The 139,735-nt window shown below is 47.9% G+C and overlaps 2 protein-coding genes across 2 annotated transcripts; both read left to right on the forward strand.

Annotated features, from left to right (window-relative positions):
• The first annotated feature begins 2,803 nt into the window (after positions 1-2,803).
• LOC137333824 (fatty acyl-CoA hydrolase precursor, medium chain-like) lies at positions 2,804-71,798 on the forward strand. Its single transcript, XM_067998184.1, has 13 exons — positions 2,804-2,943; positions 20,701-20,905; positions 22,551-22,692; positions 27,006-27,139; positions 31,702-31,855; positions 32,657-32,761; positions 36,322-36,426; positions 37,159-37,293; positions 40,044-40,118; positions 50,004-50,151; positions 51,955-52,104; positions 59,328-59,400; positions 64,252-71,798. The coding sequence occupies exons 1-13, from the start codon at positions 2,874-2,876 to the stop codon at positions 64,451-64,453; spliced, it is 1,698 nt and encodes a 565-aa protein (XP_067854285.1). The 5' UTR covers positions 2,804-2,873; the 3' UTR covers positions 64,454-71,798.
• Positions 71,799-73,954: 2,156 nt separating this feature from the next.
• Positions 73,955-120,500, forward strand: LOC137333825 (pyrethroid hydrolase Ces2e-like). Its single transcript, XM_067998185.1, has 13 exons — positions 73,955-74,134; positions 86,298-86,502; positions 87,520-87,634; positions 90,410-90,543; positions 93,036-93,189; positions 94,194-94,298; positions 96,394-96,498; positions 101,487-101,639; positions 102,872-102,952; positions 103,826-103,970; positions 109,812-109,961; positions 117,343-117,415; positions 119,708-120,500. The coding sequence occupies exons 1-13, from the start codon at positions 74,062-74,064 to the stop codon at positions 119,871-119,873; spliced, it is 1,659 nt and encodes a 552-aa protein (XP_067854286.1). The 5' UTR covers positions 73,955-74,061; the 3' UTR covers positions 119,874-120,500.
• The last annotated feature ends 19,235 nt before the right edge of the window (positions 120,501-139,735 follow it).

Here is a 139,735-nt window from a genome sequence, read left to right on the forward strand (position 1 = left end):
CAGCTCTGAAGTGCTAGATTGTATAAATGCAGAGATTAGACAAGCGTGTAAGAAAGGCATAGTGGTCTTAATGGGGGACTTTAACCTTCACATAGATTGGGGAAAGCAGACTAGCAACTGTCAGAAAGGTAGTGAATTTCTTGAGTGTGTCCGGGATAATTTTCTACAGCAGTATGTCCTAGAGGCAACAAGGGGGCAAGCCATACTAGATTTAGTAATGAGTAATGAACCACATTTAGTTAACGGCTTAACTGTGCGTGAACATCTATCCAATAGTGATCATAACATGATTGAGTTCAATATAGTGTTTGAAAGGGAAAAAAGTGAATCAGCTGCTAAGATCTAGACTTGGGCAAGGCCGACTTCAATGGGATGAGACAGAGACTGTCCACAGTAAACTGGGCAAATCTGTTAATGGGTAAAACGACTGATGATCAGTGGGAAATGTTTAAAGAAACATTTAACGTGATACAGAATCGGTTTGTACCCCTGAGGGGCAAGAACTCTACTTGCCAAAAAACAGCCATGGACAACGAAAGAGGTAAGGGACAGTATAAGACATAAGGAAAGGGCATACAAAAAGGCAAAAAATGGCACAGATCCTGACGAATGGGAAAGATGCAAAGATCAACAAAACAGATAGTAAGGGCTACAAAAAGAGAGTATGAAAAGAAACTTGCAAGGGATATCAAAACCAATACGAAGAACTTTTATAGTTATATTAGGAAAAAGAGGGTGGTCAGGAGCAGTGTTGGCCCCTTAAAAACTGAAAGTGGGGATATTGTCATTGACAATGGGGAAATGGCGGACATGTTGAACAATTACTTTGCGTCAGTATTTACAGTAGAAAAAGAGGATAGCATGCCGGAAATCCCAACAAAACTAATATTGAATCGGGGACAGGGACTCGATAAAATTAACGTAAGTAAAGCAACAGTAATGAAGAAAATAATAGCACTAAAGAGTGACAAATCCCCAGGACCAGATGGTTTCCATCCCAGGGTTTTAAAGGAAGTAGGTGAGCACATTGCGAATGCCCTCACTATAATTTTTCAAAGTTCTCTAGATTCAGGAACAGTCCCTCTAGATTGGAAAATTGCACATGTCACTCTGCTTTTTAAGAAAGGAGAGAGAGGGAAACCGGGGAATTATAGACCAGTCAGCCTAACATCTGTTGTGGGGAAATTGCTGGAGTCTATAATTAAGGATAGGGTGACTGAACACCTCAAGAATTTTCAGTTAATCAGAGAGAGCCAGTATGGATTTGTGAAAGGTAGGTCGTGCCTGACAAACCTGATTGAATTTTTTGAAGAGGTGACTAAAGTAGTGGACAGGGGAATGTCAATGGATGTTATTTATATGGACTTCCAGAAGGCATTTGATAAAGTCCCACATAAGAGACTGTTAGCTAAGATAGAAGCCCATGGAATCGAGGGAAAATTACGGACTTGGTTAGGAAGTTGGCTGAGCGAAAGGCGACAGAGAGTAGGGATAATGGGAAGGTACTCACATTGGCAGGATGTGACTTTTGGAGTCCCGCAGGGATCTGTCTTGGGGCCTCAATTATTCACAATATTTATTAACGACTTAGATGAAGGCATAGAAAGTCTCATATCTAAGTTTGCCGATGACACAAAGATTGATGGCATTGTAAGCCGTGTAGATGAAAACATAAAATTACAAAGTGATATTGATAGATTAGGTGAATGGGCAAAACTGTGGCAAATGGAATTCAATGTAGTCAAATGTGAGGTCATCCACTTTGGATCAAAAAAGGATAGAACAGGGTACTTTCTAAATGGCAAAAAGTTAAAAACAGTGGATGTCCAAAGGGACTTAGGGGTTCAGGTACATAGATCATTGAAGTGTCATGAACAGGTGCAGAAAATAATCAATAAGGCTAATGGAATGCTGGCCTTTATATCTAGAGGACTTGAGTACAAGGGGGCAGAAGTTATGCTGCAGCTATACAAAACCCTGGTTAGACCGCACCTGGAGTACTGTGAGCAGTTCTGGGCACCGCACCTTCGGAAGGACATATTGGCTTTGGAGGGAGTGCAACATAGGTTTACTAGAATGATACCCGGACTTCAAGGGTTAAGTTACGAGGAGAGATTACACAAATTGGGGTTGTATTCTCTAGAGTTTCGAAGGTTAAGGGGTGATCTGATCGAAGTTTATAAGATATTAAGGGGAACAGATAGGGTGGATAGAGAGAAACTATTTCCGCTGGTTGGGGATTCTAGGAGTAGGGAGCACAGTCTAAAAATTAGAGCCAGACCATTCAGGAGCGAGATTAGAAAACATTTCTGCACACAAAGGGTTGTAGAAGTTTGGAACTCTCTTCCGCAAACGGCAATTGATACTAGCTCAATTGCTAAATTTAAATCTGAGATAGATAGCTTTTTGGCAACCAAAGATATTTAGGGATATGGGCCAAAGGCGGGTATATGGAGTTAGATCACAGATCAGCCATGATCTTATCAAATGGCGCAGCAGGCACGAGGGGCTGAATGGCCTCCTCCTGTTCCTATGAAAGAATTTTTAAAAAGCTGCAAAAAAACAGCTTCAGGGAATGAAGGAGGATCTTTTTACGGGTTGGTTAGAGTTACTGATTGGTTAGATAAGGAGTGTCCCAGTCCCTCCCCCCGACAAGACTTCTGATTTGGTCCATTTGTCAATCACCAGCCTTTGTGCAATGTCACGCTAGGGCCGGCTTTAGGGACCGTCTCCAAATTGCGCACCAAACGTAGAGTCTCTGAAAGGCACCGGGTAAAGAGCTGTCATTTTGCACCACGCTCCTTAAAGCCGAGCTGTTGATTAATCGCGGAGTCGGAGCGGTCCTGCCAGTCTCACTGAGCTATTGGACCGGGATGGTGCTGTGCAAATCCGGGCGTGTGTTGCGGGCGCTGATCGCAGTTCTGGCGCTGTGTTGGGCTGCAGGTAAGAGGAGAGGGTCGGGACTGTCTGTTCCAAACCTGCACCCAGGGGCTGAGGGCAGGGGGCATGTCAGGAGAGACCCGTGCACCTATCTCCAGAGTTAAAGGGCCCTCGAAAGATGGCCAGGTACTTTATTCAAAGTGCAGGAACTGCACTGATCTCTGAATTCAGTCTAACCAGCCCTGAGCTGGGATCCCAGCCCAGAAATCACCCCCCCCCCTGTTGATCTGCTCTGTTTTTAATCGAGGTTTAACTCTGTGTGGAGTTGGTTGATCTGTAAGGGGGACACGGACAGAATGAGCAGATAGATGTCAGATGACATTTAATGCAGAGAAATGCCAGCTGATAGGGTGAATAACGAGGGGAAATATCCACTAAATGGTCAAACGTATCAAAGGAGCGGATAGACTTGGAATTCAGATATATAAATCTTATAAAAGTGCCAGCACAAGTCGATCAAGTTGTGAAATTAAGGTGCGGAATTGCAGGTTTTATAAATAGGGGCGTAGAATACAAGAAACAGAGCTGATGCTAAACCTTTACAAACTATAGTTTAAACTGCATTAGAATATCCTTTCTAGTTTTGAAAACAAAGATAACTTGGATTTCTGTAGCACCTTTCATGACCTCAGGACATCCCAAAGTACTTTTGAAGTGTAGTCACTGTTGTAATGTGGGAAACGCAGCAGCAAATTTGTGCACAGCAAGATCCCATAAACAGCAATGAGATAAATGACCAGATAAACTATTTTTAATGATGGTGGTTTAAGGATAAATATTGGTCAAGACCCCAGGGAGAATGCCCTTGCTCTTCTTCGAAATAACGCTGTGGGATCTTTTACGTCCATCTGAGAGACGTTTAATGTCTTATCCGAATGTCGGCCCTGTCAATGCAGTCCGTCAGTACTGCTCTGGATTTTGTGCTCAAGTCTCTGGAGTGAGGCTTGAACCCATGACCTTCAGATGCAGAGTCAAGAGAGATATCCACTGAGCCACGGCTGACGGAAGGTTTAGGTGACTTACTTTAGCAAAGATGTCAAGGACATGGAGAGGCCACAGACGAGATTCATTAAGATGATCTCAGGGATTAGAGACTATAGTTATGAGATGAGATGAGAGAGACTGGGGCTCTGTTCATTAGAACAGAGAAGGCTAAGAGGAGACCTGATGGAGGTATTTGAAAATTAGGAGTTGTGTTGATGAGGGAAATCGGGAAAAACTATTTCCTCTGGTCAGTGAATCAGTGTAAAATCATAGAAAATTTATGGCACAGAAGGAGGCCATTCGGCCCATCGTGTCCACGCTGGCTGAGAAACGAGCCACCTGGCCTAATCCCACTTTCCTGCATTTGGTCCGTAGCCCTGCAGATCACCGCTCTTCAAGTGCACGTCCAGGTATTTATTAAATGAGTTGAGGGTTTCTGCCTCTCCCACCCTCTGTGGGGGTGGTGGTGTGTGTCAGCTTCACCTCTGACTTCTGAGCGGTCCGAATCGCTCCCACTCCCTGGGTTCGAGACCTTGGACTTATTTGGGGGTTGTGACAAAAAGTGCAGTAGACAACTGGTTTTGGTACAAGAAAATAAACTGGCTTTATTGAAGTCACAAATGAACTTATAACATTAGGATAACACTGAGATTATACAGACATACAAAGTACACTTAGTTAAGAATGGGGAACACACGGCATAACGAGGGAAAATCACGCTACTAATCCCCTTACCCTTGTCCCACCCCCAAAACCTAACTAAATTGAACTAGGAGAGGTCAGGGATCATGCTCACCAAACCAGGGTTCCTTGACAGTTCGAAATCCAGCCAGGTAAGCCGGTTGCAGTTTTGGGGTACGCTCTTTGTGTCCTCTGGGCCCTGCCGTCCCCACGTGGTCCTGGGTCTGTGGAATCTGCGAAGGTTCTTCAGTTGGATCGAGTCTGTTGGTGCGGTAAGGCGCAGTTGTGGGTGGGCGATCTTCGTGTAGGGCTGCGGTTGCCTTGTTGCTGCTCCAAAACTGCTGTTTAAAAACTGAACTGCCTGGAACCTGCTCCAAAACCAACTCTCTTTTTGCTTCATAACTGGACGCCCAGTTATACTGTTTTACGAATTTCTTATCTGATTCCAAAACAAGGTTAGTTCTTTGTCTGATTATGGTGGGCTTCTTCAGGTGATTGTTGGTTTCCTGTCCCCATAACTAGGCTTGAACTGAAAGCCATTGTATTGATGGGTTTGCATAATTGCATTGATTTATGCAAGGTTTTGATGGGCTTTAGTTTCATGTAAGATGAAGTCTTTCTCTGGGTTGATTGTTTTAAAGGGAAGAATGCGTATTCTGTCTACTCTCATTGTCTGGTTTTCAGGAACAATCCACACTGTCCCAACAAGCCCGGGCATGTCTGCAGGGATCCATATTTAACCCAGCAGTTGGGTCCTCTGCGATAAAAGTCCAAAAGTCATATCCTCGTTGATGATATGAAAAATGTGGGAATTTTGAGAACCCTTCACCTCTCAGGTGGTGAGTTCCAGATCCCCACCATCCTCTGGGTGAAAAAAATTTTCCTCATTTCCGTTCTAATCCGTCTACCAATCACTTTAAATCTATGCCCCCTGGTTATTGACCCCTCCGCTAAGGGAAATAGGTCCTTCCTATCCAATCTATCTAGACCCCTCATAATTTTGTACACCTCAATCAAATCACCCCTCAGCCTCCTCTGTTCCAAGGAAAACAGCCTCAGCCTGTCCAATCTGTCATCATAGCAAAAATTCTCCAGTCCTGGCAACATCCTCGTAAATCTCCTCTTCACCCTCTCTAGTGCAATTACATCCTTCCTGTAATGTGGTGACCAGAACTGTGTGCAGTGCTCACGCTGTAGCCCAACCAATGTTTTATACAGTTCTAGCATAACATCCCTGCTTTTATATTCTATGCCTCGGCTAATAAAGGAAAGCATTCCATATGCCTTCTTAACCACCTTATCTACCTGTCCTGCTACCTTCAGGGATCTGTGGACATACACTCCAAGGTCTCTCACTTCCTCTACACCTCTCAGTATCCTCCCATTTATTGTGTATTCCCTTGCCTTGTAAAGTAAGTAGAGGACAAAAATTTAAGATCAACAACAACAACAACTTGCATTTATATAGCGCCTTTAATGTAGTAAAACGTCCCAAGACTCTTCACAGGAGCGTGAATCAGACAAAATTTGATACTGAGCCACATAAGGAGATTGCTGTTGAGAGCAGCAAGAGAGGGGAAGACCCAGGGGAAATTTACAATACAAATAGTACAAACAGTTGTTCAAGAACAAGTGAAAGGGAAAAGCATAGAGCAGCGGAAAGAAAGTGTACTTTAGGCACTTTAGGTACTTTAGGGACGACAGATAAAATGAAAACTAGAAGGCGTAAGGCGATTAACCCAGCATCAAAGCTGTGGCAGGGGGTTGGGAACCTGAGCAGGGAGACAGAGGAAAGCATATCAGGAAGGGACAGAAGGTATGGAGTAAAAGGTAAAGTGTTAAAAAAGGAAAAAGCAGGAACTAAGTGTCACAAAACATATTTGAAAGTTCTTTATCTGAATGCACGTAGCATTCGTAACAAAATGGACGAGTTAACGGCACAAATAACGACGTATGGGTATGATCTTGTGGCCATTACAGAAACATGGCTGCAGGGTGACAACGACTGGGAATTAAATATGCCAGGGTATTTAACAATCAGGAAGGACAGGCAGGAAGGAAGGGGAGGTGGGGTGGCTATGTTAGTAAAGGAAGGAATCACTGTAATACAGAGAAAAGATATTGGGACAAAGGATCAGGATAATGAAACAGTTTGGGTAGAGATAAGGAATAATAAGGGGCAAAAAACACTCGTGGGTGTAGTATATAGGCCTCCTAATAGTTGCAACTCTGCTGGAAGAAGTATTAAACAGGAAATAGTCGGGGCATGTAATAAGGGAACAGCTATAATTATGGGGGATTTTAACTATCATATTAACTGGACAAATCAAATTGGGCAGGGTAGCCTTGAGGAAGAGTTTATTGAGTGTATTAGGGATGGATTTCTTGAGCAGTATGTAACTGATCCTACAAGGGGGCAAGCAACCTTGGACCTGGTCCTGTGTAATGAGCCAGCATTAATTAATAATGTCCTAGTTAAGGATCCCCTTGGAATGAGTGACCATAACATGGTTACATTCCATATCCAATTAGAGGGTGAGAAGGTTGGTTCTCAAACAAGCGTACTGAGCTTGAATAAAGGAGACTATGATGGTATGAGAGCGGAATTGATTAAAGTGGACTGGGAAAATAGATTAAAGGGTAAGATGGTACATGAGCAGTGGTGTTCATTCAAGGAGTTATTTTACAACTTTCAAAAAATATATATTCCACTGAGGAAAAAAGGGTGTAAAAGAAATGACAGCCATCCGTGGCTAAGTAAAGAAATTAAGGATAGTATCCGAGTAAAAACAAGGACATATAAGGTAGCCAAACTTAGTGGGAGGATAGAAGATTGGGAAGTCTTCAAAAGACAGCAAAAAGTAACGAAAGGATTGATTAAGAAAGGGAAGATAGATTATGAAAATAAATTAGCAAAAAATATAAAAACAGATAACAAGAGTTTCTACAGTTATATAAAAAGAAAAAGGGTGGCTAAGGCAAACGTAGGTCCTTTAGAGGATGAGAGCGGGAAATTAATGGTGGGAAACATGGAGATGGCAAAAATGCTGAACAAATATTTTGTTTCAGTCTTTACGGTAGAGGACACTAAGAATATCCCAACACTGGACAAACAGGGGGCTCTAGGGGGGGAGGAGCTAAATACGATTAAAATCACTAAGGAATTGGTACTCAGTAAATTAATGGGACTCAAGGCGGATAAATCCCCTGGACCTGATGGCTTACATCCTAGGGTCTTGAGGGAAGTGGCAGTAGGGATTGTGGATGCTTTGGTAATAATTTTCCAAAATTCTCTGGACTCGGCAAAGGTCCTGGCAGATTGGAAAACTGCCAATGTAACACCCTTATTTAAAAAGGGTAGTAGGCAGAAGGCTGGAAATTATAGACCAGTTAGCCTAACATCTGTGGTGGGTAAAATTTTGGAGTCTATTATTAAGGAGACAGTAGCGGAACATTTGGATAAACATAATTTAATAGGACAAAGTCAGCATGGCTTTACAAAGGGAAAGTCATGTCTGACAAATTTGCTTGAGTTCTATGAGGATATAACGTATAGGGTGGATAAAGGGGAACCAGTGGACGTAGTGTATTTGGACTTCCAGAAGGCATTCGACAAGGTGCCACATAAATGATTATTGCTTAAGATAAAGAATCACTGGATTGGGGGTAATATTCTGGCATGGGTGGAGGATTGGTTATCTAACAGGAAGCAGAGAGTTGGGATAAATGGTACATTCTCGGACTGGCAACCTGTAGCCAGTGGTGTTCCGCAGGGGTCGGTGCTGGGTCCCCAACTCTTTACAATCTATATTAACGATTTGGAGGAGGGGACCGAGTGTAACATATCAAAGTTTGCAGATGATACAAAGATGGGAGGGAAAGTAGAGAGTGAGGAGGACATAAAAAACCTACAAGGGGATATAGACAGGCTGGGTGAGTGGGCGTAGATTTGGCAGATGCAATACAATATTGGAAAATGTGAGGTTATGCACTTTGGCAGGAAAAATCAGAGAGCAAGTTATTATCTTAATGGCGAGCAACTGGAAAGTACTGCAGTGCAAAGGGATCTGGGGGTCCTAGTGCAAGAAAATCAAAAAGTTAGTTTGCAGGTGCAGCAGTTGATCAAGAAGGCCAACGGAATGTTGGCTTTTATTGCTAGGGGGATAGAATATAAAAACAGGGAGGTATTGCTGCAGTTATATAAGGTATTGATGAGACCGCACCTGGAATACTGCATACAGTTTTGGTGTCCATACTTAAGAAAAGACATACTTGCTCTCGAGGCAGTACAAAGAAGGTTCACTCGGTTAATCCCGGGGATGAGGGGGTGGACAGATGAGGGGGTGGACATATGAGGAGAGGTTGAGTAGATTGGGACTCTACTCATTGGAGTTCAGAAGAATGAGAGGCGATCTTATTGAAACATATAAGATTGTGAAGGGGCTTGATCGGGTGGATGCGGTAAGGATGTTCCCAAGGATGGGTGAAACTAGAACTAGGGGGCATAATCTTAGAATAAGGGGCTGCTCTTTCAAAACTGAGATGAGGAGAAACTTCTTCACTCAGAGGGTAGTAGGTCTGTGGAATTTGCTGCCCCAGGAAGCTGTGGAAGCTACATCATTAAATAAATTTAAAACAGAAATAGACAGTTTCCTGGAAGTAAAGGGAATTAGGGGTTACGGGGAGCGGGCAGGAAATTGGACATGAATTTAGATTTGAGGTTAGGATCAGATCAGCCATGATCTTATTGAATGGCGGAGCAGGCTCGAGGGGCCGATTGGCCTACTCCTGCTCCTATTTCTTATGTTCTTATGTTCTTATTTTAGGACAGGTGAGCAAAAGCTTGGTCAAAGAGGTAGGTTTTAAGGAGTGACAAATGAGTAGAGGTTTAGGGAGGGAATTCCAGAGCTTAGGGCCGGGGCAGCTGAAGGCACGGCCGCCAATGGTGGAGCGATTAAAATCAGAGATGCACAAGAGGCCAGAATTGGAGGAGCGAAGAGATCTTGGAGGGTTGTAGGGGCTGAAGGAGGTTACAGAGATAGGGAGGGGTGAGGCCATGGAGGGATTTCAAAACAAGGATGAGAATTTTAAAATCAAGGCGTTCCCGGACCGGACAACTCAAATGTTGAGCAGCAACTTGTATCAGAAGCAGACAATTAATCCCACACTCAACTCAGACGTTTGCTGATCAATTGATCCTTTAGCAGTGTGCAGATGTTCACACCCAGCTCCTGGCATCTGACCACATTCACAGGCCTGTCTTGTTAATAGGAGGCCCGGAGGGCTCGTTTCTCAATGGGTGCAGTTGATGGAGAGATTCCCAGTCTGTCCTCAGCTGCAAAAACCAGCTTCAGGGAATGGAGGAGGATCTTTGCACGGGTTGGTTAGAGTTTCTGATTTGATAGTGATTCACCTGACTCCCCAAAGCATTTCCACCATCTACAAGGCACAAGTCAGGAGTGTGATGGAATACTCTCCACTTGCCTGGATGAGTGCAGCTCCAACAACACTCAAGAAGCTCGACACCATCCAGGACAGAGCAGCCCGCTTGATTGGCACCCCATCCACCACCCTGAACATTCACTCCCTTCACCACCAGCGCACTGTGGCTGCAGTGTGTACCATCCACAGGATGCACTGCAGCAACTCGCCAAGGCTTCTTCGACAGCACCTCCCAAACCCGCGACCTCTACCACCTAGAAGGACAAGAGCAGCAGGTACATGGGAACAACACCACCTGCACGTTCCCCTCCAAGTCACACACCATCCCGACTTGGAAATATATCGCCGTTCCTTCATCGTCACTGGGTCAAAATCCTGGAACTTCCCAACAGCACAGTGGGAGAACCGTCACCACACGGACTGCAGCGGTTCAAGAAGGCGGCTCACCACCACCTTCTCAAGGGCATGATGTGGAGATGCCGGTGATGGACTGGGGTGGACTGTAATGTAAGGAGTCGTACAACACCAGGTTATAGTTCAACAGCTTTATTTGAAATCACAAGCTTTCGGAGCCTTGCTCCTTCGTCAGATGACCTGGTGTTGTACGACTCCGTACATTTCTCAAGGGCAATTAGGGATGGGCAATAAATTCTGGCCTCGCCAGCGACGCCCACATCCCATGAACAAAAAAAACCCCAGACGCAACTCAAATGTTTGCTGATCAATTGATCCTTTAGCAGTGTGCAAATATTCACACACAGCTTTTGGCATTTGACACATTTTCACGGGCATTGTTACTAGGAGGCACGGAGGGCTCGTTTCTCAATGGGTGCGTCTAGCTGCTCATTCTGACCGTGTCCCCCTTACAGATCAACCAACTCAACGCAGACTTAAACCTCGATTAAAAACAGAGCAGATCAACAGGGGGGTGATTTCTGGGCTGGGATCCCAGCTCAGGGCTGGTTAGACTGAATTCAGAGATCAGTGCAGTTCCTGCACTTTGAATAAAGTACCTGGCGATCTTTCGAGGGCCCTTTAACTCTGGAGATAGGTGCACGGGTCTCGCCTGACATGCCCCCTGCCCTCAGCCCCTGGGTGCAGGTTTGGAACAGACAGTCCCGACCCTCCCCTCTTACCTGCAGCCCAACACAGCGCCAGAACTGCGATCAGCGCCCGCAATACACGCCCGGATTTGCACAGCACCATCCCGGTCCAATAGCTCAGTGAGACTGGCAGGACCGCTCCGACTCCGCGATTAATCAATAGCTCGGCTTTAAAGAGCGTGGTGAAAAATGACAGCTCTTTACCCAGTGCCTTTCAGAGACTCTACGTTTGGTGCGGAATTTGGAGACGGTCCCTAAAGCCGGCCCTTGCGTGACATTGCAAAAAGGCTGGTGATTGACAAATGGACAAAATCAGAAGCCTTGCCGGAGGCGGGGGGGTGGGGGGGACACTCGTTAACTTTTATTTTTATTCATTCATGGGATGTGGGCATCGCTGGCCAGGCCAACATTTATTGCCCATCCCTAATTTCCCTTGAGAAGGTGGTGGTGAGCCGCCTTCTTGAACCGCTGCAGTCCGTGTGGTGAAGATTCTCCCACAGTGCTGTTAGGAAGGGAGTTCCAGGATTTTGACCCAGCGACAATGAAGGAACGGCGATATATTTCCAAGTCGGGATGGTGTGTGACTTGGAGGGGAACGTGCAGGTGGTGTTGTTCCCATGTACCTGCTGCCCTTGTCCTTCTAGGTGGTAGAGGTCGCGGGTTTGGGAGGTGCAGTCGAAGAAGCCTTGGCGAGTTGCTGCAGTGCATCCTGTGGATGATACACACTGCAGCCACTGTGCACCAGTGGTGAAGGGAGTGAATGTTTAGGGTGGTGGATGGGGTGCCAATCAAGCGGGCTGCTTTATCTTGGATGGTGTTGAGCTTCTTGAGTGTTGTTGGAGCTGCACTCATCCAGGCAAGTGGAGTGTATTCCATCACACTCCTGACTTGTGCCTTGTAGGTGGTGGAAAGGCTTTGGGGAGTCAGGAGGTGAGTCACTCACCACAGAATACCCAGCCTCTGACCTGCTCTTGTAGCCACAGTATTTATGTGGCTGGTCCAGTTAAGTTTCAGGTCAATGGTGACCCCCAGGATGTTGATGGTGGGGGATTCGGCGATGGTATTGCCGTTTAATGTCAAGGGGAGGTGGTTAGACTCTCTCTTGTTGGAGATGGTCATTGCCTGGCACTTGTCTGGCACAAATGTTACTTGCCACTTATCAGCCCAAGCCTGGATGTTGTCCAGGTCTTGCTGCATGCGGGCTCGGACTGCTTCATTATTTGAGGGGTTGTGAATGGAACTGAACACTGTCCAATCATCAGTGAACATCTCCATTTCTGACCTTATGATGGAGGGAAGGTCATTGATGAAGCAGCTGAAGATGGTTGGGCCTAGGACACTGCCCTGAGGAACTCCTGCAGCAATGTCCTGGGGCTGAGATGATTGGCCTCCAACAACCACTACCATCTTCCTTTGTGCTAGGTATGACTCCAGCCACTGGAGAGTTTTCCCCCTGATTCCCATTGACTTCAATTTTACTAGGGCTCCTTGGTGCCACACTCGGTCAAATGCTGCCTTGATATCAAGGGCAGTCACTCTCACCTCACCTCTGGAATTCAGCTCTTTTGTCCATATTTGCACCAAGGCTGTAATGAGGTCTGGAGCCGAGTGGTCCTGGCGGAACCCAAACTGAGCATCAGTGAGCAGGTTATTGGTGAGTTAGTGCCACTTGATAGCACTGTTGACGACACCTTCCATCACTTTGCTGATGATTGAGAGTAGACTGATTGGGCGGTAATTGGCTGGATTGGATTTGTCCTGCTTTTTGTGGACAGGACATACCTGGGCAATTTTCCACATTGTCGGGTAGATGCCAGTGTTGTAGCTGTACTGGAACAGCTTGGCTAGAGGCGCAGCTAGTTCTGGAGCACAAGTCTTCAGCACTACAGCTGGGATGTTGTCAGGGCCCATAGCCTTTGCTGTATCCAGTGCACTCAGCCGTTTCTTGATATCACATGGAGTGAATCGAATTGGCTGAAGACTGACTTCTGTGATGGTGGGGATATCGGGAGGAGGCTGAGATGGATCATTCACTCGGCACTTCTGTCTGAAGATGGTTGCAAACGCTTCTGCCTTGTCTTTTGCACTCACGTGCTGGACTGTGCCATCATTGAGGATGGGGATGTTTACAGAGCCTCCTCCTCCCGTTAGTTGTTTAATTGTCCACCACCATTCACGACTGGATGTGGCAGGACTGCAGAGCTTTGATCTGATCCGTTGGTTGTGGAATTGCTTAGCTCTGTCTATAGCATGTTGCTTCCGCTGTTTAGCATGAATGTAGTCCTGAGTTGTAGCTTCACGAGGTTGGCACCTCATTTTTAGGTACGCCTGGTGCTGCTCCTGGCATGCTCTTCTATACTCCTCATTGAACCAGGGTTGATCCCCTGGCTTGTTGGTAATGGTAGAGTGAGGAATATGCCGGGCCATGAGGTTACAGATTGTGCTGGAATACAATTCTGCTGCTGCTGATGGCCCACAGCGCCTCATGGATGCCCAGTTTTGAGCTGCTAGATCTGTTCTGAATCTATCCCATTTAGCACGGTGGTAGTGCCACACAACACGTTGGATGGTGTCCTCGGTGTGAAGACGGGTCACTCCTACCACTACTTTCATGGACAGATGCATCTGGCGACAGGTAGATTAGTGAGGACGAGGTCAAGTAGATTTTTCCCTCACCACCTTCCGCAGGTCCAGTCTGGCAGCTATGTCCTTCAGGTCTCAGCCAGCTCGGTCAGTAATGGTGCTACCGAGCCACTCTTGCTGATGGATATTGAAGTCCCCCACCCAGAGTACATTCTGTGCCCTTGCTACCGTCAGTGCTTCCTCCAAGTGGCGCTCAACATGGAGGAGGACTGATTCATCAGCTGAGGGAGGACGGTAGATGGTAATCAGCAGGAGGTTTCCTTGCCCATGTTTGACCTGATACCATGAGATTTCATGGGGTTCGGAGTCAATGTTGAGGACTCCCAGGGCCACTCCCTCCTGACTGTATATCACTGTACCGCCACCTCTGGTGGGTCTGTCCTGCCGGTGGGACAGGGCATCGCCAGGGATGGTGATGGCAGAGTCTGGGACGTTGGCTGAAAGGTATGATTCTGTGAGTATGGCTATGTCAGAGCTGTTTCTTGACTAGTCTGTGGGATAGCTCTCCCAAATGTTAGTGAGGAGGACTTTGCAGGGTCGACTGGGCATGGTTTGCTTTTGTCGTGTCCCGTGGTCCAGCCGGTTTCATTCTTATTGTGACTTTCTGTAGGGAGATTGTACAACTGAGTGACTTGCTAGGCCATTTCAGAGGGCGATTAAGAATTAACCACATTGCTATTGGACTGGAGTCACATATTGGCCAGACCGGGTAAGGACGGCAGGTTTCCTTCCCTAAAGGACATTAGTGAACCAGATGGGTTTTTATGACAATCTGGTAGTTTCATGGCCACCATTACTGATACTAGTTTTTTTTTAAATTCCAGATTTTTAATTAATGAATTGAATTTAAATTCCCCAGCTGCTATAGTGGGATTTGAACTCATAACTTTTTAGTCTCGGCCTACTGGATTACTAAGTGCAGTAACATAACCACTATCCTACCGTACCCATCGATTGTCCGCTTCTGATACAAGTTGCAGCTAAACATTTGAGTTGGCCGGTCTGGGAACGCCTCGAAATTTAATGCAGGGAAATGCCAGCAGATACAGTTCAAGAGGGTGAATAACAAGGGGAAATATCCACTAAATGGTCAAACGTGTCAAAGGAGCGGGTCGACTTGGAATTCAGATATATAAATCTTATAAAAGTGCCAGCACAAGTCGATCAAGTTGTGAAATTCAGGTGCGGAATTGCAGGTTTTATAAATAGGGGCGTAGAATACAAGAAACAGAGCTGATGCTAAACCTTTACAAACTATAGTTTAAACTGCATTAGAATATCCTTTCTAGTTTTGAAAACAAAGATAACTTGCATTTATATAGCGCCTTTCACGACCTCAGGACATCCCAAAGCACTTTGCAGACAATGCAGTACTCAAGGTCCCACAAACAACAATGAGATAAATGACCAAATAAACTTTTTTTTAATGATGGTGGTTTAAGAATAAATATTGATCAAGACACCAGGGAGAACACCCCTGCTCTTCTTTGAAATAGTGCTGTGGGATCTTTTACATCCATCCAAGAGGGCAGACAGGGCCTCAGCTCAACATCTCATCCTGTATAACTGTATTGCTGCAGTTATATAAGGTATTGGTGAGACCGCACCTGGAATACTGCATACAGTTTTGGTCTCCATACTTAAGAAAAGACATACTTGCTCTCGAGGCAGTACAAAGAAGGTTCACTCGGTTAATCCCGGGGATGAGGGGGCGGACATATGAGGAGAGGTTGAGTAGATTGGGACTCTACTCATTGGAGTTCAGAAGAATGAGAGGCGATCTTATTGAAACATATAAGATTGTGAAGGGTCTTGATCGGGTGGATGCAGTAAGGATGTTCCCAAAGATGGGTGAAACTAGTACTAGGGGGCATAATCTTAGAATAAGGGGCTGCTCTTTCAAAACTGAGATGAGGAGAAACTTCTTCACTCAGAGGGTGGTAGGTCTGTGGAATTTGCTGCCCCAGGAAGCTGTGGAAGCTACATCATTAGATAAATTTAAAACAGAAATAGACAGTTTCCTAGAAGTAAAGGGAATTAGGGGTTATGGGGAGCGGGCAGGAAATTGGACATGAAGCTGAGTTCGGATCGGTCAATGCCCTGTGGGAGGCGGAGAGGGCCCAGGGGCTATGTGGCCGGGTCCTGCTCCGACTTCTTGTGTTCTTTAGATTTGTGGTTGGGATCAGATCAGCCATGATCTTATTGAATGGCGGAGCAGGCTCGAGGGGCCGATTGGCCTACTCCTGCTCCAATTTCTTATGTTCTTATGTTCATCCGAAAGTTGGCACACCCTGACAATGTAGTACTCCCTCAGTACTGTACTGGAAATGTCGGCCTGGATTTTATGTTCAAGTCTCTGGAGTGAGGCTTGAACCCATGACCTTTAGATGCAGAGGCAGGAGGGAGATCCACTGAGCCACGGCTGATGGAAGTTTTAGGTGATTTACTTTAGCAAAGATGTCAAGGACATGGAGAAGGCATAGACGAGATTCACTAGGATGATCCCAGGGGATTAGAGACTATAGTTATGAGGTGAGATGAGAGAGACTGGGGCTCTGTTCATTAGAACAGAGAAGTCTAAGAGGAGACCTGATGGAGGTATTGAAAATTCAGAGTTGTGTTGATAAGGGAAATCGGGAAAAACTATTTCCTCTGGTCAGTGAATCAGTAAGTAGAGGACATAAATTTAAGATCAACAACAACAATGACTTGCATTTTTACAGCGCCTTTAACGGAGTAAAACGTCCCAAGGTGCTTCACAGGAGCGATTATCAAACTAAATTTGATACTGAGCTACAAAAGGTGATATTAGGACAGGTGACTTGGTCAAAGAAATTGGTTTTAAGGAGTGTCTTAAAGGAGGAGAGAGAGGTGGAGACCTTTAGGGATCAGCACCAAAAGAATGAAGGGAGCGTTAGGAGAATTTATTTTTCACAAAGATGAACAGTGATGAACAATCACCACCTGTGGAACCGAACCCCAGCAAGTGCAATCAAGTGAGGGGGGGAAATAATAGTTACTTTTGCGTCTTATGGGCGATGCTGAGACTCAGCACATTCCGTGTGTGATCTGTAAAAGCATATTCAACATGTCAGCTTGGCTCAGTGAGACGCGCCAGTTCTGAGGGAGTGCTGCATTGGTGGAGAGTGACGTCCTTCAGACCCGCAGAGACCCTGTCCGCCTGTTGCATTGGTTCAGGTAGATGGTAACAGTGCAATGACATATTGAGGAGCAGGGACGTGGTCAATACTCCCCCCTAAGCCAACATGTCTAAAAGCCCAGTAACTGGTCTGTCGTCTTATTGCTGTTTGTGGGATCTTGCTATGTGCAAAATGTCTGCAGCAATTTCCTGCTTCACAACAGTGACTGGACTTCAAAGCAATTCATTGTGTGCAATGCTGTTCAATGTGATCAGGTTGCTTTGTAAACTGTGTCTTTCTTTACTCTACGTCTTGCCTCTGTGCTAAAATGTGTCAATGATTTTTATCATAGAATCCTAGAATCTTACAGCACAGAAGGAGGCCATTCGGCCCATCTTGCCTGTGCCGGCTCTATGAAAGAGCTATCCAAATAGCCCCACTCCCCTGCTCTTTCCCCAGAGCCTTGTAAATTCTTCCTTTTTAAGTATATATCCAATTCCTTTTTGAAAGTTACTGTGTTAATGAATTTTAATAGGAACATAGGAATTTCTAGACGAGAAAACACCAAGGTCCATCCAGTTCTTTTTTTTTATTCGTTCACGGGATGTGGGCGTCGCTGGCGAGGCCGGCATTTATTGCCCATCCCTAATTGCCCGTGAGAAGGTGGTGGTGAGCCGCCTTCTTGAACCGCTGCAGTCCGTGTGGTGAAGGTTCTCCCACAGTGCTGTTAGGAAGGGAGTTCCAGGATTTTGACCCAGCGACGATGAAGGAACGGCGATATATTTCCAAGTCGGGATGGTGTGTGACTTGGAGGGGAACGTGCAGGTGGTGTTGTTCCCATGTGCCTGCTGCTCTTGTCCTTCTAGGTGGTAGAGGTCGCGGGTTTGGGAGGTGCATCCTGGTAGTCTCATGATACAACGATAATGGGGTTGTTGATTAATCGTAGCAATCAATCTCTATCAATGAGTCTAAAACAGACCCAGGCATGAGGCGAGGAAAACTCCCAGTGGTGGAGAGCTTTTGGAACCATAAGTCCAAAGTCCCCTGTTTCTCCCGAGCCTGTTACACTCACCACATGTCCTGTCTCAAATTACTCAGATACTGTATCCCAAAATATTATTTTCTGAAACAAATCTATCTCATTTGCATTTGAATGAATCAAAGCTACCAGCTCCCACCTTTCTCCACAGATTTCTCATAACTTAAAACAGTTCAAACAACAAAGTGTATAAAATACTTTTAACTGATCAGTATTTTCAACTATAATTTTACTCTGTTGTAAAATATAAAAATAGCTTCATGAGGCTTCTGCATGAATTAACAAAAATGCGCTGTGCAATAATGGTACAAGGAAGTGATTTTGGTGTAAACTGAATAAACTCAACCCCATTTCCATTTTCTTGACTGAAGCTTTTTCAATTGCATAAAACCATACACCAGCTCACATTGTTCACTAGTTCATCAGGGAACCTGTTCCATAGATTGACCACTTTCTTATTGGATTAAAAAAATTGCTTGTTAAGATTTTGTTCAAGATATAAAATGAGAACCTAGCAGAATTGTGCAGAGGAGTTAAGGGGAAGTTGAATTATTAACTCCAGTTCAGACCTGTCGGTTTGTGATGTGACGAATAATAAGTTCCTATTCTGCCAGAATGTGTAAAAAAGTTGAAATAAATAATTTGGAAAACTAATTTAAATATTTGAATTAAAAAATATTTTTTCTCGTAAGAGAATTGAAGATATTGAGGAATAATACTGGGAATATTTTAATAACTTTTCATTTCATATTGAATTTCATCCGCCATTACGCTGCCCACTTACATATTCTGTCCAGCTCAACTCTAATTCCACCCCCCCTCCTAGTTTTGTATCATCAGCAAATCTCCTGGAGGAGGTAGGTTTTAAGGAGGAGGAGAGAGAGGTAGAGAGACAGAGAGGTTTAGGGAGGGAATTCCAGAGCTGAGGGCCTAGGCAGCTGAAGGCACGGCCGCCAATGGTGGAGCGATTAAAATCAGGGATGTGCAAGAGGCCAGAATTGGAGGAACGCAGAGATCTCGGAGGGTTGTAGGGCTGGAGGAAGTTACAGAGATAGGGAGGGGCGAGGGCCATGGAGGGATTTGAAAACAAGGATGAGAATTTTAAAATAGAGCTGTTCCCAGACCGGACAACTCAAATGTTTAGCAGCAACTTGTATCAGAAGCGGACAATTAATCCCACACTCAACTCAGACGTTCACTGATCAATTGATCCTCCAGCAGTGTGCAGATGTACGCACCCAGCTCCTGGCATTTGGCCATTTTCACGGGCCTGCCTTGTTAATAGGAGGCCCGGAGGGCTCATTTCTCAATGGGTGCAGTTGATGGAGAGATTCCCAGTCTGTCCTCAGCTGCAAACAACAGCTTCAGGGAATGGAGGAGGATCTTTGCACGGGTTGGTTAGAGTTTCTGACTGGGTAGATAACGAGTGTCCCAGTCCCTCCTCTAACTCTCCCCGCCCCGCAAGGCTTTTGATTTTGGACATTTGGTCATTCACCAACCCTTGTGCAATGTGGCTCAATGGCCGGCTTTAGGGACCGTCTCCAAATTCCGCACCAAACGTAGAGTCTCTGAAAGGCACCGGGTAAAGAGCTGTCATTGGCCATGGAGGGATTTGAACAAAAGGATGAGAATGTTAAAATCAATGACCTCCATCTCATTTATTTGCATCAAAGTCATTGATTTTACTCAGGTTATTTCTGTTTGGGGAGGCAATTTGCTCAAACCGTCCCTTGAGGCCACTTGGAGGAAGCAATCATTCAGAATATTTACTATTCTGCCCGTCTATGGTTCCCTGTCAGCTCTCTTGCTGCTGCAGGACCGAAGGAGGTTGTCATTTCGGGGCTGAGTCCAATCTGCACCACCCTGGACTATCCCCGAGTGATTTGATCTTTGTACCGAGGGTAACGTTTATTGCCACACAATTTGCGGTGGCAGCAGCTGAGTCACAATCCCTTAAAGTAAAAGGGGAAACTGAAATAAGAACAGAAAATGGTGGCAATAATCAGCAAGCCAGTCAGTATCCGTGAAGAGAAAAGGCAGGTTACGATGCTTTGGGTGTGTGCCTTTCACCAGACTGGAGGCGAGGAGATAAACAGAGAGAAAGAAAGGACTCGTATTTATATCGTGCCTTTCATCACCTCAGGACATCCCAAAGTGCTTTACAGCCAATGAAGTACTTTTTGAAATGTAGGAAATGCAGCAGCCAATCTGTGCACAGCAAGATCCCACATACAGTAAAGTGATAATGACCAGATAATCTGTTTTTTAGTGATGTTGATTGAGGGATCAATATTGGCCAAGATACCAGGGAGAACTCCACTGCTCTTCTTTGAAATAGTGACCTTGGGATCTTCTCCGTCCACCCGAGAGGGCAGACAGGGCCCTCGGTTTAACATCGCAACCGAAAGACAACACATCTGACCATGTAGCATTCCCTCAGTACTGGCACCAGGAGTGTCAACCTGGATTATGGGCTCAAGTCTCTGGAGTGGGACTTGAACCCACCACCTTCTGACTCAGAGGCCGGAGTGCTACTCACTGAGCCACGGTTAACAGCTGATGATCGAAAACTGAAAAAGGAGGAGGTCAGAAACTGAAATCTGTGACTTTACAACAGTGACCACACTTCAAAAGTACTTCATTGGCTGTAAAGTGTTTTGGGATGTTGTGACAGGCGCTATATAAATGCAAGTTCTTTTTCATTATTGACGTATTGTTTTTATTTCAGGAGACAAAGAGGGTCCTCCAATCATTGTCACAAAGTATGGGCAACTGGAGGGGAAGCAGGTCTCCGTGAAGGGGTCTCCCAAACCCGTCTATAACTATCTCGCCGTCCCTTTTGCAAAACCGCCAATTGGTTCCTTGAGATTCACCGCTCCCCAGGCAGCAGAAGCATGGACCGGTACCAGAAAGGCCACCAATTACGCTCCAGGGTAAGAATGGCGCAGCCTTGGGAATGGGCGAACAAGGATGGCCAACTCTGGTTGGACATAATTCCTGGAGGTGTCATCACATGGACCTCCTACCACCAGTCCCCTCGTCCCCCCACACGCACGCCCGCCATTGGTCGCCCAACACGCCCGCCATTGGTCGCCCAACACGCCCGCCATTGGTCGCCCAACACGCCCGCCATTGGTCGCCCAACACGTCCATCCTTGCGACGCCTCACCTTCCCACAGCCAATCGGAAAGCGAACAGACTCTCCGTTACCCGATTGGTTGATTCTTGACTGTCAGTCAAACAGCCTTTCCCCCCCAATCTCCAATATTTTTATAACTAATAAACAAACAAAAGTGTTCAAAGAAATTTTTTTTAAAACGTACTTTTTTTTAACACCCCTATGATTGTTCTCCCGGGTTTTTGCTTCCAGCAGTGTCCTGGAGATTTAGTCTATAATTCCTGGAGACTCCAGGACAATCCTGGAGGGTTGGCATCCCTAGAATGGGCGTAAGAGGGCTGCTGTTAGATCTTAGTTGGAATCAACCAATCGGCCCCTTTGCTTCACAGTTTTGACTCCTCCAGAGGCGCCATCTTACCTCGCCCTTCCACAGATTCCTCCGTCACAACAGCGAACGCACTCCAGAGTTTTTACCTCCACTCCACTCCCCTGCCCAGAGATGCTTGGGGTCAGCAATCCCCCCATCGCTCAATGCCCCCCCGCTCCCCCCACCAACCCAGTCTGACTAGGCCCACGACAGTGTAAATAGTGCATGCTTCCCACCCCCACCACTCCTGCTAGAAACTGCACCTGTGATCCCCTGAGGACAGGTTCGGGCTTAGTTGTGATGCCCACAGTGTCAAATAGCCAATCGACACTCACACGAAGAATGGTCCCTTGGGATGTGACACTGTAGGGTGGCTGTTACCCACGAACCCCAACCCCAGTAAAAGGAGGAGGGGAGAAAAATAAAATGCTGGTGTCTCTGCCTTGTAATCTGAGAGGCCAGAGTTGGTTTTGTTCTCATTCCAGTTTTCCTCTGCTGTTTCCGGGTTTGACTGATGACGAACTGTCAGTCTTGGTCCAGCCCCTCTCCTCCTAATCCTTTCCTCTGTCACCCAGCTCCATGAGGCTGCCCTCACAGTGTCGGCCGAGGCTCAGTGGGGAGCAGCCTCGGAGTCAGAAGGTCACGGGTTCAAGCCCTCACTCCAGAGACTCCAGCATCCGATCCAGGGCTGACCCTCCCAGTGCCAGTGCTGAGGGAAAGCTTCACTGTCGGCAGTGCTGTCTTTCGGGTAAGATGTTAAACCGAGATCTCACCTGCTTGTTCAGGTGTCTTAGGCCAATGTTCTTCCCTAAATTAACGTGACATTAATCCCATTTCTGTTCACAGAAAGTGGTAACTTTGGGAGGTTTTATTTGCTGGAAAAGCTGCATTTATTGCCCATCCCTAGTTGCCTTCAAAAAGTCAAGCACTTTGCTAACTCACAAATTACCTGACTTACTGAATTCAGTCTCACCAATGGTGGGACTTGAACTCAGAGTTGCTTGGCCAGTATCATCGCCCTCACACTGCCAGACCCACTGATGTAAATAGCACTCTGAAACATGTGAGGCTGTTTCTCTCTCTCACATCCCAGGTGTCTACAAGATGCAAAGCTGTTTGAGCTGATCAAAGATTTGATCCAAATAGATCTGCAGTTCAGCACGTTCAGCGAGGACTGCCTGTATCTGAATGTACACACCCCTGTCGGGCCAAAGGACAGGAGCAGTCGACTGCCCGTGAGTACACCGCTGACTTTAACCCTTCCCAGACCAATGATGAACCATCAGGGGCCGGCAAGGCGTGGTCCTGCACCAGAGACAGTCCGGCACGTTGTGCTATGGGCTGATGGAACGGGAGGTTATAGCCACGACACACCGAGCTCCCGATCTCAGTCCATGGGTTTGGTGCCGAGCCCCACAGGTCCCAGGTTCAACCCCCAGCCAGTGCTGAGTTAGCTGATCTCAGCTGGAGCAGGACTTGGGGGGACACCACAGTTAGCTTCATTATCCCTGAGTTAGGAAGGAGAGGAATCAGCCAAGATTCCCATTCCTTACAGCTCGGGTGTCAGCCTCGGCTCAGTGGGTAGCACTCTGGCCTCAGAGTTAGAAGGTCACGGGTTCAAGCCCCACTACAGAAACTTCAGCACAAAACCTCGGCTGACACTCCCAGTGCCAGTACTGAGGGAGTGCTGCACTGTTGGAGGTGCTGTCTTTTGGATGAGATGTTAAATGTCTGTCCTCTTGGGTTGATGTAAAAGATGCCATGGTACTATTCAAAGAAGAGCAGGGGAGTTCTCCCGCTGTCCTGGCCAACATCACTAAAACAAAGTATCTGTTTGTGGGACCTTACTGTGTGCGAATTGGTTGTCATGTTTCCAACATTACAACAGTGACCTCTACCACCTAGAAGGACAAGGGCAGCAGGCACATGGGAACAACACCACCTGCACGTTCCCGACTTGGAAATATATCGCCGTTCCTTCATCGTCGCTGGGTCAAAATCCTGGAACTCCCTAACAGCACTGTGGGAGAACCTTCACCACACGGACTGCAGCGGTTCAAGAAGGCGGCTCACCACCACCTTCTCAAGGGGCAATTAGAGATGGGCAATAAATGCCGGCCTCGCCAGCGACACCCACATCCCATGAACGAATAAAAAAAAGCATAAAAAGTACTTCATTGGATGTAACGCCCTTTGGGAGGTCCTGAGGTTGTGAAAGGGGCTCTATAAATGCAAGTTCTTCTTCTCATTGGGGGGATATCACATGAGGATAAGACGGGGCTCCGCGATGATGTCCCTGTGATGAGTAACCGACCATCACACAACATCGAGGCTCAGACATCGAGAGAGAGGCCACTTGTGTAAGAAGCTGGAAGCCACGTTTGTCGATCGAGGAAGATTCGGGTGGATTGCGGAGGGTCGAAGGGGTGGGTGTAACTCTCTGGGAGGAGTTACTCACTGCCATCACAGATTGGCTCAGGTACCCCGGCCTTCCAGCGGTTAGGAATGGGATATCACAGCCCAGTGCTAGTTGGCATGCCAAGGACCAGCACCAATCAGGAGTCAAGATTTTCTGAGCTGTGAAGAAGAACATTAATTTCTATCGAGCCTTTCACCACCTCAGGACGTCCCAAAGCACTTTACAGCCAATGAAGTACTTTTGAAATGTAGCCACTGTTGTAATATAGAGAAACACAACATTTTACACACAGCAAGATCCCACAAACAACAGAGATATAAATGACCAGATAATCTGTTTTTTAGTGGTGTTGGTTGAGGGATAAACATTGGCCAGGATACTGGGGAGAACTCCCCTGATCCATGGGATCTTTTACGTCCACCTGAGGGGGGCAGACGGTGCCTCAGTTTAATGTCTCATCATGAAAGTCGGCACCTCAGACAGTGCAGCACTCCCTCAGTACAGCACGGAGGTGTCAGCCTGGATTTTATGTTCCAGTCTCTGGAGTGGGACTTGAACCCACCATCTTCTGATTCAGTCGGTGAGAGGAGGACCCATTGAGCCAAGGCTGACCTGTGGATGTGGAGGAAATGCCTTAAGACTGTGGGGAGAGTGCCTTACACTGAATGCACCCCTCGGTCGAGCAGCAAACTCACTTAGTTACTTTTGGGGTAATTTTAACTTATGGAGGTATCAGCTCGGCCTCCCATTGTACTCCCCGCCCTGATCTTCCTTGCCGCTGAAGTCGGTGCGAAGGACAATCTGGCGGGTTGTGTAACCGTCAGCCCGTCTGATATCGCCCGTTTACCACCCAGAGTTAAAATGACCCATTTTGTCTCCGCACCGAGGACTATAATAAACTGAAACATTCCATAACTGAGGGAGAAGAACGGGTTTCACCAGAACAGCAATCGATATTCGACAGTGGCGAACCCTCAGACACCGCAGGCGGAGACGGTGGGCGTTTGTACAACTCTCGAACACATCTGGAACAGCCTTGTGTCTGTTGAATTACTTTGAGCCACAGTCACCGGTGTTATATCGGCAAACGCAGCAATCATTTTGTGCACAGCAAGTTCCCGCAAACAATAATACAACAACAATAACTTGCATTTATATAGCGCCTTTAACGTAGTAAAATGTCCCAAGGTGCTTCACAGGAGCGATTATCAAACAAAATTTGACAGCGAACCATTTAAGGAGATATTAGGACAGGTGACCAAAAGCTTCGTTAAAGAGGTAAGTTTTAAGGAGCGCCTTAAAGGAGGAGAGAGGTAGGGAGGCGGAGAGGTTTAGGGAGGGAATTCCAGAGCTTAGGACCTAGGCAGCTGAAGGCACGGCCGCCAATGGTGGAGTGATGGAAATTGGGAATGTGTAAGAGGCCAGAATTGGAGGAGCGCAGAGATCTTGGAGGGTTTATAGGACTGGAGGAGGTTACTGAGATAGGGAGGGGCGAGGCAAATTGGAGGGATGAAAAATTTAAATTCTAGGCGTTCCTGGACCGGGAACCAGTGTAGGCCAGTGAGATCAGGGGTGCTGGGTGAACAGGACTTGGTGCGAGTTAGGATACGGGCAGCAGAGTTTAGGGTGAGCTCAAGTTTATGAAATGACTGAGTAGTTAATCAGCTTTTGGTGTTAGTTGAAGGCGGGGAGGGAGGGGGGACTCTCAACTTGTTCTTTGAACAGCGCCCTGCCACCTTAAGCACCCAGCTAAACCAAGAAGAACAAGAAGGGCATCTCCCAACAATGTAGCACTCCCTCCGTACTGCACTGGAGTGTCAACCAAGGAGCGTAGGAATTGCTGGACGAAATAAAGGTCCATCTCGTTCACCTTCTGCCATCCTGGTAGTCGCATGGTGCAAGGATAATGTGGCGAGAGTAGGAGTGCGGTTGACAGTTAGCAACCTGCAACATAATTAGGTTCAATGTCAGACCAGGAAAATGGATAATGAGTCAAAGAAAAGGGTGTTGGACTGAAGAAAGGCAAAGTTCAACGCGATAAAAAGGAACCTTCCCCAAATTAACTGGGCAGAAAAACTGCTCAATGCAGTGGGAGGGAAATCTGCAAATATGAGGTGGATAGAGAATAAAATAAATATATTCCTAATGGGGTGAAACGGGGGCGGGGGGGTGATTCAAAGAACAGAGTCCCATGGATAAATAGAGAGAGTGTAACTAAACTGAAATTCTAAAGGGAGACATCTGATAAAATCAGGCCAAACAATGATGAAGGTAATCATGAGGGATATAGAAAGTGTAGTAGGGAGGGAAACAGGAGATTAGAAGGGCCACAAGGGCGTATAAGCAGATTAACAGATGATATGTAGAGGAGTAAGGGCTTTTATAAGTGTACAAAAAGTAAAAGAATACTTAAAGAGAAATTTTGAATTCTCCTCTGAGGATGGGACTAATGTCCACTGCGGGGGTGGGGGGCGAAGGCAGGGCAGAGATATTAAATATTTTGCATTTCTGGTAAATGTTTTACAAATGAGAGTGGGAGGGAGAATGTAGAGGAGGAAATGGAACAATTGTTGGAGATAACTGGAGACGAGGGATTAGATCGGAAACAAACAGCAGAACTCAAGGTCTGTGGCCGTTGGGAGTAGTCGGAGAGGAGACAGCAAAGGCTCTGGCCACGATTTTTCAAATATGCAAATCGTGCAGTGGGTCTTGGAAGGAGCCAGTTTAACACCTTGTTGAAGGGAGAGAAGGAATATGCCATGATGATGCCAGCGGTGGGAAACTCTGGTGATGAGGAGAGACTTCAGATACTGGGATTGTTTCCACTGCAGCAAAGCAGGCAAAGAGGAGATTTAATAGAGGGAATAGGGAAAGACTATTGGCTGTGGTTGGGGAAGAGGTCACCAATTTAAAATTGTTATGTCATGGAGAGAGTTTAGGAGAAATGTCTTTACTCAGAGGTTTGTTGGAGCATGGGACGCTTTGCCGCGAGGATTGGGTGAAGCAGAGACCACGGCATCTTTTAAGGGAAAATTGGCTAAATATTTGAAGCAGAGGAAGGTACGGGGAAATGAGGGGAGAGAGTGGGGCAGTGCGATTATTCTGACACCTTCTCACTTTCTCGGTTAGGTTATGGTCTGGATCCACGGCGGTGCGTTCGCAGCAGGAAGTGCATTTATCTACGACGGATCCCCACTTGCAGCTTACGAGGATGTGGTGATCGTTGTAATTCAATATCGGCTGGGAATCTTTGGATTCCTCAGGTAAATGGAGACCTCTCACTCTCTACAATCTTTCTCATGTTTGTTCCAGCTTTTACAGCACTGACTCCCCAAGAGTTAGGTTTCCACGGACGCTGACTGCCAGCACATGAACACTTCCATCAAACAGTCCCAGGGCAGGTACGGCATGGGTTAGATACAGAGTAAAGCTCCCTCTACACTGTCCCATCAAACACTCCCAGGACAGGTACAGCACGGGTTAGATACAGAGTAAAGCTCCCTCTACACTGTCCCATCAAACACTCCCAGGGCAGGTACAGCGTGGGTTAGATACAGAGTAAAGCTCCCTCTACACTGTCCCATCAAACACTCCCAGGACAGGTACAGCACGGGTTAGATACAGAGTAAAGCTCCCTCTACACTGTCCCATCAAACACTCCCAGGGCAGGTACAGCACGGATTAGACACAGAATAAAGCTCCCTCTACACTGTCCCATCAAACACTCCCAGGGCAGGTACAGCACGGATTAGACACAGAATAAAGCTCCCTCTACACTGTCCCACTGTGGACATTAGTCCCATCCTCAGAGGAGAATTCAATGTGACATTTTTCTACTTTCTACACCAGCCATATTATGTCCTCGCTGAATGAGATTTCAGTCACAAATTCAGGGCCGTTTTGGGCTGTTCGACCAGACACCCTATGGATTGTGTCAAGAATTAAAATTTTAGGTTGGACCCTTCCAGGCAGAAGACTCTCTGAGAGGAGTCTGGACCGGGTCACATGGCTGAAAGGCCAGTCTCTAACCCACTGAGTTATCCAGTCCTCCCCCCGACTCCATAATTATTGCCTTAGAATTCTTACTCAGATGTTGGTATCTGTGCCGTACACTATTTCAGTTTGCTGTTTCCGCTCCCTTGATAGCTCCTGCTGGGCAGCATACAACAGCAGGTGAGCAGTGCTCCCCCCATGGAGTTTGATAGTCTCTGTATTGGTCGACAGTACCTTTCCTCATTAACTTGTAGCTTTATCCTCTCCATCACCAAGACTGCCTACTTCCACCTCCGTAATATCGCCCGTCTCCGCCCCCTGCCTCAGCCCATCAGCTGCTGAACCCCTCATCTGTGCCTTTGTTACCTCCAGACTCGACTATTCCAGTGCACAACGGCACAAATAACTACGTATGGGTATGATCTTGTGGCCATTACAGAAACATGGCTGCAGGGTGACAACGCCTGGGAATTAAATATGCCAGGGTATTTAACAATCAGGAAGGACAGGCAGGAAGGAAGGGGAGGTGGGGTGGCTATGTTAATAAAGGAAGGAATCACTGTAATACAGAGAAATGATATTGGGACAAAGGATCAGGATAATGAAACAGTTTGGGTAGAGATAAGGAATAATAAAGGGAAAAAAACACTAGTGGGTGTAATATATAGGCCTCCTAATTGTTGCAACTCTGCTGGAAGAAGTGTTAATCAGGAAATAGTCGGGGCACGTAATAAGGGAACAGCTATAATTATGGGGGATTTTAACTATCATATTAACTGGACAAATCAAATTGGGCAGGGCAGCCTTGAGGAAGAGTTTATTGAGTGTATTAGGGATGGATTTCTTGAGCAGTATGTAACTGATCCTACAAGGGGGCAAGCAACCTTGGACCTGGTCCTGTGTAATGAGCCAGGATTAATTAATAATGTCCTAGTTAAGGATCCCCTTGGAATGAGTGACCATAACATGGTTACATTCCATATCCAATTAGAGAGTGAGAAGGTTGGTTCTCAAACAAGCGTGCTCAGCTTGAATAAAGGAGACTATGATGGTATGAGAGCGGAATTGATTAAAGTGGACTGGGAAAATAGATTAAAGGGTAAGATGGTACATGAGCAGTGGTGTTCATTTAGGGAGTTATTTTACAACTTTCAAAAAAAAAATATTCCACTGAGGAAAAAAGGGTGTAAAAGAAATGACAGCCATCCGTGGCTAAGTAAAGAAATTAAGGATAGTATCCGACTAAAAACAAGGACATATAAGGTAGCCAAACTTAGTGGGAGGATAGAAGATTGGGAAGTCTTCAAAAGACAGCAAAAAGTAACTAAAGGATTGATTAAAAAATGGAAGATAGATTATGAAAATAAATTAGCAAAAATATAAAAACAGATATCAAGAGTTTCTACAGTTATATAAAAAGAAAAAGGGTGGCTAAGGCAAACGTAGGTCCCTTAGAGGATGAGAGCGGGAAATTAATGGTGGGAAACATGGAGATGGCAAAAATGCTGAACAAATATTTTGTTTCAGTCTTTACGGTAGAGGACACTAAGAATATCCCAACACTGGACAAACAGGGGACTCTACGGGGGGAGGAGCTAAATACGATTAAAATCACTAAGGAATTGGTACTCAGTAAATTAATGGGACTCAAGGCGGATAAATCCCCTGGACCTGATGGCTTACATCCTAGGGTCTTCAGGGAAGTGGCAGTAGGGATTGTGGATGCTTTGGTAATAATTTTCCAAAATTCTCTGGACTCGGCAAAGGTCCCGGCAGATTGGAAAACTGCTAATGTAACACCCTTATTTAAAAAGGGTAGTAGGCAGAAGGCTGGAAATTATAGACCAGTTAGCCTAACATCTGTGGTGGGTAAAATTTTGGAGTCTATTATTAAGGAGACAGTAGCGGAACATTTGGATAAACATAATTTAATAGGACAAAGTCAGCATGGCTTTACAAAGGGAAAGTCATGTCTGACAAATTTGCTTGAGTTATTTGAGGACATAACGTTCAGGGTGGATAAAGGGGAACCAGTGGACGTAGTGTATTTAGACTTCCAGAAGGCATTCGATAAGGTGCCACATAAAAGATTATTGCTCAAGATAAAGAATCACTGGATTGGGGGTAATATTCTGGCATGGATGGAGGACTGGTTATCTAACAGGAAGCAGAGAGTTGGGATAAATGGTTCATTCTCGGACTGGCAACCAGTAGCCAGTGGTGTTCCGCAGGGGTCGGTGCTGGGTTCCCAACTCTTTACAATCTATATTAACGATTTGGAGGAGGGGACCGAGTGTAACATATCAAAGTTTGCAGATGATACAAAGATGGGAGGGAAAGTGGAGAGTGAGGAGGACATAAAAAACCTACAGGGGGATATAGACAGGCTGGGTGAGTGGGCGGAGAATTGGCAGATGCAATACAATATTGGAAAATGTGAGGTTATGCACTTTAGCAGGAAAAATCAGAGAGCAAGTAATTATCTAAATGGTGTGAAACTGGAAAGTACTGCAGTACAAAGGGATCTGGGGGTCCTCGTGCAAGAAAATCAAAAAGTTAGTATGCAGGTGCAGCAGGTGATCAAGAAGGCCAACGGAATGTTGGCTTTTATTGCCAGGGGGATAGAATATAAAAACAGGGAGGTATTGCTGCAGTTATATAAGGTATTGGTGAGACCGCACCTGGAATACTGCATACAGTTTTGGTGTCCATACTTAAGAAAAGACATACTTGCTCTCGAGGCAGTACAAAGAAGGTTCACTCGGTTAATCCCGGGGATGAGGGGGCGGACATATGAGGAGAGGTTGAGTAGATTGGGACTCTACTCATTGGAGTTCAGAAGAATGAGAGGCAATCTTATTGAAACATATAAGATTGTGAAGGGGCTTGATCGGGTGGATGCGGTAAGGATGTTCCCAAGGATGGGTGAAACTAGAACTAGGGGGCATAATCTTAAAATAAGGGGCTCTCTTTCAAAACTGAGATGAGGAGAAACTTCTTCACTCAGAGGGTAGTAGGTCTGTGGAATTTGCTGCCCCAGGAAGCTGTGGAAGCTACATCATTAAATAAATTTAAAACAGAAATAGACAGTTTCCTAGAAGTAAAGGGAATTAGGGTTTACGGGGAGCGGGCAGGAAATTGGACATGAATTTAGATTTGAGGTTAGGATCAGATCAGCCATGATCTTATTGAATGGCGGAGCAGTCTCGAGGGGCCGATTGGCCTACTCCTGCTCCTATTTCTTATGTTCTTATGCTCTCCTGACCGGCCTTCCACCCTCCGTAAACTTCAGCTCATTCAAAACTCTGCTGCCCGTATCCTAACTTGCATCAAGTCCCGTTCACCCATCACCCCTGTGCTCGCTGACCTACATTGGTTCCCGATCCGGGAACCCCTCGATTTTAAAATCCGCATCCTTGTTTTCAAATCCTTCCATGCCCCTCCCTATCTCTGTAACCCCCTGCAGCCCTACAACACTTTGAGATCTCTGCGCTCCTCCAATTCCGGCCTCTTCTGCATCCCCGATTTTCATTGTCCCACCATTGGCGTTCGTGCCTTCAGCTGCCTAGGCCCTAAGCTCTGGAATTCTCTCCCTAAACCTCTCTGCCTCTCTCTCCTCCTTTAAGACGCTCCTTAAAACCTACCTCTTTGACCAAGCTTTTGGTCACCTGTCCTAATATCTCCTTATGTGGCTCGGTGTCAATTTTTGTTTAATAATGCTCCTGTGAAGCGCCTTGGGGCATTTTACTACGTTAAAGGCGCTATATAAATGCAAGTTGTTGTTGTTACAAGTCTTACACAGAGAAATGTGCGACTGCGTCTCTCCCTTTAGCACAGGGGATGAGCATCTACGCGGAAACTGGGGGCTGTTGGATCAAGTGGCTGCACTGGAGTGGGTTCAAGAAAACATAGAGAGCTTCGGAGGTGACCCAGGCTCGGTCACCATCTTTGGAGAATCTTCCGGAGCGATGAGTGTCTCGTTGCACGTACGTTGTTGGTCTTTGTTTCCGATTTTTCGGGTGTGTTGGGTTACACTTCCACAGGCCCAGGGTGCAAGTCTCACCCGAGTGCCCATTCTTCAAGTCTGGGCCCAGACAATGAGCTTATTGGGCAATGAAGGGCATTGCATGTAGTTAAGACGGGAACCCACACGTGCTTTCCAGCAGAGGTACTAAACAGGGGTACAGTCTGCTGGATCGGCACCCCATCCACCACCTTAACCATTCACTCCCTCCACCACCGGCCCCTTTCTGGATTCCCCCCACCGGAGGAAATACTTTCTCTCTATCCACTCTATTTAATTCCCTTCATCATTTTAAACATCGCAATTAGATCACCCCTCAACCTTCTAAACTCAAGGGAATACAAGCCAAGTTTGTGCAACCTGTCCTCGTAATTTAACCCTTTAAGCCCTGGTATTATTCTGGTGAATCTGCGCTGCACCCCCTCCAAGGCCAGTATCTCCTTCCTGAGGTGCGGTGCCCAGAACTGAACACAGTTCTCCAGATGGGCTCTGACCAAGGCTCTGTACAGCTGAAGCATCACTTCCTCACTGCTGAATTCCAATCCTAAAGGCCAGCATTCCATTAGCCGTCTTGATTATTGTTTCTTGTACAAGGGTTACAAGGCATCCTGTGGAGATGTGAGACCCCGCCCACCCAAGGTGGTCGGTCTGCAGTCCATCTGAAGCCTACAACCACCTGTGGTCCAACTACCTAGAAACAGACTAAGGCTTCCCATATCAGGACTCCCCGAGCTGATGGCCAATGTACTTTTCCTTTGTACAGATTATCTCTCCTTTGTCCTCTGGCCTGTTCCACAAGGCGATATCCGAAAGTGGCAGTGCTCTGGTTGGAATGACTATGAATCTGGATCCTAAACCATTAGCACGGGTGAGTGATTTTAAAAAATAGTAAGTCATTTTTGACCATTTCACAGCGAGGAATTCCCACTTGATTTAAAAAAAAACAAGGAGCCAACCAGCTTAACAATATTAAAGGGCAGCAGCTAGAATCCCAATGGACCAAAGTCCTTCCCATTTACTCCCAGTGTACACAATTCCAATGGACCAAACCCTTCCCGTTCACTCCCATTGTGTAGAATCCCAATGGACCAAACCCCTTCCCATTCACTCCCAGTGTACACAATTCCAATGAACCAAACCCTTCCCGTTCACTCCAATTGCGTAGAATCCCAATGGACCAAACCCCTTCCCGTTCACTCCAATTGCGTAGAATCCCAATGGACCAAACCCTTCCCGTTCACTCCCATTGTGAAGAATCCCAATGGACCAAACCCCTTCCCGTTCACTCCCATTGTGAAGAATCCCAATGAACCAAACCCCTTCCCATTGTACAGAATCCCAATGGACCAAACACCTTCCCATTTACTTTCATAAAACATCTTAGACTACTTTAGAATCTCTTTGCCACATTATTGCTTGAGCTAAGAGACTCTGTTACTCCACTGAGAGACGGGGATGACACTTTCTCCTATAATGATGCCAGTCTGACGGTCTATCCTGACATTCGCAAGGTCAGTCCTCCTGATTCACGTTTACCTTTGGTGCTTTTTTGTGTCCAGGCCGTTCACACTTGTAACAGAGCCCTGTAATCCACTCATCAGAAAGAGGGGCCAAACGGTGTAAAAAATAACATCCCAATCCATCTTCTATCCTTGTGGCCCACGCCCAAGCCTTCTGACCAGCATTGGATCCGGCCACATAACCGTGGGTGGACATTCCAGGCGGACGTTTCAGAGGCGGAAAGGTTTCCAAAATGGACAATCAGTCAGCCACCCGTACAATAAAATACAAAGGGTGCCGCAGAATTGACAATCGGTGACTGGATGTGAGTCGTTAGATAAATGTGTCACCACTGATCGTGCTAAAATATGTTGGGTTCAACTCCACTGTGGCAACTTATTCCCACTTTGACTCCCGACGCACGCCCCTGGCCCGAAACTCACCTGCCAGCAGCGCAGACCGGAAAATCGCGGGGAGCTCATCGTGGATTTCCCAATACGGATTCACGGCGGAAGAGGCTCCGCACTGGGAACCCACTGTTGGAACATCATAGGAACAGGAGGAGGCCATTCAGCCCCTCGAGCCTGTTCCGCCATTCAATTAGATCATGGCTGATCTGCACCTCAACTCCACTTACCCTCCTTGGTTCCATATCCCATAATACCCTTGCCTGATCAAAGGGCCTTCGATAAGGTACCGCAGAGTAGACTCGTGACTAAGATCAGAGCATGTGGAGTCAGGACAAGTACCAGAATGGATAGCAAGCTGGCTCGGGGTTAAAGGTCGTTACTCAGACTGGCAAAAGGTGGGAAGTGGTGTTCCATAGGGATCGGTGCTGGGACCACTGTGGTTCACAATTTGCATAAACGATTTGGACTCGGGAATCGAAGTACAATTTCAAAATTTGCAGATGACATCAAATTTAGGGGATAGTTAATACTGAGGAGGACAGCGATAAAATACAGGAGGACATTAATAAACTTGCAGAATGGGCGTGTAATTGGCAAATGAATTTCAATATGGATAAATGTGTGATGGTACATTTTGGCAGGAAGAATAAGGAGGCCACGTATTCCTTGGATAATAAGAGTCTAAATGGGATAGAGGAGCAGAGGGATCTGGGGGTACAGATACACAAATCACTAAAAGTAGCGATGCAGGTTAATAAGGCCATTTTTTAAAAAAGCAAACCAAGCACTGGGGTTCATTTGTAGAGGGATAGAATTGAAAAGCGGAGAAGTTATGTTAAACTTGTACAGAACCTTGGTTAGACCACACTTGGAGTATTGTGAACAGTCCTGGTCTCCATATTATAAAAAGGATATAGAGACACTGGAGAAGGTGCAAAAAAGATTTACAAGGGATGATATCAGAACTGAGAGGTTATAACTATCCGGAAAGATCGAACAGGCTGGAGCTCTTTTCTCTAGAAAAGAGAAGACCGAGGGGCGACCTGAATAATGAATGGGTTTCAAAAGCAAACTACCGCGGATGCTGGAAATCTGAAATAAAAACAGACAATGCTGGAGAAGCTCAGCAAGTGAGGCAGCATCTGTGGAGAAAGAAACAGAGTCAACGTTTCAGGTCGAAGACCTTTCGTCAGAGCATTCTGACCAATGGACTTCAACCTGAAACGTTAACTCTGTTTCTTTCTCCGCAGAGGCTGCCTGAATTGCTGAGTATTTCCAGCATTTTCTGTTTTTATTATGAAAGGGTTTGATCGGGTAGAGGCGTAGAGAAGATATTTCCACTTGTGGAGGAGACCAAAACTAGGGGCCATAAATATAAGATAACGACTAATAAATCCAATAGTGAATTCAGGAGAAACTTCTTTACCCAGAGAGTGGTGAGAATGTGGAACTCACTCCCACAAGGTGTGGTTGAGGTGAATAGTGTAGATACATTTAAGAGGAAGCTGGATAAACACAGGAGGGAGAAAGGAATAGAAGGATATGCTGATAGGGTGAGATGAAGTAGGGAGGGAGGAGGTTCGTGTGGAGCATAAATGCCGGCATAGACCTGATGGGCCGAATGGCCTGTTTCTGTGCTGTACATTCGATGTAACAGCCATCTATCAATCTTAGTTTTGAAATTTTCAATTGACCTCCAGCCTCAACCCTTCTGGGGGAGAGAGTTCCAGATTTCCACTCCACTTTGTGTGAATTAGTGCTTCCTGACATCACCCCTGAACGGCCAGGCTCTAATTTTGAGTTTATTCTGCCTTATTCTAAAGTCTCCCACCAGAGGAAATAGTTTCTCTCTATCTGCCCTATCAAATCCTTTAATCATCTTAATCACCTCAATTAGACCACGCTTTAATCTTCTGTACTCCGGGGAATACAAGCCGAGTCTGAGCATCCTGTCCTCATAATTTAACCCTTTTAGCCCTGGTATAATTCTGGTGAATCTGCACTGCACCCCCTCCAGGGACAATATATCCTTCCTGAGGTGCGGTGCCCAGAACTGAATGCAGTATCTCCAGATGCAGAGGACTGGACTTAAAAGGAATAGAAGGATATGCTGATAGGGTGAGATGAAGTAGGGAGGGAGGAGGCTCGTGTGGAGCATAGACACCAGCACAGACCCGTTGGGCCGAATGGCCTGTTTCTGTGCTGTTAATTCTATGTAATACACAACTGTAACATAACTTCTACCCCTTTGTATTCCAGCCCCCTTGAGATGGAAGCCAATATTCCATTAGCCTTTTTAATTACTTTTTGTACCTGTCCACTAGCTTTTAGTGAGAGTTTAAACAGGAAGCCGGCTTTGGACTCTCAGATATTGGAAGTGGGGACTCTGAGTGGGCTCCTGGTTTCAGAATCCTTTGTCTAACTGCACCACTGAGTTGGTGTCAGTTGATCCGGATCAGTTGCAAAATGGCCTATTGATTAAATTCAGTAACTATTGATCTCACTCGAAACTCTGTAGATTGTTGCCAATATGTCCGGCTGTGACACTGATGATTCCTCGAAGATTGCTGACTGCCTCAAGAAGAGATCGGGAGAGGAAATTTTGAACCTCATCAACTCCACAGTACGGTGAAACTTACTCTTTTTTTTATTTCTTCAAGTTGTGGATATTTTCATTTCTGTATGTAATGTTACAGCACCCTCTCCTCCACCATCCCACACACCCTTTCTCAACCTTTACCGTGTTAAAATCAAGACACGTCGCACGGTCCTATTCTAAGCTCATTGGGGTGGATCCTGACTTTGTTCGATGATGTAAAACGGGTGAGAGTGAGTCGGTAGCTCCGTTTTGCCTCTCAGGTGGATGTAAGAGAGTCCACTGCATAATTCGAAGAAGAGCAGTGGAGTTCTCCCGATGTCCTGGCCAATATTTATCCCTCAACCAACATCACTAAAAACAGATTATCTGGTCATTATCACATTGCTGTTTGTGGGATCTTGCTGTGCGCAAATTAACTGCTGCGTTTCCTACATTACAACAGTGGCTACACTTCAAAAAGTACTTAATTGGTCGTGAGATGCTTTGGGACGTCCTGAGGTTGTGAAAGATGCTGTAGAAATACAAGTCTATCTTCTCCCTCCAGTTCTCAGATTTCACTCCCTCACCTTCAGAGCTCCTGAAAATATCAACAATCGTCTCTGTTACTTTCTTTGAAAGTTTTCCGATGTGATTGACGTGGCCCAGAGACCTTGCGGGTGTCCATCGTGTGTTTGCACAGTTGTACAGTCCGTGTATCGTGTATCGACAGCGATGCCTCCAGTTAAACTGTGTTTCCATTTTCTCTTTTCCAATGAGGTATACTTCTCTCCAGTCGTTGACGGTGTCTTCCTGCCCAGAGATCCTGAACTACTGTTTGAGGCAAAAAAGATCAGCTCAGTCTCGTATCTGTTAGGAGTCACCAATCACGAATTTGGCTGGCTATTGGCGAAGGTGAGATTAACTTAACCCTTTCTTTGCCTGAGTTGCTGGCTGCCAATTTCTGGAAAACTAACCGTCTGACTCTAAAGAATGTGAGGAGCTGAATGTGAAACTTCCCTCGTCGTCACTTCTCCTGAGGGTGTTGACTCCTTGCTCAAGTTTGGTTGTTCGAGCAACGGTGGCTCCTCCAGAATCTCACCCAAGCACCCATTTCTTATCTGTGAGCCATTGAGGGCGGGGTCACCGAGCGCGGGGTCACCGAGCGCTGGCGAGGTCACCGCGTTCTGGTGAGGTCACCGTGTTCTGGCGGGGTTTTCACCTGTGGAGGGGCCAAGGTTGCCAGTGGGTGAGGTGTTGGGCTCCTTATCCATTGGGCAGTGCCGGCTCGGGCACAAATCCCAGCCTCACCAGCGGGGCAGTGATGGCCAATAACCGCACATCCTGTTGGGAAAAACCTGCTGATTTGATACTTTAGTTTTTCACACAAAAGGGGGTTGGAAATCTGGAACTCTCTCCCCCCCAAAAGGCTGTGGATGCTGGGAATTGATTGAAATTTTCAAGACTGAGATCAATAGATTTTTATTAGGTGAGGGTATCGAGGGATATGGAGCAAAGGCGGGAAAATGGAGTTGAGGTACAGATCAGCCATGATCTTACAGAATGGAGGAACAGACTCAAGGGGCTGAATGGCCTCCTTCTGTCCCTATGAGCTGAGCCTATCGTGCTCTCGCCCAGTGCTCACACAGATGAGTTCAATGTTGGGTGATCAAGGGCAGATTTTGCTCCCCCTCCCTAACCCAGTGGTGCTGAGGTCAATTAAAGTGTCCAAACATCTGCCCTTGCTGAAAGCAGGACAGACCAGGAGTCAGATCTGGGACCTCTTGGCCTGTTTGGCTCTGTCAATCCCTTTGGCCTCTAGTCACAGGCAGAACTGATTCTAAAACTTTGCCTTGTGCTCTCGGAAAGCCAGTTTCCTCCCACTGCTGGGAGCCCAGGTTCATTCAACCCGACCAGCCTAATCACTCCCTCCGATCCACCATTCCAAACGTTTCATCCGAAAGACGGCACCTCCGATAGTGCAGCACTCCCTCAGTACTGCCCCTCCGTCAGTGCAGCGCTCCCTCAGTACTGACCCTCCGTCAGTGCAGCACTCCCTCAGTACTGCCCCTCCGTCAGTGCAGCACTCCCTCAGTACTGACCCTCCGTCAGTGCAGCGCTCCCTCAGTACTGACCCTCCGTCAGTGCAGCGCTCCCTCAGTACTGACCCTCCGTCAGTGCAGCGCTCCCTCAGTACTGACCCTCCGTCAGTGCAGCGCTCCCTCAGTACTGACCCTCCGTCAGTGCAGCGCTCCCTCAGTACTGACCCTCCGACAGTGCAGCGCTCCCTCAGTACTGACCCTCCGTCAGTGCAGCGCTCCCTCAGTACTGACCCTCTGACAGTGCAGCGCTCCCTCAGTACTGACCCTCCGTCAGTGCAGCGCTCCCTCAGTACTGCCCCTCCGACAGTGCAGCACTCCCTCAGTACTGACCCTCCGACAGTGCAGCACTCCCTCAGTACTGACCCTCCGACAGTGCAGCGCTCCCTCAGTACTGACCCTCCGACAGTGCAGCGCTCCCTCAGTACTGACCCTCCGACAGTGCAGCGCTCCCTCAGTACTGACCCTCCGACAGTGCAGCACTCCCTCAATACTGACCCTCCGACAGTGCAGCACTCCCTCAGTACTGACCCTCCGTCAGTGCAGCACTCCCTCAGTACTGACCCTCCGACAGTGCAGCACTCCCTCAGTACTGACCCTCCGACAGTGCAGCGCTCCCTCAGTACTGACCCTCCGACAGTGCAGCGCTCCCTCAGTACTGACCCTCCAACAGTGCAGCGCTCCCTCAGTACTGACCCTCCGACAGTGCAGCGCTCCCTCAGTACTGACCCTCCGACAGTGCAGCGCTCCCTCAGTACTGACCCTCCGACAGTGCAGCGCTCCCTCAGTACTGACCCTCCGACAGTGCAGCGCTCCCTCAGTACTGACCCTCCGACAGTGCAGCACTCCCTCAGTACTGACCCTCCGACAGTGCAGCGCTCCCTCAGTACTGACCCTCCGACAGTGCAGCACTCCCTCAGTACTGACCCTCCGACAGTGCAGCACTCCCTCAGTACTGACCCTCCGACAGTGCAGCCCTCCCTCAGTACTGACCCTCCGACAGTGCAGCACTCCCTCAGTACTGACCCTCCAACAGTGCAGCGCTCCCTCAGTACTGACCCTCCGACAGTGCAGCGCTCCCTCAGTACTGACCCTCCGACAGTGCAGCGCTCCCTCAGTACTGACCCTCCGACAGTGCAGCGCTCCCTCAGTACTGACCCTCCGACAGTGCAGCACTCCCTCAGTACTGACCCTCCGACAGTGCAGCACTCCCTCAGTACTGACCCTCCGACAGTGCAGCGCTCCCTCAGTACTGACCCTCCGACAGTGCAGCACTCCCTCAGTACTGACCCTCCGACAGTGCAGCACTCCCTCAGTACTGACCCTCCGACAGTGCAGCACTCCCTCAGTACTGACCCTCCGACAGTGCAGCACTCCCTCAGTACTGACCCTCCGTCAGTGCAGCACTCCCTCAGTACCCCATTGACGGGGGTCACCTTGACCTTCAGGTGCAGCCAGTTCCCCAGTCACAGGGGTATCTGCCCCGCTGTTGTAGTTTAACAGCCGACTGTAAACTGTGGATGCGCGTAGTGACCTTTGGCCTTAACCTTTGTATTCTTTCAACAGCGATTCAACCCGCCTGGCTGGGATGAAGGGATGGACCAGGAGACCTCAATGTCTGTACTCAGAGCCCTAAAAATGGTGAGGTGCTACCCAACCCCGCCCCATTGATTTGGAATGAACTGGTGCCAACCAAATTTTTCTGTCTGTTTAAGGGTAGTAATCTCTGGATTACTCCCAGTGCCACACACTAGTGAGTATAGAAATAGGAGGATAGAGCAGATGAATGCGTAGCTGGAGAGATGGTGCAGGAGGGAGGGCTTTAGATTCCTGGGGCATTGGGACCGGTTCTAGGGAAGGTGGGACCTGTACAGGTCGGACAGGTTGCACCTCAACAGGGCCAGGACCAATATCCTTGTGGGGTAGGTTTGCTAACGCTGTTGGGGAGGGTTTAAACCAACTTGGCAGGGGGATGGGAACCTGAGAGGAGATTCAGAAGGGAGAGTAACAAAGCTGGAAGTGGAAGGCAGAAAAGCAGTAAGTGAAATTGGAAGGCAGCGGAAACAAAGGCCAGCAGCAAATAAGGTCAAAATAGGAAAAAATGTTAAAAAGGCAAAATTAAAGGCACTTTATCTGAATGCACGCAGCATTCGCAACAAGGTCGATGAATTTACGCCACAAATAGAAGTAAATGGGTCTGATCTAATTGTCATTACAGAAAAGGGACTGCAGGGTGACCAAGGTTGGGAACTGAATATTCAAGGATATTCGACATTTAGGAAGGAAAGGAAAGGGAGAAGGGGTAAAGGAAAAGGAGGTGGGGTAGCGCTGTTAATAAAGGATGAGATCAGTACAATAGTGAAAAAGGATCTTGGCTTAGCAGAGCAAGGTGTAGAATCAGTTTGGGTGGAGCTAAGAAACAGCAAGGGGCAAAAAACATTGGTGGGAGTTGTTTATAGGCCACCAAACAGTAGTGGTAATGTAGGGCACAGTATAAAGCAGGAAATTAGGAGTGCATGTAACAAGGGTAATACAGTAATCATGGGGGACTTTAATCTACATATGGATTGGGCAAACCAAATTAGCACTAATACTGTGGAGGACGAATTCCTGGAATGTATACGAGATGGTTTTCTAGATCAATATGTTGAGGAACCAACTAGGGAACAGGCTATTTTAGATCTAGTGTTGTGCAATGAGAAAGGGTTAATTAATAATCCTGTCGTAAAGGAGCCCTTAGGGAAGAGTGACCCTAATATGACAGAATTTTTTATTAAGTTTGAAAGTGATGTTGTTCAATCCGAAACTGGGGTCTTAAATCTAAACAAAGGAAACTACGAAAGTACGAGGTCCAAGTTGGCTGTGGTTGATTGGGGAACTACATTAAAAGGTATGACTGTAGACAGGCAATGGCTAGCATTAAAAGAATTAATACATAATTTGCAACAAATATATATTCCTTTAAGGCACAAAAACCCAACAGGAAAAGTGGTCCAACCGTGGCTAACGAGGAATTAAAGATAGTATTAAATCAAAGGAAGAGGCATATAAAGTTGCTAGAAAAAGCAGTAAGCCCGAGGATTGGGAGCATTTTAGAATTCAGCAAAGGATGACCAAGAAATTGATAAAGAGGGAAAATAGAATATGAGAGTAAACTAGCGAGAAACATAAAAACGGACTGTGAAAGCTTCTATAGGAATGTAAAAAGGAAAAGACTGGTGAAGGCAAATGTGGGTCCCTTACACACAGAGACGGGAGAATTTATAATGGGGAATAAGGAAATGGCAGAGAAATTGAACAAATACTTTGTGTCTGTCTTCATGGAAGAAGACACAAAAAATCTCCCAGAAATACTAGAGAACCAAGGGTTTGGCGAGAATGAGGACCTGAAAGAAATTAGTATTAGTAAAAAAATAATACCAGAGAAATTAATGGGACTGAAAGTCGATAAATCCCAAGGACCTGATGATCGACATCCCAGGGTTTTGTAAGAGGTGGCTATAGAGATAGTGGATGCATTGGTTGTCATCTTCCAAAATTCTGTAGATTCTGGAATGGTTCCTGCAGATTGGAGGGTGGCAAATGTAACCCCACTATTTAAGAAAGGAGGGAAGAGAGAAAACAGGGAACTACAGGCCTGTTAGCTTGACATCAGTAGCAGGGAAAATACTAGAATCTATTATAAAGGATGTGATAACAGGACACTTAGAAAATAATAATAGGATTTGGCAGATTCAACATGGATTTATGAAAGGGAATTAATGTTTAACAAACCTATTGGAGTTCTTTGAGGATGTAACAAGTAGAATAGATAAGGGGGAACCAGTGGATGTGGTGTATTTGGATTTTCAGAAGGCTTTCGACAAGGCCCCACACAGGAAGTTGGTGAACAAAGTTAGAGCACATGGAATTGGGGATAATATACTGGCATGGATTGAGAATTGTTTTTTTTATTCATTCATGGGATGTGGGCGTCGCTGCCAAGGCCAGAATTTATTGCCCATCCCTAATTGCCCTTGGGAAGGTGGTGGTGAGCCGCCTTCTTGAAACGCTGCAGTCCGTGTGGTGAAGGTTCTCCCACAGTGCTGTAAGGGAGTTTCAGGATTTTGACCCAGCGACGATGAAGGAACGGCAATATATTTCCAAGTCGGGATGGTGTGTGACTTGGAGGGGAACGTGCAGGTGATGTTGTTCCCATGCGCCTGCTGCCATTGTCCTTCTAGGTGGTAGAGGTCGCGGGTCTGGGAGGTGCTGTCGAAGAAGCATTGGCGAATTGCTGCAGTGCATCCTGTGGATGGTCCACACTGCAGCCACGGTGCGCCGGTGGTGAAGGGAGTGAATGTTTAGGGTGGTGGATGGGGTGCCAATCAAGCGGGCTGCTTTGCCCTGGATGGTGTCAAGCTTCTTGAGTGTTGTTGGAGCTGCACTCATCCAGGCAAGTGGAGAGTATTCCATCACACTCCTGACTTGTGCCTTGTAGATGGTGGAAAGGCTTTGGGGAGTCAGGAGGTGAGTCACTCGCCGCAGAATACCCAGCCTCTGACCTGCTCTTGTAGCCACAGTATTTATGTGGCTGGTCCAGTTAAGTTTCTGGTCAATGGTGACCCTCAGGATGTCGATGGTGGGGGATTCGGTGATGGTAATGCCGTTGAATGTCATGGGGAGGCAGTTAGATTCTCTCTTGCCTGGCACTTGTCTGGCGCGAATGCTACTTGCCACATATCAGCCCAAGCCTGGATGTTGTCCAGGTCTTGCTGCATGCGGGCACGGACTGCTTCATTATCTGAGGGGTTGTGAATGGAACTGAACACTGAACAATCATCAGTGAACATCCCCATTTCTGACCTTATGATGGAGGAAGGTAATTGAAGCAGCTGAAGATGGTTGGGCCTAGGATACTGCCCTGAGGAACTCCTGCAGCAATGTCCTGGGGCTGAGATGATTGGCCTCCAACAACTACTACCATCTTCCTTTGTGCTAGGTACAACTCCAGCCACTGGAGAGTTTTCCCCCTGATTCCCATTGACTTCAATTTTACTAGGGCTCCTTGGTACCACATTCGGTCAAATGCTGCCTTGATGTCAAGAGCAGTCACTCTCACCTCACCTCTGGAATTCAGCTCTTTTGTAACTGTTTGGACCAAGGCTGTAATGAGGTCTGGAGCCGAGTGGTCCTGGCGGAACCCAAACTGAGCATCGGTGAGCAGGTTATTGGTGAGTAAGTGCCGCTTGATAGCACTGTCGACGACACCGTCCATCACTTTGCTGATGGTTGAGAGTAGACTGATGGGCAGTAATTGGTTGGATTGGATTTGTCCTGCTTTTTGTGGACAGGACATACCTGGATAACTTTCCACATTGTCGGGTAGATGCCAGTTTTGTAGCTGTACTGGAACAGCTTGGCTACAGACATGGTTAGTTCTGGAGCACAAGTCTTCAGCACTACAGCTGGGATGCTGTCATGGCCCATAGCCTTTGCTGTATCCAGTGCACTCAGCCGTTTCTTGATATCACGTGGAGTGAATCGAATTGGCTGAAGACTGGCTTCTGTGATGGTGGGGATATCGGGAGGAGGCCGAGATGGATCATCCACTCGGCACTTCTGGCTGCAAACGCTTCAGCCTTGTCTTTTGCACTCACGTGCTGGACTCTGCCATCATTGAGGATGGGGATGTTCACAGAGCCTCCTCCTCCTGTTAGTTCTTCACGACTGGATGTGGCAGAGCTTTGATCTGATCCGTTGGTTGTGGAATCGCTTAGCTCTGTCTATAGCATGTTGCTTCCGCTGTTTAGCATGCATGTAGTCCTGAGTTGTAGCTTCACCAGGTTGGCACCTCATTTTTAGGTACGCCTGGTGCTGCTCCTGGCATTCTCTTCTACACTCCTCATTGAACCAGGGTTGATCGCCTGGCTTGTTGGTAATGGTAGAGTGAGGAATATACCGGGCCATGAGGTTACAGATTGTGCTGGAATACAATTCTGCTGCTGCTGATGGCCCACAGCACCTCATGGATGCCCAGTTTTGAGCTGCTAGATCTGTTCTGAATCTATCCCATTTAGCACGGTGATAGTGCCACACAACACGTTGGATGGTGTCCTCAGTGCGAAGACGGGACTTCGTCTTGTTGACCGGAGGTCACCGGTTACGGTTACTGGCTTAGTTCAAAGAGGAGAAGAGTCAATTATCTCTTAACTCTCAATTCGCTTTATTCACGCCGTTAGATCATATACATATAGCTTATACGTCTGGTTAGATATAGACATGCAGTTTGCACCAGGTTATACAGTTTTATACCCAAACTAGGATCTAAACGCACACCCACTAGGTTTCTCTGACACTCCCTGAGTGATCACAGAATATAAAGGCTAATACCCAAAAAGGAGAGCTGACGCTGGCCAGGCGTTCCATTCTCTCTCTCTCTCGACATCGTCTCTATGTCCCTGACGTAGGTTCTTCCACTTCCGCGATGGTTGGTCTCCGGAGTCTTCGCTGGCTCCACGCCCGAGATTCTTCATTCTTATTCCGAATCTTATCTCTTCAAGCTGCACTGTCTCTCTCTCCCATTGGTTTAGGCTTGCTCGCCTAGTCCGTGTCTTCTCCTCATTGGCTCTGTCCCAAGGACTTAGGTAGCATTACCTCATTACTCCTTTTCTAAATAAGGACTTGCGTCTTATCACATCTCCTTTGTCTTTCACGAAACTTAGCTAATTCAAACCGGTTCCAGCCAGCTCAAGCCAGCGACTGAACTCAGGTTACTTCAGTTCAAAATTTGCCTGTGTGTCAGCCGTTCGGAATAAACTCAGTAGTTTCTGCAGCCCCTGGCCAACAGTCTCCACGAGGACTGTGCGGTGGTCACTTCTACCAATACTGTCATGGACAGATGCATCTGCGACAGGTGGATTGGTGAGGACGAGGTCAAGTAGGTTTTTCCCTCGTGTTGGTTCGCTCTCCGCCTGCCGCAGGCCCAGTCTGGCAGCTATGTCCTTCAGGACTCAGCCAGCTCAGTCAGTAGTGGTGCTGCCGAGCCACTCTTGGTGATGGACATTGAAGTCCCCCACCCAGAGTACATTCTGTGCCCTTGCTACCCTCAATGCTTCCTCCAAGTGGTGCTCAACATGGAGGAGGACTGATTCATCAGCTGAGGGAGGACGGTAGGTGGTAATCAGCAGGAGGTTTCCTTGCCCATGTTTGACCTGGTGCCATGAGATTTCATGGGGTCCAGGGTCAATGTTGAGGACTCCCAGGGCCACTCCTTCCTGACTGTATATCACTGTACCGCCACCTCTGGTGGGTCTGTCCTGCCGATGGGACAGGATGTGCCCAGGGATGGAGATGGAAGAGTCTGGGACGTTGGCTGAAAGGTATGATTCTGTGAGTATGGCTATGTCAGGCTGTTGCTTGACTAGTCTGTGGGACAGCTCTCCCAATTTTGGCACAAGTCCCCAGATGTTATTGAGGTAGGACTTTGCAGGGTCGACTGGGCTTGGTTTGCCTTTAGTCATGTCCGGTGCCCAGTGGTCCAGCCGGTTTTATTCTTATTATGACTTTTCGTAGCGAGATTTTACAACTGAGTGGCTTGCTAGGCCATTTCAGAGGGCGATTAAGAATCAACCACATTGCTGTGGGTCTGGAGTCACATATAGGCCAGACTGGGTAAGGACATTAGTGAACCAGATGGGTTTTTACGACATTCCAGTAGTTTCATGGCCACCATTATCGATGCTAGTATTTTTTATTCCAGATTTTTATTTAATTAATTGAATTTAAATTCCCCAGCTGCTGTGATGGGATTTGAACTCATGACTCTGGATTATTAGTCCAGGCCGCATGGATTACCAGTCCAGTAACATAACCACTATACTACCATACCCTTAACAGACAGAAATCAGAGAGTAGGAATAAACAGGTCTTTTTCAGGTTGGCAGACTGTGACTAGTGGGGTACCGCAGGGATCTGTGCTTGGGCCCCAGCTATTCACAATATATATCAATGATTTGGATGAAGGGACCAAATGTAATATTTCCAAGTTTGCTGGTGACACAAAACTAGTGGGAATGTGAGTTGTGAGGAGGATGCAAAGAGGCTTCAAGGGGACATAGACAGACTAAGTGAGTGGGCAAGAACATGGCAGATGGAATATAATGTGGAAAAATGTGAAGTTATCCACTTTGGTAGGAAAAACAGAAATGCAGAATATTTTTTAAATGGTGAGAGATTGGGAAATGTTGATGTTCAAAGGGACCTGGGTGTCCTTGTACATGAGTCACTGAAAGCTAACATGCAGGTGCAGCAAGCAATTAGGAAGGCAAATGGTATATTGGCCTTTATTACAAGAGGATTTGAGTACAGGAGTAAAGATGTCTTACTGCAATTATATAGGGCCTTGGTGAGATCGCAACTGGTGTTTGTGTACAATTTTGGTCTCCTTACCTAAGAGAGGATTTTTTTTTTTTTTATTCGTTCACGGGATGTGGGCGTCGCTGGCAAGGCCGGCATTTATTGCCCATCCCTAATTGCCCTCGAGAAGGTGGTGGTGAGCCGCCTTCTTGAACCGCTGCAGTCCGTGTGGTGACGGTTCTCCCACAGTGCTGTTAGGAAGGGAGTTCCAGGATTTTGACCCAGCGACAATGAAGGAACGGCGATATATTTCCAAGTCGGGATGGTGTGTGACTTGGAGGGGAACGTGCAGGTGGTGTTGTTCCCATGCGCCTGCTGCCCTTGTCCTTCTAGGTGGTAGAGGTCGCGGGTTTGGGAGGTGCTGTCGAAGAAGCCTTGGCGAGTTGCTGCAGTGCATCCTGTGGATGGTGCACACCGCAGCCACAGTGCGCCGGTGGTGAAGGGAGTGAATGTTTAGGGTGGTGGATGGGGTGCCAATCAAGCGGGCTGCTTTATCTTGGATGGTGTCGAGCTTCTTGAGTGTTGTTGGAGCTGCACTCATCCAGGCAAGTGGAGAGTATTCCATCACACTCCTGACTTGTGCCTTGTAGATGGTGGAAAGGCTTTGGGGAGTCAGGAGGTGAGTCACTCGCCGCAGAATACCCAGCCTCTGACCTGCTCTCGTAGCCACAGTATTTATATGGCTGGTCCAGTTAAGTTTCTGGTCAATGGTGACCCCCAGGATGGTGGGGGATTCGGCGATGGTAATGCCGTTGAATGTCAAGGGGAGGTGGTTGGACTCTCTCTTGTTGGAGATGGTCATTGCCTGGCACTTATCTGGCGCGAATGTTACTTGCCACTTATCAGCCCAAGCCTGGATGTTGTCCAGGTCTTGCTGCATGCAGGCTCGGACTGCTTCATTATCTGAGGGGTTGCGAATGGAACTGAACACTGTGCAGTCATCAGCGAACATCCCCATTTCTGACCTTATGATGGAGGTAAAGGTCATTGATGAAGCAGCTGAAGATGGTTGGGCCTAGGACACTGCCCTGAGGAACTCCTGCAGCAATGCCCTGGGGCTGAGATGATTGGCCTCCACCAACCACTACCATCTTCCTTTGTGCTAGGTATGACTCCAGCCACTGGAGAGTTTTCCCCCTGATTCCCATTGACCTCAATTTTACTAGGGCTCCTTGGTGCCACACTCGGTCAAATGCTGCCTTGATGTCAAGGGCAGTCACTCTCACCTCACCTCTGGAATTCAGCTCTTTTGTCCATGTTTGGACCAAGGCTGTAATGAGGTCTGGAGCCGAGTGGTCCTGGCGGAACCCAAACTGAGCATCGGTGAGCAGGTTATTGGTGAGTAAGTGCCACTTGATAGCACTGTCGACGACACCTTCCATCACTTTGCTGATGATTGAGAGTAGACTGATTGGCCGGATTGGATTTGTCCTGCTTTTTGTGGACAGGACATACCTGGGCAATTTTCCACATTGTCGGGTGGATGCCAGTGTTGTAGCTGTACTGGAACAGCTTGGCTAGAGGCGCAGCTAGTTCTGGAGCACAAGTCTTCAGCACTACAGCTGGGATGTTGTCAGGGCCCATAGCCTTTGCTGTATCCAGTGCACTCAGCCGTTTCTTGATATCACGTGGAGTGAATCGAATTGGCCGAAGACTGGCTTCCGTGATGGTGGGGATATCGGGAGGAGGCTGAGATGGATTATCCACTCGGCACTTCTGGCTGAAGATGGTTGCCATATACTTGCCATCGAGGGAGTGCACAAAGGTTTACCAGACTGATTCCTGGGATGGCGGGATTGTCGTATGAGGAGAGATTGAGTAGCCTAGGCCTGTATTCACTCGAGTTTAGAAGAATGAGTGGTGATCTCATTGAAATGTATAAAATTCTTACAGGGCTTGACAGAGTAGATGCAGGGAGGATGTTTCCCCTGGCTGGGGAGTCTAGAACCAGGGGTCACAGTCTCAGAATAAGGGGTAGACCATTTTAGGAGTGAGATGAGGAGAAATTTCTTCACTCAGAGGGTGGTGGATCTTTGGAATTCTCTACCCCAGGGGGCTGTGGAGGCTCAGTCATTGAGTACATTCAGGACAGAGATCGATAGATTTCTAGATATTAAAGGCATCAAGGGATATGGGGATGGTGCAGGAAAATGCCGTTGAGGTTGAAGATCAGCCATGATCTTGTTGAATGACGGAGCAGGCTCGAGGGGCCGGATGGCCTACTCCTGCTCCTATTTCTTATGTTCTTAAGCCGCAGTCTACCATTGCGATGGGTACAGTTACCGATGGGTACAGTTAGCGCTGAGTACAGTTTTCAACAAACTGTCATGTCCTTGACGTACTGGTAAACGGTCGAGTTCAGGACTGACCTCAGGAAGCTGAAAGAGGCTTTAGTGCTTGGTGCTGTCCCCAGGTCGAGAAGTGGAGGCAGAAACTCTGCAGGTGGTCAGATGGTGCGATGGGGGAGGGAGATTGTGACCTTGTGCGGGGGGATGATGGCGACGGGCCAGATGGGCTCCCTTATCTGTTTTGATCGTTGTGCCATTGGCAGGGTTCACAGGTCCTCTCTGTGGTTCCTAAATCCAACGTTAATAATTGTCCTGTTGTATCTACGATAGGAGAGACTTACTGGGCGCTGGATTACCAGTGATTTGTGTCACAGATTTCAAAACTATTTCATCTGTTTGGACAAAGGACCATGTGATGACCTAATCTGAAAAAAATTGATCCAATAAATTGTGATAAAAGGTTCAAATCCCTGGGACTGAACGAAACACGGAACATTCAGAGTAAGAAGGAATGTCAGGAACAACTTTTACACCCAGAGAAAAATAGATTTGTGCAGTCGTTTACCAGGGAAGGATATTGAAGCAGACAGTGTATGTGGGCATGGGGCAGTTGACGGTTTTACTGGAGAGCGAAGGGACTGAGGGGTGTGGTGAGAGGGTGAGTAGGTGGGATGGAGATCGATCAACAAGGGGATGGGCTTCTTGGACTGGTGATCTTTACCTGTTGCCTAAAATCCTGAGTTCCAAAGCTCACTTGAGTGATGGCTATTGAATAAAGTTCATCCTATTGTCCCATGGATTCTTTTTGTTGGACTAACTTTGTTCAATTCTGTGACTACAGTTTAAAGAAGAGGATCATCTCCAGTGGGCCTTTGAGGAATATATGGGAGACACGCAGGACAAGATTGAGATCCGAGACCTGCACCTTGAGCTGGTCGGCGATTTATTTATGTTGGTGCCGACTATCCGAGATGCCAGATTCCACAGAGGTGCAAAATCCAAGGAAAAATCCCTTTCCCCATCGTCTATTCCCAAACCTTTCCTCCAGACTTCCCACCACGGTCCTTGGGTTAACCATGAGTTCTCCTCCATTGAAGGGAGTGAGATGGTGTGGGACATTATCCTCTTCTGGTCCGCTACTGAATCTCTTGAGCTGCTCCCCCTCTCCCCACCCCCAACCCCAAATGCAGAGCAAACCCTTTCTAGAGTTGGGGTGGCCTCTGACTAGCTCGCTGAGACCCGTCCTGCTAAAGCCTCCCTCCGCTGGGCAACTAGAAGGTTCCGGGCTCCGTGTGGAGTTAAACAATAAGAAGCGAGATGGAGGCGGGTCAGTGGGAATTGACGTCGAGGTGATGTTTAATTATGGGTTGTCTATGTCAGTGAGAAACCCATACATAATGTTTGATCAGAGGCTGAGGGATATGACAAACCAAGAAGGTCCCGGTATCAGTCTCCCCCCAGCCTTGCGGAGTGAGACGATCCCAGCCAGGATATCAATAGAGGAACTCCACCTGGCATCAGTGCCAGAGAGGAGCAAAGCCAACGAACCAGATCACTGATCATGGTCCAGTGACCCCTGGGTTAGAGAGAGGGGGAATCAGCCAGGGTTCCTGCTCCTGATCACAGCCCAGTGACCCCTGGGTTAGAGAGAGGGGAAATCAGCCAGGGTTCCTGCTCCTGATCACAGCCCAGTGACCCCTGGGTTAGAGAGAGGGGAAATCAGCCAGGGTTCCTGCTCCTGATCACAGCCCAGTGACCCCTGGGTTAGAGAGAGGGGAAATCAGCCAGGGTTCCTGCTCCTGACCACAGCCCAGTGACACCTGGGTTAGAGAGAGGGGAAATCAGCCAGGGTTCCTGCTCCTGATCACTGTCCAGTGACCCCTGGGTTAGAGAGAGGGGAAATCAGCCAGGGTTCCTGCTCCTGATCACTGTCCAGTGACCCCTGGGTTAGAGAGAGGGGGAATCAGCTAGGGTTCCTGCTCCTGATCACTGACCCGTGACCCCTGATGGAAAGTGCGCCTGTGGAAATCTGGTGAGTACAGGATGGGGCTCAGCCGTGATGCCTTCTCCAGTGGAATAGCCTGTTGGCACTCTCTGATCCAGGCGCGTATGAAGAATGGAGAATTGTCCCAGGTGTGAGAGGGCAGCTGGTACACATACAATCATACAGCACAGAAGGAGGACATTCGGCCCATCATGCCTGTGCAGCTCTTTTGAAAGATCTATCCAATTAGTCCCACTCCCCCTATTCTTTCCTCATAGCCCTGCAAATTTTTCCTTTTCAAGTATATAGCCAATTCCCTTTGGAAAATTATTATTGAATTTGCTCCCACTGCCCTTTCAGGCAGCGCATTCCAGATCAGAACATAGAAACATAGAAAATAGGAGCAGGAGTAGGCCATTCAGCCCTTCGAGCCTGCTCTGCCATTCAATATGATCATGGCTGATCCTCTATCTCAATACCATATTCCCGCTCTCTCCCCATACCCCTTGATGCCTTCTGTGTATAGAAATCTATCCAGCTCCTTCTTAAGTAACAACTCGCTGCATTAAAAAAAAATTCTCCTCATCTCCCCTCTGGTTCTTTTGCCAATTATTTTAAATCTGTGTCCTCTGGTTACTGACCCTCCTGCCACTGGAAACAGTTTCTCCTTATTTACTCTATCAAAACCCTTCATAATTATGAACACCTCCATTAAACCTCCCCTTCACCTTCTCTGCTGTAAGGAGAACAACCTCTCGAATCTCTCCATGTAAGTTGATCGATTAATTTTTCCGTCTGCTCTCCTCAGATGTCGGGAACTCTGTCTTCCTGTACGAGTTCCAGCACAGGCCGAATATATTTGCAACCAGCCGGCCCGAGTTTGTTAAGTCTGACCATGGGGATGAGCTTGGATTTGTGTTTGGTGCTGTCTTCTGGAATGGTGATTTTGTTTTGCGAGGTGAGAAATGAACCAGAAGTTTGCTGGTTTTAGGCACATCTCCATTTAATGTTCAACAGTGCAGTGTGTTCTGTTTTGATTGACATCGGGGGGGCCGGGGTGTGACAAGTCCCTGTGATGCGATGGTGCCCTGAATAAAATGTCTCCTCAAAAAAACGCTGTTTGATTAACTCAACACAAAAGCTGGGTAAATATCCGACGAGTGTTGGATTTACGAACATACGAAATTGACGGGCAGGAAAAGACCAGCTGGTCCATCAAGCCTGCCCCACGCACCATGATGACCGGAGCATCGTGTCGAGACACTTCTCCCCCCTCCCCCCCTGTCACACCCACCCCCCCACCCCGCCTTCTCCCCTCCGTCCCCCACAATCTTCTGGGAGAGGCCAATAAGGGAAAAAATACTCTGGAAAATTCCTCTCCGTGCCTCTCAGGCGATCGAAACCAGTCCAGGGGATCACACGGACCGAGTGTTATCTATAAAGACACTGACCTTCTATATGATGCGATCTGTGCCCCAGTCAGGAACTGGTCCAGCTCCCTCTCGAAGGCAGAGAGTCGGCACCCCCCACACCAGCCGGGCAACACATTCCAAAGACTCACTGCTCTCTGGGAAAAGAGGAACCGCCCAACTCCCAGTCTATTCCCACTCTCCCATAGTCTAAACTCATGTCCCCTGGTCCTCCCCAACCTGTTAAACTGGAATAGTCTATCAATAGGGACACTGTCCAGCCCTTTCATTATTTCCCAATTGTTTACACCCACCTGAGAGGGTGGGCAGGGCCTCGGTTTAATGTCTCATCTGAAAGACGGCACCTCCAACAGTGCAGCACCCCCTCAGTCCTGCACTGGCAGTGCCAGCCTGGATTTTGTGCTCAAAGTCTCTGGAGTGGCACATGAACCCACAAACTTTCTGACCCAGCTGACACTTTGACCATTTGATTCTCTGTGTCCACACTCACCCTTATTCCTTTCAAAGCAACAAAATGATCTTGGTGTTATTGTGCACAGAACTAAAGGCACATGACCAATGAAGAGAAACCGTAGCCAAAGCTAACAGGGTATTCGGCTGTATTAGTAGAATTTTGACAGTATACAGGTCGCTGGTCAGACCGTATCTGGAGTACTGGGCCCAGTTACAATCCCCCCACATGGTGGGTGATATCATGGCCCTTGGAAAAGGTCCAGAGGAGAGGCACAAGAATGATTCCTCACTTAAAGAACCTCAGCTACTCCGATAGGCTCAAGGACCTTGGTCTATTTACTGTAGTAAACAATTTTACAACACCAAGTTATAGTCCAGCAATTTTATTTGAAAATCACAAGCTTTCGGAGGCTTCCTCCTTCCTCAGGTGAATGTCAAGAAATCCTCAAAACTTTCGCATTTATAAATCACAGAACAATACCTGGTGATTACAGATAATCTTTCCAACTGCCCGTTGCCAAGGCAATCAAAGGGTTCAGACAGAGAGGTGTTACCTACAGGGCCACCGAATATACAAACAACCAAAAAAAAAACAAACAGAGAGAGAGAGGCAGAAACATAGAAACATCCGGAAGGAAGAGAAAGACAGCAAATGACCCGTTATATTAAAAACAGATAACTTTTGTTCGCTGGTGGGGTAACGTGTAGCATGACATGAACCCAAGATCCCGGTTGAGGCCATTCTCATGGATGCAGAACTTGGCTATCAATTTCTGCTCGACGATTTTGCATTGTCGTGTGTCTCGAAGGCCGCCTTGGAGTACGCTTATCCGAAGGTCGGTGGCTGAATGTCCTTGACTGCTGAAGTGTTCCCCGACTGGGAGGGAACCCTCCTGTTTGGCGATTGTTGCGCGGTGTCCGTTCATCCGTTGTCGCAGTGTCTGCATGGTCTCGCCAATGTACCATGCTCTGGGGCATCCTTTCCTGCAACGTATGAGGTAGACAACGTTGGCCGAGTCACAGGAGTATGAACCATGTACCTGGTGGGTGGTGTCCTCTCGTGTGATGGTGGTATCTGTGTCGATGATCTGACATGTCTTGCAGAGGTTACCGTGGCAGGGTTGTGTGGTGTCGTGGACGCTGTTCTCCTGAAAGCTGGGTAATTTGCTGCGAACGATGGTCTGTTTGAGGTTGGGTGGCTGTTTAAAGGCGAGTAGTGGAGGTGTGGGGATGGCCATAGCGAGGTGTTCGTCGTCATTGATGACATGTTGAAGGCTGCGGAGAACATGGCGTAGTTTCTCCGCTCCGGGGAAGTACTGGACGACAAAGGGTACTCTGTTGGTTGTGTCCCGTGTTAGTCTTCTGAGGAGGTCTATGCGATTTTTCGCTGTGGCCCGTCGGAACTGTCGATCGATGAGTCATATCCCGTTCTTACTAGGGCGTCTTTCAGCGTCTGTAGGTGTCCATCGCGTTCCTCCTCGTCTGAGCAGACCCTGTGTATTCGCAGGGCCTGTCCATAGGGGATGGCCTCTTTGACGTGGTTAGGGTGGAAGCTGGAAAAGTGGAGCATCGTGAGGTTGTCCGTGGGCTTGCGGTAGAGTGAGGTGCTGAGGTGCCCGTCTTTGATGGAGATTCGTGTGTCCAAGAAAGAAACTGATTCTGAGGAGTAGTCCATGGTGAGCTTGATGGTGGGATGGAACTTGTTGATGTTATCGTGTAGTCTCTTTAGTGATTCTTCGCCGTGGGTCCATAGAAAGAAAATGTCGTCGATGTATCTGGTGTATAGCGTTGGTTGGAGGTCCTGTGCAGTGAAGAAGTCCTGCTCGAACTTGTGCATGAAAATGTTGGCGTATTGGGGTGCGAATTTGGTCCCCATGGCTGTTCCGTGTGTTTGGGTAAAGAACTGGTTATCGAAGGTGAAGACATTGTGATCCAGGATGAAGCGGATGAGTTGTAGGATGGCATCTGGAGATTGGCTGTTGTTGGTGTCGAGTATTGATGCTGTCGCAGCGATGCCGTCATCGTCGGGGATACTGGTCCGTGGGTACTGAGTTTTTGTAGGAAGTCTGTAGTGTCGCGACAGAAGCTGGGGGTTCCCTGTACGATGGGTTTCAGGATGCCCTCAATGTATCCAGAGAGGTTCTCACACAGGGTTCCGTTGCCTGATACGATAGGACGTCCGGGTGTGTTGACTTTGTGTATCTTTGGGAGGCAGTAGAAGTCTCCCACGCGGGGAGTACGTGGGATGAGAGTGCGTAGGATGCTTTGAAGGTCTGGATCGAAGGTCTTGATCAGTTTGTTGAGCTGGTGGGTGTGTTCTTTGGTCGGATCTGCGGGTAACCGTCTGTAGTGTTCCTGGTTGTCCAGGAATGCACAGGGTCTGCTCAGACGAGGAGGAATGCGATGGACACCTACAGACACTGAAAGACGCCCTAGTAAGAACGGGATATGACGCTCGACTCATCGATCGACAGTTCCGACGGGCCACAGCGAAAAATCGCATAGACCTCCTCAGAAGACTAACACGGGACGCAACCAACAGAGTACCCTTCGTCGTCCAGTACTTCCCCGGAGCGGAGAAACTACGCCATGTTCTCCGCAGCCTTCAACATGTCATCAATGACGACGAACACCTTGCTATGGCCATCCCCACACCTCCACTACTCGCCTTTAAACAGCCACCCAACCTCAAACAAACCATCGTTCTCAGCAAATTACCCAGCTTTCAGGAGAACAGCGTCCACGACACCACACAACCCTGCCACGGTAACCTCTGCAAGACATGCCAGATCATCGACACAGATACCACCATCACACGAGAGGACACCACCCATCAGGTACATGGTTCATACTCCTGTGACTCGGCCAACGTTGTCTACCTCATACGTTGCAGGAAAGGATGCCCCAGAGCATGGTACATTGGCGAGACCATGCAGACACTGCGACAACGGATGAACGGACACCGCGTAACAATCGCCAGACAGGAGGGTTCCCTCCTAGTCGGGGAACACTTCAGCAGTCAAGGACATTCAGCCACCGACCTTCGGGTAAGCGTACTCCAAGGCGGCCTTCGAGACACACGACAACGCAAAATCGTCGAGCAGAAATTGATAGCCAAGTTCCGCAACCATGAGAATGGCCTCAACCGGGATCTTGGGTTCATGTCACGCTACACGTAACCCCACCAGCGAACAAAAGTTATCTGTTTTTAATATAACGGGTCATTTGCTGTCTTTCTCTTCCTTCCGGATGTTTCTATGTTTCTGCCTCTCTCTCTCTGTTTGTTTTTTTTTTTGGTTGTTTGTATATTCGGTGGCCCTGTAGGTAACACCTCTCTGTCTGAACCCTTTGATTGCCTTGGCAACGGGCAGTTGGAAAGATTATCTGTAATCACCAGGTATTGTTCTGTGATTTATAAATGCGAAAGTTTTGAGGATTTCTTGACATTCACCTGAGGAAGGAGGAAGCCTCCGAAAGCTTGTGATTTTCAAATAAAATTGTTGGACTATAACTTGGTGTTGTAAAATTGTTTACAATTGTCAACCCCAGTCCATCACCGGCATCTCCACATCATATTTACTGTAGAGCAGCGTAGACTTAGAGGTGAGGAAGATGATGTCACCTTCTGTTCTTCTCTCCACTTTCTCAGTCCTCTTATCTTCCTTTTCCCAAGGTCGCAAGATTGGGCTTAACTAAATCTTAAGTTGGTCCCACACGATGCAGTGTCTGGGACTGGGACTTTTATGGTCTGGGATATGATCAACACGCAGGTGTCTTTGTTGGGGGCCCACTTTAGCCTTTCAGGAGAGCGAGCAAATGAACGAAATTCTCTGCTGTTCTACAAACTACATATTAACCCTTTCTTACCCCTTGTCTCCTGATAGTATACAAAAGTAAAATACTGCGGATGCTGGAAATCTGAAATATAAACAGAAAATACTGGAAACACTCAGCAGGTCAGGCAGCGTCTGTGGAGAGAGAAACAGGGTTAACGTTTCAGGTCGATGACCTTTCGACAGAGCTGGAAGAATCCGCTCAGTTCCTCAAATGTGACCCTGACCTGCCGGTCACTTGCCCCTTTAATTCCCTGTCCCACTCCCACTCTGACCTCTCTGTCCTCGGCCTCTTACACTGTTCCAATGGAGCTCAATGGAAGCTCAAGGAACAGCACCTCATCTTTCGATTAGGCACTTTACAACCTTCTGGACTCAATACTGAGTTAAGATCATAACCATCATTCCCATTTTTTCGGACAGCAGGTGCTGGTAATGGTTCTGATGTGACCATTTGCAGCTTTTTTTTTTATTCGTTCACGGGATGTGGGCGTCGCTGGCGAGGCCGGCATTTATTGCCCATCCCTAATTGCCCTCGAGAAGGTGGTGGTGAGCCGCCTTCTTGAACCGCTGCAGTCCGTGTGGTGACGGTTCTCCCACAGTGCTGTTAGGAAGGGAGTTCCAGGATTTTGACCCAGCGACAATGAAGGAACGGCGATATATTTCCAAGTCGGGATGGTGTGTGACTTGGAGGGGAACGTGCAGGTGGTGTTGTTCCCATGCGCCTGCTGCCCTTGTCCTTCTAGGTGGTAGAGGTCGCGGGTTTGGGAGGTGCTGTCGAAGAAGCCTTGGCGAGTTGCTGCAGTGCATCCTGTGGATGGTACACACTGCAGCCACAGTGCGCCGGTGGTGAAGGGAGTGAATGTTTAAGGTGGTGGATGGGGTGCCAATCAAGCGGGCTGCTTTATCTTGGATTGTGTCGAGCTTCTTGAGTATCGTTGGAGCTGCACTCATCCAGGCAAGTGGAGAGTATTCCATCACACTCCTGACTTGTGCCTTGTAGATGGTGGAAAGGCTTTGGGGAGTCAGGAGGTGAGTCACTCGCCGCAGAATACCCAGCCTCTGACCTGCTCTCGTAGCCACAGTATTTATATGGCTGGTCCAGTTAAGTTTCTGGTCAATGGTGACCCCCAGGATGTTGATGGTGGGGGATTCGGCGATGATAATGCCGTTGAATGTCAAGGGGAGGTGGTTGGACGCTCTCTTGTTGGAGATGGTCATTGCCTGGTACTTATCTGGCGCGAATGTTACTTGCCACTTATGAGCCCAAGCCTGGATGTTGTCCAGGTCTTGCTGCATGCGGGCTCGGACTGCTTCATTATCTGAGGGGTTGCGAATGGAACTGAACACTGTGCAATCATCAGCGAACATCCACATTTCTGAACTTATGATGGAGAGAAGGTCATTGATGAAGCAGCTGAAGATGGTTGGGCCTAAGACACTGCCCTGAGGAACTCCTGCAGCAATGCCCTGGGGCTGAGATGATTGGCCTCCACCAACCACTACCATCTTCCTTTGTGCTAGGTATGACTCCAGCCACTGGAGAGTTTTCCCCCTGATTCCCATTGACCTCAATTTTACTAGGGCTCCTTGATGCCACACTTGGTCAAATGCTGCCTTGATGTCAAGGGCAGTCACTCTCACCTCACCTCTGGAATTCAGCTCTTTTGTCCATGTTTGGACCAAGGCTGTAATGAGGTCTGGAGCCGAGTGGTCCTGGCGGAACCCAAACTGAGCATCGGTGAGCAGGTTATTGGTGAGTAAGTGCCACTTGATAGCACTGTCGACGACACCTTCCATCACTTTGCTGATGATTGAGAGTAGACTGATTGGCCGGATTGGATTTGTCCTGCTTTTTGTGGACAGGACATACCTGGGCAATTTTCCACATTGTCGGGTAGATGGTGGGGATATCGGGAGGAGGCTGAGATGGATCATCCACTCGGCACTTCTGGCTGAAGATGGTTGCAAACGCTTCAGCCTTGTCTTTTGCACTCACGTGCTGGACTCCGCCATCATTGAGAATGGGGATGTTTACAGAGCCTCCTCCTCCCGTTAGTTGTTTAATTGTCCACCACCATTCACAACTGGATGTGGCAGGACTGCAGAGCTTTGATCTGATCCGTTGGTTGTGGAATCGCTTAGCTCCTCTAGACCCATCTTTTGTTTCTTTACCTGTCCCATTCCCACCCTCCTTGTCTTGCACCATCATCCCTTTTGTCATTTAATCACTCCTGCCCACCATCCCATCACAGACCTTCCCTTTTGTTCTTCCCCCCTGGCTCTGAATTTGTTTAAAAGCTGCTAAATCTCTTAACTTCTTCCAGTTCTGACGAAAGGTCATCGACCTGAAACATTAACTCTGTTTCTCTCTCCACAGATGCTGCCTGACCTGCTGAGCGTTTCCAGCATTTTCTGTTTTTATTTCCCGATGGTATCTCACTTTGATGTGACTTTTTCTGCAGGAAACGTCACTGAAGAGGAGGTCACTCTGAGCAGGACAGTGATGGCTTACTGGGCTAATTTTGCTAAGAAAGGGTAAGTGAGGAGTTCGTATCTCAACGATCAGGAAAGGCTGAACAGGCTGGGGCTCTTTTCACTAGACAAGAGAAGACTGAGGGGTGACCTGATAGAGGCCTTTAAAATTATGAAGGGGTTTGATAGGGTAGACGTGGAGAAGATGTTTCCACTTGTGGGGGAGACCGGAAATAGGGGCCATAAATATAAGAGTCACTAATAAATCCAAAGGGAATTCAGGAGAAACTTCTTTACCCAGAGAGTGGTGGGAATGTGGAACTCACTCCCACAAGGAGTAGTTGAGGCGAATAGTGTAGATGCATTTAAGGGGAAGCTCGATAAACACATGAGGGAGAAAGGAATAGAAGGATATGCTGATAGGGTGAGATGAAGTAGAGAGTGAGGAGGCTCGTGTGGAGCATAAACACCAGCACAGACCCGTTGGGCCGAATGGCCTGTCTCAGTTCTGTAAAATGCTATAAAATTCTATGGGCGCTAAATTGGGCCGTGCAGCGCCCGTTGTTTCGGTGCTACACGGCCTCTCCGACACCCAAGATGGTGTCTTGGATGCGCGCCCACGTTTCCAGCATGTCGTGCGCCAGATGCCGCCATGGTATAGGCGTTAGCGCAGGCGCAGATAACGATTGCTGGAAGAAAATGGCTTCAATCAGTGTGCAACGCTGATTTAAAGTGATAGACACCATTTTGGGACTTAACACTCAACTCAACGCACAGTCTTAACCCCGACCATCTGAACGTGTCGTAGAGTGCCTGGAGGACCCCCCACCAGCGCTATTTAAAGGGATCATGCAGGATTTACAGATTAGTGGCTGGATTATTGCTTCTGGTTGCCGAGACATTTGTAACTGTTTTTGGAGGTCTCCTAGACTTGAATACTAGGACGCGGGGACATAGCCTAACATTTAGAGCCAGGACGTGCAGGAGTGAAGTTAGGAAATGTTTCTACACGCAAAGGGTGGGAGACGTTTGGAACGCTGTTCTGCAGACGGCAGTTGATGCTAGCTCACTTGTGAATGTTAAATCTGCGATTGATAGATTTCTGTGAACCAAGGGCATTAAGGGATATGGGGCTAAGACGGGTATATGGAGTTAGGTCACAGGTCCACCATGATCTCATTGAATGGTGGAACAGGCTCGTGGGGCTAAATGTCACTGCTACTTGCTGCCTCCTGATATGCGCCACCTTCCCCTGCAAGAAAGCGGGACGTATGTCTGAGTGATATGCCTGTCATGGTTGAATAGCTGCCAGTGTGTGTGGCCTGTGAGTTGTGGGCGGGTGGCTTGTAACAGTGGTAATGTGTGAGGGTGAGAGGAAGCATCTGATTGGAAGAGTTGAGTATTGATGGAAAGAGTTTATTGGTGTGTGGGTGATGGGGGTGTAGTGTGTGGTGCAGTTGGTCGGAGACACCACTCGACAGTTGACCTCACTCACCTTGACCACTCATGTCAAAGCATTGAACTTCTTCCTGCACTGTATCCATGTTCATGATGCTGTGCGCCTGGCATTGACTTCGTCCCCCGCTGCCTCCTACTGTCTTTTGGATACATGTCTGGAGGGCCTCTTGCTCCCCCCACCTCCCCCTGCGGATATAGGATGTCCCTCCTTCTGTCCACCTCTTACACCAAGGCCTCTAGTACATCAGCAGAGAACCTTGGTGCATGCACTCTCGCAGGTCTGGTGCCAACCCAGATCGGCAGATTGGTGAGGTCTGGCAAGCAGACTGGAGAATGTGGGATTTACCAGTGAGCAACCTTTATTCAATGTTTAAACATAAATCATCAGTGTACAAACATAGGGATGGGACCTGCATCTGTGGTTTTAGGTGTGCGATGTCTGATCTCTGTTCAGACTCCGTGCAGACAGTAGACAGCAAATAACAGGTACCAGCTACCTTTAAGAGATTTCTAAGAAACATCCTCCCTTTAAGAGATTGAGCTCCCCCCTGGTGGTGGAAAGGATGAATTGCATTGATCCCACGAGCAAGGCGTGGAATGGAACCCTGATTGCAGGAGAGTCCTCCGGCCGGCCGAAACATGAGTCCTGCCTGCGCAGGGACCGTTGGGCGCGGGATAATAGCACATTACACCCCCCACGCCCAAAAACGGCCCCTATCCAATTTTCTTTTTTCCCCCTATGAATTCAGCCCCACCTCTGTAACTGAGGGAGGCATTGTACTGATATGACAGGGGAGGGGTTGCTAGACTGTGTGAAGCCCTGTTGAGGGTGGGGTCCAATAGTCAAACGGCTGGAGTAGGAACCAAGAGTGTGAATGGAGAGGTTGATTGGTGCAGGGATTAACACACTGACCTTTCACCTCTGGGACGTTAGGGGCAGAAGGGGGAAAGGCCTTGTGACCCCCTTTTCTTTGGGTTCTGTGCAAAAAAATTGTGTCTTGTCCCTGTTAAAAAACTTGAAGATTTCCCCACTCTAAGTGTCAGCCGTAGCTCAGTGGGGAGCACTCTCGCCTCTTAGAAGGTTTTGGGTTCAAGTCCCACTCCAGAGACTTGAACGCAAAATCCAGGCTGATACTCTAAGCACCAGCACTGAGGGAGTGCTGCACTGTCAGAGGTGCTGTCTTTCCACTGAGACGTTAAACCAAGGTCCTCTCATGTGGATGTAAAAGATCCCATGGCATTAGTCAAGGAGGAGCAGGTGAGTTCTCGCCAGTGTCCTGGCCAATATTTATTTCTCAACCAACACCCAAGAACAGATTATCTGATCTTTATCATGTTGCTGTTTGTGGGATCTTGCTGTGCAAAAATTGGCTGCCGCGTTTCCTACATTACAACAGTGACTACACTTCAAAAGTCCTTAATTGGCTGTAAAGTGCTTTGGGACGCCCAGAGGTTGTGAAAGACGCTATATAAATGCAAGTCTTTCATTCTTCTTTCTAAGATTTGAAGAATTAGAGTGAATCAAACAGCAACAACAGGGATTGCTCATGTCCCCAATCAGAGTAGATCTTTGAGACAACTCAGAATGATTGGTGCACAATGTGACTGTTGGTTGTAGGGAAATACAGCAGCCATTTTATACACAGGATGATCCCACAAACAGCAAATGAGATAAATGACCTCCTGTGAAGCACCGTCGGACATTTTCCTACGTTAAAGGCACGACATAAATGCAAGTTGTTGTAATCTGGTTTTTTTTGGTATTGACTGAGAGCCCAACCACCCTCCGAGATCTCTGCCTTCCTCCGATTCTGGCCTTTTGCGCATCCCCAATTTCCATCGCTCCGCCATTGGCGGCCGTGCCTTCAGCTGCCTGGGCCCTAAGCTCTGGAATTCCCTCCCCAAACCTCTCCGCCTCTCTCTCCTCCTTTAAGACGTTCCTTAAAACCTACCTCTTTGGCCAATCTTTTGGTCATCTGTCCTAATATCTCCTTCTGTGGCTCGGTGTCAAACTTTGTCTGATAATCGCTCCTGTGAAGAACCCTGGGACGTTTTACTATGTTAAAGGCGCTATATAAATGCAAGTTGTTGTTGTTGTCCATGACACCAGGAGAAACCCCCGCACTTCTTTGAAAAGTGCCTTTGGGGGTTCGTCGAACCCCCAGTTTAACGTCTCCTCTGAAGGACGGCCCCTCCAACACTGAAGAACTTCCTCAGCCCTGCAGGGTCAGCCTAGGTCAGGTACTGAACTCCCCGGATTGGGGCTTAAACCCACAACCTGCTAACTCAGAGGTGAGTGGCACTGCCAGCTGAGCCAAGCTGCCAGTGCTCACCCGTTGTGTCATTGAAGTCAACTCCCCATCTTGAGGGTTGCCTGAAGGTTTCACTTCTGTTTTTCCCGTACCTTTCAACCTTCTCCCCCCTCCTGTCCCAAAGGAGCTGATTTAATCAAGGGGATGTGTTCATCATATGACAGCCAGTGTTCGCAGGGTACTTGATCCCAGGGAGCGAGGGGAGGGGGAGAGATCACAGCTGACCTTTGCCCTATCTTTACCGACCCAGTTTCCAACAGAGACCACTGTATCGTGGCCAGGAGCAGGAACCCTGGCTGATTTTTATCCCCCAATGCCCCTTCCCCCACTTTCCCCCTCTCCAACTCTCTTCTCTCCTTAATCCTTCACCCCTTTTCCCTCACTCTTCCCTCCCTTTTTCCCTTTCCCCTTTTCCCTCACTCTTCCCTCCCTTTTTCCCTTTCCCCTTTCCCCCCTCTTCCCTCCCTTTTTCCTTTTCTCCCCTCTTCCATCCCCTTTTCCCCCCTCTTCCATCCCCTCTCCCCCCTCTTCCCTCCCCTTTCCCCCCCTCTTCCATCCCCTTTTCCCCCCTCTTCCATCCCCTCTCCCCCCTCTTCCCTCCCCTTTTCCCCCCTCTTCCCTCCCCTTTCCCCCCCTCTTCCCTCCCCTTTCCCCCCCTCTTCCCTCCCCTTTCCCCCCCTCTTCCCTCCCCTTTTCCCCCCTCTTCCCTCCCCTTTCCCCCCCTCTTCCCTCCCCTTTCCCCCCCTCTTCCCTCCCCTTTCCCCCCCTCTTCCCTCCCCTTTCCCCCCCTCTTCCCTCCCCTTTCCCCCCCTCTTCCCTCCCCTTTCCCCCCCTCTTCCCTCCCCTTTCCCCCCCTCTTCCCTCCCCTTTCCCCCCTCTTTCCCTTCCCCATAACCCAGGAATACCAAGACCAATTGTAGAAACTGCTACTGCTCTTCTCACTAAGATCAACAAACTCAGCACAGACCAGGGGTTGAACCTGGGATCTTTCTGTTCTGGGTGGCTCAGTCCCACAGGAGTTTTGTGTATTACACACTGAGATATCGGAGGGACGGAGGGTGGGGGTTGGGGGAGAGGGGCTGGTGATTGATGGGCTGAGTGGGCTGTTTGCTGTCCCTAACGTGTGAAATTGCCTCACTTACAGGGACCCTAATGGAGATGGGCTGATATACTGGCCGGCCTACGGACCCCAGGAAAGCTACATGCAGCTGAACCTGACCCCGGTGGTCGGGACCAAGCTGAAGGAACACAGGGTGAAATTCTTTACCGAGACCCTGAAGCAAAGAGACGGGAAGCGGAGTGAGCAGAAGGCGACAGAGGGTGAACACCAGCGTTCCGAACTTTAACCTCTCGTAACAAGAAGACGGGGCTTTTCGCTTTTAAAACCTTCCCGCTTAAACAAGCTGTCAGCCTCTGTCAAAATTACAGGATTGTGATTAATTCTGAAACACAGTTTTTTTTCCCTCTCCATCTCTGCTTTCAGAATTCCCCTTTTTTTTCAACTGCGTTTTCCTCTTGAAATCACTGGGGAGTTTCAGCCACATGATTGTGAGGAAGGGGCTCGAGTGAACCTCAGTCTGGACAATCAATCAGGCGAGTGACTTGGTGGAAGCACCAACAGCAACGCCCCCCGCCCCCCCCAACACCCCCGCCTCGTCTCCGTGATCGCTGTGTGCAGTGAGGTTTGCTGCCTGTGACTTTGCACAGTCAGGTGGTGAAGTGGTTAAGTTACCAGACCAATAATCTGGAGAATGTGAGTTCAAAGCCCCACACTGGCAGTTCGAGAATTTGGATTCAGTTGTAAAAAAAATCTGCGGCAATAAAAAGCTTGTTAGAATCGAATCATACAGCACCAAACGAGGCCATTCGACCCATCCTGCCTGTGCCGGCTCTTTGAAAGAGCTGTCCAATTAGTCCCAATGCCCATAGCCCTGCAAATATTTATCCAAGTCCCAAATTGGATGACAGTAAGAGTGACCATGAAGCTGTCAGATTGTTGTAAACAGGTTCACTATTGTCCTTTAGGGAAGGAAACCTGCCGTCCTTACCCGGTCTGGACCTATATGTGACTCCAGTCCCACACCAATGTAATCAAAGTCTGACAGATTTTAACTAATACAGTACAAGTTCCTATGTTCTCCTCGTCCTCCTGCACAATCTGACCCTCAGTTACGTGACCTTGAATCCATTTTGTAGCCTTTTGACACAAGTCCCCTTCTGGACTAGTCAAAAACGACACTAAATCTCTTACACATAATTTCTCAAATTTCTTATCTCGGACTCTCTCAACATCATAAGAGACCATAAGACCATAAGAGATAGGAGCAGGAGTAGGCCATTCGGCCCCTCGAGCCTGCTCTGCCATTTAATGAGATCACGGTTGATCTGATTTTTACCTCAACTCCACTTTCCCGCCCTTTCCCCATATCCTTTGACTCCCTTGCTGATCAAAAATTTGTCGAACTCAGCCTTGAATGTATTCAATGACTCAGCCTCCACAGCTTTTTGGGGTAAAGAATTCCAAAGATTCACGACCCTCTGGGAGAAGAAATTCCTCCTTATTTCCGTCTTAAACGGGCGACCCCTTATTCTGAGACTATGCCCCCTAGTTTTAGATTCCCCCATGAGGGGTAACATCCTCTCAGCATCTCCCCTAATCGAGCCCCCTCAGAATCTTGTATGTTTCAATAAGATCTCCTCTCATTCTTCTAAACTCCAATGAGTATAGACCCAACCTGTTCAATCTTTCCTCATAAGACAACCCTTCCATACCCAGAATCGACCTAGTGAACCTTCTCTGAACTGCCTCCAATGCAAGTATGTCCTTCCATAAATAAGGGCAACAGAACTATACGCAGTACTCCAGGTGTGGTCTCACCAGCACCCTGTACAGTTGTAGCATAACTTCCCTGCTTTTATACTCCATCCCCCTAGAAATAAAGGCCAATATTCCGTTTGCCTTCTGGATTACCTGCTGCACCTATATGTTGACATTTTGTGTTTCATGTACGAGGACACCCAGATCCCTCTGTACCGCAGCATTTTGTAGCATTTCTCCATTCAAATAATATCAGTTGAGTGATATCAAGAAACGGCTGAGTGCATTGGATACAACAAAGGCTATGGGCCCCGACAACATCCTGGCTGTAGTGCTGAAGACTTGTGCTCCAGAATTAGCCGCACCTCTAGTCAAGATGTCCAGTACAGCTACAACACTGGCATCTACCCGACAATGTGGAAAATTGCCCAGGTATGTCCTGTCCACAAAATGCAGGACAAATCCAATCCAGCTAATTACCACCCCATCATTCTGCTCTCAATCATCAGCAAAGTGATGGAAGGTGTCGTCGACAGTGCTATCAAGCGACACTTACTCACCAATAACCTGCTCACCGATGCTCGGTTTGGGTTCTGCCAGGACCACTTGGCTCCAGACCTCATTACAGCCTTGGTCCAAACATGGACAAAAGAGCTTAATTCCAAAGGTGAGGCTGGGTATTCTGCGGTGAGTGACTCAGCTCCTGACTCCCCAAATGTCTTTCCACCATCTACAAGGCACAAGTCAGGAGTGTGATGGAATACTCACCACTTGCCTGGATGAGTGCAGCTCCAACAACACTCAAGAAGCTCGACACCATCCAGGACAAAGCAGCCCGCTTGATTGGCACCCCATCCACCACCCTAAACATTCACTCCCTTCACCACTGGCGCACCATGGCTGCAGTGTGTACCATCCACAGGATGCACTGCAGCAACTCGCCAAGGCTTCTTCGACAGCACCTCCCAAACCCGCGACCTCTACCACCTAGAAGGACAAGGGCAACAGGCACATGGGAACAACACCACCTGCACGTTCCCCTCCAAGTCACACACCATCCCGACTTGGAAATATATCACCGTTCCTTCATCGTCGCTGGGTCAAAATCCTGGAACTCCCTATCTAACAGCACTGCGGGAGAACCGTCACCACACGGACTGCAGTGGTTCAAGAAGGCGGCTCACCACCACCTTCTCAAGGGCAATTAGGGATGGGCATTAAATGCCGGCCTCGCCAGCAATGCCCACATCCCGTGAACGAATAAAAAAAAGAGAGCTAGCCATTCTTCCAACACCAAAGTGTTAATGAACCGTCACTGTACTACTGGTAGGTCGCTGTGTCCTACACTCCCCAAAGGTTCCCTTTAACTGACTGGGCGATATCGGTCCACGTCAGCCCTAGGATCTCACTTACACCAAACATGCCAACGGCTATTGTGTCAGTCCTGGCTGGCTCTCCCCAATTTGTACTCAATTTTGACTCTATTCAATGTTCGAGACTGACACCATAATGGTTAATAGCCATATGACTTAATTTAACACAAGTGAGAATCAATACCTTACTGTATTTAAGCAGTAGTTTACAAAGCACAATTGAGAATTATATTACCCTGTTGACCTTTGGGTCGAGGACACAACTCTGTTCCACCTTCCCTCATGCACCTACTCTCTGAAGTGGCCCAGCAAGACACTCAGTTATATCAACTATCACAACACCAGCAGTTCAAGTAGGTCCATCGCCATGTTCTGAGGGGAACCAATAAATGCCGGTCTTGCCAGCGACGCCGACATCTAATACGTGACCAACAATCGCCCCTCCCCACCGTCTCCGTGCTTGCTACATGGGCCCCGATATTTATGGGGAGGCGGGGTGGGGGGGAACGCAGTAGTGGGGTACGGGGGTGGGAGGAACATTGGGGAATCACTTTCCCCACTTATCATTAACCCAGGCAGTTCTTCCATCATTCCCCCATTTGTTTATTTCCCTCCCTTCATCTTGGCTTGACTCACTAACTCTTCCCCAGCTCGCTCTAACATTGCCTTTCAAAGGGTCGTTCCGCAGCGATCTTGCCGGTCAGGAGGAGATCGAGTCTGACGAGGGAATAAAAAAGAATCGGGAACAAAATTTGAAAGGCAGAATCGAGTTGCTTCGCAGATGAAATTTTTATCTGAGTAATCGGGGTGGGGGGGATTGAACAGAAAGTGAGACTTTGTCTTTTGGATACCGGGTGATCAGGAATGGATTTAAGGCTGGGTTCGAATGAAATGCAGGCATTGTTTAAACAGGAGCTGGAATGGACTCAATATTCCCCAAGTCTATAGGCTGGAACCCAGCAGAGTCGGCTGATGGTGTGTTGCCTCCCCGCTGCCAGGGTCAAGGAAATCACCGAGCGGCTGCAGAACATTCTGGAGGGTGAGGGTGAACAGCCAGAGGTCGTGGTCCATATCGGTACCAACAACATAGGTAGAAAGAGGGATGAGGTCCTGCAGACAGATTTTAAGGTGTTAGGAAAGAGATTAATAAGCAGGACCTCAATGGTAATAATCCCAGGATTACTCCTGATGCCACGCACTAGTAATAGGAGGAGAGAGAAGATGAATGCGTGGCTGGAGAGATGGTGCAGGAGGGAGGGCTTTAGATTCCTGGGGCATTGGGACCGGTTCTTTGGGAGGTGGGACCTGTACAGGCCGGACAGGTTGCACCTCAACAGGGCCGGGACCAATATCCTCGCGGGGATGTTTGCTCGTGCTGTGGGGGAGGGTTTAAACTATCTTGGCAGGGGGATGAGAACCTGAGCATGGATTCAAAAGGGAGAAGAGCAGAGCTGGAAATGGAAGGCAGAAAATTAGTAAGTGAGTTTGGAAGGCAGAGGAAACGAAGGTTAGAAACTAGACAACAAAGGAGTTTGGCAGTGCTTAATGGTATATACCTCAATGCAAGGAGTATAATGAATAAGGCAGATAAGCAAAGGGCACAGATACACACATGGCAGTACGATATCTTAGCTATTACAGAAACATGGCTTAAACAGGGGCAGGAATGGCAGCTCAACGTTCCTGGTTACAGGGTTTTCAGACAAGATAGAGAGGGGGATAAAAAAGGATGGGGGATGGCAATATTGGTTAAATAAACAATTCCAGCTGTGAGGAGGGATGATGTGTTAGAAGGATCATCAAATGAGGACATATGGGTTGAGCTAAAGAACAAAAAAGGGGTAGTCACACTGCTGAGAGTGTACTATAGACCCCCAGTCAGTGGGAGATAGAGGAGCAAATATGTAGGCAAATTTCTGAGAAGTGCAATAACAATAGGACAGTAATAGTAGAGGATTTTAACTCCCTAATATTAACTGGGATACTCAGTGCAAAAGGTATAGAGGGCACAGAATTCTTAAATTGCATTCAGGAGAACTTTTTTAGCCAGTAAGTAGCAAACCCAACAAGAGATGGGGCAGTTCTGAAATAAGTTTTAGGGAATGACGCTGGGCAGGTGGAAGGAGTATCAGTGGGAGGGCATTTTGGTGGGAGTGATCATAATTCAGTTAGATTTAGCACAGTTATGGAAAAGGACAAAGATAGAACAGGAGTAAAAGTTCTAAAATGGGGAAAGGCCAATTTTACTAAGCTGAGAAGTGATTTAGCAAAAAGTGGACTGGAAACAGCTACTTGAAGGTAAATCAGTGTCAGAGCAGTGGGAGGCATTCAAGGGGAAGATTCAAGGGACTCAGAGTAAACATGTTCCCACAAAGAAAAAGGATGGGACTGCCAAATCTACAGGATAAGATAAGGAAAGTTTATGTCAGACACCGAGAGCTCAATACTGCAGAAAGCCTAGAGGAGTATAGAAAGTGCAGGGGTGAAATTAAAAAGGAAATTAGGAAAGCAAAGAGAGGGCATGAAAAAATACTGACAAGTAAAATTAAGGAAAACCCAAAAATGTTCTATAAATACATTAAGAGCAAGAGGATAACTAAGGAAAGAGTAGGGCCTAATAGAGACCAAAAAGGTAACCTATGTGTGGAGGCGGAAGATGTGGGTATGGTTCTTAATGAATACTTTGCGTCTGTCTTCACAAAAGAGGGGGACGATGCAGAGATTGTAGTTAGGGAGGAGGAGTGTGAAATATTGGATGGGATAAACATAGTGAGAGAGGAAGTATTAAGGGGTTTAGCATCTTTGAAAGTAGATAAATCACCAGGACCAGATGAAATGTATCCCAGGCTGTTAAGAGAAGCAAGGGAGGAAATAGCGGAGACTCTGACCATCATTTTCCAATCCTCCCTGGCTACAGGCGTGGTGCCAGAGGATTGGAGGACTGCTAACGTTGTATTGTTGTTTAAAAAGGGAGAAAGGGATAGACCAAGTAATTATAGGCCAATCAGTCTAACCTCGGTGGTGGGCAAATTATTGGAATTGATTCTGAAGGACAGCATAAATCGTCATTTAGAACGGCACGGACTAATCAAGGACAGTCAGCATGGATTTGTTAAGAGAAGGTCGTGTCTGACTAACTTGATTGAATTTTTTGAGGAGGTAACAAGGAGGGTCGATGAGGATAGTCCATTTGATGTAGTCGACATGGATTTTAGCAAGGCTTTTGACAAGGTCCCACATGGCAGACTGGTCAGAAAAGTAAAAGCCCATGGGATCCAAGGGAAAGAGGCAAGTTGGATCCAAAATTGACTCAGTGGCAGGAAGCAAAGGGTAATGGTTGACGGGTGTTTTTGTGACTGGAAGGCTGTTTCCTGTGGGGTTCCGCAAGGCTCAGTACTAGGTCCCTTGCTTTTTGTGACATATATTAGTGATTTGGACTTGAATGTGGGAGGCTTGATCAAGAAGTTTGCAGATGATACAAAAATTGGTCGTGTGGTTGATATTGAAAGCTGTAGACTGCAGGAAGATATCAATGGACTGGTCAGGTGGGCAGAAAAGTGGCAAATGGAATTCAATCCAGAGAAGTATGAGGTAATGCATTTGGGGAGGGCAAACAAGGCAAGGGAATACACAATAAATGGGAGGATACTGAGAGGTGTAGAGGAAGTGAGAGACCTTGGAGTGCATGTCCACAGATCCCTGAAGGTAGCAGGACAGGTAGATAAGGTGGTTAAGAAGGCATACGGGATACTTTCCTTTATTAGCCGAGGCATAGAATATAAGAGCAGGGAAGTTATGCTACAACTGTATAAAACACTAGTTAGGCCACAGCTAGAGTACTGCATACAGTTCTGGTCACCACATTACAGGAAAGATGTGATTGCACTAGAGAGGGTACAGAGGAGATTTACAAGGATGTTGCCAGGGCTGGAGAATTTTAACTATGAGAAAAGATTGGATAGGCTGGGGTTGTTTTCTTTGGAACAAAGGAGGCTGAGGGGAGATTTGATTGAGGTGTATAAAATTATGAGGGACCTAGATAGAGTGGATAGGAAGGACCTATTTCCCTTAGCAGAGGGGTCAGTGACCAGGGAGCATAGATTTAAAGTAATTGGTAGAAGGATTAGACGGGAGCTGAGGAGAAATTTTTTCACCCAGAGGGTGGTGGGGGTCTGGAACTCACTGCCTGAAAGGGTGATAGAGGCAGAAACCCTCAACTCATTTAAAAGTACCTGGATGTGCACTTGAAGTGCCGTAACCCACAGGGCTACGGACCAAGTGCTGAAAAGTGGGGTTAAGCTGAATAGCTCTTTCTCGGCCGGCACGAACATGATGGGCCAATTGGCCTCCTTCTGTGCCGTAACTTTCTATGATTCTATGATCATTTAGGGTCTTGCTCTGCGATTGATGGAGTTTAATCCGTGTCGGTGTAATGAGTGTGGAGCTTAACTTTGTCTAATTTACGAATTAACCAAAATAAAATCTGGGTATTAAAATGTTTTAATGTGAAGTCGAATTGATCAGGGTCCGGGACGGTTGTCGGGGGCGAAGTTGTCCACTCTGCGGTAGGCCATGGTTGGCCAAACTGTGTCTTGTGTGCCCGGAACTCTGGTAATTCATCCCTCAAAGCCCAGGTGACTCCATCCCATTTGCCCTTAAGTTTCTTATTCCCCGGTTCATCCCGTTTGAATTTTGTGGGTCATAAGAACATAAGAAATAGGAGTAGGCCATACGGCCCCTGGAGCCTGCTCCGCCATTCAATCAGACCATGGCTGATCTTCTACCTCAACTCCACTTTCCCGCCCGATCCCCGTATCCCTTGATTCCCCTAGAGTCCAAAAATCTACCGATCCGGTCCCGGAGGTTTGGAAAAGGCTGTTCTTAGCGCTGTCTCCTCATTGGTGGATAAATCCTCAATCAGAACACCGAGATCTCTTGCCTAACGGGGTTTAAAGGGTCAAATTACAAGGACAGGCTGCACAGACTGGGACTGTATTCCCTTGAGTTTAGACGGTTGAGTGGTGATCTGATCGAGGCGTCTAAAATGTTAAAAGGATTCGATCGGGAAGATACAGGGAAACAATTTCCTCTGGTGGGGGAATCTAGAACGAGGGGGGGGCACAATCTTAAAATTAGAGCCAGGCCGTTCAGGAGTGAAATCAGGAAGCACTTTTCCAACACAAAATGGAGTGGAAATCTGGAACCCTCTCCCCGCAAAAGGCTGGTGATGCTGGGGGTCAATTTTAGCTTTCAAGAATTAGATTTTTATTGGGTGAGGGTATCGAGGGATATGGAGCAAAGACGGGAAAATGGAGTTGAGGTACAGATCAGCCATGATCTGATTGAATGGAGAAGCAGTCTTGAGGGGCTGAATGGCCTCCTCCTGTTCCTAATGTTCCTATATATCTGGGAATTAATGGGAACAAGGATTTTATCTGTGGCCCCCAAGACTTCATGATATGTACCTGTACAGTCCAAAATGAAAAGAAACTCAAACACCCCTGCGCCAGGAAATTTATACCCCTCTTCATCCCCCGACCCTCCTGGGTTGGGTAGGAATGGAGGTTCCAGTGAAGGACACATTGGCCCCGGTGCTACTGGGCATGGGGAGGGCTGTGCAGTATTACTCATGAGGGCAGCAGGTCGGGGTTGGATGGTGGGGATGGGTAAATATTCTGGACTTCTGCTCGATTACCTTTGGGGGTCGGGGAGTGTTTACGCAGAACTTAACCTCAGGAGTGAGAGAGTCCATGATAGAGCACAGCGTATATGGGCTATGGGAGGAGAATTAATGGGTGGCAGTGTTTGATGGGACAGTGTAGAGGGAGCTTTACTCCGTATCTAACCCGTGCTGTACCTGTCCTGGGAGTGTTTGATGGGACAGTGTAGAGGGAGCTTTACTCTGTATCTAACCCGTGCTGTACCTGCCCTGGGAGTGTTTGATGGGACAGTGTAGAGGGAGCTTTACTCTGTATCTAACCCATGCTGTACCTGCCCTGGGAGTGTTTGATGGGACAGTGTAGAGGGAGCTTTACTCTGTATCTAACCCGTGCTGTACCTGCCCTGGGAGTGTTTGATGGGACAGTGTAGAGGGAGCTTTACTCTGTATCTAACCTGTGCTGTACCCGCCCTGGGAGTGTTTGATGGGACACTGTAAAGGGAGCTTTACTCTGTATCTAACCCGTGCTGTACCTGCCCTGGGAGTGTTTGATGGGACAGTGTAGAGGGAGCTTTACTCTGTATCTAACCCATGCTGTACCTGTCCTGGGAGTGTTTGATGGGACAGTGTAGAGGGAGCTTTACTCCGTATCTAACCCATGCTGTACCTGCCCTGGGAGTGTTTGATTCACCTTGATGAGCACAAAATTCACACAAGAAAAAGCCTTAAATAGAAAATTCACCCCAATCTGCTTAAACTGAACTAGAATTTTAGGAAGATTAAAAAATAATTATCGATAATTAATTGAGTAAAATGTGTGAATTTCAGTGAAAGGGTTAAACTTGGTAGGCAGAGGATTAAAGAACAACGTACTAGGGAGTGTAACTTTGAGTGGACGAAGAGACCATTCAGGATTGATTGAGCCTTCAGCCAGTGATCACAGGACTTTGCTCAGCACACACTTACACAGACCCAGCCCACTCGAGCATTACACGGGAGACAGGGCTACAGCTCAGAGACTGAGTGAGTCGGAGCTTCCCAGAGTCCCTGCCGGACACCGAGAGACAATCCCACATCGAGGAGTGGTCTCCCACCTGAAGAGAGATGGACTCGCACTGGCTGCTGATCCTGCTCTCTGTAAGCCTCACTGTTTTGTGGACAGTCTCCTCAGTCGCAGGTGGGTGATGAGAAAGAAAGAAAGACTTGCATTTCTATAGCGCCTTTCATGACCTCAGGACGCCCCCAAAAGTGCTTTACAGCCAATGAGGTACTTTTTGAAGCGTAGTCACTGTTGTTAATTAGGAAATGCAGCAGGCAATTTGCGCACAGCAAGATCCCACAAATAGTGATAAAATAATGTGTAGATAATCTGTTTTTAGTGATGTTGGTTGAGGGATAAATATTGGCCAGGGCACTGGGGAGAACTCCCCTGCTCTTCTTTGAAATAGTGGCCGTGGGATCGTCTACATCCACCTGAGAGGGCAGATGGGGGCCTTGGTTTAACATCTCATCCGAAAGACGGCTCACTCTGATAGTACAGCACTCCCTCAGTACTGGCATGGGGAGCGTCAGCCTCGATTTTGTGCTCAAATCTCTGGAGTGGGATTTGAACCCAAAACCTTGATTAGGAGGTAAGAGGGCTGCCCACTGAGCCACGGCGGACACCAACCTTAAAGAAGGAACTTGCATCGATTAAAGCACCTTGTGTGTCCCAGGGACGACCCAAAGGGCTTCACAGCCAATGACTTATCTTTGAAGTGCAGGTATTGTTATGTAGGCAAATACAGCAGCCAATTGTGCATGGCAAGATCCCACTAACAGCAAATGAGATGAATGACCCTTTAATCTGTCTTTGGTGGAGTTGGTTGAGGGATGAATATTGGCCAGGACACCCTGGAGAGCTCCCTGCTCCTCTTTGAATAGTGCCACACGATCTGGACTGAGAGAGACGCAGGGAGATTGAACACTTGGAATTTTATTTAACTTTCATTAACCAAACGTTCCCCCTCGCTCTCCCCCCTCTCCCCCCTCTCCCCCCGCCCTGGCTCTCCCCTTCCATTGGAGGTGCTGCCTGATGATGGGGTGCAGCCCGCAGGCACCAGCCCTCCTCTCCCAGTTTAATCAGGTCATCAGATCATTTCCAGCTTCTGACCCCTTCCCGATTTCAGAGAGACATTCTGATTTCTTTTTTAACATAGGAACAGAAGGAGGCCATTCAGCCCCTCGAGCCTGTCCTGCCATTCAATTAGATCATGGCTGATCTGTATCTTAACCCCATCTATGGCGATTATAAAACCTCAGATTTCCAGGTGTGGAGATCTGAGAGACCGTGGGTCCCACACACTCCAGTCAGTGATGAATCCGTTTCCAGAACTCTAAGGGGAATGGATACACTCAGCAACGATAGAGTGTTGGACAAAACCCCAGGGCAGAGCACAGACTCGAGCTGAATAGAAGGAGAGTGAGCAGAGGTTCAGATTTAACCCACAGATTTAACGCAGAGAATCTATGGGATAGGCTACGTAGGGTGGGAAACATGGAGATGGCAAAAATGCTGAAGAAATATTTTGTTTCAGTCTTTACGGTAGAGGACACTAAGAATATCACAACACTGGACAAACAGGGGGCTCTAGGGGGGGAGGAGCTAAATACGATTAAAATCACTAAGGAATTGGTACTCAGTAAATTAATGGGACTCAAGGCGGATAAATCCCCTGGACCTGATGGCTTACATCCGAGGGTCTTGAGGGAAGTGGCAGTAGGGATTGTGGATGCTTTGGTAATAATTTTCCAAAATTCTCTGGACTCGGCAAAGGTCCCGGCAGATTGGAAAACTGCTAATGTAACACCCTTATTTAAAAAGGGTAGTAGGCAGAAGGCTGGAAATTATAGACCAGTTAGCCTAACATCTGTGGTGGGTAAAATTTTGGAGTCTATTATTAAGGAGACAGTAGCAGAACATTTGGATAAACATAATTTAATAGGACAAAGTCAACATGGCTTTACGAAGGGGAAGTCATGTCTGACAAATTTGCTTGAGTTCTTTGAGGACATAATGTACAGGATGGATAAAGGGGAACCAGTGGACGTAGTGTATTTAGACTTCCAAAGGGCATTCGACAAGGTATCACATAAAAGATTATTGCTCAAGATAAAGAATCACTGGATTGGGGGTAATATTTTGGCATGGGTGGAGGATTGGTTATCTAACAGGAAGCAGAGAGTTGGGATAAATGGTTCATTCTCGGACTGGCAACCAGTAGCCAGTGGTGTTCCGCAGGGGTCGGTGCTGGGTTCCCAACTCTTTACAATCTATATTAACGATTTGGAGGAGGGGACCGAGTGTAACATATCAAAGTTTGCAGATGATACAAAGATGGGAGGGAAAGTAGAGAGTGAGGAGGACATAAAAAACCTACAAGGGGATATAGACAGGCTGGGTGAGTGGGCGTAGATTTGGCAGATGCAATACAATATTGGAAAATGTGAGGTTATGCACTATGGCAGGAAAAATCGGAGAGCAAGTTATTATCTTCATGACAAGAAACTGGAAAGTACTGCAGTACAAAGGGATCTGGGGGTCCTAATGCAAGAAAATCAAAAGGTTAGTATGCAGGTGCAGCAGTTGATCAAGAAGGCCAATGGAATGTTGGTTTTTATTGCTAGGGGGATAGAATATAAAAACAGGGAGGTATTGCTGCAGTTATATAAGGTATTGGTGAGACCGCACCTGGAATACTGCATACAGTTTTGGTCTCCATACTTAAGAAAAGACATACTTGCTCTCGAGGCAGTACAAAGAAGGTTCACTCGGTTAATCCCGGGGATGAGGGGGCGGACATATGAGGAGAGGTTGAGTGGATTGGGACTCTACTCATTGGAGTTCAGAAGAATGAGAGGCGATCTTATTGAAACATATAAGATTGTGAAGGGGCTTGATCGGGTGGATGCGGTAAGGATGTTCCCAAGGATGGGTGAAAGTGGAACAAGGGGGCATAATCTTAGAATAAGGGGCTGCTCTTTCAAAACTGAGATGAGGAGAAACTTCTTCACTCAGAGGATAGTAGGTCTGTGGAATTTGCTGCCCCAGGAAGCTGTGGAAGCTACATCATTAAATAAATTTAAAACAGAAATAGACAGTTTCCTAGAAGTAAAGGGAATTAGGGGTTACGGGGAGTGGGCAGGAAATTGGACATAAATTTAGATTTGAGGTTAGGATCAGATCAGCCATGATCATATTGAATGGCGGAGCAGGCTCGAGGGGCCGATTGGCCTACTCCTGCTCCTATTTCTTATGTTCTTATGTTCTTAGGCTACAGAGGGAGGCAGTGGGCGAGGATAGTGTTGGCAGAATTCAAGAGGGTGCAGGGTAGGTCTTGAGGAAAGAAGTGATTGAACAACAACAACTTGCATTTATATAGCGCCTTTAACATAGTAAAACGTCCCAAGGTGCTTTACAGGAGCGATTATCAGGCATAAGGAGATATTAGGACAGGTGACCAAAAACTTGGTCAAAGAGGTGGGTTTTAAGGATGGTCCTAAAGGAGGAGAGAGAGGCGGAGAGGTTTAGGGAGGGAATTCCAGAGCTTTGGGTCTAGTTTGAGATTTTACTGAGCTCGGAGATCCTTTAGTCTTTTCCCAGTTCTGTACATTCCTTACTGGGATATATATTTGGTGTTGAAATGTCTCAAAGTGCTTCACACTTTAAAGTGCAGTGATTGTTCTATGGAATATTCTCCTGCTCACTCAGCCGGACACAGTAAAGTTCACAACCCCTCCGAACCTGTGACCCGACACTTGCCAAAAAAATGGTCCTGCACTTTGATCTCATTCTCTCTCCCAGAACGAGAAACTTTGAACTGCACCTCAGATCCCACAAACTAGATTCCCACTGGTGCCGTTTAAAGCCAAAGTTAATCCCAGTGCTTGACTCCTGGATCAGCACAAACCCAGATCATCGGAGACCTTGATCCGAGGGGCATCGCAACTGTTGTTTGTCCAACTGCGCAACCGATGAAAACTATCCTGTAAATTACCAACTCATGGTCTGTTTCTATGGCTCTCCCTCTCTCTGAACTTGGCAAGTTTCCATTCATTTCAATATCCAGTGATTTCCAGGAGCCAATAAATAACAAGGGCCCAAACACAGAGTCCGGGGTACTACACACAGCCCCACCCCAGAGTAACACTAACCCCTAGTACTACACACAGCCCCACCCCAGAGTAACACTAACCCATAGTACTACACACAGCCCCACCCCAGAGTAACACTAACCCCTAGTACTACACACAGCCCCACCCCAGAGTAACACTAACCCCTAGTACTACACACAGCCCCACCCCAGAGTAACACTAACCTATAGTACTACACACAGCCCCACCCCAGAGTAACACTAACCCCTAGTACTACACACAGCCCCACCCCAGAGTAACACTAACCCCTAGTACTACACACAGCCCCACCCCAGAGTAACACTAACCCCTAGTACTACACACAGCCCCACCCCAGAGTAACACTAACCCCTAGTACTACACACAGCCCCACCCCAGAGTAACACTAACCCATAGTACTACACACAGCCCCACCCCAGAGTAACACTGACCCCTAGTACTACACACAGCCCCACCCCAGAGTAACACTGAACCCCGGTACTACACACAGCCCCACCCCAGAGTAACACTGAACCCTGGTACTACACACAGCCCCACCCCAGAGTAACACTAACCCCTAGTACTACACACAGCCCCACCCCAGAGTAACACTAACCCCTAGTACTACACACAGCCCCACCCCAGAGTAACACTAACCCATAGTACTACACACAGCCCCACCCCAGAGTAACACTGACCCCTAGTACTACACACAGCCCCACCCCAGAGTAACACTGAACCCCGGTACTACACACAGCCCCACCCCAGAGTAACACTGAACCCTGGTACTACACACAGCCCCACCCCAGAGTAACACTGAACCCTGGTACTACACACAGCCCCACCCCAGAGTAACACTGACCCCTAGTACCACACACAGCCCCACCCCAGAGTAACACTGACCCCTAGTACTACACACAGCCCCACCCCAGAGTAACACTGAGCCCTAGTACTACACACAGCCCCACCCCAGAGTAACACTGACCCCCAGTACTACACACAGCCCCACCCCAGAGTAACACTAATCCATAGTACTACACACAGCCCCACCCCAGAGTAACACTGACCCCTAGTACTACACACAGCCCCACCCCAGAGTAACACTGACCCCTAGTACTACACACAGCCCCACCCCAGAGTAACACTGACCCCTAGTACTACACACAGCCCCACCCCAGAGTAACACTGACCCCCTAGTACCACACGCAGCCCCACCCCCAGAGTAACACTGATCTCTGGTACTACACTCAACCCCCGCACCCAGAGTAATACTGACCCCTACCGGAAATATAATAAAGAATAGTCAGCACGAATTCCAAAAGGGAAAGTCATGCTTGGCCAGCCTATAGAATCATAGAATGGTTACAGGACATAAGGAGGCCATTTGGCCCATCGAGCCCATGCCGACTCTTTGTAAGAGCAATCCAGCTAGTCCCACTCCCCCGCTCTTTCCCTGTCGCCCTGCAAATTATTTCCCTTCGAGTATTTATCCAATTCCTTTTTGAAGGCCAAGGTTGAATCTGCTTCCACCGCCCTTTCAGGCAGCACATTCCAGATCATAACAACTCGATGCATAAAAAAGATTTTCCTCATGTCACCTTTGGTTCTTTTGCCAATCACCTTAAATCTGTGTCCTCTGGTTCTTCACCCTTCCACCAATGGGAACAGTTTCTCTCTATCTACTCTGTCTAGACCCTTCATGATTTCGAATACCTCTATCAAATCTCCACTCAACCGCCTCTGTTCCAAGGAGAACAACCCCAGCTTCTCCAGTCTGTCCACGTAACTGAAGTCCCTCATCCCTGGAACCATTCTAGTAAATCTCTTCTGCACCCTCTCTAAGGCCTTCACATCTTTCCTAAAGTGCGGTGCCCAGAACTGGACACAATGCTCCAGCTGTGGCCAAACCAGTGTTTTATAAAGGTTCATCATAACCTTCTTGCTTTTGTACTCGATTTTCAAGCTGAAGTGTAGGGGCAGGGGGGCTCTGAAAATCGGGGCAATCCCAAGCGGGTGAGGAAACCGGCTCCAACCCGCCGACTTCCGGGTTCCCCACAGACGGGTCTGGGTGCGCGCGCGCCTCACGAATGCGGAAGTCCCTCCGGCATTTAAAGCCGGCGGGATGGTAGTTAACACAGTTATTTAGATAGGTTAAGTATTTGAAGTAGTTAATTTCATGGTGATTGAGGCAGGAGACCGATTTTCATTTAGCCTCAGTGTGTCTCCCGTGCTGTGGGAAACACTCCATGTTTTAGGAGATGTGTTTCAGCCGGCAGCCAGTTGAACATTGAAATGCTTGTTTGACAGATGGGAATTAAAGGTGAGTTATTGCAGCAGGGCACTCTGGTCTCTCAGGCAAACTTTTGGCTGGGAGATCTTTGTGTTTACACTGAAAATTCTTAGTTTCCACTCAGAATTGTTCTGTTGAAACATATTTACTAACTTTTCGGACCCCCTCAAACTGACACTATCAGGATGGGGGGGAGCCATGGCTGCATTCACCACCACGTCCGAGGACGAGCAACATCACCAGCCTCACCAGGCACGGCGTCCACTTCTGCCACGTGGAGCTCCACAACACAGTGCTGTGCCACAGGCACCTGCACAAGAGCACAGAGGGGAACAACAGAGAGAGCAACGTTGCAGGAGGCACTACCCTCGCCACGGGGTCTATAGACCGAGGCTCAGCTTCCTGGACCTCTCTGAGGAGCAGTGCATACGGAGGCTCAGAGTCAGTCGCCAGGTGGACGCAGACATCTGCGGCCTCCTTCGTGCCGAGCTGTTCCCGGCTGGCCCGAGCAGCATCTCATCACCTGTCTCTGTCAAAGTCACCACTGACCTCAACTTCTCCACCTCCGGATCATTCCAGGGTGCCACTGGGGACATCGCCATGGTCTCTCAGTCATCACAAGTGCATAAGGCAGGTCACCAATGGTTTGTTTCACAGGGTGTCCCAACTCCCCCATGAAGACCTCAGCCCAGACAGAGAGGGCAGTGGGTTTACACTCTGTGGTTGGCTTCCCATGGGTGCAGGGTGCAATCGATTGCACCCGTATAGCAACCCGAACACCTCCACATGAGCCAGGACTGTTCACCAACAGGAAGGGTTATCACTCCATCAAAGCATAGCTCGTTTGTGACCACCGTAAAAAATTTCTTCATGTGTGTCCCAGATTCACTGGAAACTGCCACGATTCTTTCACTCTGAGGGAATCCAAACATCCCGCCCCTCCTCCACGCACCGAACACCCCTAAGGGCTGGCTCCTCGGGGACAAGGGATACCCCCTGAACATGTGGCTCATAACACCTCTGAGGAACCCCATCAGCATTGATACAACAACAGCCACATCGCCACCAGGTCTGTAATTGAACGTGCGATGGGGCTGCTGAAGATGCGATTTCGGTGCCTCGATCATTCTGGGGGAGCGCTTCAATACGCACCAGACAGAGTGGGTCGCATTATAGAGGTGTGTTGTGTCCTGCACAACATGGCACAACAGGGAGGGGTACCCATTGAGGAGGCCCCATGCCCTCATCCACCACCCATATCTGCCATCCCCATTGAGGAGGAGGAGGAGGAGGATGGACCCACGGGCATGAGATGTCTGGGGTTGTCCAAGTGTCTCCCACCTGTGTTATCTTTCTGGGATGGGGCTCGTTTTCTTTATTATGGAGTGTCATCTTCCAAAGTTCCAATGGGCTCTACTGCCCGGTGATGGGTTAACACTGGCATGGCCAAACTAACTCCGTCACACCTTTTGCCTTAGTGTGGCAGGAATGGCGTGCTGGGAATACCCTTCCTAATCTCCTTAATTCACAGGTGGAATTTGTGGAATTAACTATCCCTCATGTATTCCATTCTTTAAATTGTTCGTTATGAAGGCAGGCACCCTCCCCATCTCCATATCATCCAATCCGTGTTGTACCTGGGAAAGCACAAAAGCTCCGTACATACTACAGGTGACCCCCTCGGGAGGCGCCATTGGACGCATCTCTCCTTCCTTTGATGAGATCGTTAATCTTATCCTGAATTTGCCTGTCATTGGCTATGAACTGACTAGTCTCATCTACGTACCCCACCGTCTGTCTCAAACAGATATTGTTAGCCATTCGCATTAGTAGTGGTGTGGCCGTGGGTAGCAACAGGTGTCCTGGTGCATGTATTAATCTCCCAGTCGTGGCCTGATGTGGGGACACACCGGTTGTTAAGTGGGGGGGTTGACCGAATAGCCATGAGACACACTGGCAGCATATTTGCCATTGAGTAGGGTGTTCCGCACAGAACTTTTTAAGCATGGTTTTTAAGGTTCCATTACCTCTCTCCAGACGATTGCGGGCGGTGACCCAGGTACAGTTTATGTTCGATTCCCATTACCTTTTGTAATTCCATAAAAATGTTAGCAGTAAAGTTAATAATTTCTCAAACTTCTTATCTCGGGCTCTCTCAACGTCAGTTGAGCTAGCCATTCTTCCAACACCAAAGTGTTAATGAACCGTCACTGTACTACTGGTAGGTCGCTGTGTCCTACACTCCCCAAAGGTTCCCTTCTTTAACTGACTGGGCGATATCGGTCCACGTCAGCCCTAGGATCTCACTTACACCAAACATGCCAACGGCTATTGTGTCAGTCCTGGCTGGCTCTCCCCAATTTGTACTCAATTTTGACTCTATTCAATGTTCGAGACTGACACCATAATGGTTAATAGCCACATGACCTAATTTAGCACAAGTGAGAATCAATACCTTACTGTATTTAAGCAGTAGTTCACAAAGCACAATTGAGAATTATATTACCCTGTTGACCTTTGGGTAAAGGCCACAACTCCATTCCACCTTCCCTCATGCACCTACTCTCGTTCTCGTTTACAAGCTAGGTACCTTCTTTTTTTGTCCTCTACAACAAGCATGAGTTTTGGGCTCATCTTTGTGGTAGAAATGATGCCTGATGATAGAACTGTATAAAACACTAGTTAGGCCACAGCTTGAGTACTGCGTACAGTTCTGGTCACCACGTTACAGGAAGGATGTGATTGCACTAGAGAGGGTACAGAGGAGATTTACAAGGATGTTGCCTGGACTGGAGAATTTTAGCTATGAGGAAAGATTGGATAGGCTGGGGTTGTTTATTTTGGAACAGAGGAGGCTGAGGGGTGATTTAATTGAGGTGTATAAAATTATGAGGGGCCTAGATAGAGTGGATAGGAAGGACCTATTTCCCTTAGCAGAGAGGTCAATAACCAGGAGGCTTAGATTTAAAGTGATTGGTAGAAAGATTAGAGGGAAGCTGAGGAAAATGTTTTTCACCCAGAGGTTGGTGGGGGTCTGGAACTCACTGCCTGAAAGGGTGGTAGAGGCAGAAACCCTCATCGCATTTAAAAAGTACTTGGATGTGCTCTTGAAGTGCCGTAACCCACAGGACTACAGACCAAGTGCTGGAAAGTGGGATTAGGCTGGACAGCTCTATTTCAACCGGCACAGACACGATGGGCTGAATGGCCTCCGTCTGTGCCGTGAATTTTCTATATTTCTATGTTTCTATGATTGACAGGCAGTAACCCATTCAAGTTACTTTTCCTTGTCTTTTAATTGCTCAGTGGGCCAATGGGGACCTGCCAACAGTGGGCCCTGGACTGGTGATTTTCACCTATCCAATGGTTACCTCATTCTAAGGTGGGGACCTTTAATAAATCACCCTATAGGCTCCGAAAATGACAAAACATGCCCAGTTTCAGCATTCCAGGGTGTCTGGAGCAGTGTAGAGTTCCCCCTATGTTCTTCCCTTAGTTTGTAACAACAAGATTCTAATAGCTTTTATTGCCTGAAGTTGCAGTAATTTAATTTAAAAGCAGTCTGTGTTATAGTACAGTACCTTCAACTAAAGTTTTAACTAATTAACCCTTTTTGAGCCTAGATCTCGAAAATACCTTTTAAAACCTATATTTCCTTACACTTCTCTCAACTCCGCTCCGCTCCCACTTTTGTCCTGATACCAGGGGCACCTCCTCAGGTGCCCGTTGAATTCCTTGAAGAAGTAACAGAAAGGGTAGACAAGGGGAATGCAGTAGATGTAATATATTTGGATTTTCAAAAGGCCTTTGATAAGGTACCGCAGAGTAGACTCATGGCTAAGGTCAGAGCATGTTATGCTACTGGACTAGTAATCTAGAGGCCTAGACTAAAAATCCAGAGTCATGAGTTCAAATCCTGCCATGGCAGCTGGTGAATTTAAATTTAATTAATTAATTAAATTCAATTAATTAAATAAAAATCTGGAATTAAAATACTAGTATCAATAATGGAGGCCCTGAAACTACCGGATTGTAGTAAATACCCATCTGGTTCACTAATGTCCTTTAGGGAAGGAAACCTGCCGTCCTTACCCGGTCTGGCCTATATGTGACTCCAGACCCACAGCAATGTGGTTGATTCTTAATTGCCCTCTGAAATGGCCAAGCAAGCCACTCAGTGGTGGGAGAACCGTCACCACACGGACTGCAGCGGTTCAAGGAGGCGGCTCACCACCACCTTCTCAAGGGCAATTTGGGATGGGCAATAAATGCCGGCCTCGCCAGCGACGCCCACATCCCCATGAACGAATAAAAAAAAAATATGTGGAGTCAGGTGACAGAATGGATAGAAAACAGAGAACAGAGAGTAGGGGTTAAAGGTCGTTACTCAGACTGGCAAAAGGAGGGAAGTGGTGTTCCACGGGGATCGGTGCTGGGACCACTGTTGTTCACATTAACGATTTGGACTCGGGAATCGGAAGTACAAATTCAAAATTTGCGGACGACATCAAATTGGGGGGTGTGGTTAAGGAGGAGGACAGCGACAAAATACAGGAAGACATTAATAAACTTGCAGAATGGACATATAATTGGCAAACGAATTTCAATATAAATAAGTGCGAGGTATTACATTTTGGTAGGAAGATAAAGGGGGCCACATTCTGCTTGGATAATAAGAGTCTAAATGGGGTAGAGGAGCAGAGGGATCTGGGAGCACAGAGACAGAAATCACTAAAAGTAGTGACGCAGGTTAATAAGGCCATAAAAAAAGGTAAATCAAGCACTGGGGTTCAATTTCAGAGGGAAAGAATTGAAAAGCAGAGAAGTTATGTTCAACTTGTATAGAACCTTGATTGGGCCACATTTGGAGTATTGTGAACAGTCCTGGTCTCCATATTATAAAAAGGATATAGAGGCACTGGAGAAGGTGCAAAAAAGATTTACTAGGATGATACCAGAACTGAGAGGTTATACCATCAGGAAAGGCTGAACAGGCTGGGATTCTTTTCTCTAGAAAAGAGAAGACTGAGGGGTGACATGATAGAGGTCTTTAAGATTATGAAAGGGTTTGATAGGATTTGATGGAGAAGATCCACTTGCAGGGGAGACCAGAACGAGGGGCCATAAATATAAGAGAGTCGCTAATAAATCCAATAGGGAATTCAGGAGAAACTTCTTTACCCAGAGAGTGGTGAGAATGTGGAACTCGCTACCACAGGACTGGTTGAGGAGAATAGCATCGTCCCGAGGCACTTCACAGGAGCGATTATCAGACAAAATCTGACACCGAGCCGCAGAAGGAGATATTAGGACAGGTGAGCAAAAGCTTGGTCAAAGAGGTAGGTTTTAAGGAATGTCTTAAAGGAGGAGAGAGAGGCGGAGAGGATTAGGGAGGGAATTCCAGAGCTTAGGGTCTAGGCAGCTGAAGGCACGGCCACCAATGGTGGAGCGATGGAAATCGAGGATGCGCAAGAGGCCAGAATTGGAGGAGCGCAGAGATCTCGGGGGGTTGTAGGGGCTGGAGGAGATCACAGAGATAGGGAGGGGGCGAGGCCAGGGAGGGATTTCAAAAAAACGATGAGAATTTTAAAATTCTAATACTTTCCCACATTCACTCACTCTTTCTGATTCACTTTCTCCTCTTCTAACCAATTTGAAGTTTTGTTACAGTTTTCACCTATCATAGAATCTTAGATCCTTACAGCACAGAAGGAGGCCATTCGGCCCATCATGCCTGTGCCAGCTCCTTTGAAAGAGCTGTCCGGTTAGGAAGCAGGGAGGAGTGTGAGAATGAGAGAGAGGCAGAGAGAGAGAGTGACGTGGAGAGTGAGTGTTGACGGAGAGGTCTTGAGTGTTCAGGCTGGGCCTGTACATCCAGCTGATGATTGTTTCCTTGCAGGAGGCCATTACTTGGATCCCATTGTTCGGATCGAGGACGGATTGATTCGGGGAAAACAGCTGGAAGTGGAGGGAAGTCCGAGGGCAGTGTTTGGATATTTAGGGATACCGTTCGCAGCTCCACCTGTGGGGCCGCTGAGATTTGCCCCTCCCCAGAGACCAGCACCCTGGAGAGGGATACGGACCGCCACAAACCATCCTCCAAAGTAGGAACTTTTCATTCGCTTCAAAACTTGTTTACATAAAGCACCAAATTAACATCATCAAAATATTTTCAAGCGATTCACACATTGAATTTCTTTCTTCATTTCAAAAGGGAATTGGATAAATAGTTGAAATGGAAAAATTTGCAGGACTATGGGGAAAGAGCAGAGGGAGTGGGTCTAGTTGGACAACTCTGTCAAAGAGCCGGCACAGGCATGACGGGCCGAATGGCCTCCTTCTGCACTGTACGATTCTTGTGTAAGCAATTCTGTACCAGAAAGATCCCACAAATAGCGACAGTTCACCTGTTTTTGGTGTTAGCTGAGGGAGGAATATTTTCCGAGATCCCAGGAGAACTCCTCTGCTCTTCTTCAAATTGTACTATGGGATAATTTTTTTAAAAAGAAAGAAGTTGCATTTAAACAGCACCTTTCGCAACTTCAGGACACCCCAAAGTTGTCAGATAATTGTAAAAACCAAACTGGTTCACTAATGTCCTTTAGGGAAGGAAACCTGCCGTCCTTACCCGGTCTGGGCCTATATGTGACTCCAGTCCCACACCAATGTGGTTGACTCTTAACTGCCCTCTGAAGTGGCCCAGAAAACCACTCAGTTGTATCCAATTTGGCCAACTCGGGATGGGCATTAAATGCCGGCCTTGCCAGCGACACCCACATCCCTGAGAATGAATTAACAAAAAGCCTCTGTGACTCCCCACCTCTCCTGAATGTCACTAGAGGAGGGTCACAGACATGCAGATTCACTGTATCGGGTCCAATTAATGCAAATAATACAACGTTCAGTATCATAACCCGGGTCACGAATCAGCCATTGAGTTAATGCTGCCTGTACTCAATCCCCTGGATTCACCCTCAGCAACTCTCTGCATTAAACAACGGAGCCCCGAGATGAGGGATTGACTGAAGAGTGAAAGTGGAAGAGGAATGCAGCGTACAGGAACAGTTTTCAATTATCAAAGGCTTCGTCTCCCTTCCTCTCTCTCTCTTCCTTTCCCCCAGGTGTCTGCAGAAGGAAAGATCTTTTTTCCCAATCTCCGTGCCCTCCAGTGAGGACTGTTTGTACCTGAGTGTCTATTCTCCAGTGCATCCTGCGTATCAATACAGCCCCCTACCAGTAAGTCACCATTTTGTTGGCCCGCACCAGAAATTGTACAGTTGATTTAAACCCCTCCTCCGATACCCCCCTGCCCCCCGCCCGGTGGGAATGGTGCAGGGGTGGGTATAATGGTAGGGGGAGTGGGGTAAGATGGTAGGGGGAGTGAAATTGCACTGTGCTCCTGACACCCGAGAGAGGGTGTGAGAGAGGGGGTAAACATGTGCGTTCTTGCTTATAATTTACTCCTCAAATCAACAGGGCTCGTAACATTGAATGTCAGATGTCACAGATTTATTAAGTATACAGTAATTAAACACTTAAAACAGTATTTACGACAAAACCTTGTAGAGAGAGAGAGAGAGACAAACCAGTGTGGAGCCAAAGAGTCCACTCAACAGGAAGGAGGAGAGAAGGATGGGGCAGGGGGGCGGTGGGAGGGTAAAATGACGAGGCTGTGGGAGGGAACAAGACGGCGATTTCTAGGCCAGGGAGGGTGAATTTAGTTTGTGAAAATCTAGAAGACCTTCAGTGTCCAAAATTTTGAGGGACCTCAGTTATGTGGAGAGACTGGAGAAGCTGGGATTGTTCTCCTTAGAGCAGAGAAGGTTAAGGGGAGATTTAATTGTGGTCTTCAAAATCATACGGGGTTTTGATGGAGTAAATAGGGAGAAACTGTTTCCACTGGCAGGGTCCGTAACCAGAGGACACGGATTGAAAATAATTGGCAAAAGAACCAGAGGAGACATTTTTTTACACAGCGAGTTATTACAATCCAGAAAGCTCTGCCTGAAAGGGCGGTGGAAGCAGATTCAATAGTAACTTTCAAAAGGGAATTGGTTCCAGACTTGAAGGGGAAAAATTTGCAGGGCTATTGGGAAAGAGCAGGGGGAGTGGGACTAATTGGATAGCTCTTTCTACATTCTGGAAAAGCCCCAGCGGATTGGAAAACCACAAATATAGCGATCCTATTTAAGAAGGGAGGGAGACAGAAAGCAGGTAACTATAGACCAGTTAGCCTAACATCTGTCATTGGGAAAATACTAGAATTCATTATTAAGGAAGTAGTAGCAGGACATTTAGAGACTCAAAATACAATCAAGGAGAGTCAACATGGTTTTATGAAGGGGAAATCATGTCTGACAAATTTATTAGAGTTCTTTGAGGAAGTAACGGGCAGGGTGGATAAAGGGGAACCAATAGATGTAATGTATTTGGATTTCCAAAAGGCATTCGATAAGGTGCCACATAAAAGATTACTGCACAAGATAAGAGCTCATGGTATTGGGGGTAATATACTGGCATGGATAGAGGATTGGCTAACTAACAGAAAACAAAGAGTCGGGATAAAAGGGTCATTTTCAAAATGGCAATCTGTAACTAGTGGAGTACCGCAGGGATCAGTGCTGGGGCCTCAACTATTTACAATATATATCAATGACTTGGATGAAGGAACAGAGTGTCTTGTGGCCAAATTTGCTGATGATACAAAGAAAGGTGGAAAAGCAAGTTGCAATGAGGACACAAAGTGTCTGCAAAGGGATATTGACAGGTTAAGCGAGTGGGCAAAAATTTGGCAGATGGAATATAATGTGGGAAAATGTGAAGTCATCCACTTTGGTAGGAAAAATAAAAAAGCAAATATTATTTGAATGGAGAAATACTACAAAATGCTGCGGTACAGAGGGATCTGGGTGTCCTCGTACATGAAACACAAAAAGTCAACATACAGGTGCAGCAGGTAATTGGGAAGGCAAACAGAATATTGGCCTTTATTTCTAGGGGGATGGAGTATAAAAGCAGGGAAGTCATGCTACAACTGTACAGGGTGCTGTGGAGATCACACCTGGAGTACTGCGTACAGTTCTGGTGCCCTTATTTAAGGAAGGACATACTTGCATTGGAGGCAATTCAGAGAAGGATCACTAGGTTGATTCCGGGTATGGAAGGGTTGTCTTATGAGGAAAGATTGAACAGGTTGGGTCTATACTCATTGGAGTTTAGAAGAACGAGAGGAGATCTTATTGAAACATACAAGATTCTGAGGGGGCTTAACAGGGTAAATGCTGAGAGGATGTTACCCTCATGGGGGAATCTAAAACTAGGGGGCATAGTCTCAGAATAAGGGGTCGCCTGTTTAAGATGGAGATGAGGAGAAATTTCTTCTCTCAGAGGGATGTGAACCTTTGGAATTCTTTGCCCCAAAGAGCAGTGGAGGCCGAGTCATTGAATACATTCAAGGCTGAGTTAGACAAATTTTTGATCAGCAAGGGAGTCAAAGGATATGGGGAAAGGGCGGGAAAGTGGAGTTGAGGTAAAAATCAGATCAGCCGTGATCTCATTGAATGGTGTTGCAGGCTCCAAGAGCCAAATGTCCTACTCCTGCTCCTATCTCTTATGTTCTTAATGTTCTTTCAAAGAGCCAGCACAGGCACGATGGGCCGAATGGCCTGCTTCTGTGCCGTATGATTCCGTGATTCACTGGGCAACTACAAGTACACCAGCCGAGGGTATCAGGCCAGCACTGGACTGGTGTGAGGTTGGCTGCCTGCAAGGTGCAGAGAGCAACAATATTCTCACTCACCTTCCAGAACTGGTCATTCTGACCTCCCAGGTGTGGCAATCAGGGTGGTGTCGTGGACGGGTGGGAGTTGGGGCTAAAGCATTCTGTAATAAACTATTACTTTCACTCTATTGTCCCTTTTTGTTCTTTTCTTTTGGTGACCTTTCAGTTTTTTTTTTGCCCAGACTCCAAACTTAATTCCCTTGTCTTTTTCCCCCCAATTGCCCCCTCAGGTTATGGTTTGGATTCACGGAGGGGCCTTCATTCTGGGGTTTGGTTCGCTATTTCAAGGATCAGCCCTCGCTGGCTATGGGAATGTGGTGGTTGTGGTGATTCAGTACAGGATCAGTGTGGCCGGGTTCCTCAGGTAAGTGTGTCCGTGTTAGTGAGCAATGGTCGGTGGCCGTTCAGGACAGTGTCACATGGAGAGAGGCTCATAGATTCTCTATATTCAGGTTATTAATTTCCCTCTGTACACCAGCACATCTGTCTCTCTTTCTCTGTGTGTCTGTATGTCTTTCTCTGTCTCTTTCTCTCTATGTCACCCTCTGTCTCTCTCTCTCGCTGTCTTTCTGTCTCTGCCTCTCTCTCTCTCTCACTCACTGCCTCTTTCTCTCTCCTAAACTGTCATTGGCTCTCTCGCTCGCTCTGCCTTTTTCTCTCTGCCTCTGTCAGCTCTGTCTATTCTCTCTGTCTCTCTCTCTCTCTATTTCACTCTGTTCCTCTTTCTCTTCCTCTCTTTCTCTCCCTGTCCCTTTCTCTCTGTTTCTCTGCCTCTGCCTCTTTGCCTGTCTCTTTCTGTCACTCTCTTTCTCTCTTCTCCCTTCTCTCAACCTCTGTTAGATACAAGAGGCAGCAACTTTTTAAAAACAGCATCCTTTGTTCACCCGAGAAATGGTTTCATTGATGTTGGATCATACAACAATCATTGAACGAGCAGATAATTAAAAAATAACCATATTCTCACTGAAACCGGAAGTGCCAGTTTTAAATTATCTGCTTTACAATTAATCTTTGCTTCCTGCATATTTAGAGATACAAAATACATTGTCCCCAATTTTAACCCCCCCACAACCAAACCTGGTGGAAACCGGGCGAGGGGGCAGTTAAAAAGAGCCGTGTCACTGCCCCCCACCCCCGCCTACTCCCCCCTCCGATCTCACCGTGTCCCGATACACCAACACACGAGATTGACGGGCAGGAAAAGACCAGCTGGTCCATCAAGCCTTCCCCACACACCATGATGGCCGTACCATCATGACTAAACACTCCCTCCCTCCCTCCCTCCCTCCTCCTCCCCTCTCCCCCCTCCCCCCATCACCCCCCCACCCCCATCCCTCCTCTCCACCCCCCTCCCCCGCCATGTAATCTCCTGGAAGAGGCAAAAAAAGACAGAGAAAAACCCAGGGCCAATAAGGGAAAAAATACCCTGGAAATTTCCTCTCGGTCCCCCTCAGGCGATCGCAACCCCAGTCCAGGAGATCACACGGCCCGAGTGTTATCTATAAAAGTACTGACCTTCCATATGATGCGATCTCTGCCCCCGTTCCCACTTGAAGGCAGAGTGTCAGCACCCACCACACCGACTCTTTCCAGCAGGCAAGAGGGACACCCAAAGGGGCTCGAATGACCAGCAGTTTATTTTGAACTGCCCAACGGTGAGCTCACTTCGACCTCCTGTTAAGAAATCGATGTTTTTATTTGTAAGTTTCCAAGTTATTCCACAAGATAATAGGGTTCTAAAGATATTTATTGGCTTTCATAGGAATTAAGTACACAATGATAACTATTATTACCAATAATTACACATATACAATGATAACTATTATTACCTATAATTACACATATACAATGATAACAATTATTACCTATAATTACACATATACAATGATAACAATTATTACCAATAATTACACATATACAATGATAACTATTATTACCAATAATTACACATATACAATGATAACTATTATTACCAATAATTACACATATACAATGATAACTATTATTACCAATAATTACACATATACAACGATAACTATTATTACCTATAATTACACATATACAATGATAACAATTATTACCAATAATTACACATATACAATGATAACTATTATTACCAATAATTACACATATACAATGATAACAATTATTACCAATAATTACACATATACAACGATAACAATTATTACCAATAATTACACATATACAACGACAACTATTATTACCAATAATTACACATATACAACGATAACAATTATTACCAATAATTACACATATACAACGATAACTATTATTACCAATAATTACACATATACAACGATAACTATTATTACCAATAATTACACATATACTCAGGGTCACACTTATGATACCAGGTACCGAAGAATTCACCGTGTCCCAGGATTCGAGCTCGAGGTGATTGGCTGGCCAAGCCTTGTCGAATTCTGAAGTATCTATTCTCACCCCCCTTTCTTTATACTTTTCTTTCACTCTAACTACCTGAGAATCCGCATGTTTCAAAGTATTACCTCATCCAATTAGCTGGACTTTAGTTTTTCAGGAATAACTCCCCATAACTTGACTCACACTCCCTAATTTTCCAGAACTATGGCAGGTCCCTTTTCAAGGCTCGAACTAACAAAGAGTTTGTTGCCTTTGCTGAATCTCTTATTATCAAAGACTGACCTTGCTCGCTCGCTGTCTGTGCAGTAACTTGTCATCAGCTGAAGTTTCTCTGACTGGAATTCCTTTCCATTTAAACTGACCTGCGAACAGAAACTTACTTAACAAGCAAAAGCTAAAAGTTGTGAATTAACCGTTTCCCTTAAACTCTCTCTTTTTGTTCATTGGCCACAGCACAGGAGACAAATGGGCACCGGGGAATTCCGGGTTCTTGGATCAGGTGGCGGCAATGCAGTGGGTACAGAGGAATATCCCAGTGTTTGGGGGCGATCCAGGATCGGTCACACTGTTCGGAGAGTCAGTCGGAGCGCTCAGCGTCTCTCTGCACGTACGGCAGGAACTCACTTCCCTTCTTTTCTCGCTCTCAAACTATTTGATTTCAGCGGAATTCCATTTGAACAATAACTTTGTGTAAATTTCCTGAGGCTCCGCAGAGGTCGGCTCATCCGATTGGCAGAGCTCCCGATTATCCGATCGTTCAAATCAGTCACCGGGAAATCAGGAGTGCTGTGATTCTCCGATCCGTGCTCTCATTAAACGAGAGGAGATCTTGTAAAAGCCGCAGTTTTTAAGATATAACTTGATCGTTCCCACCACATTCCACCCTCCCCCCACCTTCAACAACCCCCCTAAACCCCCCACCCTGTACCATCCCCCCACCCTATACCCCCCGCCCTGTACCATCCCCCGCATACCACCCACCCCCACCTTCACCATCCCCCCATACCAACCCCACCCCACCTTCAACATCCCCCATCTCAAACCATCCCCCTTGCCCCATACCATCCCCCCCATACCCCCCGCCCTGTACCATCCCCCCATACCACTCTCCTCCCACCTTAAGCCATTCCCCCCACCCCATACCATCCCCCACATACCATCCCCCCATACCCATATCTTTCCATATCCCTCCCACCCATCCTCTGCCCCAACCCACATTGTTTCTACCCAGCCTCAGCCCATCCCCCGACCTGTCCCCTCCCACTCCCTGCATTGTCCCATCACACCCAGTGCCCAGCCCCATCTCCACACCAACCGAGAACATACCGTCACCCTGTCCCTATCCCACCCCTATTCTGCCCTTTGACAAAAGCCGACGTCATTTTTCAAAAACCCACCAAAATGAACCATCTCATTCCCATTCCCATTCCCTCCAGCGCCTAATGAACTGGGAGCGATGATCTCATTCCCATTCCCTCCAGTAGCATTCCCAGGAATTCATGGGCATCAGATGAGCTGAGAACACAGACCAGTAAACACGTTCTCCATAAAACTTATTCCGAATGCGTCTTACACGTGCCCTAACTCCCTCTCCCCCCTGTTTCTCTCCAGGCCTTATCTCCGCTGTCCACCGGTCTGTTCCACAAGGCAATACTGCAAAGCGGGAGTGCACTGATGCCTGGATTGCTGCCCCCTCTCTCAACCCAGCTAGCTTATGTGAGTTTGCTCCTTCCGTGCAGTAACGGTGAGGGACACGTTACGAAGGGTTTGTTTAATGTGGACCTCGTGGTTCAGTTATCCGAGCAGTGACCTTTCACCTCAGGAGCTCCGACCAAATCCAATTGCGAGCGTATTGAGCATGAGTCAGTGCAGGATCTGTTCATCAGGTGGCCCTGATCATCAGTGCAAAGAGATAATGACCAGAAAATCTGTTTTTTAGTGATGTTGTTTGAGAGATAAATGTTGGCCCAGGGAGAACACCAATTCTCTTCTTCAAATAGCACCATGAGGTCGTTTATGTCCACCTGACAGTGCAGCACTCGCTCAGTTACGCACAGAAGTGTCAGCCGAGATTTTGTACTCAAGTCTCTGGAGTTGGGACTTGAATCCACAACCTTCGGACGTAGAGGCAAGAGTGCTGACCACTGAGCCAAGGCTGACACCTGCCCTGGCACCTATGTCTTGATGTGGCAGTTTGGCTCAGTGATAGCACACTCACCTCTGAGTTTGAAGGTTGTGGGTTTAATCCCACTCCAAGAGCCTGATCACCTGATCCAGGTTGATAACTCCAGTACAGTACTGATAGAGTGCTGCATTGTCAAAGGTGCCAGTTTTCAGTTACGATGTTAAACCGTGGCACCATCAGCTTGTTCAGGTGGACATAAAAGAGCAGGGAGTTCCTCCAGTGTCCCGGTCAACAATAGTCCCTTAATCAACACCATCAAAAACAGATTAACTGGCCTTGGAGAGGGTGCAGAGGTGATTAACCAGAATGGTACCAGGGATGAGGGAATCCAGATATGTGGAGAGACTAAAGATGCTGGGATTGTTCTCCTTGGAGCAGCGAAGGTTAAGGGGAGTTTTAATAGAGTAAATAGGGAGAAACTGTTTCCACTGGCAGGAGGCTCAGTAACCAGAGGACACAGATTTAAGATCGTTGGATGAGGAAACATTTTTTTACTTAGTGAGTTGTTCTGATCTGGAACGCGCTGCCTGAAAGGGCGGTGGAAGCAGATTCAATAATAACTTTCAAAAGGGAATTGGATAAATACTTGAAAGGGAAAAATATGCAGGGCTACGAGGAACGAGTGGATGAGTGGGACTAATTGGATGGTTCTTTCGAAGAGCTGGCACCAACATGGTGGGCCGAATGGCCTCCACCTGTGCTGTATGATTCTATGATTTATCTCATTGCTGTTTGTGGGATCTTGCTGTGCGCAAATTGGCTGCCGCATTACTTACATTATAACAGTGACTACTCTTCAAAAAAAGTACTTCATTGGCTGTAAAGTGCTTTGGGACGTCCTGAGCACATTAAAAAGATGCTATCTAAATGCAAACTCTCCTTTCTGATATGATGCCGACGGAAGAGATCGGGCTGGGTGTCACCAGCACAGAGATGGAAGCTTAACTCATTGCCAGCGGACGATGTATAAGATGTAAGGTCGCAAACCATATGGAAAAGGTAGATCTGGAACACTACTTTAAACCCTGACAGGAGGAGAAAGGGGGGCACAGGGTCAAACCGGGGGAAAGGGGAATTCTTCACCACCCCAACAACAACAACTTGCATTCATATAGCGCCTTTAACGTAGTAAAAGTTTTAAGGAGCGTCTGAAAGGAGGAGAGAGAGGCGGAGAGGTTTTTGGGGAGAGAGTTCCAAACTTTAGGGCCCAGGCAGCTGAAGGCACGGCCACCAATTGTGGAGCAATTAAAATCGGGGATGCACAAGAGGCAAGAATTGGAGGAGCGCAGAGATCTCGGAGGGTTGTAGGGCTGGAGGGGGTTACAGAGATAGGGAGGGGGCGAGGCCATGGAGGGATTTGAAAACAAGGATGAGAATTTTAAAGAATGATCAACACAAAAAATGGTCTTCCCGGTTGTGGGGGGGAGTGCAGGAGAGGTAATTTGAGAAATGGTTGGATGTTGTGATGAGGGGACAGTCGATGGATGAGGTCGGATGGGTAGAATAGGCCTTCCCTCACACGAGTCTATCTTGTGATCTTGATGTACGTGTCTGGGGAGACACCAGGAGGGCAGTGGGGAGAATGTGAAGGACCTCATGTTTTGTGTCTGATCTTCTCATTTACAGGAAGCTGCTGAGATAGCGGGCTGCAGTAACACACAATCCCAGCTCCTGCTGCACTGCCTCAGGAACAAAACAGAAGAGGAAATGTTCCAAATCATCACAAGTGTGGTGCGTTTCTTTAAAAATACATCGATCTTTTTTTTTAGTTCGATCGTGAGAGCTGAAAAGGCAATCACCGTAAGATTAGTTCATGCAGGACCCTTACAGCCAGTAAGGGGTCTTTCATCCCCATCCGTCTTTCGGAGGAGATGTTAAACCGAGGCCCCATCTACCTGTTTCAGGAGGATGTTGAATGATCCCCTGGATCTATTAGAGGAAGAGCAGGGGGAGTTCTCCCCGGTGTCCCGGCCAACCTTCATCCCTCAACCAACATCACTAAAAACAGATTAACTGGCCATTTATCTCATTGCCCTTTGTGGGATCGTGCTGTGCAAACAGAGTGGATTACGCACTTACCTACATAACAACAGTGACTGCACTTTGCAGTAACTCATTGTAGGTCATACACTGCGAGATGTTTCCGAAGGATGTGATCAGGTGCTGGATAAATACAAGTTATTTTCTGCTCTGAGAGGGGGAAGAACAGTCCCTGAGGCCCAGTGTCACTATTTCAGAGCCCTTTCTGAAAACAGTCAAATAAGTTGCTGTTCCCTCGGTTTCCGGACGTGGATTTTGTGAATACTTTTGTTCAAACAGTGAGAGGTGAGCGTCCCCACTGGCTCACTTGGGACATGCATCATCCAGCAAACCATGCATGGAAATACATGGAATGCACAACACAGAAACAGGCCATTCGGCCCAACTGGTCTATGCTGGTGTTTAGGCTCCACACGAGCCTCCTCCCTCCCCACTTCATCTCACCCTCTCAGCATATCCTTCTATTCCTTTCTCCCTCATGTTCCTCTCTAGCTTATTATATTGGTATCAATTTGAAAACAGGTTTGCACATGGCACGGAGTTTAACTATAAAATAACAACAAATGTAGCAGGCTCCACCCCTAGTTATCTGATCCCAGCCAGGGATGGTACAATTGGCCTCTTTGCATCCTGAGCTAGGGAGGAGAGGGGAGGGCGGAGAAATAACCAGGGTTCCTGGAAAGTGGGGGTCGAGTGAGGACAGGTGGGGCTGGGCCTTGTGGTACAATAGTCGCCAACTCTCACTGTCGAGCCTCCAATCAGAAGAGTGGGCGGTTGGGGAAGGCACTGGAGGGGTGTCAGTGCCCAGTGCCCCCAAACCCCATCACAAGTTGGTCATTCCTGACAGGGAGAGTGATCCTTGTAGGAGCTTTGCTCAGCATCAGTCGGCTGAGGCTCTTCAGTATCTGTCAGCTTTGGCTCAGTGGGTAACTCTCTCACCTTCAGAAGGTCATGGGTTCAACTCCCACTCCAGGGACCTTGAACACAAAATCTGGGCTGATGCTCCCAGTGCAGCACTGAGGGAGAGCTGCACTGTCAGAGGTGCTGTCTTCAGATGAGACATTAAACAGAGGCTCTGTCTGCCCTCTGGTGGACATAAAAGATCCCATGGCACGATTTTGAAGAAAAACAGGGGCTTGGCCTATATTTATTCCTCAAACACCACCTAAAAACAGATTTTTTTTTATTCGTTCACGGGATGTGGGCGTCGCTGGCGAGGCCGGCATTTATTGCCCATTCCTAATTGCCCTTGAGAAGGTGGTGGTGAGCCGCCTTCTTGAACCGCTGCAGTCCGTGTGGTGATGGTTCTCCCACAGTACTGTTAGGAAGGGAGTTCCAGGATTTTGACCCAGCGACGATGAAGGAACGGTGATATATTTCCAAGTCGGGATGGTGTGTGACTTGGAGGGGATCGTGCAGGTGGTGTTGTTCCCATGTACCTGCTGCTCTTGTCCTTCTAGGTGGTAGAGGTCGCGGGTTTGGGAGGTGCTGTCGAAGAAGCCTTGGCGAGTTGCTGCAGTGCATCCTGTGGATGGTACACACTGCAGCCACAGTGCGCCGGTGGTGAAGGGAGTGAATGTTTAGGGTGGTGGATGGGGTGCCAATCAAGCGGGCTGCTTTGTCTTGGATGGTGTCGAGCTTCTTGAGTGTTGTTGGAGCTGCACTCATCCAGGCAAGTGGAGAGTATTCCATCACACTCCTGACTTGTGCCTTGTAGATGGTGGAAAGGCTTTGGGGAGTCAGGAGGTGAGTCACTCGCCGCAGAATACCCAGCCTCTGACCTGCTCTCGTAGCCACAGTATTTATATGTCTGGTCCAGTTAAGTTTCTGGTCAATGGTGACCCCCCAGGATGTTGATGGTGGGGGATTCGGCGATGGTAATGCCGTTGAATGTCAAGGGGAGGTGGTTAGACTCTCTCTTGTTGGAGATGGTCATTGCCTGGCACTTATCTGGCGCGAATGTTACTTGCCACTTATCAGCCCAAGCCTGGATGTTGTCCAGGTCTTGCTGCATGCGGGCTCGGACTGCTTCATTATTTGAAGGGTTGCGAATGGAACTGAATACTGTTCAGTCATCAGCGAACATCCCTATTTCTGACCTTATGATGGAGGGAAGGTCATTGATGAAGCAGTTGAAGATGGTTGGGCCTAGGACACTGCCCTGAGGAACTCCTGCAGCAATGCCCTGGGGCTGAGATGATTGGCCTCCAACAACCACTACCATCTTCCTTTGTGCTAGGTATGGCTCCCGCCACTGGAGAGTTTTCCCCCTGATTCCCATTGATTTCAATTTTACTAGGGCTCCCTGGTGCCACACTCGGTCAAATGCTGCCTTGATGTCAAGGGCAGTCACTCTCACCTCACCTCTGGAATTTAGCTCTTTTGTCCATGTTTGGACCAAGGCTGTAATGAGGTCTGGAGCAGAGTGGTCCTGGCGGAACCCAAACTGAGCATCGGTGAGCAGGTTATTGGTGAGTAAGTGCCGCTTGATAGCACTGTCGACGACACCATCCATCACTTTGCTGATGATTGAGAGTAGACTGATGGGGCGGTAATTGGCCAGATTGGATTTGTCCTGCTTTTTATGGACAGGACATACCTGGGCAATTTTCCACATTGTCGGGTAGATGCCAGTGTTGTAGCTGTACTGGAACAGTTTGGCTAGAGGTGCGGCTATTTCTGGAGCACAAGTCTTCAGCACTACAGCTGGGATGTTGTCGGGGCCCATAGCCTTTGCTGTATCCAGTGCACTCCAGCCGTTTCTTGATATCACGTGGAGTGAATCGAATTGGCTGAAGACTGGCTTCCGTGATGGTGGGGATATCGGGAGGAGGCTGAGATGGATCATCCACTCGGCACTTCTGGCTGAAGATGGTTGCAAATGCTTCAGCCTTGTCTTTTGCACTCACGTGCTGGACTCCGCCATCATTGAGGATGGGGATGTTTGCAGAGCCTCCTCCTCCCGTTAGTTGTTTAATTGTCCACCACCATTCACGACTGGATATGGCAGGACTGCAGAGCTTTGATCTGATCCGTTGGTTGTGGAATCGCTTAGCTCTGTCCATAGCATGTTGCTTCTGCTGTTTAGCATGCATGTAGTCCTGAGTTGTAGCTTCACCGGGTTGGCACCTCATTTTTAGGAACGTCTGGTGCTGCTCCTGGCATGCTCTTCTACACTCCTCATTGAACCAGGGTTGATCCCCTGGCTTGTTGGTAATGGTAGAGTGAGGAATATGCCGGGCCATGAGGTTACAGATTGTGCTGGAATACAATTCTGCTGCTGCTGATGGCCCACAGCACCTCATGGATGCCCAGTTTTGAGCTGCTAGATCTGTTCTGAATCTATCCCATTTAGCACGGTGGTAGTGCCACACAACACGTTGGATGGTGTCCTCAGTGCGAAGACGGGACTTCATCTCCACGAGGACTGTGCGGTGGTCACTCCTACCAATACTGTCATGGACAGATGCATTTGCGACAGGTAGATTGGTGAGGACGAGGTCAAGTGAGTTTTTCGCTCGTGTTGGTTCGCTCACCACCTACCCCAGGCCCAGTCTCGCAGCTATGTCCTTCAGGACTCGGCCAGCTCGGTCAGTAGTGGTGCTACCGAGCCACTCTTGGTGATGGACATTGAAGTCCCCCACCCAGAGTACATTTTGTGCCCTTTGCTACCCTCAGTGCTTCCTCCATGTGGTGCTCAACATGGAGGAGGACTGATTCATCAGCTGAGGGAGGACGGTAGGTGGTAATCAGCAGGAGGTTTCTTTGCCCATGTTTGACCTGATGTCATGAGATCCCAGAGTCAATGTTGAAGACTCCCAGGGCCACTCCCTCCTGACTGTCTGTCACTGTACCGCCACCTCTGGTGGGTCTGTCCTGCCGGTGGGACAGGGCATAGCCAGGGATGGTGATGTTCGAGTCTGGGACGTTGGCTGAAAGATATGATTCTGTGAGTATGGCTATGTCAGAGCTGTTGCTTGACTAGTCTGTGGAACAGCTCTCCCAATTTTGGCACAAGTCCCCAGATGTTAGTAAGGAGGACCTTGCAGGGTCGACTGGGCTTGGTGTTTTGCCATTGTCGTGTCCGGTGCCTAGTGGTCCGTCCGGTTTTATTCTTATTATGACTTTTCGTAGCGAGATTTTACAACTGAGTGGCTTGCTAGGCCATTTCAGAGGGCAATTAAGAATCAACCACATTGCTGTGGGTCTGGAGTCACATATAGGCCAGACCGGGTAAGGGCGGCAGGTTTCCTTCCCTAAAGGGCATTCGTGAACCAGATGGGTTTTTACGACAATCCGGTAGTTTCATGGCCACCATTACTGATACTAGTATTTTAATTCCAGATTTTATTTAATTAATTAATTGAATTTAAATTCGCCAGCTGTCGTGGCAGGATTTGAACTCATGACTCTGGATTTTAGTCCAGGCCTCTGGATTACTAGTCCAGTAACATAACCACTATGCTACCGTACCCTGGTCATTATCACATTGCTGTTTGTGGGATCTTGCTGTGCACAAATTGGCTGCCGCGTTTCCTGCATTACAACAGTGACTACACTTCATTGGCTGTAAAGTGCGTTGGGACGTCCTGAGTTTGTGAAAGGAGTTATATAAATGCAAGTCTTTCGTCTTTCTTCTTTCTATCTTAACCTTTGTTTCCCTCTGATTGTTGTTTCAGAATGAACTCTACCAGTTAATTCCTGTCGTGGTCGATGGTCATTTCCTTCCTGATGATCCTCAGTCCATGTTCCGGGATGGGATGTTTCGGAAAATCCCCTACTTGGTCGGGGTGACCAATGAGGAGGCTGTTCATAGTCTTGTACACCCTGAGGTAAGGTCAGTGCACAGCTCAGTGTACGCAAGCTCACGATTAGCCCAGGGTCAAAGGATGACTCCTTCCCATCCTACTTTACCCTGAGCTGAGCTTCCGACCACATGTCCGCTCCATCATCAAGACCGCCTACTTCCGCCTCTGTAACATCACCCTTCTTCTCCCCGCCTCAGCTCATCTGCAGCTGAAACCCTCATCCCTGCCTTTGTTAAATCCAAACTCAACTATTCCAATGCCCTCCTGGCCGGCCTCCCATCTTCCACCCTCCATAAACTTGAGCTCATCCAAAACTCTGCTGCCCCGTATCCTAACTCACACCAAGTCCCATTCACCCATCACCCGCTGTGCTCATTGACCCATATTGGTTCTCGGTCCAGCAACACCTCGATTTTACAATTCGCATCCTTGTTTTCAAATCTCTCCATGGCCTCGCCCCCCTCCCTATCTCTGTAACCTCCTCCAGCCCTACAACCCTCCGAGATCTCTGCGCTCCTCCAATTCTGACCTTTTGCGCGTCCCCGATTTTAATCACTCCACCATTGGTGGCCGTGCCTTCAGCTGCCTAGGCCCTAAGCTCTGGAATTCCCTCCCTAAACCTCTCTGCCTCTCTCTCCTCCTTTAAGACGCTCCATAAAACCCACCACTTTGACCAAGCTTTTGGTCACCTGTCCTAATATCTCCTTATGTGGCTTGGTGTCAAATTTTCTTTGAAAATCGCTCTTGTAAAGCACCATGGGACGTTTTACTATGTTAAAGGTGCTATATAAATGCAACTAGTTGCTGTCATTCCGGCTGCAAGAGGCTGGCGAGTGCCTAAGATGTGCCCATTGGCCCCATCCAAATGAGGTGCACTCTCACTGACCCCCAAAAGTTCAGGCGGGGTCAGCGTTGCAGGGTCCAATCCCAGGGCTTGGAATCGTGGCCTGTGCATTTTCAAGGCCTCACTGTCCAGGTTGACGAGTGAAAGCTGCCTGCAGCCATTGGCTTACATCCCAGCACAAGTGGCCGATTTCCTCCCTCTCTGCAGCATTTTCAAATCTAACACAAGTGGTGAAGGACTCTAGCACTAATGGACAACTCCCACCCTCTCTATAATGCGCCCCTCACTGCAACACCGATCGTATGTGGTCTCGCCCCAAGAGGCTACGCTGCTGATAGGGTCTCCACCACTGCCCATAAGGTCGGTCGGGATACTGTTCGAATGTTTAAACCTACTCTTCATTCTTCCTCAGAGGATCTTTCCACCCGGCTGGGAAGCAGGAATCACCAGAGAGCAAATTATGGAGAAAATAAACACGTATTTCAAACCAATAGTAAGGCACTTTTGATATCTGCATTTTTCTAACCACCCCATTGGGTATAAACATCTTCAGGATTGGCCATGTGCCCTTGAGTGAGGGAGTTGTAACTCTCTCCCGCAGTTACTGTCCGAGTTCTTTATCTGTCTGTCTAAGACGTGGATACAGCTCCATACCTGGGCAGGCCTTTCTATCCAAGGTTTAAATGAATAGGAGAGGAGGTAAACTAAGTCAAGGGGTTCGTAGAGGGCGCAGACTTTGGATTTTAAGAGCCCGCAGATTGTAGGAGGAAGGGAAGTCTGAGGGAGGTGAGGACTTCATGTTTTTAAGGTCCTGGGAAAGAATGAGTTGGAGCAGGAGGCGGTGCATCAACAAACCTCTCCAGATATGTACACTAATGCCTCAGAGTGATAGTAGGTGGGTTTACTGCCATAATTACCCACTCGGACAGCTTCCAGTTTCCAAGTGTCTAGAAAGGCAAAAATGCTGAGAAGGGGATCCCAGTGAGTCTGAGCTTGGTTCAGTCAGTATCACTCCCACCTCTGAGTCAGAAGGTCATGAGTACAAGGTCCAAGGTCATGAGTACAAGGTCCAAGGTCATGAGTACATGGTCCAAGGTCATGAGTACAAGGTCCGAGGTCATGAGTACAAGGTCCAAGGTCATGAGTACAAGGTCCGAGGTCATGAGTACAAGGTCCAAGGTCATGAGTACAAGGTCCGAGGTCATGAGTACAAGGTCCGAGGTCATGAGTACAAGGTCCAAGGTTAAAAGTACAAACCCCACTCTTATTATTATCCCTTTTGGATGCTGATCGACCTACTCTGCATTTTCTGATTTCAATATTTTGTTTATGTGGGACACAGAGTGATTTAATTTTCTGATTCCAGTTTGGTGAGGAGGAAGGAGAGCTGATTTTTGAGGAATACTTTAAGGACGTACACGACCCTGTCATTCTCATTAAACGGTACCTCGACATGTTCGGTGATGTGTTTATAGCAATTCCAACTCTGAGAGCGGCCCAGTATTACAAAGGTGAGCATGAAGTGGTGCGAGGCTGTCAGCATTAGGACACGTTCAGGCCAGAGTTAACATCAATGCACAGAATACATGGGCTTGCATTCCATTAAATGTATTTTTATAGTTACATAAATTTTATCGAATCTATTTTGGTTAAAGTTAAGAAACAATTGAGGTGCCATTACACTACTGGGTGTATTCTATAGGCCTCCAAATAGTGGGAAGGATATAGAGGAGCAAATTTGCAGGGAAATCACAGAGATGTGACAGAACCATAGAGTAGTGATAATGGGGAACTTCAACTATCCTAATATAGACTGGGATAGTAATAGTGTAAGGGGCAAAGGAGAGGAATTTTTGAAGTATGTTCAGGAGAACTTTCTTGACCAGTACATTTCCAACCCAATGAGGAAGGAGGCATTACTGGACCTGGTTCTAGGGTATGAGGCGGGCCAAGTGTCAGTGGGGGAGCATTTAGGGAGCAGCGATCATAGTATCACAAGGTTTAGAACAGCTATGGAAAAGGACACGGACTCAATTGGAGGAGGGCCAATTTCAATGGGATGAGAACAGATCTGTCCCGGGTAAATTGGAATCAAAGATTGGCAGGCAAAACTGTAATTGAACAGTGGGCGGCCTTTAAAGAGGAAATGGTTCGGGTACAGTCTAGGTACATTCCCACGAGGGGGAAAGGTAGGGCAACTAAAGCCAGAGCTCCCTGGATGACAAAAGAGATAGTGAGTAAGATGATGCAGAAAAAAGGGGCGCATGACAGATGTCAGGTTGATAACACAAGTGAGAACCAGGCAGAATATAGAAAGTTCAGAGGGAAATGAAAAAGGAAATAAGAGGGGCAAAGAGAGAGTTTGAGAATAGACTGGCGGCCAACATAAAAGGGAATCCAAAAGCCTTCTACAGGCAAGTAAACAGTAAACGGGTAGTAAGAGGAGGGGTGGGGCTGATTAGGGACCATAAAGGAGATCTACTCATGGAGGCAGAGGGCATGGCCGAGGTACTAAATGAGTACTTTGCATCTGTCTTTACCAAGGAAGAAGGTGCTGACAGATTCTCAGTAAAGGAAGATATAGTTGAGATACTGGAAGGGCTAAAAATTGATATAAAGAGGAAGTACTAGAAAGACTAGCTGTACTTAAAGTAGGTAATTCACCCGGTCCGGATGGGATGCATCCTCGATTGCTGAGGGAAGTAAGGGTGGAAATTGAGGAGGTACTGGCCATAATCTTCCAAACATCCGTAGATACGGGGGTGGTGCCAGAGGACTGGAGAATTCCAAAAGTTACACCCTTGTTCTAAAAAGAGTGTAAGGATAAACCCAACAACTACAGGCCAATCAGTTTAACCTCAGTGGTGGGGAAACCTTTAGAAATGATAATCCAGGACAGAATTAACAGTCACTTGGCCGAGTGCAGATTGATTAGGGAAAGCCAGCACGGATTTGTCAAAGGCAAATCGTGTTTAACTAACTTGATAGAGTTTTTTGATGCGGTAACAGAGAGGGTAGATGAGGGTATTGCAGTTGATGTGGTGTATATGGACTTTCAAAAGACGTTTGATAAAGTACTGCATAATAGGCTTGTCATAAAGATTGCAGCACATGGAATAAAGGGGGCAGTTGCAACATTGATACAGAATTGGCTAAGGGACAGGAAACAGAGAGTAGTGGTGAACGGTTGTTTTTCGGACTGGAGGGAGGTGTACAGTGGTGTTCCCCAGGGGTCGGTGCTGGGACCACTGCTTTTCTTGATATATATTAATGACTTGGACTTGGGTATACAGGGCACAATTTCAAAATTTGCAGGTGGCACAAAACTTGGAAGGGTAGTAAACAGTGAGGAGGATAGTGATAGACTTCAAGAGGATATAGACAGGCTGGTGGAATGGGCGGACACATGGCAGATGAAATTTAATGCAGAAAAGTGTGAAGTGGTACATTTCAGTAGGAAGAACGAGGAGAGGCAATATAAACTAGAGGGCACAATTCTAATAGGGGTACAGGAATAGAGAGATCTGGGGGTATATGTGCACAAATCGTTGAAAGTGGCAGGGCAGGTTGAGAAAGCAGTTAAAAAAGCATACGGGATCCTGGGCTTTATAAATAGAGGCCTAGAGTACAAAAGTACGGAAGTCGTGATGAACCTCTATAAAACACTGGTTTGGCCACAACTGGAGTATTGTGTCCAGTTCTGGGCACCACACTTTAGGAAAGATGTGAAGACCTTAGAGATGGTGCAGAAGAGATTTACTAGAATGATTCCAGGGATGAGGGGCTTTAGTTACATGGATAGACTGGAGAAACTGGGGTTGTTTTACTTGGAACAGAGAAGGTTGTTCAATAGAGATAGATGTGTAAAAATTACAAAGTGTGCAGACAGAGTAGGAACATAGGAACAGGAGTAGGCCATTCAGCCCCTCATGCCTGCTGCGCCATTTGATAAGATCATGGCTGATCTGTGATCTAACTCCATATACCTGCCTTTGGCCCATATCCCTTAATACCTTTGGTTGCCAAAAAGCTATCTATCTCAGATTTAAATTTAGCAATTGAGCCAGTATCAATTGCCGTTTGCGGAAGAGAGTTCCAAACTTCTACAACCCTTTGTGTGTAGAAATGTTTTCTAATCTCGCTCCTGAAAGGTCTGGCTCTAATTTTTAGACTGTGCCCCCTACTCCTAAAATCCCCAACCAGCGGAAATAGTTTCTCTCTATCCACCCTATCTGTTCCCCTTAATATCTTATAAACTTCGATCAGATCACCCCTTAACCTTTGAAACTCTAGAGAATACAACCCCAATTTGTGTAATCTCTCCTCGTAACTTAGCCCTTGAAGTCCGGGTATCATTCCAGTAAACCTATGCTGCACTCCCTCCAAGGCCATTATGTCCTTCCGAAGGTGCGGTGCCCAGAACTGCTCACAGTACTCCAGGTGCGGTCTAACCAGGGTTTTGTATAGCTGCAGCATAACTTCTGCCCCCTTGTACTCTAGTCCTCTAGATATAAAGGCCAACATTCCATTTGCCTTCTTGATTATTTTCTGCACCTGTTCATGACACTTCAATGATCTATGTACCTGAACCCCGAAGTCCCTTTGGACATCCACTGTTTTTAACTTTTTACCATTTAGAAAGTACCCTGTTCTATCTTTTTTTGATCCAAAGTGGATGACCACACATTTGTCTACATTGAATTCCATTTGTCACAGTTTTGCCCATTCACCTAATCTATCAATATCGCTTTGTAATTTTATATTTTCATCTACACTGCTTACAATGTCACCAAACTATTCCCATTGGCGGAAAGGTTAAGAACCAAAGGGTATTGATTTAAGGTGATTGGCAAAATAACCAAATGTGACATGAGGAAAATCATAGAATCATAGAATCATAGAAGTTACAATATGGAAACAGGCCCTTCGGCCCAACATGTCCATGTCGCCCAGTTTATACCACTAAGCTAGTCCCAGTTGCCTGCACTTGGCCCATATCCCTCTATACCCATCTTACCCATGTAACTGTCCAAATGCTTTTTAAAAGACAAAATTGTACCCGCCTCTACTACTGCCTCTGGCAGCTCGTTCCAGACACTCACCACCCTTTGAGTGAAAAAATTGCCCCTCTGGACCCTTTTGTATCTCTCCCCTCTCACCTTAAATCTATGCCCCCTCGTTATAGACTCCCCTACCTTTGGGAAAAGATTTTGACTATCTACCTTATCTATGCCCCTCATTATTTTATAGACTTCTATAAGATCACCCCTTAACCTCCTACTCTCCAGGGAAAAAAGTCCCAGTCTGTCTAACCTCTCCCTATAAGTCAAACCATCAAGTCCCGGTAGCATCCTAGTAAATCTTTTCTGCACTCTTTCTAGTTTAATAATATCCTTTCTATAATAGGGTGACCAGAACTGTACACAGTATTCCAAGTGTGGCCTCACCAATGCCCTGTACAACTTCAACAAGACATCCCAACTCCTGCATTCAGTGTTCTGACCAATGAAACCAAGCATGCCGAATGCCTTCTTCACCACCCTATCCACCTGTGACTCCACTTTCAAGGAGCTATGAACCTGTACTCCTAGATCTCTTTGTTCTATAACTCTCCCCAACGCCCTACCATTAACGGAGTAGGTCCTGGCCTGATTCGATCTACCAAAATGCATCACCTCACATTTATCTAAATTAAACTCCATCTGCCATTCATCGGCCCACTGGCCCAATTTATCAAGATCCCGTTGCAATCCTAGATAACCTTCTTCACTGTCCACAATGCCACCAATCTTGGTGTCATCTGCAAACTTACTAACCATGCCTCCTAAATTCTCATCCAAATCATTAATATAAATAACAAATAACAGCGGACCCAGCACCGATCCCTGAGGCACACCGCTGGACACAGGCATCCAGTTTGAAAAACAACCTTCTACAACCACCCTCTGTCTTCTGTTGTCAAGCCAATTTTGTATCCAATTGGCTACCTCACCTTGGATCCCGTGAGATTTAACCTTATGTAACAACCTACCATGCGGTACCTTGTCAAAGGCTTTGCTGAAGTCCACATAGACCACGTCTACTGCACAGCCCTCATCTATCTTCTTGGTTACCCCTTCAAAAAACTCAATCAAATTCGTGAGACATGATTTTCCTCTCACAAAACCATGCTGACTGTTCCTAATCAGTCCCTGCCTCTCCAAATGCCTGTAGATCCTGTCCCTCAGAATACCCTCTAACAACTTACCCACTACAGATGTCAGGCTCACCGGTCTGTAGTTCCCAGGCTTTTCCCTGCCGCCCTTCTTAAACAAAGGCACAACATTTGCTACCCTCCAATCTTCAGGCACCTCACCTGTAGCGGTGGATGATTCAAATATCTCTGCTAGGGGACCCACAATTTCCTCCCTAACTTCCCATAACGTCCTGGGATACATTTCATCAGGTCCCGGAGATTTATCTACCTTGATGCGCGTTAAGACTTCCAGCACCTCCCTCTCTGTAATATGTACACTCCTCAAGACATCACTATTTATTTCCCCAAGTTCCCTAACATCCATGCCTTTCTCAACCGATGTGAAATATTCATTCAGGATCTCACCCATCTCTTGTGGTTCCGCACATAGATGACCTTGTTGATCCTTAAGAGGCCCTACTCTCTCCCTAGTTACTCTTTTGCACTTTATGTATTTTACACTTTTTTACACAGCGAATGTTTAGGATCTGGAATGCACTGCCCGAGGGGGTGGTGGAGGCAGATTCAATCATGGCCTTCAAAAGGGAACTGGATAAGTACTTGCAAGTAAAAAATTTGCAGGACTACAGGGATAGGGCAGGGGAGTGGGACTTGCTGGTTTGCTCTTGCGTAGAGCTGGCGTGGACTCGATGGGCTGAATGACCTCCTTCCGTGCTCTTACCTTTCTATGATTCTACATGGTTTACCTGGGTCAAGAATACTATACAATGGGAGTGAATAGAAAGGGGTTTGGTCCATTGGGATTCTAGACAATAGGAGTGAATGGGAAGAAGTTTTGTCCACTGGGACTCGAAATAATGGCAGTGATGGGAAGGGGTTTGGCCCATTGGGATTCTGTACAATGGGAATGAATGGAAAGAGGTTTGGTCCATTGGGATTCAGTACAATGGGAGTGAAAGGGATGGGGTTTGGTTCATTGGGATTCTGTACAATGGTAGTCATGGGAAGGGGTTCGGTCCGTTGGGAATGTGTACACTGGGAATGAATGGGAAGGAGTTTGTTCCATTGGGATTCCAGGTTGGGGTTGGTGTTCCTGTGAATAGATTGTATTTGCTTTTATCTGCTTCAGTAACGCTCTCTGATGTTTGGATTGCAGATGCTGGAAACCCGGTGTTTTTATATGAATTCCAGCACCGTGCCAGCTTCTATGAAACAAGAATACCCCAATTCACAGGAGCTCCTCATGGGGGCGAGTTAATATTTGTCTTTGGAGATCCCTTCATTCGTGCTTTTGATGTATTACTAGGTAAGGAGTTTAAAATCTCCATGGAATTGTAATGATCTTTGCTGAAGTGTGGGTATGGTAGTGTAGTGGTTATGGTGATGGACTAGCATAAGACCATAAGACCATAAGAGATAGGAGCAGGAGTTGGCCATTCGGCCCCTCGAGCCTGCTCTACCATTCAATAAGATCATGGCTGATCTGATTATTACCTCAACTCCACTTTTCTGCCCTTTCCCCATATTCTTTGACTCCCTTGCTGATCAAAAATTTGTCTAACTCAGCCTTGAATGTATTCAATGACTCAGCCTCGGCAGCTTTTTGGGGTAAAGAATTCCAAAGATTCACAACCCTCTGAGGGAAGAAATTCCTCCTCATTTCCGTCTTAAACGGGCGACCCCTTATTCTGAGACTATGTCCCCTAGTTTTAGATTCCCCCATGAGGGGTAACATCCTCTCAGCATCTACCCTATCGAGTCCCCTCAGAATCTTGTATGTTTCAATAAGATCTCCTCTCATTCTTCTAAACTCCAATGAGTATAGACCCAACCTGTTCAATCTTTCCTCATAAGACAACCCTTCCATACCCAGAATCGACCTAGTGAACCTTCTCTGAACTGCCTCCAATGCAAACATGTCCTTCCTTAAATAAGGGCACCAGAACTGTACGCAGTACTCCAGGTGTGGTCTCACCTGTACAGTTGTAGCATGACTTCCCTGCTTTTATACTCCATCCCCCTAGAAATAAAGGCCAATATTCCGTTTGCCTTCTGGATTACCTGCTGCACCTGTATGTTGACATTTTGTGTTTCATGTACGAGGACACCCAGATCCCTCTGTACCGCAGCATTTTGTAGTATTTCTCCATTCAAATAATATTTTGATTTTTTATTTTTCCTCCCAAAGTGGATGACTTCACATTTTCCCACATTATATTCCATCTGCCAAATTTTTGCCCATTCCCTTAACCTGTCAATATCCCTTTGCAGACACTTTGTGTCCTCATCGCAACTTGCTTTTCCACCTATCTTTGTATCATCAGCAAATTTGGCCACAAGACACTCTGTTCCTTCATCCAAGTCATTGATATATATTGTAAATAGTTGAGGCCCCAGCACTGATCCCTGCGGCACCCCACTAGTTACAGATTGCCATTTTGAAAATGACCCTTTTATCCCGACTCTGTTTTCTGTTAGTTAGCCAATCCTCTATCCATGCCAGTATATTACCCCAACACCATGAGCTCTTATCTTGTGCAGTAATCTTTTATGTGGCACCTTATTGAATGCCTTTTGGAAATCCAAATATACTGCATCCATTGGTTCCCCTTTATCCACCCTGCCCGTTACTTCCTCAAAGAACTCTAATCAATTTGTCAGACATGATTTCCCCTTCATAAAACCATGTTGACTCTCCTTGATTGTATTATGAGTCTCCAAATGTCCTGCTACTACTTCCTTAATAATGGATTCTAGCATTTTCTCAATGACAGATGTTTGGATAACTGGTCCATAGTTACCTGCTTTCTGTCTCACTCCCTTCTTGAATAGGGGTGTTACGTTTGCGGTTTTCCAATCCGTTGGGACCTTTCCAGAATTTAGTGAATTACTGGAAGATTACAACCAATGCATCCACTATCTCTGTAGCCGCTTCCTTTAAGACCCTCGGATGCAAGCCATCAGGTCCAGGGGACTTGTCAGCCTTTAGACCCATTAGTTTACCTAGTACTTTTTCTCTAGTGATAGTGATTGTTTTTAGTTCCTCCCTCCCCTTTGCCCCTTGATTTTCTACTATTATTGGTATGTTATTAATGTCTTCTACTGTGAAGACAGATACAAAATATCTGTTCAATTCCTCTGCCATTTCCTTGTTTTCCATTATTATTACCCCAGTCTCATCCTCTAAGGGCCTAATGTTTACTTTAGCTACCCTCTTCCTTTTTATATACTTGCAGAAGCTTTTATTGTCAGTTTTTATATTTCTTGCTAATTTACTCTCATAATTTATTTTCTCCCTCTTTATTATTCTTTTAGTCATCCTTTGCTGGTTTTTAAAGTTTTCCCAATCTTTGGGCTTACCAGTAATCTTTGCCACGTTGTATGCTTTTTCTTTTAACCTGATACCATCCTTGACTTCCTTAGTTAGCCATGGTTGGTTCACCCTTTTTGTGGAGTCTTTTCTCCTCACAGGGATATATTTTTGTTGCGAGTAGGCCAGAAAGTTCTAGCAGGCCTGAAGTTATGAGTTCATGGATATTGTGATATGAAATTCAATAAATCTGGTTAATTGTCCGCTGGTGCCGGGAAATACAACCATCAAAGCTGCTGTTTTGTTGTAAAAACCCAACTGGTTCACGATAGTCCTTCAGGGAAAGAGAACCTGCCGTCTCTACCCAGCGTGATTCCAGTCACACACTGCATGGCAGGCACTGAACACCCGAGCAAGCCACTCAGTTGTACAACAGTCACTACAGAACAGAATCCGAAGAGAAGGCACTGCTCAAGGAGGAGACCCACCAGCATCTTCTCAGGGAATCGAGGGATGGGCAATAAATGTGTCTTGCACATCCTGTTAACAAATAAAAAAGAAAATCAAAACAGCATGAATCCAGGTGCATTGCTACTTGCTGCAAGATTGGGTAACATCAGGAGAAATTTACACTCTCGTAACAACCAACAGAACAGAAATACTATTGTCCTAGTAATGATTAAAATTCTCAATCACTAACAGGTGTATATTTATGAATGAATCCTGCGCTGCATACTGATAAACATAGGAACAGGAGGAGGCCATTCAGCCCCTCGAGCCCACCATTCAATCAGATCGTGGCTGATCTGTACCTCAATTCCATTACCCGCTTTCTCCATATCCCTTGATACTCTAAACTAACAAAAATCTGTTATTCCCAGTTTTGAAAATGTCAATTGACCCCCAGCCTCCACAGCCCTTTGTGTTTTTCAAGACTTGAGATCAAGCTTATTTGTCCGATTTAAACGTGTGTGGTTTAAGTGGTGGGGCTGTATCAAAGGGATATGGATCAAAGGCGGGTAGATGGAGTTGAGGTACAGATCAACCATGATCTCATTGAATGGTGGAACAGACTCGATGGGCTGAATGGCCTCCCCCTGTTCCGTGTGGTGGGGTAGGGACTCCACCACTCAGCACTGTTCCAGCTTCAAACCCTGATCTGAGCTGGTAATTTCTACAATTAAGGTACAAGTGGCTTCAGTGTCCCAAGGTTAGATGGAGAGACCGACTTGGATTCCCACTTCTAATTGCTATCCAGTGAGCCCGGCTAGAAATATACGCAGTGAGGATAGAGTTGGGCTTGGCTGTGATGCCTTCCATGGTAGAATCCCCTGCTCGCACTTACTGTTTAGGATGTCACATGATGAACGGCTTTTTGAGGTACCAAAAGGAAGAAAAACTTGCATTTATATAAGTGCCTTTCACAACCTCAGGACGTCCCAAAATGCTTTACAGCCAATTAAGTACTTTTGAAGTGCAGTCACTGTTGTAATGTAGGAAACGGGGAAGCCAATTTGCACAGCAAGATCCCACAAACAGCAATGATCAGAACAACAGATAATCTGTTTCTTGTGATTTTGGTTGAAGGATAAATATTGGCCAGGACACATCCCCTGCTCTTCATCAAATAGTGCCATGGGATCTTTTATGGCCACCTAGGGCCTCAGATTAGAATCATAGAATCATAGAAGTTTGCAACATGGAAACAGGCCCTTCAGCCCAACATGTCCATGTCGCCCAGTTTATACCACTAAGCTAGTCCCAGTTGCCTGCACTTGGCCCATATCCCTCTATACCCATCTTACCCATGTAACTGTCCAAATGCTTTTTAAAAGACAAAATTGTACCCGCCTCTACTACTGCCTCTGGCAGCTCGTTCCAGACACTCACCACCCTTTGAGTGAAAAAATTGCCCCTCTGGACCCTTTTGTATCTCTCCCCTCTCACCTTAAATCTATGTCCCCTCGTTATAGACTCCCCTACCTTTGGGAAAAGATTTTGACGATCTACCTTATCTATGCCCCTCATTATTTTATAGACTTCCATAAGATCACACCTTAACCTCCTACTCTCCAGGGAAAAAAGTCTCAGTCTATCCAACCTCTCCCTATAAGTCAAACCATCAAGTCCCGGTAGCATCCTAGTAAATCTTTTCTGCACTCTTTCTAGTTTAATAATATCCTTTCTATAATAGGGTGACCAGAACTGTACACATTATTCCAAGTGTGGCCTTACTAATGTCTTGTACAACTTCAACAAGACATCCCAACTCCTGTATTCAATGTTCTGACCAATGAAACCAAGCATGCCGAATGCCTTCTTCACCACCCTATCCACCTGTGACTCCACTTTCAAGGAGCTATGAACCTGTACTCCTAGATCTCTTTGTTCTATAACTCTCCCCAACGCCCTACCATTAACGGAGTAGGTCCTGGCCCGATTCGATCTACCAAAATGCATCACCTCACATTTATCTAAATTAAATTCCATCTGCCATTCATCGGCCCACTGGCCCAATTTATCAAGATCCCGTTGCAATCCTAGATAACCTTCTTCACTGTCCACAATGCCACCGATCTTGGTGTCATCTGCAAACTTACTAACCATGCCTCCTAAATTCTCATCCAAATCATTAATATAAATAACAAATAACAGCAGACCCAGCACCGATCCCTGAGGCACACCGCTGGTCACAGACCTCCAGTTTGAAAAACAACCCTCTACAACCACCCTCTGTCTTCTGTCGTCAATCCAATTTTGTATCCAATTGGCTACCTCACCTTGGATCCCGTGAGATCTAACCTCATGTAACAACCTACCATGCGGTACCTTGTCAAAGAACATAAGAACATAAGAACATAAGAAATTGGAGCAGGAGTAGGCCAATCGGCCCCTCGAGCCTGCTCCGCCATTCAATAAGATCATGGCTGATCTGATCCCAACCACAAATCTAAAGAACACAAGAAGTCGGAGCAGGACCCGGCCACATAGCCCCTGGGCCCTCTCCGCCACCCACAGGGCATTGACCGATCCGAACTCAGCTTCATGTCCAATTTCCTGCCCGCTCCCCGTAACCCCTAATTCCCTTTACTTCTAGGAAACTGTCTATTTCTGTTTTAAATTTATCTAATGATGTAGCTTCCACAGCTTCCTGGGGCAGCAAATTCCACAGACCTACCACGTCTACTGCACAGCCCTCATCTATCTTCTTGGTTACCCCTTCAAAAAACTCAATCAAATTCGTGAGACATGATTTTCCTCTCACAAAACCATGCTGACTGTTCCTAATCAGTCCCTGCCTCTCCAAATGCCTGTAGATCCTGTCTCTCAGAATACCCTCTAACAACTTACCCACTACAGATGTCAGGCTCACCGGTCTGTAGTTCCCAGGCTTTTCCCTGCCGCCCTTCTTAAACAAAGGCACAACATTTGCTACCCTTCAATCTTCAGGCACCTCACCTGTAGCGGTGGATGATTCAAATATCTCTGCTAGGGGACCCACAATTTCCTCCCTAACCTCCCATAACGTCCTGGGATACATTTCATCAGGTCCCGGAGATTTATCTACCTTGATGCGTGTTAAGACTTCCAGCACCTCCCTCTCTGTAATATGTACACTCCTCAAGACATCACTATTTATTTCCCCAAGTTCCCTAACATCCATGCCTTTCTCAACCGTAAATACCGATGTGAAATATTCATTTAGGATCTCACCCATCTCTTGTGGTTCCGCACATAGATGGTTTTGTTGATCCTTAAGAGGCCCTACTCTCTCCCTAGTTACTCTTTTGCCCTTTATGTATTTGTAGAAGCTCTTTGGATTCTCCTTTGCCTTATCTGCCAAAGCAATCTCATGTCCCCTTTTTGCCCTCCTGATTTCTCTCTTAACTCTACTCTGGCAATCTCTATACTCTTCAAGGGATCCACTTGATCCCAGCTGTCTATGCATGTCATATGCCTCCTTCTTCTTTTTGACTAGGGCTTCAATCTCCCGAGTCATCCAAGGTTCCCTACTTCTACCAGCCTTGCCCTTCACTTTATAAGGAATGTGCTTACCCTGAACCCTGGTTAACACACTTTTGAAAGCCTCCCACTTACCCGACGTCCCTTTGCCTGCCAACAGACTCTCCCAATCAACTTCTGAAAGTTCCTGTCTAATACCATCAAAATTGGCCTTTCCCCAATTTAGAATTTTAACTTTTGGGCCAGACCTATCATTCTCCATAGCTATCTTAAAACTAATGGAATTATGATCACTGGTCCCAAAGTGATCCCTCACTAACACTTCTGTCACCTGCCCTTCCTTATTTCCCAAGAGGAGGTCAAGTTTTGCCCCCTCTCTAGTCGGGCCATCCACATACTGAATGAGAAATTCCTCCTGAATACTCTCAACAAATTTCTCTCCATCCAAGCCCCTAATGCTATGGCTGTCCCAGTCAATGTTGGGAAAGTTAAAGTCCCCTACTATTACCACCCTATTTTTCTTGCAGCTGTCTGTAATCTCCTTACATATTTGCTCCTCAATTTCCCGTTGACTATTTGGGGGTCTGTAGTACAATCCTATCAAAGTGATCTCTCCCTTCTTATTTTTCAGTTCTACCCATATAGACTCGGTGGGCGAACCCTCGGATATATCCCCTCTCACTACTGCCGTGATGTTCTCCCTAATCAAGAACGCAACTCCCCCTCCTCTCTTATCTCCTGCTCTATCTTTCCTATAGCATCTGTACCCTGGAACATTGAGCTGCCAGTCCTGCCCCTCCCTTAGCCATGTTTCAGTAATAGCTATAACATCCCAGTCCCATGTACCCATCCATGCCCTGAGTTCATCTGCCTTGCCCATCAGACTTCTTGCATTGAAATAAATGCAGTTTAATCTAGACTTCCCTTGGTCTTTGCCCTGCTTTCTCAGACCATCTGTCCGGTCATGTTTTGTACACTCTCCCTTACTGCCTTTTGTTTCTGTCACCACTTTACTTCCCACTGACTTCCTGCATCGGTTCCCATCCCCCTGCCACATTAGTTTAAACCCTCCCCAACAGCGCTAGCAAACACTCCCCCTCGGACATTAACAGCTCATCTGACAGACAGTACACTCTGACAGTGCAGCACTCCCTCAGTACTGCACTGGGAGGGTCAGCTTAGATATCGTGCTCAAGTCTCCAGATGTTGGAGACTTGAACCCACAACCTTTGGACTCAGAGGCAAGACTGCGACCCACTGTGCCGCGGCTAACACCACCAGGGCTGATAGGGGATTGCTGGAATTCACATACCACAGCCTGACTATCCCAGGTCTCAGAGGTGAAAGGGCAACGTGTTAATCCATTGAACCACCCAATCATAGAGAGTTGTGATGATGTGACTTTATTTCACAGGTAACATAACTGAAGAGGAAAAGAATCTCAGTAAGACGGTGATGTTATACTGGGCTACGTTTGCATGGAGTGGGTAAGATTTTATTTCATTTACACCTCTTAATGGCATTTGCCCTTTTATCCCATTGTAGTTGGCACCTTGATACCAAAATAGGCAACGGCCATCGACATTAAGACGAAGGACCTCGAATTTTCTAATGCTGAAAGAAGACTTGCATTTATATCACGCCTTTCACAACCTCAGGACGTCCCAAAGTTCTTTACAGTCATTCAATGGGTCAAAGTGGGGAAACGGTTGGTGCAATGATGAAGTTCTGCCCCAAGGTGTATTGAGCATTCTGTGTAAATATAACAGCAGATAATAAATCCCCTAGCGACACCTAATGGCATTACATCAATACTACGCCAGCCTTGACTTAAATTAACAGCACGCCCAATTTGGACACCTTTGCCATGGTATCCAGATAGAACGTCAGCCAAAGATTGAGGCCTGTTCCACAATCCAATACCTCCCCAAGATCGACAGTCTGTACTCCAGTAGAAATATTTGCTAAACGCTCCATTTTACTGGCACTTTATTCCCACTGTGCACTTCCTAATGTGAGCCTTCTAAAGAACATAAATGTGTTGCTGAGAATCCAGAGGAGATCAGTGGAGATGATTCTGTGAATTACAGCCCCAAGTTATGAAGAACAATTTGCAGACTGTGACATGGGGAAAAAAAATCAAGGGACAAGATCAAGGTCTTTAACATGCTGAGAAGGCACAGATGCTGTTGATCTAAGCAGGGTGTTTGAAGCTGGCCTGGGAGCGCAGACTGAGAAGCATGCATGGTTAAAATGGACAAACCTCGAGTGGGACCTGAGATTAGAAGAATTTTTTTTCCGCACAGGGCCCTGGGCATGGAGCAGACGCTCAGAAAAAGCAGCTGAGACCGGGTTGGAAAGTGGGGGTGGGAGATTGGGTGAATATTCTTTTTTTTTTATTCGTTCACGGGATGTGGGCGTTGCTGGCGAGGCCGGCATTTATTGCCCATCCCTAATTGCCCTTGAGAAGGTGGTGGTGAGCCGCCTTCTTGAACCGCTGCAGTCCGTGTGGTGAAGGTTCTCCCACAGTGCTGTTAGGAAGGGAGTTCCAGGATTTTGACTTAGCGACGATGAAGGAACGGCGATATATTTCCAATGCGGGATGGTGTGTGACTTGGAGGGGAACGTGCAGGTGGTGTCGTTCCCATGTGCCTGCTGCTCTTGTCCTTCCAGGTGGTAGAGGTCACGGGTTTGAGAGGTGCTGTCGAAGAAGCCTTGGCGAGTTGCCATGGCGGAACCCAAACTGAGCAGGTTACTGGTAAGTAAGTGCCGCTTGATAGCTCTGTCGACGACACCTTCCATCACTTTGCTGATGATTGAGAGTAGACTGATGGGGCGGTAATTGGCCGGATTGGATTTGTCCTGCTTTTTGTGGACAGGACATACCTGGGCAATTTTCCACATTGTCGGGTAGATGCCAGTGTTGTAGCTGTGCTGGACATCTTGGCTAGAGGTGCAGCTAGTTCTGGAGCACAAGTCTTCAGCACTACAGCTGGGATGTTGTCGGGCCCCATGGCCTTTGCTGTATTCAGTGCACTCAGCCGTTTCTTGGTATCACATGGAGTGAATCGAATTGGCTGAAGACTGGCTTCTGTGATGGTGGGGATATCGGGAGGAGGCCGAGATTGATCATCCACTCGGCACTTCTGGCTGAAGATGGTTGCAAACGCTTCAGCCTTGTCTTTTGCACTCACGTGCTGGACTCCGCCATCATTGAGGATGGGGATGTTTGCAGAACCTCCTCCTCCAATTAAACAATTAGTTGTTTAATTGTCCACCACCATTCACAACTGGATGTGGCAGGACTGCAGAGCTTTGATCTGATCCTTTGGTTGTGGAATCGCTTAGCTCTGTCTATAACATGTTGCTTCCGCTGTTTAGCATGCATGTAGTCCTGTGTTGTAGCTTCACCAGGTTGGCACCTCATTTTTAGGTACGCCTGGTGCTGCTCCTGGCATGCACTTCTACATTCCTCATTGAACCAGGGTTGATCCCCTGGCTTGTTGGTAATGGTAGAGTGAGGAATATGCCAGGCCATGAGGTTACAGATTGTGGTGGAATACAATTCTGCTGCTGCTGACTTTGTTTTGTTGATTACCGTTGGGGATTGGAGAATATTCATACAGATCTTTCCCTCAGGAGAATAAATGGGGGGGTAGAGTCCACGATAGGGGAGAGTGTACATGGGCTGTGGAAAGAGTATAGTTGATCCGCCAAATAGACTTTTTCCTTCCACACTTTATGTTCTAATAAAAGCCGTTACAATCTCTTCCTTGCAGGAATCCCAACAGAAATGACTTACCGATTTGGCCAATGAATGGAGATTGTGAAGAATACATGCAGTTCAACCTGACCCTTCAAGTAGGTCAGAGGTTAAAGGAGGACAAGCTCAAATTCTGGTCTAACATATATGCAAGAAAGGTCGGCAAAGTATTCACCTGCTGATGAACCCATTCAATTCAGTTCTGTTTTTGGCAGGTGAAGAAACATTTTAATTTGTGGGGGGGTGGGCAAACATACATATGTACATTCACACACACGCTCAAAGTCTCACACACACGCACACACACAAATACACGCACACAAATATACACACACACACGCACACACACAAATACACGCACACAAATATACAGACACACACGCACACACACAAATACACGCACACAAATACACACACACACATCTACACGAGCACAGACGTACAAACACACACATACTCAAATACGCACACACACACACACACACACACACAAATACACGCACACACACACACATACACACACACTCTGTAGTTTCCAATTGACATTTCTTTTTCACATATTAATGTAGTTTGAGCTACACTGCCCGTCCTGGTATAAATCACAGGGACAAAAGGAACAAGGAAATTGATGCCAAACACAAGTTTGAATTGGACATAGCTGCCAAGTAATTAGAAGTTAACTGCAAAGTCCGGGATTGTTTTATTGTAGAACTGGCTAAGATCAGTGAACTCAGCACAGACCACGGATCAGACATCCGGCTGTTCTAGTGCTGAATATATAAAAACAAATAAAATATAAAATATTGGGATGAGGGAGTGTGAACAGAGTGTTTATTAACTGTCCATAGGTTTAGACACAATGGCTTTGAAACCACACATTACAATATTATTAATCTAGCCAAAAGCCTATTTATACACACGCCCATTATACACACGCCCATTATACACCCCGCCCATTAAACACACGCCCATTAAACACACGCCCAATTTACACACGCCCATTATACACACGCCCATTATACACCCCATCCATTATACACCCCGCCCATTATACACACGCCCATTATACAGCTGGTCCATTACAGACCCCGCCCGTTATACATACGCCTGTTATACACCCCGCCCGTTATACACACGCCCGTTATACACCCGCCCTTTATACACCTGCCCGTTATACACCCGGCCTGGTATACACCCGCCATTTATACACCCACCTGTTATACACCCACCCGTTATACATCTGCCCTTTATACACCTGCCCGTTATACACCCCGCCCTTTATACACCCGCCCGTTATACACCCGCCCTTTATACACCTGCCCGTTATACACCCGGCCTGGTATACACCCGCCATTTATACACCCACCCGTTATACACCCGCCCTTTATACACCCATCTGATTGTCCTTTCTATTGAAGATCGGGCGGGTCGTATAATGGTCAGCCAATCCGAAATCACCCATTTTACACCCATGTCTAAGTTGTAAGTTGGGCCCTATCTATTCTTGGCCCCTCTGTTTCTCATCTACATGCTGCCCCTCGGTGACATCATCCGAAAACACAACATCAGAGTCCACCTGTACGCTGCTAACACCCAGCTCTACCTCACCACCACCTCTCTCGACCCCTCCACTGTTTTTCATTTGTCACACTGCTTGTCCGACAGCGAAGATTTCCTCCAACTAAACATTGGGAAGAGCGAGGCCATTGTCTTTGGACCCCGCTGAGAATTCCATTCCCTAGCCACCGACTCCATCCCTCTCCCACACCACTGTCTGAGACTGAACAAGAATGTTCACAACTTTGGCATCCTGCTTGACATCCGAGTTCTCTACGGTCCACCATTGGCGGCCATGCCTGCAGCTGCCGAGGCGCTAAGCTCTGGAATTCCGTCTCTAAACCTCTCCGCCTCTCCGCCTCTCTCTCCTCCTTTAAGTCGCTCCTTAAAACCTAACTCTTTGTCCAAGCTTTTGCTCACCTGTCCTAATCATAGAATAGAATCATAGAAAGGTTACAGCACGGAAGGAGGCCATTCAGCCCATCGAGTCCGTGCCGGCTCTATGCAAGAGCAATCCAGCTAGTCTCACTCCCCCGCCCTATCCCCGTAGCCCTGCAAATTTTTTATTTTCAAGTACTTATCCAGTTCCCTTTTGAAGGCCATGATTGAATCTGCCTCCACCACCCCCTCGGGCAGTGCATTCCAGATCCTAACCACTCACTGTGTAAAAAAGATTTTCCTCATGTCACCTTTGGTTCTTTTGCCAATCACCTTAAATCTATGCCCATTGGTTTTTGACCCTTCTGCCAATGGGAACAGTTTCTCTCTATCTACTCTGTCTAGACCCTTCATGATTTTGAATACCTCTATCAAATCTCCTCTCAATCTTCTCTGTTCCAAGGAGAACAACCCCAGCTCCTCCAGTCTTGCCACATAACTAAAGACCCTCATCCCAGGAATCTTTCTAGCAAATCTTTTCTGCACCCTCTCTAAGAACATAAGAACATAAGAACATAAGAAATTGGAGCAGGAGTAGGCCAATCGGCCCCTCGAGCCTGCTCCGCCATTCAATAAGATCATGGCTGATCTGATCCCAACCACAAATCTAAAGAACACAAGAAGTCGGAGCAGGACCCGGCCACATAGCCCCTGGGCCCTCTCCGCCACCCACAGGGCATTGACCGATCCGAACTCAGCTTCATGTCCAATTTCCTGCCCGCTCCCCATAACCCCTAATTCCCTTTACTTCTAGGAAACTGTCTATTTCTGTTTTAAATTTATCTAATGATGTAGCTTCCACAGCTTCCTGGGGCAGCAAATTCCACAGACCTACCACCCTCTGAGTGAAGAAGTTTCTCCTCATCTCAGTTTTGAAAGAGCAGCCCCTTATTCTAAGATTATGCCCCCTAGTTCTAGTTTCACCCATCTTTGGGAACATCCTTACTGCATCCACCCGATCAAGACCCTTCACAATCTTATATGTTTCAATAAGATCGCCTCTCATTCTTCTGAACTCCAATGAGTAGAGTCCCAATCTACTCAACCTCTCCTCATATGTCCACCCCCTCATCCCCGGGATTAACCGAGTGAACCTTCTTTGTACTGCCTCGAGAGCAAGTATGTCTTTTCTTAAGTATGGAGACCAAAACTGTATGCAGTATTCCAGGTGCGGTCTCACCAATACCTTATATAACTGCAGCAATACCTCCTTGTTTTTATATTCTATCCCCCTAGCAATAAAAGCCAACATTCCGTTGGCTTTCTTGATCACCTGCTGCACCTGCATACCAACTTTTTGATTTTCTTGCACTAGGACCCCCAGATCCCTTTGTACTGCAGTACTTTCCAGTCTCTCGCCATTAAGAAAATAACTTGCTCTCTGATTTTTCCTGCCAAAGTGCATAACCTCACATTTTCCAATATTATATTGCATCTGCCAAATCTCCGCCCACTCACCCAGCCTGTCTATATCCCCTTGCAGGTTTTTTATGTCCTCCTCACTCTCTACTTTCCCTCCCATCTTTGTATCATCTGCAAATTTTGATATGTTGCACTCGGTCCCCTCCTCCAAATCGTTAATATAGATTGTAAAGAGTTGGGGACCCAGCACCGACCCCTGTGGAACACCACTGGTTACTGGTTGCCAGTCCGAAAATGAACCATTTATCCCAACTCTCTGCTTCCTGTTCGATAACCAATCCTCCACCCATGCCAGAATATTACCCCCAATCCCGTGATTTTTTATCTTAAGTAATAATCTTTTATGTGGCACCTTGTCGAATGCCTTCTGGAAGTCTAAATACATTATGTCCACTGGTTCCCCTTTATCCACCCTATACGTTATATCCTCGAAGAACTCAAGCAAATTTGTCAGACATGACTTCCCCTTCATAAAGCCATGCTGACTTTGTCCTATTAAATTATGCTTATCTAAATGTTCCGTTACTGTCTCCTTAATAATAGACTCCAAAATTTTACCCACCACAGATGTTAAGCTAACTGGCCTATAATTTCCAGCCTTCTGCCTACTACCCTTTTTAAATAACGGTTTTACATTAGCAGTTTTCTAATCTGCCGGGACCTCTCCTGAGTCCAGGGAATTTTGGAAAACTATCACCAAAGCATCCACAATCCCTACTGCCACTTCCCTCAAGACCCTAGGATGGAAGCCATCAGGTCCAGGGGATTTATCCGCCTTGAGTCCCATTATTTTACTGAGTACCATCTCCTGAGTGATTTTAATCGTATTTAGCTCCTCTCCCCCGAGAGTCCCCTGTTTGTCCAGTGTTGGGATATTCTTAGTGTCCTCTACTGTAAAGACTGAAACAAAATATTTGTTCAGCATTGTTGCCATCTCCATGTTTCCCACCATTAATTTCCCGGTCTCATCCTCTAAGGGACCTATGTTTGCCTTAGCCACCCTTTTTCTTTTTATATAACTATAGAAACTCTTGCTATCTGTTTTTATATTTTTTGCTAATTTCTTTTCATAATCTAACTTCCCTTTCTTAATCAATCCTTTAGTTACTTTTTGCTGTCTTTTGAAGAATTCCCAATCTTCTATCCTCCCACTAAGTTTGGCTACCTTATATGTCCTTGTTTTTAGTCGGATACTATCCTTGATTTCTTTACTTAGCCACGGATGGCTGTCATTTCTTTTACACCCTTTTTTACTCAGTGGAATATATTTATTTTGAAAGTTGTAAAATAACTCCCTAAATGAACACCACTGCTCATGTACCGTCTTACCCTTTAATCTATTTTCCCAGTCCACTTTAATCAATTCCGCTCTCATACCATCATAGTCTCCTTTATTCAAGCTCAGTACGCTTGTTTGAGAATCAACCTTCTCACCCTCTAATTGGATATGGAATTCAACCATGTTGTGGTCGCTCGTTCCAAGGGGATCCTTAACTAGGACATTATTAATTAATCCTGACTCATTACACAGGACCAGGTCCAAGGTTGCCTGCCCCCTTGTAGGATCAGTTACATACTGCTCAAGAAATCCATCCCTGATGCACTCAATGAACTCGTCCTCAAGGCTGCTCTGCCCAATTTGATTTGTCCAGTTAATATGATAATTAAAATCCCCCATAATTATGGCTGTTCCCTTATTACATGCCCCGACTATCTCCTGATTAATACTTCTTCCAGCAGAGTTGCAACTATTAGGAGGCCTATATACTACGCCCACTAATGTTTTTTTTCCCTTATTATTCCTTATCTCCACCCAAACTGTTTCATTATCTTGATGCTTTGTCCCAATATCATTTCTCTGTATTACAGTGATTCCTTCCTTTATTAACATAGCCACCCCACCTCCCCTTCCTTCCTGCCTGTCCTTCCTGATTGTTAAATACCCTGGCATATTTAATTCCCAGTCGTTGTCACCCTGCAGCCATGTTTCTGTAATGGCCACAAGATCATACCCATACGTAGTTATTTGTGCCGTTAACTCGTCCATTTTATTACGAATGCTACGTGCATTCAGATAAAGAACTTTCAAATCTGTTTTGTGACGCTTAGTTCCTGCTTTTTCCTTTTTTAACACTTTACCTATTACTCCATACCTTCTGTCCCTTCCTGTTACGCTTTCCTCTCTCTCCCTGCTCAGGTTCCCAACCCCCTGCCACTTTAGTTTAAACCCTCCCCAACAGCACTAGCAAACACTCCTCCTAGGACAGCGGTCCCGGCCCTGCCCAGGTGCAGACCGTCCGGTTTGTACTGGTCCCACCTCCCCCAGAACCGTTTCCAGTGTCCCAGGAATTTGAATCCCTCCCCCTTGCACCATTCCTCTAGCCACGTATTCATTTGAAATATCCTCCTATTTCTACTCTGACTAGCACGTGGCACTGGCAGCAATCCTGAGATTACTACCTTTGAGGTCCTATTTTTTAATTTACCTCCTAACTCCCTATATTCTGCTTTTAGGACCTCATCCCCTTTTTTACCTATATCGTTGGTGCCTATGTGCACCACGACAGCTGGCTGTTCGCCCTCCCCCTCCAAAATGTTCTGTAGCCGCTCCGAGACATCCTTGATCCTTGCACCAGGGAGGCAACACACCATCCTGGAGTCTCGGTTGCGGCCGCAGAAACGCCTGTCTATTCCCCTTGTCTTCACATCTTTCCTAAAGTGCAGTGCCCAGAACTGGACACAATACTCCAGTTGTGGCCGAACCAGTGTTTTATAAAGGTTCATCATACCTTCCATGCTTTTGTACTCTATGCCTCTATTTATAAAGCCCAGGATCCCGTATGCTTTTTTAACGATTTTCTCAACCTGCCCTGCTACCTTCAACGATTTATGCACATATATCCCCAGATCTCTCTGTTCCTCCCTTTTAGAATTGTGCCCTCTAGTTTATATTGCCTCTCCTCGTTCTTCCTACCAAAATGTATCACTTCGCACTTCTCTGCATTAAATTTCATCTGCCACGTGTCTGCCCATGCCACCAGCCTGTCTATATCCTCTTGAAGTCTATCACTATCCTCCTCACTGTTCACTGCACTGCCAAGTTTTGTGTCATCTGCAAATTTTGAAATTGTGCCCTGTACACCCAAGTCCAAGTCATTAATATATATCAAGGAAAGCAGTGGTCCCAGCACCGACCCCTGGGGAACACCACTGTACACCTCCCTCCAGTCTGAAAAACAACCGTTCACCACTAGTCTCTGTTTCCTGTCACTTAGCCAATTCTGTATCCATGTTGCCACTGCCCCTTTTATTCCATGGGCCGCATTCTTGATGATAAGCCTATTATGCGGCACTTTATCAAACGTCTTTTGAAAATCCATATACACCACATCAACTGCATTGCCCTCATCTACCCTCTTTGTTACCTCATCAAAAAACTCTATCAAGTCGGTTAAACACGATTTGCCTTTAACAAATCCGTGCTGGCTTTCCCTAATCAATCCACACGCGTCCAAGTGACTGTTAATTCTGTCCCGGATTATCGTTTCTAAAAGTTTCCCCACCACTGAGGTTAAACTGACTGGCCTGTAGTTGCTGGGTTTATCCTTACACCCTTTTTTGAACAAAGGTGTAACATTTGCAATTCTCCAGTCCTCTGGCACCACCCCTGTATCTAAGGCTGTTTGGAAGATTATGGCCAGTACCTCCGCAATTTCCACCCTTACTTCCCTCAGCAACCTAAGATGCATCCCATCCGGACCGGGTGAATTATCTACTTTAAGTACAGTTAGTCTTTCTAGTACCTCCTCTTTCTATCAATTTTTAGCCTATCCAGCATCTCAACTGCATCTTCCTTTACTGTGACTCTGGCAGCATCTTCTTCCTTGATAAAGACAGATGCAAAGTACTCATTTAGTACCTCGGCCATGCCCTCTGCCTCCATGAGTAGATCTCCTTTATGGTCCCTAATCAGCCCCACCCCTCCTCTTACTACCCGTTTACTGTTTACATGCCTGTAGAAGACTTTTGGATTCCCTTTTATGTTGGCCGCTCGTCTATTCTCAAACTCTCTCTTTGCCCCTCTTATTTCCTTTTTCATTTCCCCCTGAACTTTCTATATTCTGCCTGGTTCTCACTTGTGTTATCAACCTGACATCTGTCATGCGCCCCTTCTTTCTGCTTCATCTTACTCTCTATCTCTTTTGTCATCCAGGGAGCTCTGGCTTTAGTTGCCCTACCTTTCTGCCTCGTGGGAATGTCCCTAGACTGTACCCGACCCATCTCCTCCTTAAAGGCCGCCCACTGTTCAATTACAGTTTTGCCTGCCAATCTTTGATTCCAATTTACCCGGGACAGATCTGTTCTCATCCCATTGAAATTGGCCCTCCTCCAATTGAGTATTTTTACTTTAGAGTGGTCTGTGTCCTCTTCCAATGCTATTCTAAACCTTATGATACTATGATCGCTGCTCCCTAAATGCTCCCCCACTGACACTTGCTCCACTTGGCCCACCTCATTCCCTAGAACCAAGTCCAGCAATGCCTCCTTCATCGTTGGGCCGAAACGTACTGGTTAAGAAAGTTCTCCTGGACACATTTCAAAAATTCCTCCCCCTCTTTGCCCCTTATATTATTGTTATCCCAGTCTATATTAGGATAGTTGAAGTCCCCCATTATCATTACTCTATGGCTTTTGCACCTCTCTATAATTTCCCTGCAAATTTGCTCCTCTATCTCCTTCCCAGTAGTTGGTGGCCTATACAATACACCCAGTAGTGTAATGGCACCTCTATTGTTTAACTCTAACCAAATAGATTCTGTCCTTGACCCCTCCAGGACATCCTGGGCGCTAAATTGGGCCGTGTAGCGCTCGTTGTTTCGGTGCTGCACGGCCTCCAACATCCAAGATGGCATCTTGGATGCACACGCACATTTTCAGCGTAACATGCACCAGATGCCATCTTGGTGTAGGAGTTTGTTCAGGCGCAGATAACAAACACCGGAATCATGTAAAGTAGGGAGAAAATGGCTTCAATCAGTGTGCAACGCTGATTTAAAGTGATAGACACCATTTTGGGACTTAACACTCAACTCAACGCACAGTCTTAACCCCGACCATCTGAACGTGTCTTAGAGTGCCTGGAGGACCCCCCCACCGGCGCTATTTAAAGGGACCGTGCAGGATTTACAGGTTAGTGGCTGCATTATTGCTCCTGGCTGCCGAGACATTTGTACCTGTTTCTGGAGGTCTCCTATACTTGAATACTAGGACACAGGGACATAGCCTAACATTTAGAGCCAGGATGTGCAGGAGTGAAGTTAGGAAACGCTTCTACACGCAAAGGGTGGGAGATGTTTGGAACGCTCTTCTGCAGACGGCAGTTGATGCTAGCTCACTTGTGAATGTTAAATCTGAGATTGATAGATTTCTGTGAACCAAGGATGTTCAGGGATATGGAGCTAAGGCGGGTATATGGAGTTAGGTCACAGGTCCACCATGATCTCATAGAATGGTGGAACAGGCTCGTGGGGCTAAATGCCACTCCCACTTGCTGCCTCTTGATATGCGCCACCTTCTCCTGCAAGAAAGCGGGACGTCTGCCTGTCATGGTTGAATAGCTGCCAGTGTGTGTGGCCTGTGAGTGATGGGTGGGAGGCTTGAAACAGTGGTAATGTGTGAGGGTGAGAGGAGGCATCTGGTTGGAAGAGTTGAGTACTGATGGAAAGAGTTTATTGGTGTGTGGGTGATGGGGGTGTAGTGTGTGGTGCAGTTGGTAGGAGACACCACTTGACAGTTGACCTCACTCACCTTGACCACTCATGTCAAAGCATTGAACTTCTTCCTGCACTGTATCCATGTTCATGATGCTGTGTGCCTGGCATTGACTTCGTCCCCCGCTGCCTCCCACTGTCTTTTGGATGTATGTCTGGAGGGCCTCTTGCAACCCCCCTCCCCCGTGGATAAAGGATGTCCCTCCTTCTTGCACCAAGGTCTCTAGTGCATCAGCAGAGAATCTTTGTGCACGCACTCTCGCAGGCCTGGTACAAACTCAGATCGGCAGATCGGTGAGGTCTGTCGTGCAGACTGGAGGATGTGGGATTTAGTGGTGCACAACCTTTATTCAATGTTTTAACATAACTCATGTGTGTAAACATAGGGATGGGACCTGCATCTGTGTTTTAGGTGTGTGATGTCTGATCTCTGTTCAGACTCCGTGAGACAGCAGACTGTTATTTTCAGCAAATAACAGGTACCAGCTCCCTTTAAGAGATTTCTAAGAAACATCCTCCCTTTAAGAGATTGAGCTCCCCCTGATGGTGGAAAGTGCGAATTGATTCCACGTGCAAGGCGTGGAATGGAACGCTGATTACAGGAGCGTCCTCCGGCCGGCCGAAACTCGCGTCCTGCCTGCGCAGGGTCACTGGGCGTGGGGTAACAGTGCATCACATTATCTACGCCCAAATACAGCCCCTACCCAATTTTCACCCCCTCTCTCTCCAGCACTGCAATATTCTCCTTAAACAATACTGCCCCCCCTGCCTCCTTTCTTTCCCTCCCTATCTTTCCTGAACACCTTGTATCCAGGAATATTTAGTACTCAATCCTGCCCTTTTTTTGAGCCAGGTCTCCGTTATCACCACAGCATCATATTCCCATGTGTCTATTTGCGCCTGCAGCTCACCGACCTTGTTTACCAGGCTTCGTGTGTTTACACATGCACTCTAAACCAGTCTTAGACTTTCTTGTACTCCCTCTCTTAGACTGGTCCCATCTACCATGCTATTTCTTGCTCGAGTGCTATCTTTCTCTCCCGATCCTTTGTGCCCCTTGTTTCTCCTTTCCAATGCTACATCCTGGGGCCCGTCCCCCTGCCAAATTAATTTAAACCCTCCCCCACAGCTCTAGCAAACCTCCCCACGAGGACATTGGTCCCAGCTCTGTTGAGGTGCAACCCGTCCGGCCTGTACAGGTCCCACCTTCCCCAGAACTGGTCCCAATGCCCCAGGAATCTAAAGCCCTCCCTCCTGCACCATCTCTCCAGCCACGCATTCATCTGCTCTATCCTTCTATTTCTAGCTCGTGGCACCGGGAGTAATCCGGAGATTACTACCTTTGAGGTCCTGCTTATTAATCTCTTTCCTAACTCCTTAAAATCTGTCTGCAGGACCTCATCCCTCTTTCTACCGATGTTGTTGGTACCGATTTGGACCACGACCTCTGGTTGCTCACCCTCCCCCTTCAGAATGTTCTGCAGCCGCTCGGTGACACCCGTGACCCTGGCACCAGGGAGGCGACACACCTTCCTGGAATCACGTCCGCAGCCGCAGAAACGCCTGTCTGTTCCCCTAACTGTAGAATCCCCGACCACTATCGCTCTCCTGACCTTTCTCCTCCCTCCCCGTACAGCTGGGCCTCCCACGGTGCTATGGTCTTGGTTCTGGCTGCACTCCCCAGAGGAACCCTCTCCCTCACCAGAATACCGGTTAGAGAGTGAGATGCCCTCAGGGGACTCCCGCACTACCTGCCTGGTCCTCCTTGTCTGTCTGGCGGTCACCCAGTCCCTCTCTGCCTGCACTCTCGTAATCTGCGGGGTGACCACCTCCTGAAACGTGCTGTCCCCGTAGCTCTCGGCCTCGCGGATTCACTGCAGTGACGCCAGCCGCTGCTCAAGGTCCGAAACCCCGAGCTCGGGCTCCTCCAGCTGACGGCACTTCCTGCACCTGTGGTTGTCCAGGACACGGGAGGCGTCCTGGAGTTCCCACATGACACAGGATGGACATTCGAGGGGGGTGAGCTGCCCCGCCTCCCTCGATTTATTGCATCAGCAACGAAACTTAACAAAAATAAACTAAAGACTTCAAAAAAAACACTGACCAACGACTCACCAATCAGCTCCTTCCCTCGTGCTGACCTCACTTTGTTTCTTTTTCTCTCTGATGCTCCCTCCCCTCCGCTCCCTCACCTCCACTCCGCTCCCTCTCCTCCCTTCCGCTCCCTCACCTCCCCTCCGCTCCCTCTCCTCCCCTCCGCTCCCTCACCTCCACTCCGCTCCCTCACCTCCCCTCCGCTCCCTCACCTCCCCTCCGCTCCCTCCCCTCCGCTCCCTCTCTGCCCCTCGGCTCCCCCTCTGCCCCTCGGCTCCCCCTCCTCCCCTCGGCTCCCTCTCCTCCCCTCCGCTACCTCTCCTCCCCTCCGCTCCCTCACCTCCCCTCCGCTCCCCTCCGCTCCCTCACCTCCTCTCCGCTCCCTCTCCTCCCCTCCGCTCCCTCTCCTTCCCTCCGCTCCCTCTCCTCCCCTCCGCTCCCTCTCCTCCCCTCCGCTCCCTCTCCTTCCCTCCGCTCCCTCTCCTCCCCTCCGCTCCCTCTCCTCTCCTCCGCTCCCTCACATACCCCCCGCTCCCCCTCCTCCCCTCCGCTCCCTCACCTCCCCTCCGCTCCCTCTCCTCCCCTCCGTTCCCTCTCCTCCCCTCCGCTCCCTCTCCTCCTCTCCGCTCCCTCTCCTCGCCTCCCTCTCCTGCCCTCCGCTCCCTCACCTCCCCTCCGCTCCCTCTCCTCCTCTCCGCTCCCTCTCCTCCGATCCGCTCCCTCTCCTCCCCTCCGCTCCCTCACCTCCCCTCCGCTCCCTCACCTCCCCTCCGCTCCCTCACCTCCCCTCCGCTCCCTCACCTCCCCTCCGCTCCCTCTCCTCCCCTCCGCTCCCTCACCTCCCCTCCGCTCCCTCTCCTCCGATCCGCTCCCTCTCCTCCCCTCCGCTCCCTCACCTCCCCTCCGCTCCCTCTCCTCCCCTCCGCTCCCTCACCTCCCCTCCGCTCCCTCTCCTCCCCTCCGCTCCCTCACCTCCCCTCCGCTCCCTCTCCTCCCCTCCGCTCCCTCTCCTCCCCTCCGCTCCCTCTCCTCCCCTCCGCTCCCTCTCCTCCCCTCCGCTCCCTCTCCTCCGATCCGCTCCCTCTCCTCCCCTCCGCTCCCTCACCTCCCCTCCGCTCCCTCTCCTCCTCTCCGCTCCCTCTCCTCCCCTCCGCTCCCTCACCTCCCCTCCGCTCCCTCTCCTCCTCTCCGCTCCCTCTCCTCCCCTCCGCTCCCTCACCTCCCCTCCGCTCCCTCTCCTCCCCTCCGCTCCCTCACCTCCCCTCCGCTCCTTCTCCTCCGATCCGCTCCCTCTCCTCCCCTCCGCTCCCTCTCCTCCCCTCCGCTCCCTCTCCTCCCCTCCGCTCCCTCTCCTCCCCTCCGCTCCCTCTCCTCCCCTCCGCTCCCTCACCTCCCCTCCGCTCCCTCTCCTCCCCTCCGCTCCCTCTCCTCCCCTCCGCTCCCTCTCCTCCCCTCCGCTCCCTCTCCTCCCCTCCGCTCCCTCACCTCCTCTCCACTCCCTCTCCTCCCCTCCGCTCCCCCTCCTCCCCTCCGCTCCCCCTCCTCCCCTCCGCTCCCTCACCTCCCCTCCGCTCCCTCTCCTCCCCTCCGCTCCCTCACCTCCCCTCCGCTCCCTCACCTCCCCTCCGCTCCCTCACCTCCCCTCCGCTCCCTCTCCTCCGATCCGCTCCCTCTCCTCCCCTCCGCTCCCTCACCTCCCCTCCGCTCCCTCTCCTCCGATCCGCTCCCTCTCCTCCCCTCCGCTCCCTCTCCTCCCCTCCGCTCCCTCTCCTCCCCTCCGCTCCCTCTCCTCCCCTCCGCTCCCTCACCTCCTCTCCACTCCCTCTCCTCCCCTCCGCTCCCCCTCCTCCCCTCGCTCCCCCTCCTCCCCTCCGCTCCCTCACCTCCCCTCCGCTCCCTCTCCTCCCCTCCGCTCCCTCACCTCCCCTCCGCTCCCTCACCTCCCCTCCGCTCCCTCTCCTCCGATCCGCTCCCTCTCCTCCCCTCCGCTCCCTCTCCTCCGATCCGCTCCCTCTCCTCCCCTCCGCTCCCTCTCCTCCCCTCCGCTCCCTCTCCTCCCCTCCGCTCCCTCTCCTCCCCTCCGCTCCCTCACCTCCTCTCCACTCCCTCTCCTCCCCTCCGCTCCCCCTCCTCCCCTCCGCTCCCCCTCCTCCCCTCCGCTCCCTCACCTCCCCTCCGCTCCCTCTCCTCCCCTCCGCTCCCTCACCTCCCCTCCGCTCCCTCACCTCCCCTCCGCTCCCTCTCCTCCGATCCGCTCCCTCACCTCCCCTCCGCTCCCTCTCCTCCGATCCGCTCCCTCTCCTCCTCTCCGCTCCCTCTCCTCCCCTCCACTCCATCTCCTCCGATCCGCTCCCTCTCCTCCCCTCCGCTCCCTCACCTCCCCTCCGCTCCCTCACCTCCCCTCCGCTCCCTCTCCTCCCCTCCGCTACCTCTCCTCCGATCCGCTCCCTCACCTCCCCTCCGCTCCCTCACCTCCCCTCCGCTCCCTCTCCTCCCCTCCGCTCCCTCTCCTCCCCTCCGCTCCCTCTCCTCCCCTCCGCTCCCTCACTTCCCCTCCGCTCCCTCTCCTCCCCTCCGCTCCCTCTCCTCCCCTCTGCTCCCTCTCCTCCCCTCCGCTCCCTCACTTCCCCTCCGCTCCATCTCCTCCCCTCCGCTCCCTCTCCTCCCCTCCGCTCCCTCACCTCCCCTCCGCTCCCTCTCCTCCCCTCCGCTCCCTCTCCTCCCCTCCGCTCCCTCACTTCCCCTCCGCTCCATCTCCTCCCCTCCGCTCCCTCTCCTCCCCTCCGCTCCCTCTCCTCCCCTCCGCTCCCTCTCCTCCGCTCCGCTCCCTCTCCTCCCCTCCGCTCCCTCTCCTCCCCTCCGCTCCCTCTCCTCTCCTCCGCTCCCTCTCCTCCCCTCCGCTCCCTCTCCTCTCCTCCGCTCCCTCTCCTCCCCTCCGCTCCCTCTCCTCCGCTCTGCCGCCTCGGCTGCTTATGTGGCTCGGTCTCAAATTCTTTCTTATAATCACTCCTGTGAAGCATCTTGGGACATTTTGCTACATTAAAGGCGCTATATAAATTCAAGTTGTTGTCGTTGTGGAGAACAAGGGGTCAGTGTTACTCTGGGGTGGGGCTGTGTGTAGTACTAGGGATCAGTGTTACTCTGGGGTGGGGCTGTGTGTAGTACTAGGGGTCAGTGTTACTCTGGGTTGTGGCTGTGTTTTGTACCGCGGGTCAGTGTTACTCTGGGGTGGGGCTGTGTGTAGTACTAGGGGTCAGTGTTACTCTGGGGGTGGGGCTGTGTGTAGTACTCGGGCTCAGTGTTACTCTGGGGGTGGGGCTGTGTGTAGTACTAGGGCTCAGTGTTACTCTGGGGGTGGGGCTGTGTGTAGTACCAGGGATCAGTGTTACTCTGGGGTGGGGCTGTGTGTAGTACTAGGGGTCAGTGTTACTCTGGGTTGTGGCTGTGTTTTGTACCGCGGGTCAGTGTTACTCTGGGGTGGGGCTGTGTGTAGTACTAGGGGTCAGTGTTACTCTGGGGGTGGGGCTGTGTGTAGTACTCGGGCTCAGTGTTACTCTGGGGGTGGGGCTGTGTGTAGTACTAGGGCTCAGTGTTACTCTGGGGGTGGGGCTGTGTGTAGCACTAGGGCTCAGTGTTACTCTGGGGTGGGGCTGTGTGTAGAACTAGGGGTCAGTGTTACTCTGGGGGTGGGATGTGTGTAGTACTAGGGGTCAGTGTTACTCTGGGGGTGGGATGTGCGTAGTACTAGGGGTCAGTGTTACTCTGGGGTGGGGCTTTGTGTAGTACCGGGGGTCAGTGTTACTCTGGGGGTGGGGCTGTGTGTAGTGCTAGGGCTCAGTGTTACTCTGGGGGTGGGGCTGTGTGTAGTACTAGGGCTCAGTGTTACTCTGCGGTGGGGCTGTGTGTAGTACCGGGGGTCAGTGTTACTCTGGGGGTGGGGCTGTGTGTAGTACTAGGGGTCAGTGTTACTCTGGGGTGGGGCTGTGTGTAGTACTAGGGGTCAGTGTTACTCTGGGATGGGGCTGTGTGTAGAACTAGGGGTCAGTGTTACTCTGGGGGTGGGGCTGTGTGTAGTACCGGGGGTCAGTGTTACTCTGGGGTGGGGCTGTGTGTAGTACTAGGGGTCAGTGTTACTCTGTTACAGATTGTAAGAGCTTCTACAAGTATGTAAAAAGGAAGAGAGTAGCAAAAGCAAACATTGGTCCCTTAGAGACAGAGACAGAAGAAATTATAATGGGGAATCTTGAAATGGCAGAGATGTTAAACAAATATTTTGTATCTGTCTTCACAGTAGAAGATACAAAAAAATATCAGAAACCAAGGGTCTAATGAGACTGAGGAACTTAAAGTAATTAATATCAGTAGAGAAAAAGTAGTTGACAAATTAATGGGACTAAAAGCCGACAATTCCCCTGGACCTGATGGCCTACATCCTAGGGTTCTAAAAGAGGTGGCTGAAGAGATAGTGGATGCATTGGTTGTGATCTTCCAGAATTCCCTAGATTCCAGAACGGTCCCAGCGGATTGGAAGGTAACAAATGTAACCCCGCTATTCAGGAGAGGAGGGAGAGAGAAAACAGGGAACTACAGGCCAGTTAGCCTGACATCGGTCGTCGGGAAAATGCTGGAACCCATTATTAAGGAAGTGGAACAGGGCACTTAGAAAATCATAATATGATTAGGCAGAGTCAACACGGTTTCATGAGAGGGAAATCGTATCTGACAAACCTATTAGAGTTTTTTGAGGATGTAACTAGCAGGGTAGATAAAGGGGAAACAGTAGATGTCGTATATTTGGATTTTTAAAAGGCATTCGATAAGATGCCACATAAAAGGTTTTAATACAAGGTAAGGGCTCATGGGATGTATAACGGGCGGGTGTATAACGGGCGGGTGTATAACGGGCGGGTGTATAACGGGCGAGTGTATAACGGGCGGGTGTATATAGGGCGGGTGTATAAAGGGCGGGTGTATAACGGGCGGGTGAAAAAAGGGCGGGTGTATAACAGGCGGGTGTATAACGGGCGGGTGTATAACGGGCGGGTGAAAAAAGGGCGGGTGTATAACGGGCGGGTGTATAACGGGCGAGTGTATAACGGGCGGGTGTATAACGGACGGGTGTATAACGGACGGGTGTATATAGGGCGGGTGTATAACGGGCGGGTGTATAACGGGCGGGTGTATAACGGGCGGGTGTATAAAGGGCGGGTGTATAACGGGCGGGTGAAAAAAGGGCGGGTGTATAACGGGCGGGTGTATAACGGGCGGGTGAAAAAGGGGCGGGTGTATAACAGGCGGGTGTATAACGGGCGGGTGTATAAAGGGCGGGTGTATAACGGGCGGGTGTATAACGGGCGGGTGTATAAAGGGCGGGTGTATAACGGGCAAGTGTATAACGGGTGGGTGAAAAAAGGGCGGGTGAAAAAAGGGCGGGTGAATAATGGGTGGGTGTATAACGGGTGGGTGTATAACTGGCGGGTGTATAACGGGCGGGTGTATAAAGGGTGGGTGAAAAAAGGGCGGGTGTATAACTGGCAGGTGAAAAAAGGGCAGGTGTATAACGGGCGAGTGTATAACGGGCGGGTGTATAAAGGGCGGCTGTATAATGGGCGGGTGTATAAAGGGCGGGTGTATAAAGGGCGAGTGTATAACGGGCGGGTGAAAAAGGGCGGGTGTGTAACGGGCGGGTGAAAATAGGGTGGGTGTATAATGGGCGGGTGTATAACGGGCGAGTGTATAACGGGCGGGTGAAAAAGGGCGGGTGTGTAACGGGCGGGTGAAAATAGGGCAGGTGTATAATGGGCGGTTGTATAAAGGGCGGGTGTATAACGGGCGAGTGTATAACGGGCGAGTGTATAACGGGCGAGTGTATAACGGGCAGGTGAAAAAAGGGCGGGTGTGTAACGGGCGGGTGTATAATAGGTGGGTGTATAAAGAGCGGGTGTATAAAGAGCGGGTGTATAACGGGCGAGTGTAGAACGGGCGGGTGTATAACAGGTGGGTGTATAAAGGGTGGGAGTATAACGGGCGGGTGTATAACGGGTGGGAGTATAAAGGGCGGCTGTATAAGGGGCGAGTGATAAAAGGGCGGGTGTATAATGGGCGGGTGTATAAAGGGCGGGTGTATAAAGGGCGGGTGTATAAAGGGCGGGTGTATAACGGGCGAGTGTATAACGGGCGGGTGAAAATAGGGTGGGTGTATAATGGGCGGGTGTATAACGGGTGGGAGTATAATGGGCGGGTGTATAACGGGCGGGTGTATAACGGGCGGGTGTATAATGGCAAGTGTATAACGGGCGGGTGTATAACGGGCGGGTTTATAAAGGGCGGGTGTATAACGGGCGGGTGTATAACGGGCGGGTGTATAACGGGCGGGTTTATAACGGGCGGGTGTATAAAGGGCGGGAGTATAACGGGCGGGTGTATAACGGGCGGGTGTATAAAAGGCGGGTGTATAATGGGCGAGAGTAAAGCGGGCGGGTGAAAAAAGGGCGGGTGTATAACGGCCGGGTGTATAAAGGGTGGGTGTATAACGGGCGGGATTATAAGGGCGGGTGTATAGCGGACGGGTGTATAAAGGGTGGGTGTATAACGGGCGGGTGTATAAAAGGCGGGTGTATAATGGGCGGGTGTATAAAGGGCGGGTGTATAACGGGCAGGTGTATAACGGGCAGGTGTGTAACGGGCGGGATTATAACGGGCAGGTGTAGAAAGGGCGGGTGTATAAAGGGCGGGTGTATAAAGGGCGGGTGTGTAACGGGCGGGCGTATAAAGGGCGGGTGTATAAAGGGCGGGTGTATAAAGGGCAGGTGTATAACGGGCAGGTGTATAAAGGGCGGGTGTATAACGGGCAGGTGTGTAACGGGCGGGTGAATAACGGGCGGGTGTTTAACGGGCGGGTGTTTGACAGACAGCCGATGGACAGGCTGGGCATGGGCTGGATTTCGACAGGTTGGGCAGGTTCGAGGTGAAGCCATGCTGTGTGATGTTACTAATGAGCACGTAAGTATATTTTTGTGATACCCCTCTGTCCACGATTTTAAATAAACAGGTTTGTTTTATTGTTAATATTGTATTCTGTGATTTCAAACTCATTGTGTGTAAAGCTATGAACGGTTAATAAAATGGTTCTGCTGCTGCCATTTACAGCTCCTCTAGACCCATTTTTTGTTTCTTTACTTATCCCATTCCCACCCTCCTTGCCTTGCACCATCATCCCTTTTGTCATTTAATCACTCCAGCCCTCCACCCTGTCAGACCTTCCCTTTCGTTGTTTCCTCCCTTCCCTCCCCCCGCCTTTCCCTGGTTCTGTACTTGCTTAAAAACTGTTAAATCTTTAACTTCTTCCAGTTCTGACAAAGGGGTCGATTTTTGCACCCGCTATTGGGTGCGTTCCTGGCCGGGGGGGGCTCCGAAATTCAGGGATTCCCAGGGCGGGGCGGGAGCCCGACTCCAACCCCGCCCACTTCCGGGTTCCCCACAGAAGCGCTGACGTGCACGCAGCCCCCGCATGTGGGACTCCCGCAGGCAATTAAAGCCAGCGGGGTGCCACATAAGCTATTTATTTAGGTATTTCAGGTCGTTTAGAGACCTGATTAAGGGAATATGTCAAGAGGGATGGGATTTTAGAAACAACTGGGACTGTTTCCCGTACTGGGGGAAACACTCCCAGTTGAAATGGACGTGTTGCAGCCACCAGCCTGTGGCAGCTGCAAAGGTCCATTTGACAGGTGTGGTGGGGGAGACCCTCACTCATTGCAGGAGGCCACCCTGTCACTTTGGACAAAGTTTGGCCTCCACCACCCTCCTCCTAACAATAAAATTCACCAACTTGCACACTTACCCCGGTGTCCAGTCACATGTACCTACCTTGCGGACCCCCTCAGATGGACATCTTCCGGATGGGGGCCGCCGTAGCTGCAGTCATGACCTCCTCGGAGGGCGAATAGCATCACCAGCCTCGCCGTCCACCTCTGACTCGTGGAGCTCCACAACACAGTGCTGTGACACATCACCTGCACAGCAGGAGGGAGGGCAACCGCAGAGAGAGATGCGTCGCAGGGGGCACTACACTCGCCACAGGGTCTACGGACCGAGGCTCAGCTTCCTGGACCTCTCTGAGCAGCAGTGCACATGGAGGCTCAGAGTCACTCGACATGTAGTCGTGGACATCTGAGGCCTCCTTCATGCCGAGCTGCTCCCGGCTGGCCCGAGCACCATCTTCTCACCTGTCGCTGTCAAAGTCACCACTGCCCTCAACAACTTCTCCTCCGCATCCTTCCAGGGTGCCACCGGGGACATCGCCGATGTCTCTCGGTCGTCTGCACAAAAGAGCCCTGCAAATACACCTACACCCACTCTGCAGTGACACAATGGGTGGCATCAGGTGTGGGTCTTCATTGTGATCCTCAGGAACGGGCATTATTGCACAAACCAGACAGGATTCACAAAGACGTGGCAGTAGTGGTGCCAATATAATATGTAATGTGAGTTGCTCAGAAATTAAATATAAGTAAAAACCATGACAAACCCTCAAACACCCTTGTGCATCCCCTTCATGCTCACGACACGTTTGCCTTACTCTGCCTACTGCACATACATGATGCATGCCCTGTGGCTGCAGCACAGGTAGTGGCAGGTTGAGTGAGACTGACCGTGAAAGAGATGCACGAGAGGGTGAGTATGAGATCGAGCCATGAGATTGTATGAGGATTGGGTTGAGTGGTAGTGGCGGGATGAGTACTGGCGAGGTGAGTAGGTGC

This window comes from Heptranchias perlo, chromosome 16 (genome assembly GCF_035084215.1).
Source record: "Heptranchias perlo isolate sHepPer1 chromosome 16, sHepPer1.hap1, whole genome shotgun sequence".
Lineage (NCBI taxonomy): Eukaryota > Metazoa > Chordata > Chondrichthyes > Hexanchiformes > Hexanchidae > Heptranchias > Heptranchias perlo.

Excerpts from the sequence above, each read along its gene's own strand:
- LOC137333825 (XM_067998185.1), top strand. The coding sequence starts at position 74,062 with ATGGACTCGCACTGGCTGCTGATCCTGCTCTCTGTAAGCCTCACTGTT. Across the intron at positions 74,135-86,297 it reads GACAGTCTCCTCAGTCGCAG|GAGGCCATTACTTGGATCCC; the intron begins GTGGGTGATGAG and ends GTTTCCTTGCAG. Across the intron at positions 90,544-93,035 it reads AGTGTGGCCGGGTTCCTCAG|CACAGGAGACAAATGGGCAC; the intron begins GTAAGTGTGTCC and ends CATTGGCCACAG.
- LOC137333824 (XM_067998184.1), top strand. The coding sequence starts at position 2,874 with ATGGTGCTGTGCAAATCCGGGCGTGTGTTGCGGGCGCTGATCGCAGTT. Across the intron at positions 32,762-36,321 it reads ATCCTAAACCATTAGCACGG|ATTGTTGCCAATATGTCCGG; the intron begins GTGAGTGATTTT and ends GAAACTCTGTAG. Across the intron at positions 37,294-40,043 it reads TTGGCTGGCTATTGGCGAAG|CGATTCAACCCGCCTGGCTG; the intron begins GTGAGATTAACT and ends TTCTTTCAACAG.